The sequence below is a fragment of the Ochotona princeps genome, chromosome 2 (assembly GCF_030435755.1).
Source record: "Ochotona princeps isolate mOchPri1 chromosome 2, mOchPri1.hap1, whole genome shotgun sequence".
In the NCBI taxonomy this organism is placed as follows: Eukaryota; Metazoa; Chordata; class Mammalia; order Lagomorpha; family Ochotonidae; genus Ochotona; species Ochotona princeps.
Genome location: NC_080833.1, coordinates 78,170,226 through 78,314,404, shown reverse-complemented (window position 1 = coordinate 78,314,404; position 144,179 = coordinate 78,170,226). Strand labels below are relative to the sequence as shown.

The window sequence follows — 144,179 nt, the reverse complement described above, 5'->3', positions numbered from 1 at the left end:
TGCAGGATTTTTCTGGAAAAGATAAAAGTGGATTTTTTAATTTTTAAAAACTTAATACTTCATGACTCCCCTTCTTTAGTATTTACTAGCAAATGTTCTTTGAAGAAAAATCTCCAAATGGACTTCTTGTTAGGAAGGTTTCCATCAATAAGCCAGGGAAGAAATATTCCAAAACTCAATCTGAGGCAGGGTATCAGTGTGAAAGGTCGAGTGAAAACATACATACGGGAGAATTGTTGGCTTCTAGGGGAGGAGAAAAGTTTCAGACCGTAAATTATCACCAAATAATTTTTCATGTAAAAACCTTATTTGAAAAAGATCTCGAAGTATAAAATAGCCAAATCATGCATTAATGAGCATGGTGCCCTGAGTACATTTTTGTTTTAGTCAGTACTTTGCTTTGATGGTTATTCACATAACAGCTAGATCTAGAAATAAATGTATTAGTGAACTCTGTCTTGAAAAACGAAGGACCAGGTTTCATTCTTGTTTCTCTCACTGTTAATGCTGTTTTTGTAAAAGTATCCAATCAATAAATGTTAAACCAATTAATTTCTCATCAATTCTGAACAGACTGGAGTATGGACTGAACTTGGAAAAATTGAGAATAATTTCTTAAAACCACTGCACATGGGACTTAACATGTCAAAAGCACATTATGAAGCAGAAATTAAAAACAGTCAAGAAAACAGCCAAGGTTGGTAATGTGCAATTTTCAGTGAGATCTGAAAATTACTTAAATTTTGGAAATCGCATTATCAAAATTAAGAATGTGTCTTATGTTGTATTTGTTAATTTTATACTAAACAAGGGACCAACAGCTTAGTCAATTTTTCTTTATTTGTAGATCTTATAACACTAACGCTGAGGTAGGGTTACTGAAGATTTAAGCCAAATTGAGGACTATTCCATTTGTAAGGTCTTAGGTATAATTAAGAATCTGCTCTTGTTTCAGGAATTTTAGTATGGGTACCATTGTACTTCCTTTGGCATTGCTGGATCACCCTAGCTTAGCCCTAAAAAAATATGTACAAATTACAAAAAAGACTCTTGTTTTTAAGTTAGTGACTGTAATAATAGGATTTCTCCCCTACTTATATAGTGTTTTTTTAATAGGCAGTACAGGTGGAATATCCTTTACCCAAAATGCTTGCAGAAATGTCTTAGATTTTAGAACGTTTTTATCAGTACTGTTATTATTTTTGATATATTTGCATAGGCTTACCAGTTAAATTCCCCTAATCTCAAAAAATTTCCAAAATCCAAAAATGCTGCAGGATCTGAAATCGTTTGCTTGTCAGTGTAACTCAGAAACACTCATTTCAGATTTCAGGTAGGGATGTTCAATCCGTATTATACATCTTGTCTTTTTTTAGTGTGCCTGCTTTTTGTTTGATTATATACTGGTGGAGAAAAGTTGTATGGTCTTAAGCATGCTAAAATAATGCTGTTTATATGAAGTATTCATTTACATGTGATGTAATTTTAGTATTATCCTATGGTTTGATTTAAATATGCCCTGGATTGTTGAATAGTAAGACTCAAAAGTTTGCAGAACCAGCACAAGTGATGATGTTCCTGGGGATTAGACAGCTCCCATTCCCTGCTTCACTACACAGAGGCCTCAGCAGTAGGGGCCGGGCTGGGATCAGAATTGGACACCCAATCCAGGTGTCCTACCTGAATGGCAGGGACCCAGTTACGTGAGCTGTCTGTCTCCTGGTGTCTCTCAGAGTCACAGACTCAGGCACTCTGATGTGGCATCCTGCTGTCTTGTCTGGTGTCTTATTCACTAGGCTAACTGCCTAGGCAAACTCAATTGGAGGTCAGTGAATGGTGAAAGTAGTTTACAAATGTGTTGTTGAAATCTGAGGATTTTAGTGGCTAACTGTGCCATGTTGTGTTTTTCTTTTGTTGTAGAGAGACAGAAGTCCAAGGAGCTCTGCTCTCTCACTGTCGGTGGAGAAGAGATGCCAAACATGCCCCCTGAAATGCAGCAGCAGGTGACGCGACGTCTTCCCCAGCTGCCTCCGGCTGAGGCTTTCCTCTCAGCTGCTTGGCCTTGTTTTAAAGACAAAGTCAGTAACACTAATTTTTCTTGGCATTCCAGGTCCTACATTCAGCCCTTTTCACGTTTGATTTGATTGAAAGTGTTCTGGCTCGAGTAGAAGAACTAATTGAAATAAAAACAAAGTCTACCTCTGAAGAAAACACTGGGATAAAGTAAAAGTTCCACTTCATAAATAAAAACTAAGAAAATACTATATTCTCCATTATTATTTATTTAATACCTTTGTAAAAAATGTTTGTAAAAGTTACTGCTAGGAAGATAAATGTAGTTTCTCTCATTTATCAATTTCTATAGTGACACACTGTGGATAGGTAGTTTTGTTTTTAGAAAGTTAACTACATGGTAAACAATGCCCATTATGTGTATTTTAAACACTAATTTTGAAAACCCAATACAAGCTCACAATTTTGTATTAAACCTCAATTAATGTTGAAATGTCTTCATTAATTGTAGTGAGTTTATGGAAATGACTAATAAACGTTTTGCTCTAGTTAGATGTTGGTAACATGTTGGCACTGCTGGTATCAGGATGGATTTCACAGGCACTGTTAAGAATGCAGCTAGCTGGGAGTTCAGGCTAGCTGATCACCTCTCTCAGCCACTCTGATTCCCTGCCTTAACAGAAACCTTAGCAAAATCCCCTTCACCGCCTCACCAGCAGAAGTTAGAGTGGAGCATCTGCAAAGATTAATCAAAAAAAAAAAAAACAAAACAAAAACTGGCTGCTCTGTGGAATACCTCTCTCTCTCTTTCTCTCTCTCTCTCTCTATATAGAGAGAACTATATATGGTAAATTATATATTTAATACCTAACTGTGTGTATGTGTGTAGTGTTTCCTTTAAGGAGCTATTTAGAAAGTACTGTGTTTTTATTTCCTACTAAATATTTGTCCATGTAATTTGTATCTTTAAGAAACTACATCTGGGTTTTACATGTATGCACTGTCTACATATTTTTGAAAGAACCATCCATGGGCTTTGGTGCGGTGGTGTAGCAGTGCAGTGAAAGATTAGTGTAGCACACTAATCTTCCATCTGCAAATGCTGATATCCTATATAGCACCAGTTAGAGTTTAGCTGCTCCACTTTAGATCCAACCCTCTGCTTATGGTCTGCAAAAGCAGTGAAGGGTGGCCCAAATCCTTGGGACCCTGCACCCACCCATATGGGAGACCCAGAAGAAGCTCCCGGCTCCCAGGTTGGGAACAGCCCAGCTGTGGACATTGTGGCCATTTGGAGAGTGAACCAGAAGATCTCTCTGTGTCTCTCCCTCTGTAACTCTTGACTTTCAAGTAAAATAAGTAAGTCTTTAAAAAAAAAAAATCACCCAGATTGCTAAAATGAAATAATTTTTAATTGTATACTTGTTTTTAAGTTAAGTAAAATAAATATGTATTTGACACTTTACTTCAGCAGATCTGATTATTTCTAAAGAACATTTATAATTGACACTTAATTTGGGTGAATTGGATCCCCATTCAGTTTTATCTTCTGAAGGGTTTTCCAAACAGGACTTTGTTCGATAATGTAAGCTTTAGTTGTGGCCATTCTGCAGCAGATGTTATTGATGCATGGCTTGGAGGCCGTCTGGAAGAAGATACAGATGTACAGCATTATTTACAGAAGGCACATTTACAGGATATATCAAAGAAAAAATCCTTTCATTTTTTCAACAGATTTTTTTATTTTATTTTTGATGATGTTTACACAGTTGATTGGGATGGGAACGGTCTAGGACTAGGGGAAAGTAGGTAGACCGCTATTTCCACACCTTCCTTTTCTTCCTATATCTGGGGCAAGGGGGGTGACAAGGGGAGAAGCCACACCCAGCCTCCCAACCACCTCAGTACCCAAGGATGGGGAACTGCCACCCCCATCGTCCCATGCTCCCTGATGTGGAGCATGCTCTGAGAGTTCTGTTCAAGTGGTTTCAATAGTTCTGACATGCTGTTGGTCTCACGGATCCAAGGATGAGAAAATCCTTCCAAGGTCCACCTTAGACTCTCCATTCACCTCAACACATCTCTCTTGATTAACTGTGTGCTGAGTACACCAGAATACTTGGAAAAAGTTCATGGAAAATGTATGAGAAAACAATGCAAAGAGTTCAAAATTTTATTGCACCAAAATAAACACCTTTTAAAAAATGTATTTATTTGAAAAGCAGTTACACACACACAATGGAGAGACGGCTTCTCTGCTGGTTCACCCCCCAGATGGCCACAACAGCTGGGGCATAGCAGAGCGAAGCCAGGAGTTTCATTTAGGTCTCCACATGGGCTCCAGGGGCCCAACAGTCAGCTCCAACTCCACTGCTTCCCACGTGCATTAGGAGGGAGCGGAACTGGAAGCGTTCAGCTGGCTCCCATATGAGGTGCTGGCATTGCAGGTAGGCACAGTGCCAGCCCCCCAAATAAATACCTTTTAACTTAATTTTTCCATGAACTTTTTGAAATATTTTCATAGTATAATAGGAAAATATCTGAACCCTGTGTTTAAGGGCTCACAAACATGCAAGCTAAGAAATTGAATAGCATAATGTATGATGGAGAGAAAAAATGTATAATGGTGTATATTTCAAGTATAAAGACAAGAAAAACCTAACTGGTGAGATGATGCTGTCTGGGCAGTACTTCCCAGGGGAGGACAAGCATTAAAAAAAAGTTAAACATTCTATAAATACTATCTGCCCCCAACAGTTTGTGACTACAAGCTGACCACTATTAATACTTCTGGCTATGAGGAAGGTAACCAATGTTGTCAGCACAATGTAAATATGATCAAGTGTTCTTTTGGCCCAAAATGACTAAAAAGCACATAATGGTATAAGAAATAAAACTGAGGTGTGAGAAGTAACTTCTCTGAAGGGAAAAGCAGCAAGGTATTTTTTAGTCACACTCAGGAGAATATGTAATTGGAGATTTAAAAAACTGTAAATACATGTGTGTGTGAATGTACCATTTTGTCCAAGTGACTCACCTTAGCTATGGTGCTCATAAGAGTAACTGCATTTCCTGTATTGTGTACTGGAAGTATTCGTAAATTACTACCCATGAATCTGAAAAGTAATCCATAAGTTATATATACCATGTCATTTACTGGCTTCTGTTCTCTTAAATAAGTACAAAGGAGAGCAAAACTGGTGTTTATTACCTGATTATTTATTTGTGTTTTGTTGTATTCCACAGAGGGTTTTAGGTGGCTTTAAAGCAGGAACTTATTAGAGTTCCCTTCGAGTTTGGTATTGTAGGAGAACCCATAGATCTTTATGAACTCTGAAAACTTGTCACCTTGGTTTACAGAATAGCTATTTGTCTATGTTTCATTAAATATGACACATGAATGTTTAAAGTTCCCTTCTAGCAACCCACAAGCACTTTCTTAAAAGAATTAATAAGCAAAGCAAATTACAGTTTGAAAAATTCAGCCTGTGGTGCCCTTCTTCCATACCTCTGCTGAATCCTGAACATCAGTTTCCATTCTTCAGGCCCATGGAGGGCTGCAGACAGAACCAAAAAACTATTTTGGTGAATGTTAATAAACTTCTCAATTTTGGCTAGATACATTTCTTCAGTTGACATAATGCATTCTTTAGCATCCATCAATAAAAATGCAACTCCTGTGAAAGGCGAACGTAATATAAAATTGTCACTTTGTCTTATAGATCAAATTTTGTGAAAAACCCCACAAAATCCACACAGATACTAATGAGATACCTCTAGATCCTAAGCACATGAGAAGCAAAACCAGCTATAACGATTCTTACACAACAGGATGACTTAGGTAATTATTTAACTAATTTTTATTTCACACCAAAGCACTGCCCACATAGAGGTAATATATGATTTTAGTTAAAAGATGTATGTTTTCAAAGCTAAATTTTCATGCTGTTAACACTCACTGGTCTATTAATAAAGGACAGAAACAGGCAGAGGGGAGAGGTCCAGGGCTCCAATGCCCCCTGCCTCACCCTCCAGGCACCTCCACGTGTTCAGCAACCAGAAGCTCCCACATGATTTTTAAAAGCTGGGAATCAACTAAACAAAGGTAATCTTAACTCTTCAATTACTCCTTGCTGGAGAACCCTTTTTACCAGAACATAAAGAATTATGTAAATTATTACAGTCAGCAGATAGCTACCACTTCTGGTCAGGCCCATAAGAATGAAAGAAAACTTGATTTAGTAACAGCTTTTCAAAAGATACAGGAAACAGTCTAAGGAATGTGACTGCATAACTGTAGGATAATTAAATGATCTTAAGCAACGTGTTTCCTCTTCTATAACAGGGAAATAATTCTGTTAAGTTTGTCAGGATTTAATAAGATAATGTCTGTCAAGTGGCCAAAGCACAAAATAAATATTAAAAAATATTTTTCTTCTCCCTGGAGTACAGTCTTGAGCAGGAATAATGAGTTTGAGGCTAATCCATATTCAGCCTGAAGGTCTCTGTAAGCTTTTGGAAATCTCATTTAAGTATGGATTTTGAGCATGGCTGTACAATTGGCCTCAGCAATAGTTTACTAGTTATTAGGGAAGTGACTATACTTTCATCTTAGTTACAAAAGTGGTTTTTCCCACTCTCTACTAGACTGCCAGCTCAGTTTTAATAAGTGTAACCTAAAAAAGACATTTTGTAATTCACTATATGATCATCTCTTACAGGAACAAAATTTTGCAGGCTTATCACTCCCAAAACAACCTCTTGCGCTATCATACAGTGACTTAACTATAAAAATTATTAGAATTTATGTTCATATTCTTGTGAAAAGTTAAGACACTTAGCAAATGTACTGTACCTGAAAGGGAAAATATAATTGATCCATTTCCCACTGAATCTGAATACCGAACCTTGTGGCTCCGACTTTCTAGAGCAGTTGCAATTTCATGGCTCTTTTTAAAAGAAAAGTTCAGAAACACAAACTTCAAACATGTTTATAAACATATTTCTAAGCCAATTAAAAAATATCAAAGGTTTGATCATTAAAGGACAGTCTGCTTTCCACAGAGAGGAAAAAAAAACCTGCCAAAGTAAAAGCATAACATTTACTGAAACACTAAGTGTGGAAAAGAATCATATAGTATGGTTATTTGGGGACAGAATTTAAAGGCAGAATTAAAGAAGCCATAAGAATCACAGCAATGGCAAACTTACTTTAGAAAAACAATGTGGAAATTGAGTGTGACATTCGTTAGTGTGATTGTGGAAGTGGTGTGGTGTTTCTTAGGTAGCTGACAACCATGAAGTGCTAGACACAGACTGCCACCACACAAGAGAAAACTAGTTCTGCAAGTCATCTATTTACATTACAGTTATTTTACTAGGCTTAAGTGAATCAGAAAACATATCAAGACAGCAATAGGACTTGTGGCTTAAATAGTATTTAAAAATTCACCTCATTTCCAACTCCAATGAAGCAACTAGATTATTCTTACCCAGGATACTAGAATCTTAGAGGTTGGCAATGTTTCTAGATTAGTTAAAATTCAAGCTTGTAAAGCGCTGCTTCCAAAACTGGAGTACCTCTTTGAGACCTTAGGCTGCCGGGTTCCAACTTCCTGCCATGCACACTGAGAAGCAGCTGGTGCTAGCTCAAGTAGTGGGTCCCTGCCACCCAGCTGGAAGACCTGGACTGAGTTCCTGGCTCCTGGCTCCCAGCTTTGGCTTGGCCGGGCCCCATTCCAGAATTGGGAGCAGGATGAAAGTTCACTCTTCTTGCCTCTCAAATATATATTTTAAATCCCTGACATAGACTTTTTATATTTTGCTTCAGAGCATGTGTTTTTCTAAGCACTTTGGCTGATATCTGTATTAAAATATATGCTGCTTTTTCCTCCTAAAAAGAGTATTTTGTGCTACTTAAATCTTGATTGAGGGTTCAACTCTGGTTCTTCTGCCGTTTTAAAATTATACAGTGCTTCTTTCAGCAACAGCAGATTAAATAATTTAGGTCAGCCCTCCTGCTGAGAGCAACTAGAAAAACTGGACTAGGAAAAATTTTTTTTTCAAACCTACTTGAATGCATCAGAGAGCTGGCAGGAATAGGGAGAAAATGTATAAAGCCAAGATCTATACTGAAATTCAAAAGTATGAGCCCACCATTTAGGCCATTTCTTCCCTGAGGGCATCTGTCAATTCAGGAAGAGGCGGAAGTGACTGATCAGAGCTTTTGACAAAAGTAGAACAGCTCTCTCAGGGACTGAAGCTCAAGCTTCAAATCATCTGAATCCCTGTCATTGTATAAAAGTGACATACTGAACTGCTAGTGCCACCAGCACCCTGCAGAACCACTCCTTAAAAAAAACCCTTCCAGCTCTTTTTGAAGATTTATATTATTTTGCAAGACAGAATGACAGAGACAGAGAAATCTTCTAGCCACTGGTTCATTGCTCAAAAACAGCCAGAGCTGGACCAGGCTGAAGCCAGGAACCTGGAACTTCATCCTGGTCTTCTACATAAATAAAGAGGCCTAAACATATGGTCATCATCTACTGCCTTCCCAGGCACATTAGCAGAAAGCAGGATGAGAACTGTAGCAGCTGGGTGGGGTCCAAACTGGCATTCATAAGCTACAGCTTATTTCATTCCCCTATTTTTATTTGAAAAGCAGGCTTTACAGACAAAGCAGAGAGACGGAGATCTTCCATCCACTGGTTCACTCCCCAAATGGCCACAATGGCCAGAACTGAACTGATCTGAAGCCAGGAGCTTCTTCCAGGTCTGTCAGGCGGGTGCAGGGACCCAAGGATTTGTTTCATCCTCTGCAGCTTTCCCAGGCCACAAGCAGGGAGCTGGATGGGCAGTGGAGCAGCCAGACAAGAACCGGTGTCCATATGGGATCCTGGGTGCCACAGGCAAAGGATTAACCTGGTAAGCCACTAAACTAGCCCCAAGCTACAGCTTATAAGCCCATTGTGCCACAATGAGTATACTTTAATGTAATCTTTCCTGATATAAAAATAAAATCAGAGGTGGGGGTGATGACTTAGTATGTTAACCTACAGCCTGCAGTGCTGGCATCCCATAGGAGCACCAGTTCCAGGTTTCACAGCTTCCAATCTAGTTCCCTATTAATGCACTTGGGAAAGCAGCAGAGGTCAGCCCAAGTGCTTGGGTCCCTGCCCCCGACATGGGAGATGTGGAAGAAGCTCCTTGCTCCTGGCTTTCACATGGCCCAGCCCCAGCCACTGCAGAAAGACTCCCCTGTACCCCCACCCCAACACTTTCAAATAAATGAAACAACTCTGAAGAAAAAAAAATTGAAGTCTCCTCATTTCAGTTACAAAATAAATAAAATTATATGAGTGACTATTTTCTTAATTCTCCCAAAATTGTGCCATTCTGAGTGCATGGATGGTTAAGATTCATTATATCTACACCTGAGGGTGTGGGGTGCCAGATTTAGCAAATATAAAACCCCTTGTTAAATTCAAATTATAGATTAGCAACACAAAGTTTGGCATGTGTATTCCATGCAATACTTGAGGCCTCCTAACACTAAATTCATTGCTTTTATCTGAGATTCAAATGTATGCTATCTGCTAGAACATTAGTGGCTTATCCATCTCGTAGAATCCAGACTTCTTTCAAAGAAAATAATACTAACCCATGCCTCAAATTATTTCTGAAATTCTCAAATAAAAAAGTTAACAAAATCAGACACAAAAAGCAAGAAATCACAGAGCAGAACTAGAAGAAGAGACAATGGTAAGAAACTCACAGGGGATCTGTGCAGTGAAGCTATCAGATATGTATCCTAAAATAGTTCCAACTCCAGTGTTTAAGTGGGTGAAAGATAAGACTGAGAATTCTGGCAAGGAAGCAGACTGTATAAAAGGACGTGAGGAAGTGAATCAGGAAAGCTGCCTAAAATTTTACTTAAAACTTAAAAGTGGAAAGAAGATAAAGGTAAGAAGAGAATGGATATAAGGAATAACATAGAAAGGCATTCACACCTGAAAATATTATTCTTGTATGATGAATTTGGAATGTGTACATACATGCTTAATGAATTTCAGTCATATCCTATCAGGGAACTAACCAAAAGAGTGATAGTAAAAGCAATAGCAGAAAATAATAATAAAGACAGGATTACAAAGTACTAAATTGAAAAAAAAAGTGTAATTGTTAATAGGGGGCTAGGATTGAGCATGGCCAGTTAAGCTGCTACCTGGGACACTAGCAGCCTATTTAGGAGATGGTTCATGTCCTGGCTTTTCCATTCCTGAGCCAGCTCCCTACCAATGTGCATGGGAGAGCAGCAGAAAATGGCCCAAGTGCTTGGGCCCCTGCAGTCCACCCAGGAAGCCAGAATGAAGCCCCCAGCACCAGCCACTGTCAAGATTTGTAGAGTGAACCAGCAGATGAACGGTCTACCCATTCTGACACTCCGTAACTCTGCCTTTAAAACTAAATAAATCTTTTGAACTACATGAAATATTTTGAACTATCTGAAAATAAAAGCAAACTTACCAAAATGTGTGGGATGCAGTGAAAGTAGTTATAGAAAAATGTACATTGAATGTACATTCAGAAAAGAAAAAGACCTAAAAAGCAAACACCATTGCTGGAGGCAATGTCGAGGTCATGGGTTAAGCTAATGTTTATGATACCACCACTACTACTGTTACTGCACGTGGGAAGGTGGCCGATGACTACTTGGCCCCCTGCCATCCACGTGGACTACAAGGACTGAGTTCTAAGCTCCTGCCTTTGACTTGGACAGCCGCAGCTGCTGAGAGCATCTGAAGAAGGAGGGGAGGATGAACCTCTACCATTCCCTGTCTCTCTGTTACTCTTTTTTCAAATAAAACTACAAAATTTAAATTTCTACTTCATAATATTATAAAAAGAAGAGCAGATTTAACCCAAATTAAGCAGAAAAAACAACTACATAAAATATACATTAGGTGAATTTGAAAGAAATCAACAGAGAAAAGCAATGTAACTAAAAGCTGGTTCTTTGAAAGGATAAATAAAATCAGTAAGTTTTTATCCAAGAAAAAAGAACACATATATTATTAATCAGAAATGAAGAGGGACATCACTACTCATCATGGACATTAAAAATAATAAAAAGAATGTAATGAATACTTCTGTGCCTACAGCTTTAACAACAAAGATGAAATGGATTAATTCCTAGAAAGATCAATGTGCCAAAACTTACATAAGAAGAAAGATACAACAATCAACAATAATCTTCCACACCTGAAAGCAGATGGATTTGTGGTAAATGCTATCATACATTTAAGAAGATGTCGCTTTCTCTGTACTCTTTTAGCAGAAGCAGTATATTGGATTCATACTATGAAGCTAGCATTACCTTAATACCAACCAGATTAAGATGTTTGGGAGCCTCAGGCATTTGGTGCAGTGGTTAAGAAAGTTTTTGGATTCCCATATCCCAAACCAGAGTACCTGGTTCCAGTCCTGGCTTTGTTTCCAATCCAATTTCCTGATAATGCACACCCTGATAATGCATAATGTGACAGTTCAAGTACTTAGGTCCCCATAGGACAGAGACCTGTGCTGGGAGACCTGGACCGAGTTCTGTGCTTCTGGTTTCAGCCTGTTCAGCCCTGTTTGTTGTTGATATTTCAAATAATACTTTATGGCAAAGAAAACCATAGACCAGTATCTCTCATGAAGATGGATGTGAAAGTCCTCAACAAAACATGAGCAAAACTGAATCCAGCAATATATAAAAATAATATACATGACCAAATGGGAACTATCCCAGGTGTGCTGACATCACATATGGGTTCCGGTTACTCCACTTCCAATCCAGCCCCCTGTTAACGTACCTGGGAAAGCAGTGGAGGATGGCCCAAGTGCCTGGGCCTCTACCCATGTGGGAAACCCGGCTTCAGCCTGGTCCAACCCCAGCTGTTGTGGCTGTGTAGGGGAGTGAACCAGCAGATGAAGATTGAATTATTTCTACCTCCCCCTCCTTCTCTGTGTAAATCTATCTTTCATATAAATAAGCCTTTTAAAAAAAAATAAAATCCATTAGTGTAATCCAACGTTAGAAACAGATTGAAAAAGAGAAATCATATGATCATATCATGACGAAAAAGCATGTGACAAAATCCAACACCCATGTATGAGGAAGAAAAATCTCAGGAAAACAGAATGGACTTTCCCCAACTTGGTAAGGAATATATCACAACCTATAGCTAACACTGTACTTAATGAGAAGCCTGAAGCTTTCCCACTAAGATCAGGAACACAGCAAGGATGCTCAATCTTACTACTCTTTTTTCATCATCACACTAGAAATTCCAGCTAATGAAATAAGGAAATAAGTATGCAAATTGAGAAGGAAGAAATAAAATATTTTGTTTACAGATGGCACGATCATATATTTAGAAAAAGCATAACAGTCAAAACAATCAGCCAAAACACTTCTACGGGAAACATATCAAGGCTGTAGGCTACTTGGTCAAATGCAAAATTCTATCACTTTCCTACACAGCAGCAATTTAAAAAAAGTGGAATTTTGAATTAAAAACACAGTTCCAGGAATGAGTATTTGGCCTAGCAGTTAAGGCACTGGTTAGGAGGACAATGCCCCACCGTTGAGTGCCTGAGTCAAGTATCTGCTCCAGCTCCTGACTCCAGCTCCTGCTCATGCAGACACGGTGAGATAGCTTCAGGCAGTTTGGTTCCTGCCTCCCAGGTACCAATTTTGTTGAGCAGGTTAGTAACAGAGAAGGCTTTGTGTTTGTAGGAGGGGGGTTTATGATGATAGAGTAGCCAACAGAAAATAGAGTAAGCATAGGCAATTATTGAAGAAATTAAAAAGTTCATGGAAAAAAAAGTAAAAATTTTTATTTTGGTGCAAAAATGTTGAAACAATTTTTTTCATACAGTTACCATTAGAAAGGATAACTGGTAAACTATTACACACTAGGGCAATTGTAGTTAATAATATGTACTATATAATTCAAAACAGACTTATTTTATTTTTACTTCGAAGGCAGAGTTACACGGAGGAGAGACAGAGGGAGAAAGAGATCTTCCATCCATTGGCTCATTCCCCAAATGGTTGCAATTGCCACAGCTGAGCTGATCCAAAGCCAGGAGCTTCTTCCAGGTCTCCCGCCATCTACTACTGCTTTCCCAGGGCATAAGCATGGAGCTGGACCAGAAGTGGAACAGCCAGGACACAGACCAGCATCCATATTGGATGCTGCAGGCAGAGTCTTAGCCTAGTACACCATGATACCAGCTCCTAAACTATTTTTCAAGATAAGAGGAAAACAAAACATTTTGATACTGAGAGATTTTATCTCTAGAAGCTACTCACTGAGGTTAATTACAAAGTATATTTTTCAGTTAAAAACAAAGTGACCCAAAATTGAAGGCTAGAGCTATATGAAAGAAAACACAGGTAAGAAAGATGAAAACATACGTAAAAAGAATTGAAAAGTGGAAAACAAATGAGTAAATCTAAACAAATGCTACCTTTAAAAAATAATGTTTTAGGCCTGGTGCAGTAGCCTAGTGGCTGAAGTCCTTGCCTTGCGTGCACCAGGATCCCATGTGGGCACCAGTTCTAATCCCGGCAGGCCTCGCTTCCCATCCAGCTCCCTGCTTGTGGCCTGGGAAAGCAGTTGAGGACAGCCCAAAGCCTTGGGACCCTACACCTACGTGGGAGATCCAAAAGAGGCTCTGGGGCTCCTGGCTTTGGATTGGCTCAGTTCTGGCCATTGCGGCTGCTTGGAGAGTGAACCATTGGATGGAAGATCTTCCTCTCTCTCTCTCCTTCTCTGTTTATCTGACTTTCCAATAAAAATTAAATAAATCTTTAAAAAAATAGAATGTTTTGTGTAGTTAAAAAACAATGAAAATACATGATAATAAAATATAACATGGAGGCTGACGCTGAGATGTTGCAGGTTAAGCTGTTGCCTACACTGTAAGTATTCCACATGGGCACTGATTTGAGTCCCAGCTGCTCCATTTCTGATCCAGCTCCCTGCCAATGGTCTGAGAAAGCAGAAAAATGTTTGGGTGCCTGTATTCATATGGAAGACACAGAGGAAGTTCCTGACACCTGGCTTTGGCCTGGCCTATTCATGGTCATATGTGACCATTTGGGGAGTGAACAAGAGGATGCCTTTCACATAAATAATAATAATAATCATCATCATCATCTTTTTTGAAATATATAATTGTAATAAAAATGTTCTAGGACTTTTTTGTTGTTGAAGAGGCTAAAAGTATTCTCTGGATTTTCTGGAGCTAAGTATATGTTAAAATTTCTGGGAGAACTATTAAAAGAAGAAATAGGGAATGTAACAGCAAAAATTAGTAAAGAAAGAGAAGACAATGAGAACAAAATAAGCAATCAATACAAAAATACGAAAGGAGAGAAAATGAAACAAAAGGTAGGACTAAATGCAAAAAGCAATATGGCTAAATAATAAGTATACCATAAATAACTACTTTTGGCAAATTACCATGAATTTATGGCTCCCTCTTTCATATATCAATCTGGAAAAGCTATAGCAACAAGAGAGAAAATGGATTCCAGAAAGCTATCAATAAGGGCATGAAAAATTTGTGTGACTTAAGATGTATTAAACTGTTAATGTGATTTGCAGCTGCGTAGCTGAAATCAACAGGGCAAAGTACTATTTGAGGCAGCAATAAGAAATAGGATAGATAAAAGCAATCTTACTGAGATCTGTGTACAAGTTGGATTGTTATCTGCAGTGCCAGCAGCTACACTTCAAGCCAGTACCCTGCTAAGTGCTCAAGCCACCGCTACCTACGTGGGAGACTGGGATGAAACTCCTTGCTGTGGCCTGGCCCAATCCCTGCTGTTGCAGCCATTCGGATGGTGAACCAGTGCATGTATGACCTCTCTGCCTCTCCTTTCTTTCTTTAACTTTGCCTTCCAAATAAATAAATACATCTTTAAAAAACCTCATTTTAAGTTCTTTTTTCTCCCTTCCTTACTGCAGTCTTGCCCCTTCATGTTAACCATCAGCCATCTATAGATAACTAACAGGGCGATGGGGAAGGTGCAGGATGAGAAGCTGTGCTGCTTCAACAGTGTGGACCACTCAGCTGCCCTCAGCAGCCCCTTCCCACTCTCCTCCTGCTCGGCACTGCAGGGACAGTCCCATTCCAGTCCTGTTGGGGCAGGGGGATCAGCCTCTGGTGTCTTATCTCAGAAACCTTTACGTAATAAAGGTTTGTGCTTTACTGTTTCTGGAATCTCTTAACATCTCTACTAGAACAGGCTTAGAGACCGAGAAAAGGAAACTTTCCAATCCTCAAAGCCTTAGGAAGCAGGATGTTGAAAACAGATATAGGCAGTGTATAACTTATCTCAAAAATACATATAATTTATGTGCTTCTTGTGTCTCCAAGTTAAGGATGGGTAACCAGGCTAAAGAAAATTTTAAAATGTTGTTCTAGATGACAATTGTGCTTTCAATTTTTTGAAGATTTAGCAGCCCAAACACCTCATTTACCTTAAGAGATGAGCTAATAATAATGGTGGTTGTCCATTTTATCTTTTCCTTTTCACCACTTTCAGCCATCTGTGTCTTTAGATCAACTCAGCTTCTAAAGGTGCCACAGTCTAAGAAAAATAAGAGCAAAAAGAAGGCATATAAATGTTTGGTTAACAGTAAAGACAGAACAGAGTATGGTCTACACATCTACTATGGCTTTTGCACCTAACCATGTTCGTAGGGAATCTTTGTATTCTGTGTGCAGCAGTATTTGGTTTGCATTTAAAATGAAAATAATGGCTGTTATTTTTCTGGCATTACTAAGATAAACCGAAAAATAATAAAGAGAAATGCCTTATGTAGCCCAAAAAATTATATATAAAAAAAAAAAAAAAAAAAAAAACCAGTAAAGACAGGGCCCGGTGCAATCGCCTAGCAGCTAAAGTCCTCTTCTTGGACACCCTGGGATCCCATATGGGTGCTGGTTCTAATTCCAGCAGACCCCGTTGCCCATACAGCTCCCTGCTTGTGGCTTTGGAAAGCAGTAGAGGATGGCCCAAGGCTTTGGGATCATGTGCTCATGTGGGAGACCCCGAGGGGGCTCATGACTCCTGGCTTGGGATCGGCAAAGCTCTGACCATTGCGACCGCTTGGGGAGTGAATCATCGGATGGAAGATCTTCCTCTCTGTCTCTCCTCCTCTCTGTATATCTGCCTTTCCAATAAAAAAAAAAATATTTAAAAAAATAGTAAAGACAGAAATAAAACTAGGGTAATAAAGACATATTAAATAATATTTGAATGCCAAAATTTGACTATGCCTTGAAGATTAAATTTATTTAATTCAATACTATGCTTCTTATTAATAATCATGAAAAACAATAGTTTACATTTTAGAATACTAACTTTAGGAAAAAGGACAATGTCAAGACTTTTTTAAAGTCAGGTTTCATCCTTTTTGGAAGCTAAAAAGTTCACCAGAAAGCTTCACACATACAGACAAAAGGCGCAAGCTTCAGAGACAAAAGACATGTTACACACGCACAGCCACAGTGTCATCCTACACCAGTTCCCAAGCCAACTGCCACAGGGCGATAGGACAAAGGCCAGGTTATATCTGCACACATAGGAGATGGTTACAGGAAAAGAACCCACAGTAGGAAATTCTAATTTTTTTTTTTTAGGATTTATTTATTTTTATTACAAAGTCAGATATACAGAGAGGAGGAGAGACAGAGAGGAAGATCTTCCATCCAATGATTCACTCCCCAAGTGGCCACAACGGCTGGAGCTGAGCCAATCCGAAGCCAGGAGCCAGGAGCTCTCCCAGGTCTCCCACGTGGGTGTTGGGTCCCCAGGCTTTGGGCTGTCCTCAACTGCTTTCCCAGGCCACAAGCAGGGAGCTGGACGGGAAGCAGGGCTTCCAGGATTAGAACCAGTGACCATATGGGATCCCGGCATGTTCAAGGCAAGGACTTTAACCACTACGCTATAGCGCCGGGCCTAGGAAACTCCAATCTTTTGCTAGCAAACTTGTCTCCTGTACTGGGAGGAAATACTGTATTTTTACAAAACTATTTGTTATACAAACATCCCTTAAAAGATAGTCCAAGGATGGGGTCAGAGCTTTTTTCATTTTTAAAAAATATTTATTTAGGGAATCCAGTGCAGTAACCTAGTGAACAAAGTCCTCGCCTTGAACATGCTGGAATCCCAAATAGACAAGAAAGTCCTGGCTGCTCCATCTCTCTTCCAGTTTGTGGCCTGGCAAAGCAGTTGAGGCCAGCCCAAAGCCTTGGGACCCTGTACCCACGTGGGAGACCTGGGAGTGGCTCCTGGCTTTGGATCGGCTCAGCTATGGCTGTTGGAGCCACTTGGGAAATGAACCAACAGACAGAAGATCTTTCTCTATCTCCCTCTCTCTGTAAATCTGCCTTTCCAATAACAGTAAGATAAGGCCGTGGTGCTCACTTGGGGAGTGAATCATCATCGGTTGGAAGATCTTCCTCTCTGTCTCTCCTCCTGTCTGTATATCTGACTTTGTAATAGCAGGGGCCCAAACACTGGGACCATTTTCTGCTGTCCAAGGCACATTGCAGGCAGCTGGATTGGAAGTAGAGTAGCCTAGACAAGCCTGTACTTATGTGAGATACTCAGCTTAACTTGTGTATTTGAAAGAGAGACAGAAAAAGTCCTATCTGCTAAAAATAAGGTTTAAAAAAAGTCCCATATGCTGGTTCACTCCCCAAATGCCTGCAGTGGCTGAGGCTTGAGAGAGGCCTAAGCCATGGACAGTGATGCAATCCAAGCCTTTGCCGTCTATGTGGGTGGCAGGAAATCACCCATTTGAGCCACCAACTGCTGCCTCCAAGGGTATGTGTTCGCAGGAAGCTGGGTCAGGAGCTCGAGGTGGGTGTCTGAACTGCTCAGCTAAATGCTGGCACTCTCCATCTGCAATTTGCTAAGGAATCTGAAGTGCATATCCAATTTCATTTTTTTTTAATATGGCTACTTAGTTGTCACACAGTTTATTCAGTAATCTCTCTTCCCCCGATCATTTAGACAGACATGAATTGGTCTGTTTGTAGGTTCTCTATATCATTGCTCAGTTGGATTACTTCTGAGCCAATGTCCCAGCATTTTTAGTTTTATAAAAACTTTTTACAGCTACATGAGAATTCCTTCTTCTTTTCACTAGTACTGCAGCCATTTGGGGTCTTTTTTGTTTTACAGCAATTTTAGAATCATGTTAGTTGCAAAGAAAAAGTAATTGGAAGGTTTCTTATAAGATTTACAATTTACTGGGAGAGGCCCGTGTTACCAGAAAAGCTTGGTGGGTTCTTTCCTCAGCTTAGTATAAACATAAAGGCTGGGAACCAGTTACAGACAGACAAGTTTTATTTCTGAGGGACCAGGTAAGCGGGGAAAGGAGGGAAGCAGAAGGCAACTAGAGGCCAGGAGGCGGGATGCCTCTTGGAAGGAGAGACGGAGCAACACCAAGGGTTTGAGGAACGCTCTTAGGCTTTTAAGCCTTCCCTGACCCCTCCATGTTAGGCGGGATCCTGCAGGTAAAAGGTTCCCCACTGGTGGTCTCTTAACCAGTCAGGAAATGGGTGGGTAATGCTTGTGCCAACCACTTGAAGCTGTGGCCAAGATTTCAGCAGGTTTGGATTTTTGGTTTTTTTTTTTTTTTATGTTTCAATTCTTTTATTATACATCATGGTTGCACAATTTGAGGTTGGATAAATACAATTGGTTGTCAAAATTTCTTTGAACATTTTCTAGATTACTACATGCAAATGACCATGAAAATATTTGGCATTTTTAAAGTCTGAAACTCTGAACAGGCACTTACAGGAAGGAAACCATTACCATCCACGATGCCACATGTAGAGTAGACACCCCAGCATGTGGCACCTGGAGCCTGTGCCAGGAGAGACATTGGTTACTCACCAATTTATCAAAGTGCCATAGTAGTTAAACAGGTTTAAGGATTGTAATTTGGGTTACTTATCTTACTCATAAAGTAAGGTTAACTGACAACTTGCACTGAAGTGTATTAAAAAATATTGGTACAAAAACCAAGAAGTCATAAGTGAAAGCAGCTTCCCCAGAGAAGGCTGCAGTGTGGTTCCTACAGTTAGTGTACTTGAGACCAGACCCAGGCATGTGGACCGCTGGCTGCAACCTCCTTTGTGTAAAGACACTAAACTAATGACTTGAACTTAGTGTTAGAAACTAAGACCGTGGGAAGTTGAGTCTGAACTACCAGAGTTGCAGTTTAATAAAGTTGTCAAGATCTGAGTAACTAGGTTTTACAGGTCCTCCTGAGTCCTCCATCCCAAACTTTTCCCCCTGAAAACTGAAAACAAGAAATCTGTGAAGTCAGAAAAAAAAAGTATCTGCATATGTGTGGCAAAGATTCATTTACAGTAAGGAGCTGGATGGGAATGGAGCCGCTGGGACATGAGCCGCCATACACATGGGATCCTGGTGCTTGAAGGGGGGTATTAACCAACTGAGCCATTGTGCCAGGCCCAAAATAAGTAAATCTTTAAAAATTTATTTTTTTAAAAAAAGATTTACTTATTTTTATTGGAAAGATTTACAGAGATGAGAGACAGAGAGGAAGATCTTTCATCCACTGGTTCACTCCCCAAGTGGCCACAATGGTTGAAGCTGAGCCAATCTGAAGCCAGGAGTTCCTTCCAGGTCTCCCAAGTAGGTGCAGGGTCAATGTAGGCTTTGGGCCATCCTTAACTGCTTTCCCAGGCCACAAGCAGGGAGCTGAATGGGAAGCAGAGCAGCTGGGATTAAAACTGGTGCTCACATGGGATCCCGATGCATGCAAGGCAAGGACCTTAGCTACTGGTCTACTGTACCAGGCCATACATTTAAAAAAAATTTTACAGGCATAATAATGAGGGAGGGAAAGAGAGATCCTCCATCTACTGGTTCACTTCCCAAACAGTTGAAATAGTCAGGGATGTGCCATGCTGAAACCAGAAGCCAGGAACTACATCGAGGTCTCCCATGTGGGAGGCCGGAGTTCAAATACGTAAGCCATAGAGCAGGGAAATAGGTCAGAAGCAGAGTGGCAGAGTCTGGAACTGATATTCTGACATGGAATTCAGGCATCCAAAGCAGGTTCTTAACCTACTGCACTACAACACCTGACTCTGGAGGACTTCTTAAAATCAGATTGCATTTGATTTATAAAGAAATTTAGTAAAAAACTAAACTGCTTATGCAATTGAATTTTTCAATCTATAAATATGCTATCTATCTATGCATATATTTAGAACTCACACCCTGGTTTTTTCATTTAACATTTTGTCATAAGAATTTTTCCTTACATAATTTTCAAAAGCATGCAAGGGCTGTACAATTCTCTGTTATGTAGATATGCTACATTTTATCTGAATATCATTGTTAATAACTGACACTAGACATCTGACCTAGTCACAAAGTTTTTCCATGATAAATGATTTTAAAATAGCATGGAATTATCCTTTAAAATCATGCATTATGTTCTTCCCAAAAGAAATCATCCAATGATTCACCATGTCCTACAGAACATAATCCAAAATTTCCTTTTCAGCCTAATGTCCTGCCATCCCCACGTATTACATATGCTCTAGCTGCTCTGAAGAACCTATATTCCTCAATCAACCAGATAGAAATAAAAAAAACCATACACAAAATCAATGAATCAAAAAGCTGGTTTTTTCAAAAGATAAACAAAATAGACACCCCGCTGGCCTGACTGACAAAGAAAAAACAAGAGAAAGCAAGAATTAACAGCATCAAAGATGAAAAAGGCAACATAACAACACACATTACAACCATTAAGAACATAATTAGAAATTACTACAAAGCACTATACTCCAACAAATCAGAAGACCACCAAGAAATGGAAAAGTTCTTAGACTCACACCACATGCCAAAACTTAGCCCAGAGGCATCAAATGAACTGAACAAACCCATAACTGAAGCAGAGATTGAATCAGTGATTAAAGATCTCCCAACAAAGAAAAGCCCAGGCCCAGACGACTTCACTACAGAATTCTACAAAACATTCCGAACAGAACTAACCCCAATCCTCTACAAACTCTTCAAAACAATTGAAAAGGAAGCAACCCTTCCAAACTCATTCTATGAAGCCAACATTACCTTAATTCCAAAACCAGACAGAGATCCTACAGAGAAAGAAAACTACAGACCTATCTCTCTGATGAACATTGATGCTAAGATACTCAACAAAATCCTAGCCAATAGAATTCAAAAAATCATCCAACAGATCATTCATCCGGATCAAGTAGGATTCATCCCTGGAATGCAGGGGTGGTTCAACATAAGGAAATCCATAAATGTGATACACCACATCCAAAAACTGAAAAACAAGAATCACATGATAGCATCAATAGATGCAGAAAAAGCTTTCGACAAAATCCAACACCACTTCCTGCTAAAAACCCTAACCAAGGTAGGCATAGATGGAAAAATCCACAACATAATCAAAGCAATATATGAAAAACCCAATGCCAGCATCATACTGAATGGAGAAAAACTGGAACCCTTCCCACTGAGATCTGGAACAAGACAGGGATGTCCACTTTCTCCACTGCTATTCAACATAGTCCTAGAGGTACTTGCTGAGGCCATAAGACAAGAAAAAGAAATCAAAGGAATCCAAATGGGAAATGAAGAAGTCAAGCTTTCGCTATACGCAGACGACATGATTCTTTATATAGAAGAGCCAAGAGGCTCAACACAGAGACTGCTAGAACTTATACGAGAGTTTGGTAGAGTGGCAGGGTACAAAATTAGTGAACAAAAATCAACAGCCATAGTGTATGCAAACAGCCCCAAGTTGGAAAAAGATCTAACCAGCAAAATACCATTCAAAATAACAGAGAAAAGTATCTGGGAATTAACCTAACCAAAAATGTAGGAGACCTATTTGAAGAAAACTACAAACTACTTTAAAAAGAAATTGAACGCAGCCAAAATGCCCATCAATAGAAGACTGGATAAGAAAGCTATGGTTCATCTACTCTATGGAATACTACTCAGCTATTAAAAAAAACGAAATGCAGTTCTTTGTGGACAAATGGGCCCGACTGGAATCCATCATGCTAAGAGAAATGAACCAATCCCAAAAGGTTAAATACCACATGTTCGCCTTAATCTGAGATGAAAAGATGACAACTTGAAAGATAGTACCTGTATATTGTAATATTAGTGCAATCTCTAACAACCTGTATCCAATGCAATAAGATAACGCGATATAATCTATAAACCAACAATTAATGTCAGAATATTTAAGATCTACATCAAAAAACTGTAAAACCTACTATACCCTCAATACGCTATGTTAACCGGTAATGGGGAGGGAGTGCAGGGAAATCTTTCAAGACCATAAAAAGAGTGAGAGAAAAAAAAGAACAATATAGCTTATCAAGGTCAAATCTGGTGATTCATAGACAACAGACTCAAAGTGGCACTAAACAACAATAAAACTACTATACCAATGCATGAGGGGGGAATCGGGTGCGATCCTGACAACCTCTCAACAGGAGGTCATGTGCGTGGAGCAGGGGGGCACTCCAGAGTGGAGCAGGTGGTAAGGAGGAAGCTTGGATCCCAACCACGAAGACACCCAGATCTTCAACACAAACTACTAATACGAGCAACAAGGACTATACCCCAACTGCCAAGGAGGCCACAGGGAATTGGATGCCTTCGGAGGCTGAGTACTCTGAGGTCACCCACCCCCAACCGGAGCTTCCCCAGGGGATGGAAGAAGTTCAAACACTACCGCGCAGAAACCAACCTCATCGGAAAGACAACCAGAAGCCCTGAGCGGTCAGCAGACACAGAAGAACAATTAATGTCCTTCGGGACCAGGGAGGAGAGCTTTCTCTGGTCCGAGCCCTGGCTCCACCTCTGGACCCCCGCCCTCCCTCGCAGTGACCATCGGGATCGCTTCGAAAACCCCTCACAGCAAACAATCATACAAACTAAAAAAAAAAAAAAAAACCCTAAAATAAATAGACAAACAACAGAAAGTAGAGCTTGAAATCTGACAGGAAAGAGTTGGCATGGATTGGCTCATGCCTTGCTGGGTGGGACACAAAGATTAGTCACTCCTCACCATGGTGTTGAGGATTTTCCTGCACACCCCCCCCAAAAAAAAATGTTCTGCACATTAAATGTCGACAAATATCTTGTTAGAGTTACAAGCCAGTCTAGATTATCCCAAAATCTGCCAAGATCAACAAAATTATACTTCAACACAACAAATGGCTAAATACTAAAATGAAATAGACATGAGACAGCTGAATGGTACCCTATAGCCTTTTCAAGGTATATAGCAGCCGGTCCGGTCCTGTATATAAACTAAAATTGAGATGTCAATGAGCTAATCATAGGTTGTGGTTAGGACTTGTTTTTTGTTATTTTGTTCTTTGATTTTTGTTTGTTTGTTTGTTTGTTTGTTTTAACATACTGGTTACTCAAAACCATGTCAATTCCATAATATTGCAAATTGCTGTTGATGTTATATTGGGACTCTTAATTGACTGTGATGATATTATACCAGCTCTGACTTCAGACCAGAAATGGTCTCCCCAAGAAACTGTTCAACCCATCTGGACAATAAGTAGCTGGACTCCATGCTTAATATATGTTTGCAAGGAAAGAATCTTGATTGAATTTGAACTGTAATGCTGCATCAAGGTGGAGGAATCCACCAGGGGGGAGGGGAGGGGGAGGGGGAGGGGGATTCCCAAAGCCTATGAAACTGTCACATAATGCTAAATATTAATTAAAAAAAAAAAAAAGAGAAATTGAACAAGACCTCAAAAGATGGAGTAACATCCCATGCTCCTGGATAGGTAAAATCAATATCATTGAAATGTCTATATTGCCAAAGGCAATATAGACATTCAATGCAATTCCAATCAAATTGCCAAAAACATTCTTCATGGAACTGGAAACAATTATCCAAAGGTTCATCTGGAAACACAAAAAACCACGAATAGCCAGAACCATCCTGAAGAACAGGAAGTTAGCAGGGGGAATCACAGTTCCGGACCTCTGGACATACTATAGGGCAGTGGTTATCAAAACAGCCTGGTACTGGCACAAAGATAGAGAGGAAGATCAATGGAGCAGAACAGAAACACAAGACGGGAACCCACACAGATACAGCCAAATAATCTTTGACAAAAGGACAAACGATAATCCTGGCAAATGGGAAGGTCTGTTCAAAAAATGCTGTTGGGACAACTGGTTGATAGTCTGTAGAAACAAAAAGATAGACCCACATCTCTCACCATACACCAAGATCAAATCTAAATGGATAAAAGATCTAAACCTACATCCAGAAACCTTCAAACTTTTGGAAGAAAATGTTGGAAATACTCTGCAAGATCTCGGGGTAGGTCCCTACTTCCTAAAAAGGACTCCAAAAGCAATAGAAATCAAGACCAGAATAAACAAATGGGGCCTCATCAAACTAAGAAGCTTCTGTACAGCAAAGGAAACAATCAATAAAGTAAAAAAGCAGCCCACAGAATGGGAGAAGATCTTTGCGCACTACGTAGGTAATAGAGGGCTAATCTCCTGAATATACAAAGAACTACAAAACGCCAAAACACCAAAACAAACAAGCCGCTCAAGAAATGGGCATGGGAAATGGGCAGACATTTCACAAAGGAACAATCCCAAATGGCAAACAAACATATGAAAAAATGCTCAAGTTCCCTGGCAATAAGGGAAATCCAAATTAAAACATCAATGAGGTACCACCTAACGCCAGTAAGACTGGCCCACATGAAAAACACCAACAATACTTGTTGGCAAGGTTGTGGGGAAAAGGGAACCCTACTTCACTGCTGGTGGGGCTGCAGGCTGGTACAGCCTCTATGGAAATCAGTATGGAGAATATTCAAATAACTCAAAATCGACATACCGTATGATCCAGCAATAGCACTCCTAGGAATATATCCAGAACACTTGTTTTATGAGAAACCAACATGCACCCCTATGTTCATAGCCGCACAATCAGTAATTGCAAAAACATGGAAACAACCAAAATGCCCATCAACAGAGGATTGGAAAAGAAAGCTATGGTTCATCTACTCCATGGAATACTACCCAGCTATTAAAAAAAACAAAATGCAGTTCTTTGTGGCCAAATGGGCCAAACTGGAAACCATAATGCTAAGGGAAATGAGCCAATCCCAAAGGGTTAGCTACCACATGTTCGCCTTAATTTAAGAAAATATGATGTTATGCATAACATGTTATGTTATGGATGTTATGTCATATGTAGTATATAAACTAAAATGGAAATGTGAATGGGGTGGTCACAGAATGGGGTTAAGAAATCGCATTTATTTTTAACATGTTGGCTGCTCATTACTATGTAAATTAATTCCATAACGATGTTAATTGTTGCTGATAATATGTTAGTGCTTTTATTTGATCGGGATGATACTCTGCTGGCTCTGCCCTCAGACCAGAGAGGGTCTCCCCAATAAGTAGTTGGACTTGACTGGACTATAAGATGCTGGACTCTATGTTTGGCATATGTTTGCTAACAGGGAATCTCAACTGAACTTAAACTATGGTTACGCAACAGGGTGGTGGAACCCACCATGGGGGGAGGGTGTGGGGAAGTGGGGGGAGAATCCCAGTTCCTATGAAATTACAACACAATGTAATTAATGAATAAATCTAATAAAAAAATAAAAAAGAACCTATATTCCTCAAGCAATATCTGTTTTCCCACACCTATTTGCATATTCTGACCAATAAACAGCTTTAGCAATAAACAGTTTATATGAGCGTTCTGCAAAAGCTTGCCCTATTTTCCACACATAATTAAGACTTTACTCTTATGGCCTTATAGTACCACAAACACATCTCTATTATATCACTCATTGATACATAATTTGTTGACATAGATGTATTCCCAATGGAAAGACGCCTCATTGAAAGCTGCTCCGAGTGGGATGTGGGACAGACTGGACTAGTCTGCTACACAGACTGGCAAACCAGGGTAGGGGGCGGGCCTGGTGGGGGTTATTGTGGGTCGCTCCAACTAGGCTGCAGCTCCCACTGGTTTATGTGAGGGCCGAGTATGTGCTGGGCAGAACCAGGCTGGACTGTAACACCCATTGGTTCCGGTGGAAGACAGCGCTGGAAACAGAACCGACCCAGCAATTGCAACCATCAGCTGATCAGGGCAATGGACTGTGCTGGGCCCTGTACTTGCTAGTGCATACAAGAATCTGGTCTGGGAATACCTCAAAGTTTCTGTGGGGATCTCCCCAATTGAACTGCTGGACTCAGAACCCTAGCCAAGAAAAGACAGAAGAAAGAACAAGTCAATCAACCACCTCAGCTATATGCTGGCAGCAAAATACTGGGCAAATGAAGACTCTATGATGGACTATGTCAATCAGTGGATTCTTCAACGACCTCATCGTGCTGGGACTGGCGAAACTGGCAGCGATTCATAACCGGTGAACTATTAAAATCACTTGAGCAAGTATCTCAGAGCATGCCCCACATCCGGGACCTGGGGTGGGAAACTGGGTGGGGCTTCTCCCTCAATATCCCCCTTTACCTCAGATATAAGAAGGAAACAATATGGACATAATAGTCTTACCCACTTCCCTATTGCCCCTGAACCTTTCACAGTAATTAACTATGTAAAGATTATCAAAAATATAAATAAATAAATGTAAAAAAAAAAAAAAGCTGCTCCGAGAAAATTTTGCTAACATCTGTATCCCTGATTCCTGACAATTTTGCCAAACACAAGCCATTAGTCCAAAAGTAAGAAGCAAAATAAAGATCATAGCAAGTTGGGAATAAGAAAATCCAGGTTTAAGGGCCGGTATTGTGACATTATGGCTAAGCTGTTGCCTATGCCTTTATACCATTTGAAACCAGTTCAAGTTCCAGCTGCTCCACTTCTAATTCAGCTCACTGCTAATGTGCCTGGGAAACAACATAAGATGGTCCAAGGCCTTGGACCCACGTACCCACACTGGAGACCCTCCTAGCCCAGCCTTTCGCTGCAGGCAACTGGAAAGTACACCAATGCATGGAAGATTTCTCTCTCAACTCTACCTTTCAAATAAATAAAATAAATCTTATAAGTCTAGTTTGAATATCAAAACACTGCAGGATTTTTACCATCTCCCTCTATTTGTCAGAGATCTGTTCAGCTTAGAAGGATCAAGCTGTCTTAAAAGACACCATTCCTCAATTATATCATGCTTCCAAAAGCAAGGCCATGTTTCCTGAGCTCACCTGGTGAAAGCTTCTGACACATTCCAGGGTATATGTTAGAGGAGATGAAGTCACATGATCTCCTCTGGCTCATACCTATCCACTTACTGTTTCTGACAGAGCTGGCAGAGGGATCAAGAAGAGACCAGCACATCTATAATGTACTCTAGTTTCTACAACAGGTGAAACAAGGGATGAGGGTAAAAGAAATAGGATGTTTTTATAAGCAAATAAATGTGACAGGTATACAGATGGAGCTATTATTTTCAATGTAAGAATGTTGGGCTTTCTACCATTCTCTATACCAATGATACACTTAAATAGCAGAATGATGGACTTCTGACTTGCTGAAGAACTAAATTATTGTTACAGTATAGGAGAAAACATTTGGGGGTGTGGCACGAGGAGATGGGAGAGGATGGAAAGGAAAATCTCTGAGCCTAAGGAACTGTATGAAAAATAAATTTTAATTTTTTTAAAAAGAAGTAAGGAAGCCAAAGCATTCTAGTATATCCTGACAATCCGCTGGGTACTGGGAGGAGCGGTGATAAGCACTTAGGAAGGTATCTGCCATGGAGCAGTGACAATGCTTGTAAAATCTGTGCTCTGCCTCTAGGAGCTGTGCTTGGCATATAAATGTCGACGTGAACTGAGAGGTAGAATCAACCAAGGTAATGTGTCAGTTTAGACAGACGCAACAGAAACTGTCTTTTTGGTGACAGCTTTTCCTAATACCAACATGTTGTGGTGGTAAGAGTTTCTGAGTGTCTGGAATAATCTTATGGAGTCAAGAGTGGGATGTCTTTGTCTTTTCCCTGGGCACACCTGTCAGAGCTCACGAGCACACAACGAGCTGGTAGGCATTCGGCAGAGAGGTAAAGACACACTTGGGATGCTCCCATCACACACCGCAGCACCTGGCTCTGCTTCCACGCCCTGCTCCCTAGTAGCACTCAGCCTGGAAGGCAGCAGGTGGTGCAAGTGCTTGGGCCCAGGCACACACCTGAGGACACAGGCTGAGATCTAGCTCCCGGCTTTGTCCTTGACTAGGCCCAGCTAGTCATTTCTGGAATAATCCAGCAGACAAAAGATGTGTCTGTCTCTCGGCCTTTCAAAAACAAAACAAAACAAAACAAAACACCCCTCATTATCACCACAAAGGTGGAGAGGAAAAGCTGACATTGGAGAAACCTGATAAACACTACCTCAAACTGTGATCAAAGCCTACATCAACAATCTCACACCGTTTGATAGCAAGTATCGGATATGATATGGTCTTCTCAATAACTACCATCCAAATCCTGTCATGAGAAAAAGATCAGATCTCAGTATGAGACCATCCTATAAATGATCTCACCAGCACTTCACAATGCTGGGGTCGGCACCGTGGTGTAGCAGGTTAAGTAGTCACTTGTGATGCTTGTTGGCATCCCATACCAAAGTACTGGCTGCTCAGTTTCTGGAAAATGCTCCAAGTGCTTAGGCCTCAGCCCAGCAAACAGAACAAGCTGGAGCTCCTGGGTCCTGGTGTCTGCCTGACCTCTGAGTGGTGGGGTCGTCTGGGGAATGGAGCAGTGCATGAAGACCCCCTTTCTGTCACTGTGCCTTTTGAATATGCAAGCAGATAAATCTTTTCTTTAAAAAAAAAAAAGCTGTGACACCTACAGAAACATTAAGACTACAAGAATTGTGGTATCCAGGGTGGGAATTTGCAACAGAAAAAAGAACACTAGGCAAAAACTAAGAACATTTGATAAACTATGGATTTCAGTGAACAAAAATGTTCCGGGCCTGGCGCCATGGCCTAGTGGCTAAAGTCCTCACCTTGAACACTCCGGGATCCCATATGGGCGCAGATTCTAATCCCGGCAACCCTACTTCCCACCCAGCTCCCTGCTTGTGGCCTGGGAAAGCAGTCGAGGACAGCCCAAAGCCTTTGGACCCTGCACCCACGTAGGAGACCTGGAGGAAGTTCCTGGCTGCTGGCTTTGGATCAGCTCAGCGCCGGATGCTGCAGTCACTTGGGGAGTGAATCATTGGATGGAAGATATTTCTCTCTGTGTCTCCTCCTCTCTCTATATATCTGACTTTGCAATAAAAATAAATAAATCTTTTTTTAAGAAGTTTCAACACTGGCATAGTAACTGCAAGAAATATACCACACTAAGATATTATTAATAGGGGAAACTGGATGTGTGAGTTTAATACCAGGGGAAATGAGATGTAAAATGTGTGGGAATACATATTATGTTTTCAATATTTCTGTAAAGTTAAAACTGCCCTTAAACATGAAGTCTGTTTTTAAAACCTTACTTCTCCCTCAAAGATCATTAGAAATTTTGTTTCCTTCAAGAAATGACCCCAGATCGCCTCAGCCAAAAATTTCTAATTCAGAATCTATCCTACACACCTTTGAGGAGCATTTCTCACACTCTGCTCAACATAACTACTCACAAGTGCACTTCATTCCCCCCACTAAATCATTCACTTAATGGCAATCAAATTTATATTCTCCAGCTTATTTAACACAAAAGCAGTTCGAAGTAAAATTCAGAAACAAATCCAACTGAAGTCATTTTTAGCAATGGTAAATTATTGGCTCCCAAGGGGGTTTCCGTTTACTTTTGAACAACTCTAATAATTAGAAAGTTCTTCCTGCCGGGTTGAAGCCAGCTGCTCTATAATTTCCTCATTTATTGCATGAATGAATGAACAGCATGGTAACTAGCTCCACGAGGGCAGGGACACCTTCTGTTTTACTTAAGCCAGTACCTGGTACTCAGTAGGCACTGACAAACATTTGTTTCTGATGCCTGAGGAAGGGTTGTAGCTTTTATACCCCTTCTCCACATGATATGCCCATATAACTGCATATATGCAATGGGTATACACTAGTTGCTTTTTTGAGCACTTCCTTGTACGTATGTGTGTTTGTATGTATTTACATATGTATGTACATCCATTACACACAATCTATATATATGTGCATTTACAACTGACAAGCTTTTCTAAACATTTAACAGTAAAAGAAGTTAAAGTAATTCTGTGCCTTAAGAAGTGAGAAAGGAGTTAGCAGAAGCTGGATCCACAAAAGTACACTGTTAATGACTGGAAATGATTCTGTAAATGAGTACTGGACACCCAGGCTTCCCATGTGTTACCCTGGGGACAGGGGGGACTGCTGGACCAACATCAGCCCAGAGCTAAGGGGCTTGGGACAAATTGTTCCACTTCAGCCGGCCTGCTTGCCGATTATCACAAAATATTTTAGCCTGGACCCAGTGGCTTTGCTAGTCCCAAGGCCCAAGTGTTCAGGGTTTGTTGTTGTTTTCCTTAAGCTACAACGTGTTTTCTAACAAGATTAACAACGCACAACAATCCCCCCGTAAATGAAGTTCTCTTCTGCTCTTCCTTCAGTAAGCTCCGACCAATAGCGGCCTTCACGGCCTCACACGGGCTCCGTTTTCTTTAGATAGGAATCAGATAAAGCTGTGAGGCACACGCAGTTTTACAGTCCTGAAGACTTGAGGAAACCCATTTTCCACACTAAACTCTGAGGGGAAGGAAAAAGCTGAAGAGGACCTTTCCTGGCACCGCCAAATCCCCGAGGGAAAGAGATCCTCCTTGCAAAGCTGAGGGGGAAATAAAACATGTCAGGCACAAGAAGGAAGAAACAAAACCATTGGGAGACCGGCCTATGGCGGCCTCATCCCCAACACACCTGTTCCACGGACCCTCAGACCCAGTGTGACAGCTCCCAAGTTTCCAGATTGTTCCACATGAGCAGTCAGCCAGCCACAGCACTGGCCGCAAAGCACCCTGGGCCCGCTGGTCTTCTGCGCAGCCGCAGACTGCACTTCCGGCCTCAAAGAGTTGTGGAAGCCAGTTTTAGAGAGTGTTGAAAGCGAGGTTTTCTTCATGTTGGAATGAAGTCATTTCACCAATCTCTGAAATTCAGGCTAAGTTCTTGTATTATGATTACTGACATCCTGTTTATCCAGCGTGTGAGAAAGACTCACTTGGTTTATGGGTGTCGATGTTTTTTTAATGTCGATTTGGTTTTAGGAGTGCTTTGTTCTTAGACTTTATTGAAATGTGGTGTGTTAATAACCACTGGTACTCCGAAGAGTAAACACTTGTAAAGCAAGAACGCAGAATCGCTAGCCTAGAGCCCAAAGCTTCGGTTACAAAGTTCCTCGTGTTTGGTGATACGTGTGATCCTGGGTGTGGTGGCGGAGGGCAAGGTGCCCAGGAACAGCCCCTGGGAAGCCGCTTGTGCGTTCTTTTCCGAGGGAGCCGTTTGCAACTTTGGGATTTCATGTAAGAGATACTTTTAAAAGCAGGTGCACTCTTTTGGCGCTATTATGGGACAGTTTGTTAGGAAGGGACAGAGCATAGGAGTTAAGACCCTATTCCACGTCCCAGCACGGTGGCTCAGTAAATCCTTGCCATGCACGCGCTTGGATCCCATGTGGGTGCTGGTTCCCGTCCCGGCTGCCCCACTTCCCATCCAGCTCCTTGCTTGTGGCCTGGAAAAGAAGTCGAGGACGGCCCAAGGCCTTGGGATCCTGCATCCGCGTAGGAGACCCAGAAGAGGCTCTGGGCTCCTGGCTTTGGATCAGCTCAGCTCCAGGCACTGTGGCCAGTTGGGGAGTGAACCAGCAAATGGAAAAGCTTTGTCTCTCTCTTCTCTCTGCTAGATCTGGCTTTCCAAATAAATAAATTAATTCATTAATTAAAAAACAAAATCCTGTTCCAGCCATTTCTTCTGGGTTTGAGAGTCAACAGACTCCAGGCTGATGGGGTTGGCGGAGTTCAGGGTTACAGAGAACTGTGTCTGGGAAGGCTCTCACTGTGAGGAACAGGCTGATAGCAGCTGAGCAGGGCAGACACAACAGACAAGGCAGCAGAGGATCCCAACAAGGAGAGTTCCAGATGGGTTCCCTGGTTAACAGAACTGCGGAGACTCTAGTCCTGGGAGTGCAACTGGCAAGTGCAAAGTAGGGTCTGTCTGGGACTACTGACTAGAACGCAGAGGGAGAGAAAAAATAGTTTTACTAAAACTTCAATTTGTGCCAGGCACTATACCAGGTAGTTCACAAGTAAGATACAGATAAATAAGTAGATGAATAGATAGATACCTAGAGGAATATGCTTAATTTGATTTTATTTTTAAAGGTTTATTTTTATTTGAAAGGCATATTTACAGAGAGAAGGAGAGACAAAGAGAAAGGTCTTTCATCCACTGCTTTGTTCCCTAAGTGGCTGCAACTGTAGGAGCTGAGTCGATCCAAAGCCAGGAACCAGGAGCTTCTTGCAGGTCTCCCATGTGGGTACAGGTCCCAAGACTTTGGGCCATGCTATACTGTTTTCGCAGGCCACAAGCAGGGAGCTGGATGGGAAGTGGAGCGGTCACGACATGAACCAGCGCCCATAAGGGATTCTGGTGCTTGAAGGGGGTGGGATTAGCCAATTAAGCCATGGTATAGGGCCCTTCGTTTTATTTTTTTGAATTCTTTAATTTTTGTTTGCTTATTTATTTTAAGATTTATTTATTTTTACGTGAAAGAGTTTTAGAGAGAGGGAGGGAGAGGCAGAGATCTTTAACGCACTGGTCCGTTCTTCAAATGGCTGCAATGGCTGAGCCAAGCCAATCTGAATTCAGGGATCAGGAATCTGCGAAATAGGTACAGCAGCCCAGGGACTTGAGCCATCCTCCTTGTTTTCCCAAGCCTCCAGCAGGGAGCTGGATCAGAACTGGAACAGCCAGGATTTTAACCAGCACCTATGTGGGATGCTGGTGCCAACAGGCCATTATGCTGGGCCCTATATATTTCATTTTAGTAGATGGGGAAATTGAGGCTTAGATAGGCTAAGTTACTTGGTTAGAATAACACGGCCTGTGAGAAATGAACTGAGCTTTAAACCTAAGTTTAGAGGTGAATGTTCGGCCTAGTGGTTAACATGTCATTTAGGATGCAAAGTCCCATTGTTGGGATGGCTGGGTTTCAGCCATCTCTGCTTCTGGTTCCAGCTTCCTTCTAAGTTAAATCCTGGGAGACAGCAGGTAATGATGACCCAGGTAGCTGGGCTCCTGCCACCGGTGTAGGAAACCTAGGTTGGGCTTCTGGCTCCTGGCTTCTGCTGCTGCATCTGGGGAGTGAACCAATGGAGGAAAAATATCTCTCTTGGGCCCAGCGGCGTGGCCTGGCGGCTAAGGTCCTCGCCTTGAACGCCCCGGGATCCCATATGGGCGCCGGTTCTAATCCCAGCAGCTCCACTTCCCATCCAGCTCCCTGCTTGTGGCCTGGGAAAGCAGTCGAAGACGGCCCAAAGCTTTGGGACCCTGCACCCGCGTGGGAGACCCGGAAGAGGTTCCTGGTTCCTGGCTTCGGATTGGCACACACCGGCCCGTTGCGGCTCACTTGGGGAGTGAAACATCGGATGAAGATCTTCCTCTCTGTCTCTCCTCTCTGTATATCCGGCTTTCCAATAATAATAAAATCTTTTAAAAAAAATATCTCTCTTTCTCCCTTTCTTCCTCCCTCTCTCGGTCCCTCCCCCTGCCTTTCAAGCAGAGTGACAATGAAGAAACAAATTAATAATTAAACACAATCTGAACACCCAAGCTAAGTATATGTCTAAGTCACCTCCCTACTTCTATAACTCCTCCTCCACATACAAAGTATTTATTAAGTCAGAAACATGATGTCGTCGTGTATCAAGTTAAACCACTGCCAGCAACATTGGCATCCAATATGTGTGCCAGTTCAGGTACTGGCTACTCTATTTCCAATCCAACTCCCTACTGGTACAGCTGAGAAAGCAGCAGAAGGTGGTCCAAGTGCTTGAGTCCCTGCTACCTATGAATGGGGGAGACCCCAATGGAGTTTCAGGCACCTGGCTTCAGCTGTTTGGGGAGTGAATCAGCAAAGGGAAGATCTCCCTGTTTCTATCTCTTCTGCTCTCTCTGTAACTCTGCCTTTCAAATAAATATTTTAAAAAGATATGTTAGGTCCAAGAGTAACAAACATTACTTTAGAAACCACGAACTATGGAGATAACATTAATTTTGATTGCCTCATTCCTCTAATTTACTCCTCATTCAATCATCCAAAAAAACATTCTTGGGTGACAGAAAAAGCCTTTCTTAGTAGCCCATAAATTTCAATTATTTTTAAATGAGGTGGTTTAAGGTGCTTGGTTGGCCTCTATGAACTAACACAAAATTTCAAATTCCCAATACTTTATTCTCATATTTGGCTAAACTGAAATATTTACTAGTAGCATCTCATAAACAGTAATTTTAATAGTATTTAGGTGTTAAATGCTTACTGCTTAATAAGATGTATGAAAACCTCTGAGACGGACACAGAAGCTCAACAGCACATGCACCTACCTACCATCATTTGTACACAGAGCTACTGCTGCCCCTTCAATTACAGGTGACTGCGCATGATCTGTGTGAGGGCAACCCTACAAGAAGGTCTATTTCTTCTTGCTTAGCGAAAGAAAGTAGCACCACTGAGCCCTCCTATTGCTCTCACGTCATCAGTTGTCTCCTCTCCCTGGGATCACTCAATGTAAAATACACAGGCTACTGTCTGTCCCAACTTAAAATCTATTGATCCACTTTCTGTTCCAGCTGTCTGTTCCATTTCTCTGCTCTCCTTTCCACCAAAACTCAGAAAGATTGTCTATCATTTCTGTTGCTAACGCCCCTTCTCCAGTTCTTTGTTCAGTCTATACCAGTCGAACTTTTGCTGCAGAAATTGCTCTTGCTAAATTTCTAAATCTAACAGACTTTTGTCAATACTAATTTAGTATTGACAAGCAATTTAGACTTAGAAATGGCTAAATCCAGCAGACCGTTGTCAATACTAATTTGACTTGATCAGTCAGCAGCATTTGTTGCAGCTGATAATTTCCTCCTCCTGGGAGTACTTTCTTTCCTGGGCTTCCCCATCGATACTTTCATGGTTTTCCTCCAACTCTCTCATCAGCATCCCTTACTGATTCCTTTTCAGAACCCAATCTGTCAGTCTGAGATTTTCTCAGACTCAGTCTTTGAAACTCTTCTTCTCTGGCTTCATTTACCCCTTTGCTATTCTCATCAATTCATAACTTTAGATAGCATTCATATGCTGACAAGTCCCATGCTTCTATTTCCAGCCCCGGCCTTTACCCTGAACTTCAAATTGGCAGAAACTGCTATCTCTGTAATATTTCCACTAACAGACATCTTAAATATCCCACATCCAAAACTGAACTTCTGATTTTCCCCTCCAAGATCATGATCCACCCATACTGTTCTATTTCTGTTCATGCTAACTCATGTTTTTCCTTTTGTTAGGGCTAAACACTTTGACTCTTACAGATACCTTCTCACCTATCAGGAAACCTTTTGCCTGCACTTCCAAAATATATTCAGAGTCCAACCATCCTCCTAATCTGAACCACCATCAGCTCCCACCTGCATTAGTGCAGGAACCTAACAGGTCTGCTTTTTCTCTAGCATCTTTTCTTTCAACATGGCAACGAGGGTAATCATGAGTTTAATAGTTGAATTATGTCTCTCCTTTACTTAAAACCATATCATGACATTCAACTCTCAGAATTAAAACTGTTCTTATAGTGTACAAATCCACCATGGACCCATTCTATTATTATTTGCCTGGCATTTTTGAATACTATCTTTCCTACTTGTTTCCTCTTCCATCCACACTGGAGCTCTCTGTTTCTTATATCTGCCAGGCATCCTATGGCTTCAGGGCTTTATTTAAACATAGATCTATCTATCTATCGATCTATCTATCTATCTATCTATCTGAAGGGCAGAGAGAGAAAAGAAGAACAAAAAAAGCAAGAAGACAAGAAGAATAGGAAGAAGAGGAAAGGAGAAGAGCAGAGAAAAAGAGGGGAGGACTAGAATGGGTTCTCTGATAGGTGATGTGAGTGTCCCAGCTGGGGCTTAACCTACTGTGCCATGACAGCTACTCCAACCTCAGGGCTGTTGTTCCAGTTTTTCTGTCCAAAGTGTATCTCCCCCCATCCCTTATTGATTTCGTCTTCCTTGAATATATACCAAGTAGTTCAGTTACTGAGTCATATCATCATTATATTCTAATTTGGAAGGAAACTTCATGTTGTTTTAAAAATGGCTGCAATAATGTAACTTCACACTGACAGTGTGCAAGGTTTCCTTTTCTCCAGTGCTTGTCTTTCGATGACAGCCCTTCTAACTGGAGCGAGGTGATTTTCATTATGGTTTTGCTCTGCATTTCCATTAGAGTTCATGAAACTGAACTCTAAAAAAAATCATATATGGGTTGGCCATCACATGTTTTTCTTTGAAAAATGTTTATTAGGATCTATTCCCAGGGGTCTGCATGATGGCATAGCCGCCTGATCGCCTGCCTGCAAGTGCCAGCATCCCATATGGTTCATGTCCATGGCTCTGCTTCCAGTCCAGCCCCTTGCTAATCATCTGGGAAAGAAGTGTAGAATGGCCCAAGTCCTTTGGCCCCAGCATTCATGTGGAGTACCTAGAAGAAGCTCCTGGGTACTGGTTTTGGATTGGCTCAGTGTCAGCTATTTTGGGCATTTGGAGAGTGAACCAGTAGATGGAAGATCTTTCTGTTTCTGCTTCTCTGTGTAAATCTGCCTATCAAAGGAAAAAATATTTTTAAAAATCTGTTTCATACTTTTTAGTTAGATTATTTGCTTTTTTTTGCTATTGATTCTCTGAGTTCATTATGTAGTTTGACTATTGATCCCTTGGTAGATGAATAGTTGTGCAATTATTTTCTCCTGTTCAGCATGTTATTTCTTTACTCTATCGTTTCATTTTCTATGCAGAAGCTTTTTTAAAAAAATTATTTATTTTTGAATTTTTTATTGGAAAGTCAGATATACAGAGAGGAGGAGAGACAGAGAGGAAGCTCTTCTGTCCATTGACTCACTCTCCAAGTGGCTGCAACAGCAGGAGCTGAGCTGATCCAAAGCCTGGAGCCTGGAGCCTCTTCTGAGTCTCCCATGTGGGTGCAGGATCCCAAGGCCTTGGGCCGTCCTGGACTGCTTTCCCAGGCCACAAGCAGGGAGCTGGATGGAAAGGGGACAGCCGGCACTCATATGAGATCCCAGCACATAAAAAGCAAGGACTTTAGCCAGTAGGTTACCACACCAGGCCTGTGCAGAAGCTTTTTATTATTTTATTATTTTATTTGTATTTTATCTGGCGCAGATGCTTTTTAATGTGGTATATGCTCATTTATCTATTTTTGCTTTTATTGCCTATGCCTTTGATGTTTTATTTAAAAAAAAGTCTTGCTCATTTCAATTTCTTAAAGCATTCTTCCATGCTTTTTTCCAATACTGTCATAATTTGGAATCCTACATTTAAGTCTTCAGTTGATTTTTAGTTGATTTTTGGCTATGGTTGAGATAGAAGCCTAGTTTCATTCTTCTGCAAGTGTATATATATTTATTGAAAAGACTGTCTTCTCCCCAATGAACGCATGTTCTTAGCACCTTTGTTGCATATGAATTGGCAATAAACCTGTTGGTTTACTTCTAAACTCTATCTGTTCGCTTTGTCTACTTCTGCTTTTGTCCATGCCACGTCATCTTAACTGTTATGACTTTAGAGTTTATGTTGAAGTCAAGTGGTCTAATGCCTCTATCTCTGTTCCTTTTGTTTAAGAGTGTTTTAGCTATTCAGGGATATTTTGTGATTTGTATCAACTTTACAGTTGTTTTCTAGTTATGTGAGAAACGTCACTGATACTTTGATAACGATTGCATTCAGTCTGTAGATCCATTTTGGGCAGTATAGAAACATTTTTTAAAAGATTAATTCATTTGAAAGGCAGAGTGACAGGGAGGAGATAAAGAGAAAGATCTTCCATCTGCTGGTTCACTGCCCCAAATGGCCACAACAGCTGGGGCCAGGTGATGCAAATGCTAGGAGCCAGCAGCTCTACCTAGGTCTCCTACATGGGCAGCAAGAACTCAAAAATGTCAGCTTTCATACTGCTTCTCAAATACATGATCAGGGAACTGACGCAGAGACAAATTATCTGGGACTTAAATAGGTACTCCAGTTGGGGATTTGGGTGCCCAGACATCAGCCTAAGCTGCTATGCCACCAGCCGTAGTATAGATATTTTTACAGTATTAATTCTTCCACTACGTAAATGCAGGATGCCTTTCCACTTTTGGGTGTGTGTCTGTTCAATTTCTCTCATCAATGTTTTATAGTTTCTGCTGTGAAGATCTTTTATTTCGTCGATTAAATTTATTCCTAGGTATTTTACTTTATGTAGTTATTGGAAATGGGATTGCATTCTTGATTTTTTTGGAATAATTCATTATTGGCATCTAGCAATGATACTGATTTTTATATATCATTTTGTAGCCTGAAGATTTACTGAACATTTTGATAACTTGGAATGGTTTTTGGAAGAACCTTTTTGTTTTTCTGTATATGAGGTCATACCATCTGCAAACAGTAACTGTTTGACTTCCTTCTTTCCAATAAAGGTGTTTTTTATTTCTTTCTCTTAACTAATTCCTCTGCATAAAACTTGTAGGACTGTTCCAGCATGGTAGCCTAGTGGCTAAATCCTCACCTTGCGTGTGCTGAGATCCCATATGCGTGTGCCGAGATCCCATATGGGTGCTGCCTCATGTCCCAGCTGCCTCACTTCCCATCCAGCTCCCTGCTTGTGGCCTGGGAAAGCAGTGGAGGATGGCCCAAAGCCTTGGGACTCTGCACGCACGTGGGAGACCCAGAATAACCTCTTGGCTTCTGGCTTGGGATCAGCTCAGCTCTGGCTGTTGCAGCCACTTGGGTAGTGAACCCGTGGATGACCTTTCTGACTCCTCCTCTCTGTAATCTGCCTTTCCAATAAAAATAAATAAAATTTCAAAAATGTACTATTTATGGATATTATTTTGTCACTAGGATGTAAAATCCACATGAGCAAGCATTTTTGTCTATTTGGTTCACTGATGAATATTGAATAGCAACAATAATGTCTAGTACCTGCTGTGTACTAATAGCCAAATCTTAAAGTACCATTCATCTCTGTGAGTAAAGCCCTTCTGGTTTATGTCTTGGTGAAACCTGTGTCAAACTTGATTCATTCAATGTTAGTATCCCTAAGAGACAGTACAAATAATAACTTCTATTTTATTAAAATTCTTAATCTTATTACTTTTAGGCTTGAATTAATTTATATAAAGCTTTGGGCTATGAGATCCAGGCTAAAATTTTGTCTGAGAGGCATTTACTAGCTAACTCTACCAACAGGTTTTTATTTGAGAGCTTACATAAAGCTGTCATTTTGTTGGTTAGTTGAACAAGCAAGGCTACTGAGTAGTGCTTTTCTGGATGCCTTTGTGATTCAGGGTCAAATATATCAAAATTGGGTTCACAAATAGAGTTGGCAACAATATGATAGCCCACCTGTCTGAATCACTACTCCTTAGAACTGCTAGACGGAAATATGTTAAATTTACTTTCTTTGCTTGGAGTTAGAGCATTCCTAATTCAGCAGCTGTGAAAAAGATATAATGAAAAATTAATTCCATAAATTATTGATTCTTGGATTGAAAATGTATACTTCAACTTGAAAGCATAGAATCAATAAAAACTGCATATTTTATAAAGCTTGCAGTGCCATATTTCCACATTAGTATAGAATGACAAATTGTTAAGAGATTGTGCAAAGTAGGTTACTGTGTGTGTGTGTGTGTGTGTGTGTGTGTGCGCGTGTCCTCTTTTAGAGGATCATTACATTTCTTAACATACTTAAAGACTTGGATACTTTACTATATCTATGGTAAAGGATTGACTCTAATATTTTCTCTTACCAACAGAAACAAGGAGACAATCCCTGAGCAAACACATTTTGTTGTTTAATGGGGTTTCTTTTCTTTGTTGTCTGTTTTGTCCCTGATATTCTTTACCTCAATGTTATGACTTATTGTAACTTATCAAAAGGAAACACACACACACACACACACACACACACAATGGGATTAACAAATCTGATAAAAGAAAAGTGGCTGCTTTCAAATTCAATCGGTCTCCAATTTTCTGGAAAATTGACGTAACGGCTATGTTTACACGCTTTAAAAAATAGTTGGATTTAAGCAACTTACATATATATATATATTTTAAAGACTTATCTATTTTATTACAAAGCCAGATATACAGAGAGGAGGAGAGACAGAGAGCCAGATCTTCCGTCCGATGATTCACTCCCCAAGCTGGTGCGCGCTGATCCGAAGCCGGGAACCAGGAACCTCTTCCAGGTCTCCCACGTGGGTGCAGGGTCCCAAAGCTTTGGGCTGTCCTTGACTGCTTTCCCAGGCCACAAGCAGGGAGCTGGATGGGAAGTGGAGCTGCTGGGATTAGAACCGGCGCCCATATGGGATCCCAGGGCATTCAAGGCGAGGACTTTAGCCGCTAGGCCACGCCGCCGGGCCCAACTTATATATTTTTTGAAAGCAACAAGCGCAGTTTAGTGTGACCACAGTTGGGTTTCAAAACAGCTAATTACTTGACTTTATAGACTTTTCTGGCTTAATGAAAAAGAAATGAATTTTGTTTTCTGCTTATGTCCTTTCCCATCTTACTTTCGGTATTAATCCTCTTCGAGTTAAATATCTCCTGGTTCTTAGCTGAATTTCATTATATTACTGAACATAGCTATAATTCAGTGGTGAATTTCTGCAATTTTTGACATTTTGAAAGATCCTTTTTTTTTTTTGGCAAGGGAAACTACCTTCAGTATGCAGACATACTGTAAAAGTAAGATGAAAACTTAATGTGCCAAGGAACAACTAAATCTAAGAACATAAAAATTCCTAAAATCAAGACATATGAGCCAGATAAAGAAATTGGTGGATAGATTTTTTCTACAAAGCTAATTAATTTTTTTCATATGAAAATGACACTGCCTGAAAAAGATAAAGGTGCAAAATATTTACCTCTTTGATTCCTTATTTAGATCAAGGCTTTGTATTAGCAAGGCATTTTGTGGGTGTCATTTTGGGCATTGCCTTTCACGGCTGCCAGCATTATGTTGAACACCCGTTCCTATCATCTTCCCTCTACATCTGTTATAGCTCCACTTCTATTCTCTATCCATGGAAAGAAGAGTTCTCGGCGGCCTGGAGTAGGGTGAAGACTGCATGCTGAGAAACGTAGAGTCCCAGTGTGCAGACGGCACTGTCGGCGAGGGCAGAGAAAGGATGAACTAGTGGCAGTATAAGCAGAAAAGACTTGCTTTTCATGTACTATAAACTTTCAGAGTAGCAACTGATCAGACAATGTGGTAGGGTTAGCTAACAGAGCAGGAGTGCAGTAGATCCAAGCCAACTGGACATGGAAATTGGGTTGACAACTCCCATGCATACATACAGGCTACAGAACCAAAATAGATATGTATACTTTATCTATTAATAAATACTAAATCTGGGGAATATTACAGAAAGGCAAGTAGAAGAACAAAATCAAAAACTGACATTAACTCTATGAAAAAAAGGGGCACACACACATAAAAAAAATCCCTAAGAATGCAGGAGTCAAATTTCAAGAGCTTTCTGGCAATAAGTCATGCAGGTTCTACAAACATGCATCAGTAACATCTAGAAGGAAGACCAACTACTCAGCAAAGTCAACAGAATGTTTTGAATGAGATAAGCAAGGCTTGCAATACCAAGAGATGCAATCACTGAACTAAAATCCACATTGAAAATAAAGTACTGGCAGTGAGCACTACGATGAGTTACATGAAGATACGAATCTAAACAATCATAAATGCACTCATAAGGCAATAGACAAATGCACTGCGTTCCTTACACACCTCTTCAGATCCTCCGGATCCTTAGCTCCTGGTCGAAGCCCTTGCTGTGCTTCAAGGCAAACATGCAACCCCACCAAAGGCTCATGGCAACCCTGTAGCAGTAAGTCCTACCAGGCTCAACTGCTATATTGTCTTCTGATGCCACCAGCTGGTTCAGTGTTTTCCAAGTTGATTTTGAAGGCTAGCCTTGTCATACACTCTAGCACACATGCTGCAGTAGATGCTGTAAGGGGTCAGGGAGATCAGCAGATGCCAGCAGGGACCTGTATCACAGTCTGGAAGTACAGGAGAGTTCATTCCAGGGAGGGGTGGCAAATGAGAACATGAAGATGAGCATGTGCAGACACATTGTTCATCCTTTCTCCCTTGTACAGAGTTGTCCCAAGTGACTAGACAACAAAGTATCTGTAGCGAAGGTCAGTACCATTCAGTACTTGGTCTCCTTTTGGTCCCCACCTCACTATTGCTCCCCTGATATTGAACTCTCCAAGAAAGCATTGGTTCCCCAAGCTTTGTTTTATGCTCTGTTTTCTAGGAAAGCAGGTTAAGACAAAGATCAAAATTCTTTATAAAGGAAAACATGATTACAAGGAAAAATGCAGATATGATAGGTTAATCCTTACAGGATGCAGGAGAAGCAGTTTTAAGAAGAAAACTGGTAGCAGTAAAAACCTACATAAAGAAAAGAGTACTACTTGCAGAAAGGTAAAATAGTTGACCATTATCTCAGCACACATACATGTTAACTCAAAATAAATTTAAAGCCTAAGTGTAAGACCTCAAACTGAAACTAATGGGAAAAAAACATAGCTCTATTATTTTGGGTTGTACAGATAAGAATATTTTGACAATAAAACAAAAAATTTACAGCACCATGGAGTTGAAAAACACATCACTGACTATTCAACACGTCAGTGAATAAATGAAAAAGAAAACACAAAAGCTTCTTGGGTAAAATGATGCCACTATGTGATCCATAAGCCAGTGAAGAATTCAAGAAGAGAAAAGAAAATATTTGGAAGAAATGAAATTGAAACAAAAATACCAAAACATATGAGATGCAGCAAAAACAGTATGGAAAGGGTTATTGATCGTACAATTTGCATTAAGCCTGACAAATATTAAACATATAATATTTGTCGTTTTGGGATTGACTTATTTCACTGAGCATAATGGTCTCTAGTTGGGACCATCTAGTGGTAAAGGGCAGAATTTCATTCTTTTTAATGGCTAAGTAACGTTGCATGGAGTAGATGTGCCACAGAGTCTTTAACCACTCTTCTTCGGACGGTTATCTGGATTGTTCCCATGTCTTTGCTATTGTAGATTGTGCTGCTGGCTTCTCATTTAAGTGAAAGTATAGCGATGGCGTAATAGAGACTATCATATCCAGATGTGATGATACAATGCAGTATGTGTCCCTATTTCCAAATCAAAGATGGACTCCCAATGAAACTGTTGGACATATCTAGACAATAGGATGCTGGAATTCTGACATTGTGTGTACCAGCAATGTTGGGACACACTTAAATAACAGACTGATGGAATCATGATTCCTTATGAAGGACTATACTATTGTAATAATATGAGGAAAATCAACTTGGAGGTGGGGGGCTCAGAGGGGTGGAAATCCCAGATCCTATGAAATTGTACCATAAAATTCAAAATTAAAACAATGAAAAATATTTTGGATAAGACCTCAAAAATCCAGAGGGGAAAAAAAAGCAAAAATGGGATTACTTCTAACTTAGTAGAAAATTTCCACACAGTAAAGGAAATAATCAACAGAATGATACATCCTACAGAATGGGAGAACATGTTTTCAAATAATCCATAATTCATGCAATAAAGGATTAATAATCCAAATGTATAAAAAATTCAAACAGCACAATGAGAAAAAAAAAAGGTTTGAAACATGAGCAAAAACTCTATTAGACAGAAATGGCCAACTGGTATATGAGCAGGTACTTGAGTCATTTGGCAAATGCAAATCAAAACAACAGTGCAACACTGTTCGCAGCTAGAATGGCCGTTATCAAAAAGACAAAGGGCACAAGTGTCAGTGAGGACACGGAGAATACTCTCGCATCCTGCCAGTGGAGATATAAATTGGTACAGTCATTATGCAGAACTGCATGGGAGTTTCTCAAAAAACTAAAAATAGAACTAACATACGATTCAGCAACCCCACTACTAGCTATATATCCAGAGGAAATGAAATAAACACGTCAAAGATTCATCTGCATTCTCATATGCATTGCAACATTATTCCCAAGAGTCCTGGTTCTCGGTTATGCCAGTGGATGTTATGGGCTGGCCCAGCCTGGCCTGCCCCCTTATCTCAGCTACACGAATGCTAGCAGGTACTGTAACCTGGTCTGCTCTGGGATGCTCCTTGCTTTGGTTCTTGTGCTCACCTGCAGAATTTTACATTTAAAAGATAGTGCGGGCCCTGTGCAGTAGCCTAGCGGCTGAAGTTCTTGCCTTGCACGCACCGGGATCCCACATGCACGCCGATTCTAATCCTGGTGGCCCCACTTTCCATCCAGATCCCTGCTTGTGGCCTGGGAAAGCAGTAGAGGATGGCCCAAAGCCTTGGGCCCCTGCACCTGTGTGGGAGACCTGGAGGAGGATCAGGGCTCCTGGCTTCAGACTGACTCAGCTCCAGCCATTGCGGCTGCTTGGGGAGTGAACCATCAGATGCAAGATCTTCCTCTCTGTCTCTCCTCCTCTCTGTACATTTGCCTTTGCAATAAAAATAAATCTAAAATAAATAAATAAATCAATACATAAATCAATTAATAATCTTTTTAAAAAGTGCACAGTTCCATTAACTTTTTGAAGCACCTCCCCCATAATTAAAAAAGGATGAAATCTTTTGTCATTTAAAACAACATAAATGCATATGGAAGTCATTATGCTGTGTGAAATAAGGCAGGCACAGAAAGAGGAATATTGTATTCCACTCACATGTGGAATCTGAAAAAAGTAGATTTTATAGAAGTACAATGTAGAACAGCTGCTGGTTTGCAGAGGCTGTGGAAGGGAGTGGGAGGGGACGCATACAAAGTTATAGCTAAGAGGAACAAGCCCCGCCGTGCGCTGCGGAACAGAGCACCTGGAGTTACCAATGAAGGGTATACTGTGTACTTCAGCACAGCTAGAAAAGAACTTTGAAAATGGTCTTTCCACAATGAAATGCAACATTTAAGTTGATGCATATAGTAATTTGCCTCATTTGATTGTTGCATATTGTATACATCTGATTCACTCTCAAAATACCTACAAACAGCTGAGACAGGGTCAGGCTACTGGAGCCAGAGGCCAGATATTAATCCAAGTCTCTTCAATACGCGTCATCACTTGCTGACTCAGGCTCTGCCTTAGCCGGAAGCTGGGATTGGTAGGAGGACTGGACCTGCAACACAGGCTTTCCAGTACAGGATGCAGGCACGTCAAAAAGCTCAGCCCATTCCTATCTGCCTTCTAAAGACACAAGGGAGCCCTTCCCCTAGGTTTCAATGAAAATACCTATGATTATGATATAAGCTGTTAGGAAAACTCACCCCCCAGTGTTTCAAATAATTTTTTTTTTTGCTATAAAAACAGTGATTAGCAATATCAAATCCCAAAGCTCAGAGTTGAGCATTTATAGATGAGGGTATTTTGAAATGTTTCCAGTACAATGAAATGAAAGGATAAGCCTTGTTGTAAACTTTGGAATCCATGAATACTTCATCATAGTGACTTTCCATGAGGAGATTGTCTGAGTGCATGCACTTCAACATCTTTGGCACCAGAATACATTTATCTTTTCATTCCATTTCCCATGAGTTCTTCGAAACACACTGTGATTTTTTTTAGAAAGATTAATTTATTATCACTGGAAAGATAGATTTACAAAGATAAGGAGAGACAGAAAAATCTTCCAAATGGCTGCAACAGCTGGGGATAAGCTGATCTGAAGCCAGGAGCCAGGAGCTTCTTCCGAGTCTCCCATGTGGGTACAGGGTCCCAAGGCTTTGGGCCGTCCTCAACTGCTTTCCCAGACCACAGGCAGGGAGCTGGATGGGAAGTGGAGCAGCTTGGACACAAACTGGCATCTGATGGGATACCAGGTGTGCAAGGTGAGGATTTAGCCACTAGGCTACTGCACTGAGCCCAGTTCCTCACTTTTTTGCTTTACATACAGTTGGTCAGTTAGGTTTAGATTTGGCTACTTGTAAGAGAAACTCCAAATCAGCAGTAGTTTAGAAACGCAAAATCTTATTCTCTCACATAATGGCAATCTAGAGAGAGGAAGTCCATGGTGGGTGTACTGGTTTCATGACACATTCAGGGACCCATGAGGGCTGATGGAACTCAGCCCTCACATCTATGCTCCAACTAGTGTAACAGAGCAAAGAAAAAAAGGTCTATGATCTGCCTTCACGGAAACTTTTGGAAGGTGTGACTTAACCCTTTCACTCATATCTCACTGAAGAGAATTCAGTCCTGTGGTTACAAATAGCTGCCAGAGGGATAATGTATCTACATTTTGAGTAGTCAAATGCCCAGCCATAAAAAACAGGCTTCTCCCAAATCCTGCCCTGCAGGATCCAAGGTCATTGGAACAACAACCAGGATCCCTGAGCGGTCCGCAGAAACAGAAGAACAGTAAACTTCCTTCGGGACTAGGGAGAGGAGCTTTCTCTGGTCCTTGTCTGCTTCCAATTTTGGGTCCCCACCCCCTCTCGTAATAACCATCAGGAGCGCTCCAGAAACCCCTCAAAACAAACAAACAAACAAAACTAGAATAGACAGACAGAGAACAACAAGGAAAGCTTAGAAACAGACAGGAAACGGTCAGCAAGGATGCACTTATACTTATACACAAAGATTAGTTGCCATTTTAAGGTGTATAGAACGCGGTTGAATATAAACCAAAATTGAAATGTCTATGAAGAAGTCACAGGTTGTGGTTGAAAACCTGCATTTTCCTATTAACATATTGGTTAATCAATACCATGTCAATTAATGCCACAATGTTGTAAATGGTTGGAAATATTATGTTGGGGCTTTTAATTGATTGGGATGATACTCTGCTGGCTCTACCTTCAGACCAGAGATGGTCTGACCAAGAAACCATTGAACTTACCAGGACAATAAGATGCTGGACTGTATGCTTGGTAAATACCTCCAATGAAAGAATGTCAACTGAATTTGAACTATGGAAATGCAACAAGGTGGAGCAATCCGCCGTGGGGGGGAGGGTGTGGGGAGGGCCGGGGGGAATCCCAGTGCATAAAAAATGTATCACATAATGCAATGTAATTAATTAAAAAAAATGAAATGCAAAAAAAAAAAATCAGGCTTCTGTTGACAAGAAAAAATCGATAGTAGGATAGGATGTTAGCTGTTGGGGTTTGTCAGCTTCTCCAAAGAATCAGAATGAAAAGGAGCTTTCACAATTTCAAAAGTTAGCTACCTTCATTGTGACAGCTGGAAAGCCTGAAGCTTGCAAGGTGGGCGGGCAGGCTGGAGTTTGATATTTCAGGTGGAGTTTGATATTTCAGTCCTGAGGTGGATTTTTTTCTGTCTCTAGAAACATTTTATTTTTAAGGCCTTCAACTGATCAGAGAAAGTTCACCCACGTAATCACAGGTCATCTCTTTCCTGAAAGACAAGTGGTTATGGAGATGAAACACATCTACAAGATACTTCCACACAACACCTGCAGGAGCATTTGATGAAATCACTGGGTGTGATGGCTTAGCCAAGTTGACACATGAAACTAATACCGCAATCTTTATCATGAAAAGATTAAGTTTGTATTACACATAGGCATCAATAGCTAATTTGTCAAAGTTAGGATCAGCTTTCCTCAAAGTATCAAATATTTTATCAAACATATTAATTTACAGCCACTTAATATCTCAACATATCCAACTAAATAGCGTTTAGCCATCTTCATATCTCAGGACATTAAAAATCACATATGTGTGTGTATTTTAACTACTTATGATGAATCATTCAATTTTTCAAAGTGAGATTACCCAATTAATGATTATGACTCTAAAGCTGTTGTTCCTTTTAGCAAAATGCTTTCCAAAAATTTGCATCAATTTACACTTACACTAGCATTATACAAATTTGGCACCAATCTTACTTTATTTCAGCCAACACCAGATTTCATAATTTTATCTTTATCAAAAAGATGAACTTATTCTGTTTTCTACTTCTTTTTACTAGTTAGTGTTTAAATATTGTATCATTCACTATCACTATATATTTTATTAATCATTTTAGCTTCCTCTAGTTAAATTGCTTGTTGCTTTGCCCATATTTTCTGTCGGGCTGTTAGTGTTTTGATGGATATATGAGAAGTCTTCATAGTGTAAGAATATAGGGTTGGTGATGTGGTAGCGTGCACAAAGTTCCTGTCTGCACACTGGCATCCCATATGGGTGCTGGTTCAAGTCCCAGCTGCTCTGTTTCTGAAAAATAGCGGGTGCTTGAACCCCTGCACCCACAACGGGGACCTGGATAAAGTTTGTAGCTCTTGGCAGGCCATTTGGGAAATGAAATAGCAGAGGAAAGATCTTTTTTTCCTCTCCGCTCTCTCACTGTAACTTAGACTTCCAAGTGAATAAAATAAATCTTTAAAAGAATAACTTAAAAAAGCAAATGTTTCTTATATTCCTTGCAAATAATTTTCCTAACTTGCTTTCCTACTTTTCTTATTACATATAATAAGAAATATAATATAATAAGTCATTTGAAGAAGGAAACCACACATACTTCAACATTTCACACAGGGTAATCAGACTAAAGTAATAAATGCATAATTTGATTATTGGTGACTGAAATAGAGACCTAAAACATAAAGATGAGATTCTTTTCAGACAGATGGTGCACTGCTCCCAATAAGGAGTCATATCCTTCCAAAAACAGGAACTGGGAAAGTAAAATACATTTGTTCCTCTAAGAATTCTTACACAGGTAATATTTTCCTTCTTATAGCAGCAATGTTAGCTCTAGCATATGGATTGAATTACCATTTAAAATACGTACCGTCAATATCCTATCTAAATACATTTTAAGATGCCCAGGAAATGTTTTAAGGAAATATTATAGGATCATGAACTAAACAGTGATCTTGTTTTATTATTTCTGCTTCTAATGAAATTTAAAAGCAGCAGATAAAGATGTTACATCTGTGATGGCAGTAAAAACTGCTGGATGTTGACATGACGCAAATAAATCCACCCGGAAGCCACACTGATGCAGGCTTCTGTGCCATATGGGAGAGCCCAGAGTATCTCCATGTCCTCCGCAGCAATTTTTTAATTGTCTTACTTCACTGATTATAAAAAATACATTCACCCTACACACTGTCCTTGGATTGAATGTTAATGTACTGTGCCCCGAATTTTCAACTTGTTTTTGAAAATTAGAATTGGTTCTAAACATGTTTTTGACTTACACAATAATTTAAGCGTGCATAAAATAATACTTAAATTTGGTTTTGCAACTTTATTTCAGCTGCTTAGATGAAATGTGAGTAACACTATCATCAACAAAATGCCCTATTTTTCATTGGCAATTCCAAAGTAATAAAAACAAGCTAGTGAATATTCAATAATTTATCCGCACTTAGACTGTATCGTTGCTAGTTGGCTGTCAGAAAGGTTTTCTTTCGTAGTTCTTTTGGCTTTAGAAAAAATGTGAAGGCTCAACATGCTGGTGCAAAGGGTTAAGTTGTTGTTCTGCAATTCCAGCATCTGCTGAGCCGGATTTGAGTCCCACTTACTCTGCTCTGAGCCAGCTCCCTGCTGATGCGCCCGCAAAGGCAGCTGAGGATGGTACAGGTGCCCCAGGTGCTCGCGCCCCTCCCCCACGGGCGGAGTTCCTGTCTCCTGGCAGATGCAGCCTTCTGGAAAGTGAACCAGTGGATGGAAGATCAGTATTTCCCCAGCTCTCTTTGTAACTCTGGCCTCCACCCCTTGGTTCACTCCCCCTGAGTGAAGCCAGGGTCCAGGCACTCACTCCAAGTCTCCCACACGGGTGGCAGGGATCCAGCTATGTGCGGCATCAACACTGCCTTCCAGGGAGCCAGGAGAGGAGATGGGTGTTAAACCCAGTGCTCTGATAGGAGACACGGTGCCCCACCAGGCGTCGTAGCTTCTAGGCCAAACACCCATGCCTGGTTCTTTGTTTAATAACTTTGGCTATATATGAGTCTGGGTAAACAGCTTTTTATTGTTTACTAGCTACTTGCAATTTTTATTTTTGTTAAAAAGCAAAAGTTTCTCCTCAGTCTCCCTTTCTAAAAGATTTGTTAATTTTTATTGGAAAGGCAGATTGACAGAGCAGAGAGACAAGAAAGATCCTCCATTCACTAGTTCACTCCTCAAGTAGCAAAATGGCCAGAACTGAGCCAACCCAAAGCGAGGAGCCAGTAGCTTCTTCCGGGTCTCCCATGTGGGTGCAGGGTCCCAATGTCTTTGGCTGCCCTCTACTGCTTTCCCAGTCTACAAGCAGGGGACTGGACAGGAGGTGGGGCAGCCAGGACACGAGCTGGCACCTGTATAGGATCCTGGTGGTTGCAAGACAAGGATTTTAGCCCCTAGGCTACTGCACCTGGCTCCTCAGTTTTCCTTTGGTCTTTTCATTGTATTTTTGAAATATTTTGGGCATATCTTCGGTCTAAATTTAAAATGGCAAAAGTATTAATCTTCCATTTTAGCTTCAAAGTTTTGCTGTTTTTCTGGGTTTGTTGTTATAAGATTATATTAAAATATCACTAATGGCCTTTTTTTTTCTTTTGAAGATTTAATTTTTTCTTTGCTTTGGAAGGCATAGTTACAGAGAGAAGATGAGGCAGAAAGATGCTCCATCTGCTCTTTCACTTCCCAAATGGCTGCAATGGCTGGAGCTGAGCTGATCTGAACCCGGGAGCCGGGAGCTGCTTCTGGGTCTCCCATGTGCGTGCAGATTCCCAAGGCATTGAACCATCCTCCACTGCTTTCTCAGGTCGCAAGTAGAAAGCTGGATTGAATATGAAGCAGTCGACCACGAACCAGTGCCCATGTGGGATGTCAGGGCCACAGGCTGAGAGGCTTAGTTTACTCTGCTGTACACTGGTCTCCACTCATATCTTTCTTTAGGCTTATTTATTTATTTATTTGAAAGGCAGAGAGAGAGAGAGAGAGAGAGAGAGAGAGAGAGAGAGAAAGAGAGAGAGAGAGAGAGATGGTTTACTTCCCCTAATGGACATGACTGAGAGGCTGAACCCGGGAGCTTTATCTGGATCTTGCCACATGGACCGTCTTCTGCTTTTTCAGAAGCATTAGCAGAAAGCTGTATCAGGAGTGGAGCAGCTGAGACAAAACTGATGCCTATATGAGATACCAGCATCACGTGGGGCAGCATTACCTGCTCAGCCACTATGCTAGCCACCCCCAACTCAGGTTTTCTTAAACTATTTTTTGATTTTGTTGCTTCAAGTTAAAATTTGGCATATTATACAACATATAATATTATATCACAGTTTTTCCAACATTAAATCACCTATTGTTCTAGTAAGCTGCTGGGTCTTTTCAGAACTGTGTGCTATTGGGTGTTCTTCTACACTTGCCTTTTTTTTTTCCCAATCTGTAGCCAGATTGGAGGGTTTCCATTATGATAGTGTCTTCAATTGGATCTATAGATTCTCATTTCTCTAAACGCTGAGATGACTTTGTGACACAAGTTTGCATTATTTTGAAGAGTAGATTTTGAATACTGAGTTCCTTTCAATGATTAATTCAAGTGGATTTTCTTTCTTTGTTTTTGTTTACAAGGCAGATTTACAGAGACAAGGAGGGACAGAGAGAAAGATCTTCTACCTGCTGACTCACTCCTCAAACAGACACAACACCTGGTGCTGTGCTGATCCACAGTAAGGAGCCAGGTGCCAGGAGCTTCTTTTTCTGAGTTTCCCTGTTTGGTTTAGGGTCCCAAGCCTTTGGGCCATCCTCAACTGCTTTCCCAGGCCACAAGCAGGGAGCTGGATGGGAAGTGGTGCAGCTGGGACATGAATTAGTGCCCACATGGAATGCTGGCACTTTCAGGTTGACCCAGGCCCCCACATAGATTTTCTAAGTCCACGTTGTAATATATATTTTGCTCTGAGCCATTCATTTTGTCTAGATTCTCAACTGCATTTTTGTGTATTTATGCAGAAATGCTACCTTATTATGTTAATTCCTGTTATTTCTTCTCTTGTTTATTCCTGCTCTCTCTCCATCAAGCTTGTGTGTGGATTATTTTGTTTTTAAGGAACAGCTGTTAGTCTTATCAGTTCTACTCTTTTTTTTTTAATTTCTATGTCCCCTGTTGTGTTCATTCCTTTCTTTTCTTTTGATTCAACCTAGACTATTTTCTAAATTCTCAAATATGTGTTGTTCTCCATTAGAGAAATATGTGTTCTCTAAATCAGAAAACCACAAGTTAGGTTACATTCTTGAACTGAACGTGGTCAAAAAACCTTTTGAGGTTTTAAATTTAGCTAGGTTTGAGCGAATTCACGAGTTGCACAGTACTCGGATGCAGAATAGGTTCAGCCAGCTCAGCTCTGCAGTGGTTCTTATTTATAGCCTGAAAAGGGAAACAAAATACGAACTAGCTCAACTGGCTTTAAGAACATGGTCTGATCCTTGGCAGCCTGAGATTGGCTGAGGGATGGATGCCTGTGATTGGCTGAGACTGAGCGGCCGGCTGCACTCCTAAATGAGGCTTTGGGTTTTGTTGCCTACCAGGTTAGGCTGTAGTTTCTTATGTTGGAGCTCAAGATGTCAGAACGACACAGGTCGATGCCTTCTGCTGGCTTAACAAAGTAGATGATATGTATTTTTGAGATTTGATTGCATATACATAAGAGGACATTTTTGTAGGGGTTGTTGATGTCTTCTTTTCCAAGCATATGCTTATTTAAATACTTGGTTCAAGTACAATTTCTAAAAAATTAATCTTTCTTTCCAGGCTCCAGATTTGAGATGACATTGAAGGAGGAACAAAAAGTAAAGCTTAGTATGCCTTCTGTGAAAAACGTTTTAGAGAAAAATGCTGTATCTGTAGACGAAACTACCAGCCTGTAATATATTCCTGATTTGGAAATTTAATGTTTAACTGGTTGGAATAGCATTATAAACACATAGAATCAGGGAGTGGAAATTCTCATTTAGAATTAAAACTCTCATGTTAATATTGCCTAAATTTCTTTCTTTTTTTTTTTTAAGATTTATTTCTTTTTATTACAAAGTCAGATATACACAGAGGAGGAGAGACAGAAAGGAAGATCTTCTGTCTGATGATTCACTCCTCAAGTGAGCCGCAACGGCCGGAGCTGCGCTGATCTGATGCCGGGAACCAGGAACCTCTTCCAGGCCTCCCACGAGGGTGCAGGGTCCCAAAGCTTTGGGCCGTCCTCGACTGCCTTCCCAGGCCACAAGCAGGGAGCTGGATGGGAAGTGCAGCTACCGGGACTAGAACCGGCGCCCATATGGGATCCTGGGGCTTTCAAGGCGAGGACTCTAGCCGCCAGGCCACACCGTCAGGCCCGCCTAAATTTCAAAGTAACTAAGAAATATAAGGTGAGTCATTTTAAAAAATTTATTAATTTATTTAAAAGTCAGTTACAGAGAAACTGAGAGACAGAGACAGAGAGAGATTTTCCATCATTTAGTCCACTCATCAATGGGGATCGGGGCCAGGTCAAACCCAGAAGCCTGGAACTCCTTCTGGCTTCCCCATGTTAGGGTTGGGAAGCAATCCTCCACTTCTCTTCCAGAAACATTAGCAAGGAGCTGGAATGGGAGTGGATCAGCTGGGACTTGAACTGGCACCTATACGGAATGCAGGTGTCAGGTGGCAGCTTAACTTGCAGTGCCACAACACCACCAACCCAAGAGGTGGATCATTGACACTATGTAATAATAACACAATAGAAATATACTTCTTGGGACTGGCGTGGTGGTGTTGTAGGCTAACCCTGTGACTGCTGCACTAGCATCACATATGAGTATCCGTTTGTGTCCTGCTTACTCCACTTACAACCTGGAAAAGCAGTAAAAAATGATTCAAGGCCTTAGGCCCCTGCAACCATGTAGGAAACCCAGGAAAAGCTCCTGTTCTTGCCTTCAGATTAGCTCAACTCAGCCTCAGCCATTGCGGCCATTTGCGGAGTGAAGCAAAGGATGTAAAATCTTTCTGTCTCTTTCTCTGCAACTCTTTCAGGTAAAGTGAATAAATGTAAAAAAGAAAGAAGGGGGGGATATCCTTTTCATAACCAGCTGAGCCAGATCTGAAGTAGTCCTGGTGTCAGAATTTGCAATACAAAAAAAAAAAAAAAAAAAAAAGATAAGAATCAATAGAAGAGAAACATGCAGATCATTCCAGCTGTAAAACAGCTTCTCCAAGAGTTCATTAAACTGAACCAAATATCCATGCAAGTACCCCCTTTTGCTCTTCACACACAAAAAATGTACCTTCATGGTCTTAATGAATGTGACACATCTAAGTTGAAAATTGTCTTTTTTTAGGGGCGCGCCGCGGTTCGGGGCAGGACGGGTTCCGGGGTTCTGAGCTGGGGAGGGGATGGAGGCGACCTTGGAGCAGCACCTGGAGGACACAATGAAGAATCCATCCATTGTCGGAGTCCTGTGCACAGACTCACAAGGACTTAATCTGGGCTGCCGTGGGACGCTGTCAGATGAGCATGCTGGAGTGATATCTGTTCTAGCCCAGCAAGCAGCTAAGCTTACCTCTGACCCCACAGACATTCCTGTGGTGTGTCTAGAATCAGATAACGGGAACATTATGATCCAGAAACATGATGGCATTACAGTGGCAGTGCACAAAATGGCCTCCTGACTCTGCTCGGCTCTCCGCACCTATCACAGGAACCTGGTCCTGGTGTTACAAAAGAGTAAAGTTCCCATAGTTAGATCCTTCACTTGATGTGCACTGCGCACTATCCTATTTATTTCAGTAGTTGATTTTTCACACCGTGTGGACAGATCTATTAAGTTTTATTAAGGATCATGTAGTAAAGCAGATCCGAGTTATTTGTGTTACAATTTTTGTTATGTCGAATAAATCTGTTTGAAGGAAAAAAAAAAAAAAAAGAAAAAAAAAGAAAATTGTCTTTTTTTTCCAACAAGAAACTATTAGTTTCCCACTTAATCAATACTACTTACTTGTATAAAAAAAATCAACCTCACTTTTTTGTACTAGAAAACATGGGAAATATGGGTGAATTAAAAGACAAAAACAATCTATAAAACCCCATTTCATTCTAGGTACCATTTAAAATAGAGCCACACATTCACTACGATCTCAAGCACAATGCCAAGACCACTTTTCTAGAAATGGGGGAAAATTCTGAATTTTGCATGGAACCACACAGACCCCAATAACAAATGTGATATTTAACAAAAATATCAAAGCTGTAGGTTTTACAGTATCTGAGCTCATAGTATACCATGAAGCTACAGTAATAAAAATAATATGGCACTGACCAAAAAAACCCAGATATTAGATCAATGGAATGGAACGGAGAGCCTCGAAACAAACCCATACATGGTCAACTAATCCTTGAAAAAGTGCTGCCAAGAACATGCAGTAGAACTGAGGTAGCTGGATAGCCACATGTAGACAATGCGACCATATGCTTATCTCATATGCAAACATCAACTTGAATGAGATAGACTTAAATGTAAGAGCTGAAATCATAACATTTCTGTGAAAAAAACATAAAGGAAAAGCTTGCTGACGTTGTTTCATGCAGTGGTTATTTTTTGGATGTGATCCCATGAGCACAGGGAACAAATCATAAGCAGGCAAAAAAAAAGCAGGGGTGGGAGAGGTGGGAGGTAATATCAAGCTAAAATGTTCTGCACAGCAAAGAAGCAGCAGATAGTGAAAGACAACCTACAGAATGAGATAATGTACTTGCAAGTAAAATATATGCAAGAGGTTAACAATCGAAACATACAAGAAACTCAAAGAACTCAAAAGAAAATACTCTGCTAAGAAAGTGAGCAATGGACCCAAATAGGCATTTCGCAAAAGAGGACTAACCAATGGCCAACAGTTACATGAAAAGAGCCAATCTAATTAACCATCAGGGATATGCAAAATAAAACCAGTTACTTCTGTTAGGATGACTGTTATCAAAGACAAAATACAAGAAGTGTTGGTGAGGATGTGGGAAAAGGGAGATCTTGTACACTCTTGTGGGAATGTAAAGTGGTATGGTTATTATGAAAAATATTATGGAGCATTCCTCAAAAAGCTAAAAGTAAAACTCACCCATGACCCAACACAGTTGCACATCTGGGTATATATCCAAAAGAACAGATATGAGTTTGCCAGAGATACTTGCTTTCCCACATTTACTCAGACAAAACATTAAATCCTTCAATGAATAAGCAGAGAGAAAACATGGTATGCATACACCAAGGAGTATTCCTCTGCCTAATAAAAGGACGTCTTGTGACTTGTGGCAGCACTGATGGGCCTAGAGAACATTTGGCTAAGTGAAACAAGGCAGGCTCAGGAAAACCAACACTGCACATGCAAAATCCCAACCACAGGGTTGGGGAATATGGGAAGATATTGGTTAAATACTATAACGTTTCATTAATGCTGGAAGTTAATTACAGTATAGTTAATAATACTGTATGGTATACTTGCAAGTTGCTAAGACAGTAGTGGTTAAATATTTCGCCACAGAAAACAAAAACAAAAATGAAGGAGGAGGGGGAAGAAAAGGAGAATTAAACTGGGACACAATTATATTAAACATGTAATTTAGGGTTTTGTTTAACTTCATGAGTATCTTCCCTGGCTATTAAACAGATTTCAGTGAGTTACAGAGATGTGTCATACTTTATTCAGCCTTTCTCCTACTGTTACTGTTGATACTTAGATAGTGTTCATTTTTCACTGATGGGTCTATTTTGCCAATAAATATTACTTATCCAAAGAGGGAAAAGGGTTAGCTTAAGGGAATGAAGCTATGAATATTCTTTATATTGATTGCCTAATTACTGGATAGGTTGTTTAAACTTCCATAAAAATATATGAACATTTTGAACATATTCTAATGCTGCATTTTTATTTTTAAAATTGTTTTGAATGACAGGGAGTAGAGAAGAAGCAGAGGGAGGGAGTGAGGGAAAGAGTGAGAGGAAGAGAGAGAGAGACTAAGAGAGAGAGATTTTCTGTTTGTTCAGCTTGTAAATTCCTTAACAGCCAGAGCTATGTCTGGTCAAAACCGAAGCTAGGGACCAGGGACAATGCCAGGATCTCCCATGTGAGTGGCAGAAATTCAGGTTCCTGAGCCACCACTTACTCCCTCCCAGGATGCATTAGCAGGGAGCTAAACCTTAAGTGGAGTAGCTAGCACTCTGATATGGAACATACGCACCTGCTAACCTCTAGCATTATCAGGGATAGGTGTTTGGCATAGCCACTAAACCACTGGTTAAGATGCCTACATTTCACATTGGAGTACCTTGGCTCAATTCCTGGCTTGAGATCCTAATTCCAATTTCCTGCCAATGCAGATTCTAGGAGTTAGTGGTGAGGATTCAAGTAATTGGATTCCTCCCACCAGATCTGTTTTGAGTTCTTGCTCCTGGTTGACTCCAAAATACTCCTTGTTGCAGGAGCCTCAGGCATGAACCAGCAGATGGGAGCTCTCTGTGTGTCTCTGCCTATTTAAAAACACTAAAAAGCCATTTATAATCCTATATATCCAATAGGCAGGAGTAGAACCTTATAGCTTTGATTTGTCCTCCTCTGATGTGAAGCAAGTTTATTCATTCTCCTTACCTTGGCCTCCCAATTCTCCCACTTCCAAATTCTCCCTATCAGTCTCTCTCCCAGGAATTTCTTTTTCTATAACTTGCTATTGCAATGGCATGTGCAGCTCCCCTGGTGGGAAATAGCTCCTGCTGGAGAACATGTGATTCAGGTCTGGGAGTTCTTCAGGCTTGGCAAGATAACTGCATCTGGCAACAAGTGTGGATTAGTTCTGAGGAGGGTGGACCACGCTGGGGCAAGTCAAACCTTAGCCCATTGGAATGTGCAGGAGACTGGCTGGAGTGCAGGCCATGCCAGGCTCTGCTATCACACCTACCAGACTGCATGAGCCAGGGATTGGAGCAGACTGGGCAGGTCTAGACTGTAGCACCCACCAGCAAGAGTTGGGACTGAGGGCAGGTCAGGCCAGGCCAGACTGCAGAATACAATGGCAAAGGCCAAGAGGGGGACTGGCTATGCTGGTCTGTATCAGCGCAAGATCTGTGGCTGGGAATGTTCCTGGTTGGGGAGCTAAGAGGATACCCTGGCTGGTGAGTGTGAGAGCCAGAATGGGGGTGGTAATCTGGGCTGGACATGGCTACAATGTCCCTTGGTATGAATATGGACTAGGTCTGGAGTGCACCAGACTGGCCTAGACTCCAGCACCCACTGGTGCTCGTGAGAGCCAAGATGGGTGTAGGATGGGCTGAGCTAGGTCTCAGCATCCACTGAACCATGTGAAAGCTGTGTCTGGGAATGGACCAGCTGTGGCTGGGCTGTACCATTCAACAGTGAGAACCAGAATGGGTGTGGCTGGTTGGGCAAGACCCCTGTTCCTGCCAGGACAGGAGGTGGATTCAGTCTGGGCCAAGAACTCACCCATGTGCATGAGATCTGCCACTCGGGAGGAGTCCTGATTGATAGAGGAACTTGGGGAACTCCTCTGTCAGGACATAGTCCCTGCAAGTGAGTGCAAGAGCCAAGGCTGGGAGCAGCCCAGACCAGGCCATGTCATGGTACTCACTGGCATACATGTGGGTCAGGTCTGGGGGCTAGCCAGGCTGGGCCAGTCCATAACACCCACTGGCAGATCTAAGAACCAGGACGAGGAGTAGGACAGGCTGGTTTGGATCACAACACTAGCCAGTTCACATTAGGGCTAGGATTCGGGGCTGGCTGGGCTAGGCTAGGCTAGGCTGAGCTAGGCTGAGCTAGGCTGCAGCACCCAACAACATGAGCTGGAACTGAGGGCAGCCTGAGCTGCGCCAGGCTATAGCACCCGCCAGCAAATGTTAATGTGAGGCAGGCCATGCCAGATGCGGGCACAGCACCGACCAGTACATGTGAGACCCAGGGTAGGGGAAGCCCAGTAGAGGGTTGGGGGGGCCTTCCCTGCTGGGCCACTGCTTCCACAGGTGAGGTGAGAAATGGGACCCAAGGCAGACCAGGTCAGGCAAGGAAACACCTGTTGGCCTGCATGTGAACTGGGTTGCGGGAGAGCCAGGCTGAACTAACTGTATCCACTGGTGATGCACGAGCCAGAGTAAATGTAGGCTGGTTGGGCATTGCTGCAGCATCAGCTGGCAAATGCTGGGACTGGGGACAAGTATTGTCAAGCTAGACTGCAGAACCACCTGGAGAGTGTAAGATCCCAGGGCTGGGAATGGGCCTAGTAGGGAAACTAGGCACTTCTCTGATAGGCTGTAATTCCCATTGGTGAGGATGAGAACCAGGGCTGGGTGTGGGCCTGGATAGACAGGAGGTAGCACCTGCTGGCATGAGTGGGGACTGGATAGTGGGGTTGGTGGGGCTGAGCCAGGCTTTAATGCCCATTGGTGTGTATAAGAGGCAAATTGGACATGGGATGGACTGGACCAGTCTGCTGCACATAGTGGCAGGCACACAACTGGGACTTGGGGAGGGCCTAGAGGATTTTTTTGGGGGGGGGGCAGGTTTATGACTATGTCAACCATTGGACCTTGGAAGGATTTCCTCCTCCTTAGACTGGTGAGATCAACAGCATTTCAGAACTATCAAAACCACTTAAACAGAACCCTTGGAGCAGGCTCCACATTGGGAACCCTGGAATGACATTGGGTGGTAGTTCTCAATCTCTGGGTACTGATTTTGTTGGATGATTGGGTGTGGTTTCTCCTCTTCTCCCCCCACTTCCCCCAGATACAAGAAGAAGAAAAAGCAGTAGTCTCAACTACTTTCCCCTAATCCTCAACCCTTCCCATTCTAATCAATTCTGTAAACATCATCAAAAATAAAAATTTAAAAATTGCCTTCCAGTGCTACCTCCTGATCATTCACTAAATTATGTAATTTCAATCTATTTAATATCCCTACTACCAAATTCTTTTCCACTCCCCATTTCTAAGGTTGACCGAACAATTCGTTACATCCTCACAGGTTTGGGTGGGTTGTTTTCTCCAAGTCAGGCCATCATCATTACCGCTGACAGTTATCTTCCAAAGCACCTGGCTATTTTTCTAAAGCACTTAAACAAAGACATCGACAATTGTTCATTGTGACTTAAGAGTGACTGTTTCTCTTTTAAAGGTTCATTAACTTATTTGAAAGAGAAAGTTAGTGGGAGAAAAAGAGTGCTATCTTCCATCACTGGTTCACTCCTCAGTGCAATGATCTGAGTTGAGCCAGGCTGAAGCCAGGAGCCAAGCATCATCCAGGTCTCCCAGGTGGGTGGCAGGGAGAAAAAATGGCTTTTCTAATGCTTTTCTCAGGCCATTAGCAGGGAGCTGGATCAGAAGTGGAGCACTTGGGACACAAACCCATGCTTGTATGGCAGGCTGGTTTCGTAGGCAATGTCTGTAACATCTATGCCACAATGTTGACTTCTGTAGGTGGTTATTTCTTTTTTTTTTTTTTTTAAGATTTATTTTATTTTCATTACAAAGTCAGATACACTGAGAGGAGGAGAGACAGAGAGGAAGTGGAGCTGCCGGGATTAGAACCAGCGGCCATATGGGATCAAGGCGAGGACCTTAGCCACTAGGCCACGCTGCCGAGCCCAGGTGGTTATTTCTTAAGAACCTGGAAGTTGACTGTCCACCAAGAGCTAAAACTAAGTAAATGAATGCATAATGGAAGCAGACATTCATATTTATAAAATCCAAGGCTTAGACTATTGAAACACTTTCAAAGACAGTATCTGGTTGCCTTTCAGAATCCAGCTCCAGCTCTTCAATTCCACTTCCTCATCTTTAATACCCTTCCAAGTAAACATCCCTTAACGCACATGTAATCACCAGTCAAGTTTGTACCCATCCAAGGCTTTGTGCCAACCTCCACTGCTTCCCCGGGCCACAGGCAGGGAACTGGATGGGAAGTGGAGCAGCCAGGGCGTGATCAGGTGCCCACATGGGATCCTGGCACGTGCAAGGTGAAGATTTACCACTGAGCCACAGTGCTGGGCCCATCAATTGCTTTTCAATACATGTTTATTGAATTAAGATGCACTAAGTACAGAGTCACCCAGCAAACAGACTAGGAGATAGAGGGTTTACAAAGTAGCACACAATGAGAACACATATATCCAGAAATTGTCCAGGTGGTCACTACATAAGCAAAATATCTTCCTATTTTAATGCTTATTAGTTTAAGAAAGCTTCTAAGACTTAAGTTGAGAAAGAAATGAAGTTTAATGATCAAATTGTAAGCTTTTGTGGAAGTTTATTGAAAATAACAAAACAATTTCACATTTGGAGATATTGAACATTCAGTCTTTGACTCTATTATACACTTCTTTATACTATGAACTATTTGTAAATATGTCTTTTTAAGGTTTTGGGAGACAAGTGTGCTGCTTAATACAATTTAATACCAAACTGGAATTAAGAAAATATTGGATTCAAGTTCACAAATTAGCTGTAGGATCTTAGACAACAGCTGTGAAATTTCAGACAATCCTTAATTCCTTCAGGTTCCAGAGCATATGGATAAAACTAAATATTCCCGAAATTCCCATCCAGCTCTAAACTCTAAGTTTCTGCGGCCAGTGCTGTGGTGCTGGGTTGAACTGTCACCTGTGATGCTGGCACCATGATGCTGGTTCCAGTCTGAGTGGATCCCAGCCCCATACAGCTCCCTGCTAAAGGGATGTGGGAAAGCAGCAGCACATGCCAAGTGCCTGGATCCCTGCTACACACGTAGAACTAGATAAAGTTCCCAGTTCATGGGTTTGGCCTGGTCTGGCCCAGGCCTAGCCATTGTACCCTTCAAGAGAGTGCACAGTGGATGGATAATCTCTGTCTCTCCCCATCTCTGCCTTTCAAACAAATCAGTACTAGAACACAAAGATTTAATTATAAGTAATCTAAATTTTTTCTTACATGGTTTGTCCTCCTTGCTAAAAATTGGACTCTCTTTTTTTTCAATTTCAAAAGCAGAGAGAAAGACAGAGATGGACACAGAGAGATGGACACAGAGATATGTATCTCTTGTCTGATGGTTCAACTTCCCAATCTTGCAATGGCCGTGCCTGGGCCTAGCTGAAGCCAAGATCCTAGAACTCAATCCTGGTCTCCTAGGGACCCAACTAAGACAGTCAGCCACTTGCTCCCTCTGAGGGTGTACAACAGCAGGAAGCTGAAATCACAAGCGGAGCTGGAACCCAAACTGATGCACTCCCACCCGGAATGCAGATGTGCCAAGCAGCAGCACGACCATTGTGCCAAACGTCCACCCCTGAACCCTTTTATGAGGACAAGAATCAAATCTTGCTTATTTTTCACATACCAGTGTCTACATTCGATGCTTCTGTATTGACTTCGGATGAATGAATGCATAACTTTCTCGAATGAGTATCTCTTGCATAGGGTTTGTAGTTAAAAAAATAACAAATTTGTGGTATAATATACAACTAAAGCTATATTATTACATCAGAACAATTGCACATTCATCTGTTGATATCTCAATATGGTCACAGATTTTCTCCATTGATCATTTCATGAAAAACTTAACTAATTTATAAAAAGGATTTTTAATTATAATGGTTTTAAAATTTCTGATCTACAGATATTTTAGGACAATTAGCTTAAAGCATTCAGAAACCAACCTTTGAAATCCCATTATCCTAACATCTATCAATATCAAAGCTTCAAGTACTCACTCCCCAGCAGCACTTTGTAGAAATGTTTTCATCTTTGCCTTTCTACCAAAATTAGAGTGAAAGACAATCCTATAAAGAATATAAGGGACCAACAGTTTAGAGACAACAAAAAAAGGCAACACACACAATTTAAATTCAATTCCTTGAGTACCTCAGATACCCATGTTCAAGTTAACATTCAGTGCCAACTTAGTGCAGGTGCGGTTCCAAAGTATTGCTCCCACGGAATGGAAAACACCGGAGAGTAATGAACTGTGAAATGAGTTCCTATTGATAAGGCAGGCAGACACTTTCTCCACTGCTTTAAAACGTGGGCAGATGCCTCTTTTTGGACATGTCTCAAAAAGGGAGAAACAGGATTCTTCCTGCTTCACTGATGGTGTGGATGACACTTGAGAGAACTTTCCTCACAATTTCCTGCACCTGAATTTCCGGGAAAGCTATCTTTTTCCCCCACATTCAGTCATCGGCCTGAACCATTCCCACCTGAGTCTGAGTGTCATTCACAGAATGATTTGATATACACTGACACAAACACAGTGAGAGTTTTTATTGTTCAATTACTATGTCACTATATGCCAAGCAGAAAGGAAAGGGGCTGATGTACCATGCGTTCACGTTTGAAATAACGGAATAGGAAGCAAGTGATCAAAGGCTCAGTTAGGAAAGGAAAACCGAACTGAGGGTTTCCTTGCAGATCTTCTAATTTCTCTAATAATTATACAAAACATGCTGGAAATGGTTAGAAAAACAACTTTTTCTACATATGGTCTCATTTGAATAAGTAAACTCTGTTACCGCAATAATTTGGAAAGACTTCCATAGTATTAAGAGTAGTCTTTATCTGGCTAACGGCGATTATCATTTAGACAGAATCTAGGCATCAAAAAAAATAAAGGGGTGCCATAGTTGAAATTTTTCTAAAATGTTAACACTCTTAATGCTGAGTTTCCAGTTCCAAAATTGTCCATTCCCCTTGAGGTGAACAATCTTCAGAGGAAAAACTGGCCATGCTGATACTTGCTGAGGAATTATCAAGTGGAGAAGTGAGTTCACTCCATCTGTTCAAAGTGCCAACATGTGCTGTACCCTGAGGTTTTGAGCTGTCTCGTGCTAAAAGTAGGGTCTGATTGATAAGATACTGTGCTAAATTTAAGTCTTCTGGAACAGAATCTGTAATATTTAAGTTTGAAACCTGTTCAGAGAGCAGCTGCTTTAGCAGTGTCCAATCTTGTTTTGCAAAGTGTTGATCGTCTTCAGAAGCGGGATCTGTAACGTGTGTTTCTGATTCCATTTTCTGCTCAAAAGCTTCTACTACATCCATCTCATATATTGGAGACAGGGTTTTTGAAGGCCGATGGTCATACATGCAGGTTTGTGCCAGTGTGTCACAATCATCTATGTCTCCTGAAATAATTCATAATACTACACAATGTAAAAATTGCACATGTTGGTACTCCTCAGAGCTTTGTAGAACAATATTAACATAACAGAACAGTGATAGTCCGGGAAACACAAAATGGGAAAAATAACACTTAAATAAATTGACATTTTAGAGGCGTTTCTTTTTCTATGGGAAAAAATTCTAATGCATTGTTCAGCAGCAAACTCAACACAGGCAACTAACATTAACTGTCCATACTGTAGCAATACAGAAAACAACATAAATTACTGAAACAGAAACAGAATGTGCACATATACCTAATTCACTACAACAGAAACTTAAAGAGAAAAAACTGACATTGCTATTTGATGACTTGTAAGGTAAGTCAATTCCAAAAGAGAGAATAAGTTCATTTTCTCTAAAGGCTTGTTTGTATATTGCACATGCAAAGGAGGATGCAAGCAGGGACAAACAAACATAAAAGTACAACTTGGAAAAATCTCCCTATTCTTATAATTCTGCTGAATAGGGATTGTTCGTCAGTATTTTTCTTAGTTATCACACACAATAGCTGCTCAGTCAGCTACTATTGCATATTTCCAATTTGGGTCATTAATATAAATTACTTGTAAGGAACACAAAATGCAAAATAAAAAAAATTAGAAAGGAAATAATCTAAGTATATGAAAGAAGTCCAGGATTCTTTCATATACTATAAATATCCTTAAATATAATCTCTTTTAGGAAATTCATCACATCACTTAAAAATTTTAGAATAGAATTATGGTGATCTTGAAAGTCTTAATCTCTGTAAAATGTATATAAATTGTAATAATCTAGTTGTCAAAATAGTTCAGTGTTTTTAGTTACATATTATAGTTATTGCACAGCCCTCTTAGATATACACTAGCAAGTTCATAAATCATATGTGATGTATAATAAAATTTCTTAGTCAGGAATTCTTAAATTATATATAAATAACTATAAATAATAGCAAACTAAGTTTTTTTCTTCATTCCTTCATGTAAAATCTCTTTGCAGGCTAGCACTAATTAATAACCCAAGTTTTTACTAGGTATCAATTCTCAGGATTTCTAAGTGAGCAATACAAATGATTAACTAGCTAACTTTTCTTCATTGAGATATTTAACTTTTCATTCAAATCCGAATCTGTTGCTTAATCATTCCATCTCACTGAAAGATAGCACTCAGGGCTATATACAACTTTAACATTCTACAATTTCATTTTACGCAGTTAGCATTTCTATTTCTGTACATTACCTGCAGATAAAGCAACATTAGCTCTTACGGCAGCTGCAGAATGGCTCTCTTTGATTTGACCTTCCTGAGGCAGAACTTGACTCCAGAAGGAGTCGAGAGATTTTGCAGAGCTGTTCTTTGGTATGTCAGAACTGGGTTCCCTCTGCTGGAGCGCCAAGTGGCATGGTCTTTCTTGACACTTCATTTCACTCTCTAAGAGTCTGCTGCGCTGTTGAAAGTCAAGAGCCACATGTCTTCCACTGTTCCCTTTTTTACATTCTGGGGGAGGGTGTCTGTCTCCTTTGGGCAGGCCATCTCTTGCCATTTTCTGGTTTATGGCTGAAATATTTTGTGGATCTCCTCTTGAAGAATCAGTGCTACTAAGACATAGGAGAGAGTTTGCATTGTGATGTACAGCAGTGTGTTGACCTTGCTGTTTATATTCTAAAATACTGTCTTCTTTTCCTTGATTTGAGAATCTGGAATAGTAGGCCCTCCCGTGATGCTCATGAGAAATGCCATCAAAAACGTCCGAAGGTGAGGGAGCGCCCAGGGACGGCTGCGAGGGAGTATGCACCTCCCCTTCATCAGATGCCAGCTCCTCACACTCATCCACTGAAAGCAGAACTGACCTTTTAAATCTGCTGGTTGTAGGAAATGCACAACTTTGATTTTCAGCTGCATCTTCAAAGGCTAGATTAATTATTCCCTGGAACTGCTGAGGCGCTGTGTGGCAGACAGTGAGATTTTCAACAACATTCTCAGCTTCAGACCGTTCATCCTCTGTTTCATCCGCTGAAGAGGAAACTTGATCTATTTCCTGAGAGAAATGTACACTGCCTCGTGGGATACTTTCTTTCTCCCTTGTGTGGGTTATTGTAGATCGTGGCCAGACTTCTGGCCTTTTCCTAGGGAGCTCCTCATCGCTTGTGGAGTTAACCTGGAAAGGATCACTACTGCTTTGCTTTTTCATTTTCATTTCAATTCTTAAATTACTATCATACATCTTTAATTCCTCAGGAGTGCTGGTATCGCTGCTACTTCTCCCGAGAAAATCGTGGCACAGCACGGTGCCACACTTGGAGATACCTCTGTCGTTGAAGCCATCATCATCCTGAGAGCCTCCAGCATCGTAGTCCTCAGATCTGGGTTTTATGTCGTCAGAGGATGTGGTGGCACTGGCAGTGTCAGACTCGGGGCTCTCTCGCTGTGGCAGGACACTGGTACTCACATTCCAGTGACCCACGAATGAACCTTCAGGCATTTCGTGGCCCTCTGGAGTTTCTGACGTCTCCATATTTTTAGGAGAAATTTTTCCTGAGAGTCTTCCTGAAAAACTTTGGGAAGAAATATTTGAGTCTGTTGTTGCATGTTGGTCTTCATTTATGGCACAGTCATCAGACAACTGACTAGGAATCCTTGGTTCTCCTACACAACCTTTTGATTCTCCGTTACCTGGAACAGAATTTAGGGTACTGTTTGTCTCGTCAGGAACACAAGATAAAGCATCTTTCACACATGTGATGCTTGACTTGTTATCTGTACTGTTTCTACCGACTTGGTTGTCCTTGTCTGATACTGAGTGAATTTGCTGTGTATTTGGTGAGTTGTCTATATCACAATCAGGGTTAGAGTTCATGGAGTTCTCGTTTGGACTTGAAGTCAGGGATGTTTGGGCAGTGGTACTAACAGATTTTGCATGTCCATTGTCATTTCCAGCAAAGTGAGGGACTTTAGCTATGCTGTAGCGATCTTTGGGCATGGAAAATCTTGTTTCACTTTCATTTGAACAAACCCATTTTGCTTCCAGCTCATGATGTATTGATTTCTCCAGCTTGGAGATGTTTTGGTATTCTAACATCAACTTCTCTTTCTCTTGACTGCTGGCTGGTTTCTGCGGGTCACGTGGCGACTGGGCAGAGGCAGGATAACTGACAGGTCTGTGAGACTTCTGTTCACAACTGCTGTCCTTGTCATTCTTTTCATGCACATCAGAAAGCATGCTTTTTTGGACAACTGATGTTTCGTTTTTTGATGGTCTTTGAGAAGAAGACTGTGTCTTCAATGCAACTTGTGTAGGAAGTTTTGCATTTTTATTATTTGATGTTTCACCTTTCTTTGGCTGACTGGGGTCTTTTGGCATTGCTACCGTTTTTGCACTAGCCTTCATTACAATGGTCTGTGATGGCTTTTCAGTTTTTCTCTTGGATGTTTGTTTATCTGTAGTTGTGTTGTGCTCCAACTTGGTCGCTTTTTCACCAGATTGCTTTGAAGAGACTGAAGATTTTACTGAATTTGATGATTCTCCTTGGGGTCCTAAGAAGAGTTCAGAAATATAATATAATTTCCATTTTTTTCAGTGAAGTTCAGTATTTGTTTATCAATTGCTTGAAAAGAAATAAAGTCAACAAAATGGTAGAAAGATAGCACATCTGTAATTAGGTGAACAGGATCTAGTCACAGGATAAAATTGATTTTTTTAAAAATTAAAAGTATAGGACTACTGCAAATCTTAGTTAAAAACAATAAAAACATTATCTGTCTTCTTCAAAAGCCTTAATCCTTATGTCAAAGTTGAATTTGTACAAATATCCAGCAGAAAAAAAATTTGATTTTCTCATGTTCAAGAAGCAAGAAAGGTCTTCCCTTTGAAGTTTTTTGGAAAAAAATAGACTATGCTTTATAAAACTGGAAAGTGAATTAACTAAACACAAAATAGAATTATTGGAGCTGCTGCTGCAGTATTCTTCTCTCAAACATAAATTAATCCCATCCACTTCTCATAACTGGGTAATTATTATTGCTGTTCACTAGGTTTAACAATTTAGATTAGCAGTGGAAATGAAAACTGATGGTTGGAAAGAAAGCGGGGTTAATTTGAAGAATCCATTGGCTTTTTAAAATTCATTTGTTTATGCTGGTTTAAGTATTATATATAATTTCTTAAGCATTCAAATGTAACAACTGTCAAACATTTGAACTAATTTTTAACTATTACTAGAACATGAATAATTATTTAATGCCCTACTTTATTGATTTTTTAGTATTAACTTGGATAAAATCATATTTAAAATTTTACAAACTGCCCTCATACAGGTAAATGCTTCATGGATAAAGCTGTTTTTAAATCAATGACCATATCAGCAGGTTACATAATCCTGTCCGTGCTTTTCTGAGAACACCGAGACGCAATGGGGCGACCTGGGGGGAGCAGCACGGCTATCTTCTTAGCATTGTATCTGTGAAGTACACACATGAAATGTGTTCTTTTTTATTTAATTTTTTTCTTTATATATGCATACATATCATAACTGTTTAGATAATTATTTTTCAAAGAACTCTATAGATGGTTTTACAGATGGAATCCTATAGTTATCAATGAAATTTTCAAGGAATAAGAGAATATATGCACGTAAGAGGACCAGGAAAAACACAAATAAATTAGTAACTCTTTTAATTATTCTTCATGAAAGATAATAAAAACCAAATCCACACCACAAACACTTGCCTGAAAAGTAAAAGTATAAAGTTTTCTATTCTCTATAATGTGAAGCAAATTGTAAAATGAGTGAAACTTGTTATAGAATGATTTTGATTATTTGCTCTGGGAGTTCCAAATCGGGCTCCTGGTTTTCCAGCTTTTATAAAAATAATCCTAACGGTATCCAGGACTCGCTCAGCTGTACCTTGAGCTCTGGCAGGATGACACGGGGCACTCCTGGTTCTCTGCTGGGCTGCAGCCCATCCACTGCCGTTCCCTCTTCTCTTCAAAACGGCTTGTGGCAATGCATCGCCTTTGCCGCCGACCTTCTTCACTATGCTAAGAAAAACGGTTTCCATTCAGTAATTCACTGAGATTCTAAAACACGAGATTTTAAAAGATTCATACATGACATATAGTTTCTCAAGAAATAAGATCTATTTCTTCTGAAAAACAGAAAAATAATTTGTAAGTCTAGTTTATACAACTGTAGCTGAAGTATGATAACGTAATACAATATAATCATGCATCACAAATGGGAAAGTATTCTAAGTTTTTCAATCATTTTGCATATACTTAGTAAGAAAACAGTTTTAAAACATCACTGTATAAAAACTTAATTTTTTGACAAAGAAAATGTGTTTTAAAGATAGTCAACTAGACATTAGTAGACAGGTAATTTCCAGAGAAAGCTAAGGTACATGTAGTATACGAGATGGAGACGTACCTATTATTTATATTGTTGTCTGGTTCGTGAATGCTCTTTTTATTAGCAAAAGTTCCATTGGTTACTCCAGAAACAGGTCGACATTTTACTGCTATAAATTAAAAACAAGTGAGTCATGTGATGGGATATATTTAATATGTAACAGTTGCATGTAAATTTACGGGTCAGACACTATAAATAAAATGAAATGTCAAAGTAGGAAAGACTGTTTTCTCTCAGTTTGCATGAAGACAACAGATACATACTTTTTGGCATGTGAAATTAAATAAAAGCCCTAACAGAATCACATTTTCTTCTAGAAGCTTAAACTGTCAGAGTGTTGTAGGGGCACAGCTTGTGATGTCAAAAGACTACATGAGAGCACGGGTTCGAGTCCCAGCTGCTCCTCCTCTGACCTAGCTCCCAGCTAATGTGCCTGGGAAGGAAATGGAGGATGGCCCAAAGGCTCGGGTCCCTGAAGCTGATGAGAGAGACCTGGATGCAATCCTGGGTTCCTTGCTTTGCTTTTACCCAGCCCAGGGCCACTGCAGGCACGTGGAAGGTGAGCCAGCAGATGGAAGGTCTCGCCCGATCACTTCGCTTTTCAAACAAACAAACAAATCTTTACAACATTAGATTGCTAAAACCTACCCATAGTGGAGGTTTTGACACCGCCTACACAATTCTTTACCGTCTGTCCTCGAGAATCACAAAGGGATGGCTTATGACCAGAAGACTTCTCTTCACTTACTGATCCATTTTCCTCATTGAGACTTTCAGTGGAAATTAGGTATTCCATACTTGAATTTGTAGATCTGCTGGAATGCCCTGCAATGCTGGGGCATGGAGAATTTTTTCCAGTCATTTTCTTTAAAGGCTTTGCTCTGGCTTGCATGCTTGAGTTTCCAGTAAGTGTCTTGGGTCTGGCCCCTGTCATCTGCCCTTGGTGATCTCTCACTTCTTTGCCACTGATGGAGTTGTTTGGGGCAGTGGCTGCCGGGGCTGGCCTTTCCACTGTTTGTACAGATGCCGCCGTGTCCAACTTGGCATTGACACTGCTTTCTGTTCTTGCCTTTATTACACTTTTAGGCTTGCCAGAAGCATTTTTTTCCCCAGTTTTTAATTCTTTCGTAATCTTTGATGCTACTTTCGTGCCATTCTTTTCCTTGAAGCCATCCTGCTTCCCAGTGCTGTTTGTACTGTTTCTGTGAGCGCCTACTGAACGTCCTGAGGCTCCTAATCCATCCGATTTCATCTTCTGATTAGCAGAGACAGAACTCCCACAGTCTTTCTTGGGATTTCCCCTCCAAAGTTTTTTGTTTATAACACCTGGGTCAGAAACTTGTCTCCTTGGCTACAAAGAAGAAAAAAATACTTAGTAGTCTGACTGAAATCTTTGGCACTTGATACTATTTCAGCACTACTTTTAACAGAGAAAACAAAAGCAACATTCTTTTTATGGTTCAGGGTCCAGTCAAAACTTGAACTGTGGTTTTACGATTTTCATCAAAACTGTTTGTCTCTGGCTCTATTAACTTAATTATATCCTGAAATACAGTATAAAATCGTTATTTAAAAGGCATGCTATTTTAATTTGTGAAGTAGAGATGAATACCTAAAGTTCCTGGATGTCTTCAGTGCTCACAAACCTCGGTCAATACCTCAGCTCATTTAATCCTCGCAATAATCCTACAAACTAGCTCCTATAAACTAATCCTATAAACTAGTCAGTTTATAATCCTATAAACTAATCCTATAAACTAGCTCCTGTCGCTATTTCCATCCCTCAGACAAGAACTTGGGGATGAAAGCAAGTATGTGACTTATCTGAGGTCACATTTGGTAAGAGATGCAGACACAGCTCGAGCTTATGATCAGCTGCCTCAACATTACACAGATATCACCAACAATTATGTCCTCTGTCCTAAGGCAAATATCAGAAACTTCACCATTAAAAAGTTAATCCTCTGTGCTAAGAATAATTTATTTCTTGGAGTTTGTAAAATAACAATTACTTTTCTCTCAAAGCTCCTTGACAACACACCTCAAAAGCTTGGTTTTTCAAAGGACACAGTTGTTCAGTTGGAGGAAGTGAAAAAAGGAGAGGTCCTAAAAATAGCTGAAATAGGTAAAAAGTAGAAAATATAAGGCCATTGAAGACAAATGCATCTACTTCATCATTTTGCTTAGAACCAACTGTTTATTACATGGAAGGGAATGACGAATCTTAAAAGTTGGGGGCCAATGCTGTGCTCAACAGCCTAATCCTCTATCTGCAAATGTTAGCAACCCATATGGGTGCTGATTCCTAGCTGCTCCACTTCCCATCGAGCTCCCGGCCTGGGAGGGCAGCTGAGGATAACCCAAGACCTTGGGACCATGCACTGGTGTGGGACATCTAGAAGAGACTCCTGGCTCCTGACTTTGGATTGGCTCAGCTCCAGGCGTTGCAGGCACGCAGGGAGTAAATCAGCATATGGAAGGCCTTTCCGTCTTTGTCTTTCTCTCTATAAATCTGTTTTTAAATAAATCTTTATTTTTAAAGTTGGTGGGAATTTTAGACTAAAATTTTAAGATTATATTGTCATTTTTCATACAAATATACAAATACTTGTTTTCTTCCCTCTTTGGAAAACTGTATGAGATTGTTAATATAATGAGGCACAGTCTATGCTGTCTTCATCTTTTGTATCTAAAACCACTGGCACCTTGCTCATCCCACACTGGGTATGCCAAAATGTTGAAAATTGTTGTGAAAACTGAGCATCTATTGAGGTATAGTTTAAGGACTAATTGTTTCTAATTTCGAAAAGCTGCTAATTACCTTAATTGTGTAACAAAATAATGTGCTCAATATGCACATACATGTATATCATAACACCTAGGAGGAGTTACATACATATACATGTATATGTATGTGCATACACACACAAAAATATATAAATATACATATATACTCATACATATACATATTGTGAAGCAAATAAATACATAAATAACCTGGCTGAATCCATGAAAAAGTCAAGCTATGGTGATGAAGGAATCCCTATACCCTTGTCCTGGAGGTACTGCAGGAGGGCTGCTCCCACATTTGGGCACACAGCCTCATGGCCACAGCGTGGAGACTTGTTCCAGGCATAGGAACAGCCTAAGATTTTGTTCAATACTTCTAAACCGCACAGAGTTTGGTTCTCATTAAAAAAAAATTTTTTTATCAAATCTTAGCTAAGAATAGAATCAAACCCTTTCCCCAAATTCACATTTCTCTTGTTTTTAATACTTAAGACCAGGCCAACCTCTTTTTAGACGTTTTTTCTCACCTTAAAACTCTTTCTACTTAATTTACACTATCCTTGAATCTGTACATTGGGAAGTATTATGATGTGATATACAGGAGAACAACGCTCCCAGGAAACGTCCTATCAGTGTGGTACAGTATGCTGAGGACTCAGCATGCAGTCTCTGACTCACATCTGCAAAGCACACATTCACTGTACAATGGTCAGCTGTAGAGGTCACCACACGCTACCTACAAAAATGCAGAGAAGTGGGCAACCCTGTAAAACAGTGGTAGACAAACTTTAAAAAAAAAATCAAGGGCCATTCAGATATTTGTAACATCATTCATGGGCCATATGAAATTATCAACTGCTTAGCTGGACCAGACCCAATCAGCTTGCAGGATTTACAGCCTAGGAGTCAGCTCCTGACCCTTGTTCTAAAGCATTCGTCCTGATAGCTTTTGCTGTTCTACTACTATTTCCTCTTCCCATCTTTTGGTTAAATTTTTATCATAGACACATTTAAATATAATCAGAAACCAACAGGACAGTATTATGAATGTCTATGTAACTAACACTCCGCTTTAACAATGATCAATTCATGGACAACTCATAAATACCTACTCCCATTTTATTTGGAAGCAAATCCCAGATATTATATATTTTGTCCATAAGTGTTTCACATTTGCTATCGTCCTAACATTTTTTAGGTTAACCTGATCTGATTAACAGTTTTTCCTACCTCCTAAAGGTTTGCTCTCACTTTGGAAAGCCCCATTTATTCATCCCACATTTATTGGGCACTAAGTACACATCAAATAATTGCTTTACCTAATTCTCAAAATAACCATGCTAGGTGTCATTATTCCATTTCACAGATAAGCAAAAGACAGATATCACAGGTAGTAAATACAAAGCCAAGTTTTGAACTCTCAAACAGTTTTATATCCAGCACCCATTTTAGTATAAAACTAATTCTGGAGGGAGATTTACTGCTCTATTTCTTTCTTGCCATTGTTAACAGAAAAACCTCTTAGATACCCCTGAAGTCAGGAAAATAAGAAAGAACAATGAGACTCTGTTCTATTTTGTTGCAAGGCAAGGGAGGAGGAAAGGCCTAGTTGACAATCGGGGAAAGAAAACTCAATTGGCTACTTCACAGGAGCAATAAAAACAAATATCAAAGGAATAACTGGGGACCTGTGCCTAGAGAACAATGTCCTGATATGACTTTTCTAGCATAACAGATACCTTCTGTGGAACTATATGATATACTGAAAAGGGGCTGAAGGAAAGCTTGTGATGTACCATCTGATTGGGGCAAATTCCTGGCAAAATGGAATTCAAAATGTTCTTAACTATAGTATTTCTCAGCACTGTCTTTAAAAAAAGAAACAAAACAATTATTTATTTGAAAGGTAAAACATCAGCTGGGGCTGCGGTCAAGGGGACAGAGAGAAAAAAAGAGACAGAGAGAGAGATTTTTCATCTGCTGGTTCATCTTCCAAACAGCCACAACATGCAAGGCAGGAACAGGCCAAAAGCCAGGCACAGTGACTCCATCTGGGTCTCCCTTGCGGGTGGCGGGGACTCAAGCAGTTTGGCCACAGTGTGCTGCTTTTCCAGTTGTATCAGCAGGGAGTTGGATTGAAAGCAGAGTAGTCTGGACTGGGACCAGCAACAGGACATGGGATGCTGGTGTTGCAAGTGTTAATGTACAATGTGAAGGTGTGACATGCACCATCACTCAAGAGACAGGCCCCTCACACCAGAGTGCTGCGTGTAGTTCCAGGCTCCTGATGCCAGCTTCCTGCTGATATAGACCTAGGCAGGCAGAAGAAACGGCTCAAGTGGATGGGTTCCTACCTGTCATGTGGGAAATCTGGAAAGTGTACCTGTCTCCTGGCTTTGGGTCCAACAAACGCTGGCATTTGGGGAGGAACTTGCCAGGCAGAGGGAGGGAGGAGGGTATGTGGGTGGTGGAGGAGCTCCTTCTGTATGTTTTTCTTTCTGCTTCTCAAATGAAAAAAGTTTCAAAGAGGAGTTGCGAGGTGCAGCAACTCTCCAACTTGGCGCTGAAGGTTCTTAGGTAGGGCCGGAAGTGCAGGTATCTGGCGACTGCTCCCCTTTTTGTCTCCTCCGCCCAGTGCCTGGCAGCCACCATTCTAAGAGCTGACTACTCATAGAAGCACAGAACGTAAAACAATTGTATCCTTGCTCCTAATTACTTTTTTCACTCTGAAAATATGTTATGTGAATTCAAAGCTTAGTATAGAGAAAATTGGGACAAATTCTTTTGTAAGAAGTAGGTTAATTAGAAACGTGGATACTGATTTAGGTCTAAAATCCTAATTTTGACTGTCCTGGAATAGCTCTAATGTATTAGTTGCCAAAAAGGTTTTCAAGGAAATGAAAAAGAGACCCACTTCCTCTGCCAGCTAGGTATCAAAAATTCACATCATTTGAAAATCAGTTCACTGGATTTTTAAAAAGGCTCAAAATTGCTTCCATTGACGAACCAATGGATTAAAAAAAATTCCCAAATATAACAACATAAAATTCAAGTTATTTGGTAGTTTTCTATATGACCAACAGAATTCAGAAGATTTACCTGAGAGCTACTGAATACAGGCTTTTTGCCAAGTCTTCGATCATCACCTTTGTCAAACGCAGCTGTAAAAAGAAAGAGCAACTTGTTTTTATAGGAAGCATTATCATCACCAGAGAAGTAGAAGGCAACAGTATACTAGCAGCAACAGCTTATATTTTGGTGGAAATTTTTAAAAGTAAAACCAATGCAGTGCACAAAAATATTTAAAATTTTTATTTTATATGTTTTTAAAAAAGAATCTAATTTCCAATCTTACCCTCTGCTCCCTGTGGTTTTTGTTGCTTAAATTAATAAACAGGAAAATGCACAATCTCACAGAGAAGACTCCTGCACTTACCAAAAAGCATCATTCTCTCAAGCTGTGAAATTCAGTTTGAATTCTGTGAAAACTTGGTTTAAGTTTTCCAATTTTCAAGAAAAAATGATGGATTGTGACCAATGCTAGTATTTTATAAGCTAACATATGTGAGAAAATATTTATCCTATAGTATAAAGGTATACAGTTGATATTAAACATTTTTGGGGTGTTTGAAGTTTATCAGTAGGGAAGATTAAAAAAAAGGTTCTGTTGAAAATAAAGAGAAACCTCAAACTCATTATTCTTTTTAGAATTAAATGAAAATTCACTTTGTAAGTTAGGTTAATATGGGAATGGCTGGGAGATCACATTAGCGGTTTTAAAATAAGAATCAGAATGACGTCAGGAAAGAGTATAAGGAGTGTAAGTATAGCTTACTGCATTCCTTTCCTTTGAAGGTTATAGGGTTTTAAGATTATTTTGAAGAAACACACAGGAACTACAAAAATTATCTAATTTTTATGAAGTCAGCTGGTAGGAAATAGATTACATTATCTATAACCTTTTCATGCATTTATCACTGTCTCTTTTTTATTAGGTATGTGCTATAGGACAATACAGGACCCTGGCAATGGCATTACAAGCAAATGACTCTGCACAATACCACACAGGAAGAAATAATAAAAGGTTTCCTCCAAAAGGTCAGTAAATCAAACAGAACGTAAGAAATATTGTAACAAGACAATGCAGATCCATTCTTTTATTTGATATAACAAATGCAGTAATTATAGGAATCAAAATTCTATATGTGCAAGATTTCTACAAACTATTATCACACGGATGCAATGTAACAGAATAAAAAGATATTTAATAATTGCCTTATTGGTAACACTTTATTTACATATGCACACATGTATGTTATATGTCTATTTGAATTAGCACTTTGAATAATTAAAGAAGATTGTTTGAAAAGCTCAACTTCACTATGAGATCCTTTAAAACAGAGGAATCCAAAGTTCGCTACCACAGAAGGGAGTTGAAGGACATTTGCTTAAGGAATGCTGATGCTGTTTCTTCACATTTCTATAGATTTTGTAGCAACAACAGCCTACCCATCTAAGAATCAGCATAGAAACAGTCACAGTGTAAAAGACTTGTATTTCTAAACACCTTCTTTTCAGGAATTTTCTGGTTTATAAAGTGGAATTTCTTTGAAAAGTGCTCCTCACATCACATCTTGTTGCACTATCATCTTCTGCTTAAAATGCGAGACAGAGCAGATCACACAGTGTATTACTGAAGAATTTATGCATTATCTTATCTATGCATTATCAAGAATATACTTTATCATGTTTGGCTCCCACATTTTATAGTACAAAAATGTTTGCTTCAGGAAATATAATCTGTCTACTTAAGATATTTTTAAAAGTATAGTTGCTGAATATGCCAGTATATTTTCTAAGTACCTGCTTTAACGCTGAAATAATCACAAAGCCATTTTTAATTCTACACCCTCAGGTTTTTATTTCAGCATCTTTTAAACAAATGGGCATTCTGGGCAATGTGCATCTTTTGTTTAACGCTAATGTTGCAAGTGGTACCTATTAAATGTCAGAGACCACTCTGCGGCTCCTGAGGGACTCTCCGCAATAGCACACACTGATCAATTGTAAAAGAAACCCTTCTAATCGAGACAAAACCACAAGAAAGCATGGCTTATGAAAAAGACAGAAAAGCTTTATGACAAAATATATTATAAGGGGGAAGAGAAAGTGTGTTTGGTAATTTGTACAATGTGGATTACATTTTCAAATACTTCTAATTTCTTCAAAGGAATGCTTTAAAGCACATTTGTCTGGCATGCTGTTGCTAATATATGCAGTAGGATTAAAAATTAGCATATATAAAGGAAATGAGTTTCATTTTCTACGAACAGAAAAAAAAGAAAGTGTGATTTTCAGCCTGCTTAAACATCCTACCAGTTTCAGTGAGCATCCTATTACTGCACTGAAGCATACAAATGTTAATCTGACCACTTAGCAGAAATGTCCTCAAAACATCTGCTGTCACAGAAATCACAGGAATAACAAGGAATTCCAAGATTAACATACCTGCTTGGATTTTCTGTTGATCATCCGTGCTCATCAGCGTCCAGCCTTCTGTGTGACGAACAGCGTAGAAAGACTGAACCAGGAAGACCCACAGCTTATCACGCACAGCCTGGATCTTGCACGTAAAACCCTGTGTTCAAGCAACAAATCAGCAGCTGGTAAGAGCCACATTGTCATAGCAACCAGTCATTATTCCCTCCCGAATCTACTTACTCCTAAGCTAAATCAATGATGTCATCACCCAGATTTTTAAGATCGCTGGTACATGTAATTTACAGAGGTTCACTCAGTAAAAACAGAATTTCATAGTGAACCTGAAGCCAAATTTTACCCTTGCAAATAAGCATTATTTTAAAACATCAACAGACTTTACATGGACACCTTCCACAGTGTTTTCAAATCAATCATGACATTACAAGGTCAACTACTCCAAGATCCAGTAATAAACATGAAAAATGTCATCATTGTTGTTGAAAACAAATGATAATTTATGATTAATTTACTAATTATCACTGATTAATTACACTTAAAAGAATCATAGTTCAATTCTTATTTCTTTCCAGTATCATTCTAAATATGATTTTATAAAAATGAAGACTAAATTATGAGATAAAATAAATTGATAATTAAAAATTATAAAACATGTATTTTATCTTTAGAAAATTTAAGGTGGTCACAAGAAAGAAATATTATGAGTTATGTTGTGCCAAATAGTATTATTATTATCACACTGTGTTTAAAATTAGTCAGCCAAACTGCCAAATTCAAAACTTTTTATAACAAATTCAACTGGAGGTAAATGGAATTTAAAAAATCTTATATTGCAAATCTTCCAAACATACATCAGTGAAATCAAGTTCTGGATTAACAGATGCAGATATTTTAAAATGCTAAGATATTGTATTACTTTAATGAATGGTAATACATTCAGTACCATTTCCTTTGTACTGTCAGAACTTAGTAATGAGTCCAGAGCCATGAGGAGAGGGCAGCTATTTTCAGTAGTAAGGTTTTCTTCAATGGCTTTTAAAATTTTGTCCAACAGATCAGCTGTGCTGCTCATTGCTTGTGACTATAAAACACAGAAACTGGTGTTTAGTAGGAAAACATGTGCAAGAAATATGAAACTGTTATGACAGTAGAATAACCCGTATGAAGTCAACTGGAAATTATATTCACTCTCTCCTTTTCCTTTGTTTTAAAAAATCTGTACATATACACACATGAGGGAACGTCAGAAATTCATGGAAAATGGAAATAAAAGTTTATTTTGGTGTAAAAAAATTAAAACCTATGTATATATTTTCACAATATGCACTCTCCTTGAACTTTATGAAGATTCCACCTTTACATGTATTCATACACATTAAGAGCAACACAATCCTAATAACAACAACCTAAAAATGAGCATCGCAAGTTTCATTTTCAATGATTACTTTTAGAGGAAGCAGCTATCCAATAAAACAAGAAATGTACCACGAGCCATAACTGTATTGCCAACCAAAACAACAGCTTTATGACTTTGCTTTCTAAAATGTAACTATGCTGACTGAGGGCCAGAGTTGGCCATAGTGACACTGTGCCTTGCCAGTACACTCAAACCTGTCTCTCCTTGCCTGCTTTATCTTGTGAGCCAAATATCCTGTCCGTTCGTGCTCCTAGTCCTATGCAAACATGCCATCTGCTATGGAATTTACTTAAGGCACACTAATTGAATCAAAGGCAGGCTGCATTTTAAGATCCTTATGCAATTAAAATCAGAGCACAAAGATGGGGTTATATACAGAACAAGATTTGAAACATGGTACCTGTAAAAGAAGAGCAAAATTTTCGCTTTGGATAATCTTGGAGAAGTTGTTTACAATAAATGCAATACATTCCTCCTGGAGCTGAGATGCCATCGTCAGTGCTGCCTCTGTCCACTTCACCCTGGGCAAGCTGCTGATGAGCCTGTCACTTTCCATCAGAAGAAAAGCAGCATTCTTATCATTCTTAAAATATGAAGAATATTGGAAAAAAGTTAGATGGTACTATTCCTCATCAAATAACTTCTTAATCATACATGCTTCTCTTGTTATATTCCCTGCAAAAATCAATATAGTATGTAGTTAATATCTTTATCATTAGGCTTATTTATCTTTTTAAACATTGCTTTATTTTTTATTAGAAAGGCAGATTTACAGAGGGAGAGACAGAGACAAAGATCTTCCATCTGCTGGTTTATTCTAACATGGCCACAATGCCTGGAGCTGAGCCAATCTGAAGTCAAGGGTCAGGAGCTTCCTTCTGGTCTCCTATGTGCGTAGGGGGTCCCAAAGCTTTGGACAATCTTCCACTGTTTTCCCAGGCAACAAGCAGAGAGCTGGATGGGAAGTTGAGGAGCCAGAATACGAACCAGCATCCTTACTGGAAGCTGGTGCTTGAAGGTGGAGGATTAGTCTTTCGAGCCATAGTGCTGTCCTACTCAATAAGTTTTTTTTTAAACAAATAAATAAATATTCTTGTTTGCAAATTTAGAAAGGGTAAAAATTACTTGCAATCCCCAGCGATTTTTGTCCCCTTTTCTAACTAGGTAAGACTGACTTCTATGAGTATTTGATCAGGGGATTGGCATGATGGTTCAACAAGCTAATCCTCAACCTTTAAGTCAGTTTACGTTCAGCTGCTCCACTTCTTATCCAGTTCCCTGCTTGTGCCTGGGGAAGCAGTCAAGGACAGCCCAAAGCCTTGGACCCTGCACCCCCATGAGAAACCTGGAGGAAGTTTCTGGTTCCTGGCTTCGGATCGGCACAGCTCTGATCACTGTGGCCACCTGGGGAGTGAATCATGGATGGGATGTCTTCCTCTCTGTCTCCCCTTCTCTCTGTAAATCTGCCTTTCCAATAAAAAAAAATCTTTTTTTGAAAAAATAGTATTTAATCAAATCGATGATTTGCTTTTATACCACAGGAAAAAAATGTTCACAAAAATTGATCTCTATGGCAAATGAAATGCTAATTCACAAATATTCTGTGCTCCAAGGAAAAGGAAAAATCATCAACTTGTACATTACTTCATTTTATTCATATCTTATTTCTAGCTATTAATAACAGTACTTAGTAGGTAACTGATTACTGATTAATGAATTACCCAGCAGGCTGTAGACTGAAAAGCATGGCCACCAAGTTCTACAGCCTCATCTATAGAGAGGTAGAATCTACCTCCCCATGCCTGGAGGCTGGACTGGCTTTTTCACTTGCTTTAACCAACCTACCAATGGTGGTGGGATGCAAAATCTGGAGCCTACCTCAAGAGGCCCTGTAGCTTCTGCCTTTCCCCTCCTGAAATCCTCTGGGCACACAGAAGCCTGGTAAGGCCACGTGGAACAGGAGGTCCCGCCTTGAGCTTAGCTATTGGGTGAATACAATCATGGGAGTGGGGTCAGGCACAAATATCACACAGTCAATCCAGAGAATGGTGACAACTAATATCGCTTTAAGTCACTTAGTTTTGGGGGCATCTGCAATACTAAATGTGAAGAGTGCTGTGTGGACTTACCGTGTCATTCAGCTCTTCATGAAAGCACCACATTTTTCCTGATCCCCACACCTACATTAGAATTCATTTACACATGCTCTCAGGAAACACATCCATCTTCTTTAAAGCATTTAATTCTCTTGTAATTTTGTGAACAAGACCATCATTATTTACTAATGCTTGTTTCCCTCACAAGGTTATATCTTCCCTAAGTATGGAACCATGTCCCGGCCTGCTCAAACACAACTGTATCCCCAATGCCTGACAAAACTGAGTCACAGTAGACACTCAAATATTTGTTGATCTAATTCTGATCAAATGTTGAGAGTTTATTAGCATACTTCAAAAAGTTCATGGAAAATGAAATTAAGAGCTAAATTCATTTTGGCGCAAAAATTTTTAAATACATGAATAATTTATAACACATATTTTTCCATGAGCTTTTTGAAGACATCTTGTACATGTAAATTAGTAAAAATAAGCTTAATCCTCAAACATCAAAACTTTAAAATTTCTATATGTTTAGCAATATTTTAAAATGTATTATATATTCCATGGCTTTGGGAAAAAAATTCTAATTTTTCCAGAATTCAAATCATTTTTTCTTTTAGTATAATTATCATTTCCTCCTTTGGAGAATTTCTGAGCAACTGTGCAATTACTAAGAGTTTTAGGCAATAATCCCAATTTACTATAAGCACTGCTTTGGGTAATACAGCCAAATATAAAGTATTCAAATAAATTTGGCAAGTATCTGCAAAGTGTTTAATATATATATAAATGTATATATGTATATATATACATGCTAACTGCTTTGATAATAATTTAAAAACTACAGATAAAGAATATAGTAGTTATAATTTAGCTTGAAATCTATTAAAATATGGACATGGGTAAGTGATAACACTGATGATACATCTTACTCCATGCTGACATGACTATATGACAGTCATTAAATGCTAGAGCATTCTGAAGTTCAAAGAAAAAAATATAATAGCCCCATACTACATACATTTAAATTTAGTAGTTAATGACATGATTCGAAGTTCAAAAATGCATAAAGGACATGACTAGAAAAAGTTTTTCTCTTTTCATCCCTGTCCTACCCATTTTATAATTTTATAATGCTGTCTTCTTCCTGTCTTTCCCAAGTTACTTTCTGCCATACAAACACAGTATGACAGTCATATGCTCCATGATGGTGCTCCACAGGGCACTGCATTCAACAGTGGCTCCATATATCGGAAGGAGACTGGGACAGGAAAGCAAAGGTACAGAAGAGACAAAAGAAAAGGAGACTGCAGGAAGCAGCAGAGAAGAACCTCCAAGAAAATTCAAAGAAGGCTCAACTACAAGCCTTTGTAATTTCCTTTAAGTCTGAAATTGGGGTCCGGCGGCATGGCTTGGTGGCTGGAGTCCTCACCTTGGGCGCGCCCCGGGATCCCATATGGGCACCGGTTCTGGTCCTGGCAGCTCCACTTCCCATCCAGCTCCCTGCTTGTGGCCTGGGAAAGCAGTGGAGGACGGCCCAAAGATTTGGGACTCTGTGCCCGCGTGGGAGACCTGGAGGAGGTTCCTGGTTCCCGGCATCGGATCAGCGCAGCACCGGCCATTGTGACTCACTTAGGGAGTGAATTGTCGGATAGAGGATCTTCCTCTCTGTCTCTCCTCTCTGTATATCTGACTTTGTAATAAAAATAAATAAATCTTAAAAAAAAGTCTGAATATGAACTCCAGAAAGTTTTTATTAGTAAAGAGCAAGGTCCGGGCCCAGTATGGTAGCATAGTGGCTGAAGTCCTTGCCTTGCACTCACTGGGATCCCACATGGGCACTGGTTCGTGTCCTGGGGGGGGGGCATGCTTCCCATCCAACTCCCTGCTTGTGGCCTGTGAAAGCAGTGGAGAATGGCCTTGGGACCCTGAACTCATATGGGAGACCTGGAGGAGGCTTCTGGCTCCTGGCTTCAGATTGCAGCCACTTGGGGAGTGAATCACTGGACAGAGGATCTTCCTCTCTGTCTCTCCTCCTCTCTGTGTATCTGACTTTCCTATGAAAATAAATAAATCTAAAAAAAAAAAAAAAGGTCCATGAGGACCTAAAATTAAGTCCCAGCTCTCAAACCTAGGCATTTCAATACAGATAATGGGCATCTTAACCACTAGCAAACACCCACATTCGAAAACATTTCTGTAAACTATATGATGTATTTGTGTTTTGAGTGTTGTTATAAACAGTCAAAAAATTATCAGGTAACAACATGACATTAAAATAAGGTTAATTTATTCTTGAAGAAAGAAAAATAATGAAAAGTATTTTTAAAACAAATATAGTTTAAAATAACTTTAGTGTAGTCAAAAGTTCAGTGTTTATGAAGACTACAGAAGTGTAATGTCCTAGACCTTCAAGTTCACCCAGTACTCACTCACTGACGCCCACAGCAACTTTCATCCCTGCATGTTATTCATATGAAAAACAGCCTTCACAGGTGTACCCTGTTTAGCTTATTATTCTGTGTTTTACTGTTTTGTGAGTATGCTTAAATATACATACACCATTTTGTTACAACTGACTACAATCTTCAGTACAGTAACCTGCTGAAAAGGTGCATGGTGTAGGAGCAGCGACTGCACAGCAGAGTCTATATGTGCAGCAGGCTAAGCCATGTAGGTTTGCATAAGTACACTGTGTTGTTTGCACAACAAAATCTTCAGAATCTATTCCTATTGTTAAGTAATGCTTCACTATGCATGTAATTTTTCTCATATTTTACTCAAATGGGACATTAATATGCATAGTTCTTTGTACCCTGAGCTTTATACTTAATTTATATCTTGAATATTTTTAAGTGTGTAAAGTGTACATTTTCTTTAAATAGCTATGTTATAGCCCTTCATATAGTAGTAATTTAATCAGGCCTATATAGATATTTTCATTGTTTCCCATATTCTGTTTTTATAGTGTTTTAATATTTACCATGCATGTAAAATTATTTGATACTATGTGAATACAGCTCCAGGATACATTCCTAGAAGTGGAACTGGTGGGTCAATGTTATGTGAATTCTGCATCAAAACTGAGCTGGAGGCGCAGGCCAGACACAGATGTTTTATTTTGGGAAGTGGCCCCAACAGACTCCAATGCCCTAGGAGAGTCAAACAAGAAATGAATGAAAATCAACCTAACAGTGTTTTTTTCCCTTTTTTTGTAAACACTTGTTCATTTATTATTGCAAAGTCAGATATACAGAGAGGAGAGACAGAGAGGAAGATCTTCCATCCACTGATTCACTTCCCAAGTGGCCACAATGGCTGCAGCTGAGCCGATCTAAAGCCAGGAGCATCCTCTGAGTCTCCCAAGTGGGTGCAGAGTCCCAAGGCTTTGGGCCATCCTCCACTGCTTTCCGAGGCCACAAGCAGGGAGCTGGATGGGAAGCAGGGACACCAGGATTAGAACTCACACACATATGAGATCCCAGCGTATTCAAGGCAAGGACTTCAGCTGCTAGGCGACCAAGTGGGCCCAACAGTATGTTTTCTAACTCATTGCAACTCAAAATGGCATGGGTATCAGCTAGAGTTCCTCTGTTGATTTCCCAAGTTAGAACCTACAGTTACACAAGATCCCTAAATGTTTCCTATTTACACAAATGTTGGAAAAGCACTGATCACACACTATCACAGGCAACTGGGGCTCAATACTTTGGGTGGCTTGCTAAGGAGCCATGAAACACGCACTGGGACAAAACTTGGAAAGAGTTTCAACACTGGTTCCCATCTCCTATCCATCAAGGCTGACTACCTGTGGGGTTAACTCCCTTCATGAGTTGTGGGCATCCCTTGCAGAGCAGCAGGGAAGGTTTGAAGATGGTGATGAGAGATGTGTGATGTGGCTGAGACAAAATGCTGTCCGAAAACACCCAGGTACAGCCAGGTGCTGCAGAAATGGTTGCAGTATATACACCAGGGGCTTCCAGAACACTGCCAACACACATCTGATGGAGCACTGTGATTCTCAAATATTAAGATACCTCCTTGCAGCCTGGAGCCACGTACTTAAATGGCTCACAATCTGCACTAGAAAAACAATGAAAAAGTGGGGGTGGGGCAGCACTGGAAACTGAAGAACAAAGAGGGAATGAGTGAAAGAAACAGAAAATACCAGGACATCACAGGTTCTTTTGTGAATGTGGTGTTTCAGCTCTGTATGTTTTAGTGTGCATGGCCATCGTGGGTATTTGGGGAGTGAAGCAGTGGATGACAGCTTTTTGTCTCATTGCTCTTAAAATAAAATAAATAAATGAAACTATCAGAAAGAGACAGGAATACTAAAAAAAAAAAAAAAAAAAAAAGACTGCTTGAGGAACGATGACACCACCAGGATGCCAGGATATGAAGTCCTAAACCCTTCTTCCCCATGAGCACATCAATTAAATAACAACTGATGGGCAAATTCTCCCAATTCTCTTGATAAGAATTCTAGAAACTACTTGAGGCTCATGGGCCTGGGCGAATGCAAAATTAGACATTTGAAACTGGCAGGGAAACTGGAGACACTTCCTCCCCAGAATCCTTACCTGTAGCAAAGAGCCATGCAGCTCTCAGCTTCTCTCTGAGAAGGGAAAGAGACGGATCAAGCATAAATCTGTAGCATTTTTAAAGTCCCTGTCTTGCATGTGCCAGGATCCCATATGGACGCTGATTCTAATCCCGGTAGCCGTACTTCCCATGCTTCTCCCTGCTTGTGGCCTAGGAAAGCAATCGAGGATGGCTCAAAGCTCCTGGGGACCCTGCACCTATGTGGGAGAGCCGGAGGAGGCTCTGGGCTTCTCGCTTCGGATAGGTACATCTCGGACTGTTGGGGCTCCTTGGGGAGTGAATCAACAGAAGATTTCCTCTCTGTCTCTCCTCCTCTCTGAATAACGGATTTTCAAATAAAAAGAAACAAATCTTTAGAAAAAAAACCTGAGGCAATTTATACAAGACTGAACTTTTTTCTAAAGATTTACTCATGGGTCCAGTGCAGTAGCCTAATAGCTAAAGTCCTCACCCTGCAATTGCTGGGATTCCATATGGGCACCGGTTTGTATCCTGGTTGCTCCATTTCCCATCCAGCTCCCTGCTTGTGGCCTGGTAAATCAGTCAAGGACAGCTGAAGGTCTTTGGACCCTAAACTCACATGGTAGACCCAGAAGAAGGTCCTGGCTCCTGGCTCCTGGCTTCAGATCAGCTCAGCTCTGGCTATTGCAGTCACTTGGGGAGTCAACCAGCACATGGAAGATCTCTGCCTTTGTCTCCTTCTCTTTGTAAAATCTGCCTTTCCAATAAAAATATGTAAATCTTAAAAAAAGAAAGAAAAAAAAAAACCTCCTAGCAGCTCATTTTAAAATGAGCTAAAGAATTGAATATACATTTCTTCAAAAAAGACACAAATGGGAAATAGGTACTCAACACCACTAATCACCAGAGAATGTAAATTAAAATCATAAATGGAAGATCCAAAATGACTGAAGAGTCAGAAGTTGCACTGACTTCAGCTTTGGAAGGATAAGGGAAAAACAAAAGAAGGGCCAGGTTTCCAGGGGGCTGACTGACGGAAATGACAGACACACCTCTGCATCTAGCCAGGCAGCACAGACAACTTCCGGCGCAGACTGTCACCTTCCCAAGACAGGCCAAGAATAAGGAACCTTGTGCCCTACTGCAGGCAGCTCTAGCTAAGGGAGACTTCCACAGGCCTCCATTGATTTTAAGTCCAGCCTGGGAAGCCAACCAGAGTTTGAGTGACTGCTTGACCCCCAGCAGGGAAGCAGACCATCTCTTCAGAACTATGTATTATGCTGTGTCAAGTCGCACAGCAGGTCTCTGATGCACTGCTACCGGAAGCAACCATAGCCAGAGTCAGGGTGGTCTGCGGGACACAGAGTAGACCCCAGCAGCCTGCAACTATGGGAATGTGGGGCTTAATCTTGGAACTGTGTTCTCTCACTCTCTATAATGTTTTTTTTTAAAGTCCATATTGCTGAGCCAACGCATAAACTCCATCTCTGGCATGATGTCCCCCCCCCCTTTTTTTTTTTAAAGATTTATTCATTTTATTACAGCCAGATATACACAGAGGAGGAGAGACAGAGAGGAAGATCTTCCATCCGATGAGTCACTCCCCAAGTGAGCCGCAACGGGGCGGTGCGCGCCAATCCGATGCTGGGAACCTGGAACCTCTTCCGGGTCTCCCACGCGGGTGCAGGGTCCCGATGCATTGGGCCGTCCTCAACTGCTTTCCCAGGCCACAAGCAGGGAGCTGGATGGGAAGTGGAGCTGCCGGGATTAGAACCGGTGCCCATATGGGATCCCGGGGCGTTCAAGGTGAGGACTTTAGCTGCTAGGCCATGCCGCCGGGCCCAGATGTCCCATTTTTCAATGAACCAGTAAACGGCCCCAATGGTTCTGCTTGCTCGATTTCATCTTGGCTCACTGATGAACTGGAACAGAATCTTAAGTCTTGGTTTTCTGGATTCCTCCTGTATTATCTATAATGGATTCCCTTACCTTGCTTTTATAATATTGCACATTTACATACAAATCTTTGAAAGTATTATATACACATTTTTTTGTAAAATTTTAACGCATACACAAACAAGGGTACTCACTAAAGACTCAATCAACATATTAAGGCAACTTCTCTGAATCTCAGAAGGTACATTTGCAAAGCTTCTCTCAGACCAAAACCTTGCAAAATGCTTCACGATACACCTGTCAAAAATTAAAGAATCCCAGGTTAGAGAAATGAAAATATTTTTCTTTAGAACAGTCAATAATGCTTTTGACTTTTAATTATAAAAATTACATACACATGCTTTGATTAACCTTTACTACTAATTTTTTGAGCTCAAACATGAACATAAACATGCTACCTTTGCAGTAGACCCATATTTTTGAACAAAGTTTGGGTTATATGCACAGATTTTAATATCATCAAACCATGGTTTGGTTAAAATAAAATTGATTTCAAGTATCAGAATAATGTCCGAATCAATACTTCTATTCAATTGATGCAATTAGTTAAGCCACTTACAATGTACCCAACAATATGAGCTAAATCTATTTGTATGCAAAATTAGGACAATATCCCTAAATTAATAAATCAGCACTATTTAACTATTTAAGATAACTTACTTCATGCAGTCTGCAAAAAGAGATTCCACTCCAACTGAATGAGCGATAATAAGGCATTCTAGTATAGATGCCAACGTTCTGGGGACAGGCTAAAATTGATAGAAAATACCATATTTAATCTTTTTCAATTAACTGAGGCTAAAAAGATTTGGTTCACAAAGATAATCTGATTTGTACACCTAAACTTTCATGCACAAGCATGTAATTCAGTGGCAGGCATTCAGCCTGATGATAGAGGTGCTGCTGTATGAGATGCCAGCTCAGACACTCAGATGCCACACTGAAGTGCCTGAGTTTAGCTTCTGGCTCCAGCTCCTGAATCCAGATTCCTGCTAATGCACACCCTGGCAGTGACTGGTGATGGCTCATGTAAATGGCCTGCACCTCCTCTGTGGAAGAGCTGAGTTTAGCTGCTGCCTCTGACCTGGCTTGGCCCAGCCCACCGAATGCCAGCATTTGAGGACTGCATTAATGCATGGGAGAGCTCTTTGTCTCCTTCACTCTGCCTTTCATGTAAATAAATGAACAGTTTAAAAAAAAGTGAAAATAGGGCCCGGCGGCGTGGCCTAGCGGCTAAAGTCCTCGCCTTGAACACACCCCGGGATCCCATATGGGCGCTGGTTCTAGTCCCGGCAGCTCCACTTCCCATCCAGCTCCCTGCTTGTGGCCTGGGAAAGCAGTTGAGGATGGCCCAATGCATCGGGACCCTGCACCCGCGTGGGAGACCCGGAAGAGGTTCCAGGTTCCCGGCATCGGATTGGCGCGTACCGGCCCGTTGCGGCTCACTTGGGGAGTGACTCAACGGATGGAAGATCTTCCTCTCTGTCTCTCCTCCTCTGTGTATATCTGGCTGTAATAAAATGAATAAATCTTTAAAAAAAAAAAGTGAAAATGGACTCCAGCAAAATATCATATTCATAATTAAAAAGAAACTTGATTTCCTGTTTTCCTGTTGATTTAATAAATAGGCCTTTGTTGTTGCTAAAATTAAGTGGATTATTCAAAGCAAATATAAAAATCTGCATATAACCCCTATATCCTCAAAAGCATAATAAGGACTGGAAGTAATGGGTCAAAGACTATTTATCAAAGAAAACTATTTTTATGTTAGTCAAATGTAATCAGTTTACTGAGAAAGCCTAAAGGAAAATACTAAGTTTGGGTTTTTTTTGCCAATGCTTCTAATCATGCTATGTTAAATCCTCCATTTTTCAATCCCTTAATGATAATATAGGCAGTTTCCATGGCTTTCTGGTTATTTTGTAATTGAAATTCAGTGGAGCAGGATGATAACATGCGTCTTAGAAAATTTCTGAGTTGCACTCTCACCATCACCGACCAGGTTTATGGTAGGAGGGCTGTGGAATACAAAGGGCAGCAAGGTCCATTTTCCTATTCCTCCAATTCCTGGGTCCAGGCCACATGGAAGAGGGCTGTGGAGGGTTATGGTCACTTTACGTAATTATGCGGAGACCAGAATAGCAAGAAGCTGTCCTTGACCTTGCTATAATCCAGGTGCTGTTAGCCTTTGTTGCTGCAGTAACTATTTCAGGCTTTCTTCTGGCCTCTCAGTGGTTCATGAGGAATAAGGCCTCCCAAGGTGGGCCATCGTGTCAGTCTCCTTTGGCTCTCGTTGGACCAATCAGGCCCTCCTCCTTCTCAGTGGTTCAGGGATAAATGCAAGGCAGACCCTCCATATATACATTTTTTCTCTACATGCCAGTAACCAGGCTGGTCCTACCCTCTGCAGCAAGTCTCTTCCCATCAGAAATTGGCACACTGCAGTATATTCTCAGTGGCTTTTCAGGCATATTCCAAGCACTGCCAGGAAATCTCATCAGTTTCTTTTCTTCCTTGTTGGAAGCTCCAGGGTGGAAATGTCCATCTGGGAGATGAGGAAACATCATTTCCCTGCTGGAGACAGTTCCTATCTTTAACCTTTGTGACACATTTGAATCTCTCTCCTTACTTTGACTAGGAAGATGGAGGAGGTATATGAAGGCAAAGGAAATCTATCAAGCTGAGGACACCAGAGCTGCTCTCCTAATTCCTGCAGAGGCTGGAGTGTGTGGTTAGTGAAAGGTGACTGAGGGTCAAAGCATCTTTCTCAGTAAACCTGGCAGGGTAGTAGTGGTGGTAGCATTGGCCATAGATGTTAAGGCTCTTTTTAAAAATGTGGACTGGTTCCTTAGCTCTTACTTTTATGAAGGTAAGAAAAGTCGCACCCAAAATGAAAATCTAAATTCACACATTACTAAAATGACTTAGAGATTTATACAACCTATATTATTGCCTTCAGTACCCAATAACAGGGAAATATAATAGAAACAAGTCATTTGAAATTTATTTTTGATGATTGTAAAACATGCTCATTGTAGCAAATGTTATAAAAGCATAAATAAGAAAGTGAAGATACCCTACAGTCAGAGTACTTTAAAATAATGAAGAATTTAAGGAATGATATACAGAAGGGTTTTGAAATATGAAGTGAGGGAGCTCTCTTAGATGGAAAATTTGCCTTTGTATAAACTACAATTAAAAACAGCTAATATTCACATTGTATCTGGGAAGACAGAGAAGAACTCCATCCCATCCAAGTATCAGCAAGAAGGGTATATACTTTCAGATAAAAGAACCAATGAAGTATTGTGTAGCTCTGTGATAAATGATCAAGAGTGGCAAGGACCCAAGCATTTGGGCCATCTTCTATTGCTTTTCTCAGGTAATTAGCAAAAAGCTGGATCAGAACTGGGACAGCCGGGTCACAGCCCCAGATCTATATGAAATTCTAGTGTTGCAGGTAGTGGCTATATCTGTAACACCACAATGCTAGTCCCTGACTTAATATTTTTAATATTGAAATAACTATTATTATAGTAGTGAAAAATACAGGAGGTAATAATGAACAACTTAAAGCACTAAGGTAATATTTTTGAGACTTAATCATTACCTTCTGAAAGAAATTACAGTAATCTCTTCTTAAAATATAGATGGCTACTTCTTTCAATCCTTCTAGTCCATACATATCAGCCATATTGAGTACCTGACTAAAATAAAATAGATATACAGTTAATTCTCAAATATAAAAATCAAGGCACAATATATAGTAATTTCTTAGTAACATATTCCATTTGGAAAAAAAGAGTAATCTAAATTATATAAATTCAAATTTTTGCCTTAGATAATAATATTCTTTATGAATCAAAAATTGGAAAAAAAGAGCAAATGTTGAAATCACTGAAATATGATTTAATTAGTGGGAAATAACAAGCAGTATATTTGGAACTGTTTCAAATTCCCCAAATATATTCAATAACATCATGATACTTCAAAAAGTTGATAGAAAACAGAACTAAAAGACAAGATGTTGAGATTCATGCATAACAAGTCTTTAAAAAGTTCATAAAAATGTGTATTATGAAAAAAGTATGCCTGTATTTTAAAAGTTCTTTGCAGCAAAATAAACTTATCTGTTAATTCTATTTTTCCATGAGCTTTCTGAAGTACTGTTGTATAGAGCAAGATTCACGAAAATGTTTTGAAGCCTGACAAAGAAAATGATTTGTAATAAATCTGTACCATAAAGGTTGGCCAGAAGTGGGGAAATGTACTGATACCTAACATACTAACAAACTTACAAGCCTCTCTGATTGGAGACAGTATCCAAAGACCTGATACACCTGCGTGTGTGTTCTGTGGCTGTATCTCTGCTCACTGACATACACTCTGGGTACCTGGGAAACCTACAAGCCTTGGGGCAATGTCATGAAGGCTGCCAGGGAGATAAAACTTTACTGCTCAACTCCTGTGACTCACTAAAACGTTTCCCTCAAAACATATTTCTTTAATTTGAAGTTAAAGAAACACTAATGAATTTTTAAAGTTAAAGGAGCAGATATTACCTGCAAGAAAAGGGGAAGGCATCTGGGAATTAGAATAACAAGGTAGACTTTCACCTGGGAAATTGGAATAACAAGGTAGACTTTCACTCCTGGATAAGACTTCAGACGCTCAAAGGGCATTTCCCCACAAAGAACCAAGAATCACAGAATTGCTGTCCTTTGAGGTGTCTCCTATTATGTTTTAAAGATTTTCTTCCTCTTTTTTTCTTATGTTGTTTAAAAAAGTCATGAAATGGAAAACACACTGCAGGAAATATAACTTATGTGATCAGTTCTTTTTTCTAAAAACCTCTCATTTGTTTTCCAAACAGAAATAAAGTTCTTCCAACATAATTTTAAATCTAAGAAAGATTTTATTAGTCTTTTTACCCTGAATTGCTAAATTAACTCTCCTAATTGAGTTAACTTGCTTGTTTTTAGATATTTTTAAAACATGATTTAGCGAAAAAATAATAAAAATACAGCTTCTACTTATTAACACTTTGTAATGCAAATGTAATGCTATGCAAAGCATAGCCTGCAAAATTTTAATATTCTTGAGTTTGAAACTATTGAAAAAGTAACACTTACCCAACATTAGATTTGTCTGGGATATCCAAAGTTCCTCCATATATAAAATGCATCATAATATTCATTTCTATGTAGTTTATACTGAAAAATGAAAGAGAACACAAATCCAGAAATACCTTTCAACTGATATCAACAATATATTCTACTTTCTTATAATTTACTGTCAAGTTAGAATTCTAATTTCATTTTTATCTGAAGAATATACTCTTTACATGACATTCATGTAGGTATACCATTGATTTAAAATGCACTACAACTAGAGATTACTATATCTGCAGTAAAACATTATTAATATACATTATCAAGTCACTGGTTATTTATTGAGAATCATCTACCACAGACTTTTAGAATTAGAAGTGATTCTATTTTTCAAATGTGTATTTATTTTAATTTTATTTGAAAGGCAGAGCAACAGAAGGAGAGAGAAAAACAGACTGCCGTCCAGAGCTACAGCCTGGCCAGCCCAAGCACAGGGGACCGAGAACTCCATCCAGGTTTTCCTTGTGAGGGGCAGGAACACAAGTACTTACGGCAATCATATGTTGCCTTCCAGGATACACATTAGCATGAAGATGGATCAGAAGCAGAGGCTGAACATGAACCTAAACACTATGATATGGGATGTGGGCATCCCAAACAGAGACGTAATCCGCTCCACCACAATGTCTGCCTCTATAAGGTTCTTTACTGATCACTACCTGACCTCAGGACTGTTAACAAATCCTCTAACAAGCACCTCTGATAAATGTTGTTGCTTAAAGCTTCAGATGGACAGTTCCATGCACTACAAAGTTTTCTTTTATGCTTATAGATTCCTTAATTGTTTTCTTTTTTAAGAAAAGATTTATTTATTTTTGGGCCCAGCACAATGGCCTAGTGGCTGAAGTCCTCACCTTGAACGTGCCGGGACCCCATATGGGCACCGGTTCTAATCCTGGCAGCTCCACTTTCCATCCAGCTCCCTACCTGTGGCCTGGGAAAGCAGTTGAGCCCCTGCACCCACATGGGAGACCTGGAGGAAGTCCTGGCTCCTGGTTTTAGATCAGCGCAGCATCAGCCATTACGGTGATTTGGGGAGTGAATCATTTATTTTTGAATAAAAAAAAATTTAAAAGAAGATTTATTTATTTTTATTTGAAAGGCAGATATGCAGAGAAGACAAAAGACAGACAGGAAGATCTTCCATCTGAGGTTCACTCCCCAAGTGGCCACAACAACTGGAGCTGAGCTGATCTGAAGCCAGGAGCCAGTATCTTATGCTGGGACTCCCAAGTGGGTATAGGGTCCAAAGGCCTTGGGCTGTCCTTGACTGCTTTCCCAGGACACAAGCAGGGAGCTGGATGGGAATCAGAGCCACCAGGATTAGAACTGGTGCCCATATGGGATCCGCCGTGTACAAGGCGAGGACTTTTGCCACTATGTTACTGCACCAGATTCCTTAATTTTTAATGCTATCAGTGACTCTAGCTTGGTTAACAACCCATGTGGCTAATAGAACATACAGTAACTAAAATGCAAATCTGATAGCTTCCCACTTTCAAAACTTTTTCACTTTTCTAAGAAGCCTGTAGAAACAGAGTCCAAACTCCTTATCTTGTGGTATGAAGTCCTTCATTACCTGACTTCTGGGTATTCTCCAGCAGCTGCTCCAAGATAGAAAATGAATTTACTCATCATCCATACCACAACTACATAATCCATGCATCTACACATACTGTTCACTGTGCTTAAATTACTTTTCTCCTTTACTTACGTAACCTTGTAGACACAAGACATGTGGTTCTTGTTCATCCATTCCTTGACACTCTCAAGGAAGGAAAACAAATCCCTGAATGCTAAAAACAGTAACTGAGCACTTACCATGAGCCAGTCTCAGAGCTTAAAGCATTCTGCGCGCCTCTGGTTCATTCCATCACCATAACAACTCAATAACAGATACTATGCTTGGTCTCATTTAATAGACGGAAAGAAGAAAAGTAAACTTGTCTAAGGTCAAATGGCTAATGATGCCCTGAAATTTAAATTCAGGCAGAATCATTCCAAAGCCTGGCTCTTACATGTCCACTATCCCACTGACATGGCCTCTGGTCACATATTTGTCTTCTGGACTATGTTCCATAAGGGCAGTGTTGTATCTTCATCTATCTTTGTATCTATCTCAAGTACCAGCAGAATGTCAGCATTGACTCAATAACCCTAGCGTCACCATTTTATTCTCCCAAATAATATGGGATCTCTGCAATAGAAGGATGATGGCAAGAGTACCGGTAAGCTCTTCAGAGACCACGGAGTACAGCAACTCTAACATCTACTAACAGGACAACATGAGGACGTTGAGAAGAAATGGCGTCCCAGAAAGAAGGACTGTGAAAGGTATCTGCTTTGATTCTATGTCCTTAAATAATATGCATTCAATACATTGCTGATGATGCTGAATAAATGGCTTAGTGGTACACCAAGAGAGGAGCCTAAATCTTTACAGAAATGCTGAATTGAAAATGTGGTGTTTTTTTTTACAAGGAATTTAGCAAACTTTCCCTATCCCCACTAGGTTAAGTACTAGTTTCTATAGATTCAAAATTCTGCATCTTTAATACTAATTAGAAAGTCAAATACTTAATACTCTCATTTATGTACTATGGTTATTATAAGAGTTATTAATCTTAGAATAATTAAACCATAATATCTGTATTTGTTAATCTAAAACACTAGCATAGTTACTCAAATGTTCATACACCTTTCCTTAGATTCATCAAGGGTCATTCTTGGCAACATTAATGAGAATTGGCTGTTTATGTTGAAAGAATAGTTGCCTCCAAGACTTGACATATTTAAGAAAAAGATAATGACTAGATAAAAACAAAAGTCCTGTATTAAAATAAACAGCAAAATCTAGATAGCTAAGCCTATATATTAATATATGTGATAGCTACAAATACAGCAAGACTATGTTTTCTGGCTGTCTTGACAGATGTTTTACTAAGCTACATTCTCATTATTATATTCTAAGTCATTTTATTTTTGCCGGAAGTGTTTATAGACATAATTAACTGACCTAGTAAGAAAACTAATTACTCCAATAGCCTATAGTTCATTTGGAATGATTTAAAGTACTATTCCAAATAAAATATCATCAGAATAAAAGCTTATTGGAAATAAAAATATTAAATACACTCGGAAAAAAGGAAAAACCAAGTAGGACAAAGCTCTAAGATGAGATTAAACAAGTACCTCATCTATTAAAGTCTCTGACTTTTCACATGTTTCAGGCTCCCCTGCTTATGAGATAACAGAGGGGCTCTATTTATGTATGTATGTATTTGTTCATTTATTCCAACTCAGCATTACTGATCATAGCTTCTATCCCAGACCCTGAAAATACGAGAAGCTTATATTCCAAGGGAGGAGATGGACAACTATGCAAATAAACATGTAAAGAAGATAGTTTTTATGGTGGAAAGTGCCATGAAGACAACACAACAGAGAAATGTAGGAAGCAGCAACTGAGGACAGAGTGCCTTAGTGTAGTAGTCTGGGAATGTGGCACTTCACCTGAAATTGCAATCTTGAGAAACCAGCTACTCTAAGTGAAAAACTAAACTCTCTGAGGCAAGAATGAGCTTACTGGAGGAAAGAACAACAAACAGGAGCAAGAAAGGCACAAAATGAGAGAGAAGACAGTCCTTCATATCTAAAGAACTTCGGTTTAGTTCTAATATTCCTCAATTCTGAAATTTTGGTTAGAAGAAAAATATGATCTATGCTCCAAAAGATCTCGGTAAAGGTGCAAAGCAATCCCAAGAATCTCCTAAGACAGATTAGAAAATTCAAATTTATATTTCATTGTGCAAGCGATTACTCAAAGACTTCTGTTTATATAAGACGGAAGTACATATAGTTCCTTTACGTAAGTATTGCCTGTAGTTCATCTTCCAATAGAGGATGTGGAAAATTCTTCCCCTTTTCTCACTAAAACAGAAAAATTTCCTTCCAGTTATATCCTTCCAGCCTTCCAACTCTAGAGCATGAATCAAGCTAGGATTACAAGACTGTACTGCCTTCCTCTCAAACTACTGAAGGCTGTCCCTCTTGAAACATATCATGCACATTATCTCTCTGAGTTACCAACTCATTAAAAACACAGTGGTTATTTCTGGAATGATAGGCAGCAATTCGTTCTAATCTATTTGTAGAAAACATCTTGCTGATATGTAACAGCTGCACAATTCCAAAAGAAGCTGCTGATCATGCAAAACAGGGCATGCTGGCCTAGTATTGGCAACGGCCCTCACTTTGTCCCTAGAAAATGACAACAATCAAATGCAGAGGAAGAAGGAAAGGACAAACAACAATGTGCACCCATGTTAGGTACCACAGTGTGCCATATTCTTCTCTTATGTGTGTCTCTCATCAAATCCTCTCAAGAACCTCAGGCTTCTGGGAGCATTCTGGGAGTTCGGGAGTGAATCAGGACAGGAGCGAATTGCTATCTCTCTGATTCTCAAATAAAAGTTTAAAAAGCAGTACAATCAATCAAACCTTTTTTTTTAGAAAAGTGCTATCTGAAAGATATAAAATATAACCAGTGAGCAAGCTTCCAAAACGACCTGAAAATGGTTATATCTTTGAGTGGCATACTGCTAGCACTGCCTTTCCTGCACTTTAATCACCATAAAGGAAGAGATCTCATCAGTAAGAGACACACATGTCAATTACGTTGTTTTTCAATGGTGAGGATAACAATTCAACAATAGATTCATTTATACATTCCTTCTATTGACAAGATATACAATCTTCAGCCTGGTGGTTACAAATCCTCCATGATTATAACCTACCTATCATAGACCCATTGCTTGTGCTCCCTCCCCCTAATTCACATGGCAAGGCCATAAGCCTCAGTGTGGCCATATTTGCTCAGCATGGTGCCTTCAAAAGAAGTAACAGGTTAAATGAGGTCGTAAGAGTGGACCTTGATCTCCTGAGTATTCTCATCAGATGAGACACCCCAGGGCTCTCCAAATGTACACACCAAGGAAGGAACAGGTGGGCACATAACAAGAAGGGAGTGCTCTCACCAGACACCAACCTCACCAAAATCCTGACCTTGAGACCCTGCAATGGCTGAGAAAATACATTTCTGCTATTTAGGCCACCCAGTTTTGGTATTTTGTTAAGCAAGACTGAGTAACCTGATACAGAACCTCTATTCCTGAATGTTCCTTATTTCCTCTCACTCCAGAAAGTGTATACTGGTGAATTCTGTTTTAAGAGAAGTAGCTAATTGAGCATACAGGGAAATCAGATTCCTAAAAAGCACTCTGCATGGAGTATTATTGCAATCATTTTCAGTTAAGCGTCCTGGGGAAAAAAATCATGCTTACCCTTGAAGAGTAATGTAGTCCTGGGTGCTTTCAGCCCAACAGCCACGCAGCATTGCAGCAAAATAACTAGATCTGGCACTTAAAATGGCCCTATGGGGAAGGAGGAGGAAACACAGGCAAACATTTATGTACTACAAAAAATGTACTTTTTAAAATAAAACTTTCCATTTTTATTTCTTAAAATATAACAATTTGTCTTGCACATTCACTAATAGAAGTTATTATAATAATAAGAATTATAAAAATATGTTTATTCCTAGGTAATTTAATTGCTTATTTAAAACATTAATTGCAAAATCCATTGCTATCTTCAAATTTTTCTTCATAAAGGATCTTTAATAACAATTAAAATTATTCCCATAATTAATAATAAAAAATCCTTTGCAACCAGGGAGATCAAGAATAAAATGATACTTAATATCCTGAGAAAATGTCAGTAAGGAAGTCTATAATTACTCTTTCATCAGCTAAATTTTTAATTATGAAAAAAAGAAAGACTACATCTCTAAAACACCGGAATTCTAGTTCAGAATTCACTCCATATATGCTGAAAAAGCTGGATTACATATGAGGATTAAGACAATGGCAAAAAAAAATTTTCTTCCTCTTCAACTGCCATCCTGTCTTCTCAAATAAAAGGTTAGTTCTTTCATCCTATAATCCAACAAATATCCTTTGACTTCTGCCCCGTTCCAGGGACTATTCTCGGTGCTATAAATACAGTGGGAAATCAGCTGCACAGGACGATGCTGTCTTCCAGTGAGGGGTGGGACAGAAGAGTAGTGGAGGAAAGGAAAAGGCAAATATTTGTGCAACAGCCTAGTAAGTTGTCTCACACCAACCCGCCTATGAAAATAATGGAATATATATGCATATATATATATTCACTAAAGGAAAATATAGAATACAGAACACACACATACATATTCACTAAAGGAAAATATAGAATAATTTGAAGTTCTATGAAAATCTGACACAAGATGGCAAAGTTACAACCAAGCACAATGGCTCAAAAATGGCTAATCCTGCCTCCAGCAAGTGCCAGGATCCCATATAGGCACCAGTTCATGTCCTGGTTGATCCATTTCCCATCCAGCTCCTTGCTTGTGGCTTGGGAAAGCAGCATAAGATGGCCCAAACCCTTGGGACCTGCACCTGCATGGGACATCTGGAAGAAGTTCCTGGCTTCTGGCTTCAAATTGGCTCAGCACTGGCCATTGTGGATATTTGGGAAGTGAACCAGCAGATGGAAGATTTTTTTTTTCTCTTAGTCTCACCTTCCTCTGCAAATCTGCCTTTCCAGTAAATATAAAGAAATCTGTCACTCTACCTTTCAAATAAATATTAACTTTGTCTGAGATGTTCCCAGACCAGATTCTTGTATGTACTGGCAAGAACCGGGCCCTGCACAGTCCATCGCCCTGATCAGCTGGTGGTTGCAGTTGCTAGGCTGGTTCTGTTTTCAGCCCTGTCTTCCACTGGAACCAATGGGTGTTTGCAGTCCAGCCTGGTTCTACCCAGCACATACTCGGCCCTCACATCAACCAGTGGGGGCTGCAGCCCAGCCGGAGTGACCCACAACAACTCCATCAGGTCCGCTCCCTCCCCTGGTTTGCCAGTATGTATGGCAGACTAGTCCAGTCTGTCCCACATCCCCTTCTGCTCTCATACATGTCAATGGGTATGAGAACCATGTCCCATCTAACCAGCTCAACTATCCAACCTTCATGGATGTTGTTGGGGTGTCTCTCTGTCTAGCCACCCCAGCCCCTGCCCTAGTTTTCGTGCCCTCCCATGGTGGTGGTAACCTAAGAGAGGGGGATCCCCCCAATCGAGCTTTTGGACTCAGAACACTAACCATCAAATGACAGAGGACAGAACAAGTCAATCAACCACCTCAGCTATATGTTGGCAATGAAAATGCTGGGCAAACGGAGACTCTATGATGGACTGTGTCAATCAGTGGACTCTCCAACGACCGCATTGTGCTTGGAGTGGTGAGAATGGCAGCAATTCAGATCTGTTGAAATACCAAAACTACTCTACCAGCTCTACCTTCAGACCAGAGATGGTCTCCCCAAGAAACTGATGAACTTATCTGGACAATAAGATGCTGGACTTTATGCCTGGTAGATGCTTGCAATGAAAGAATCTCAACTGAATTTGAACTGTGGTAATGCAACAGGGTGAAGGAATCCACCATGGGGGGAGAGGGGGGTTTGGGGAGGGGTGGGGAGAATCCCAGTGCCTATAAAACTGTCACATATTGCAATGTAATCCAATAAAAAATATATATATATATTAAAAAAAGAAATATTAAAAAAAAGAAAAGACACAGAAGACAAAAGAGGTGTTTCGGATATTTGAAGTAACTTTCCCACTGTGACAAAAGCAGGTACTTAGAGACTGAGACTACAGGACAATTTCTTCAGAGTCATCTTCAGAGGCTTGGAGAACACAAATTACAACTTGGGCCTTGACAGACAGCCCAACGTTAGGTGGGTCCTGAAAGGCTACGGGAAAGAATGAAGAGTGAACAGGGACCAGCCCAGCCCTTATCAGAGCAGCTCAGTCTCGATCTAGGATAAAGTGAGCAGCATTTCGTCCAACCGTCAGCCATGGTAAAAGAAAGCTGTTATCTTCATTAAAATAACACCACCCATAGTGTGAAATCACTTTGGATTTTAAATAAAACATCCAGCAATCATCCAAAAGTAATCTGTTAATATAAGAAAAAAATGGAAAATGAAGGGGAAAAAGATCTATTTATACCAGTATCACAAAAAGATGCATATATATATATATATATGATTTTTATATAAATAAAAATACAAATCTTAAAAAAAACCCTTGATGTTTATCGCATCCAAATACAAAAATAGCTTTAAAATTGATCAAAATCTTACTAAGAGAGTTAACATTGTAAGACTTCTAGTGGGCCTGGCGGCGTGGCCTAGTGGCTGAGGTCCTCGCCTTGAATGCACTGGGATCCCATATGGTCGTCGGTTCTAATCCTGGCAGCTCCACTTCCTCTCTGTATATCTAACTTTGTAATAAAAATTAAATAAATCTTTAAAAAAAAAGACTTCTAGAAAAATACTGATGAGAATCTTTGCCAACTTTGGAGTATAAAAGGTTTCTGAGAACACAAAAACTATGAGTTACTTTTTAAAGACTTATTATTTTTTAATTGGAAAGTCAGATATACAGAGAAGAGAGAAAGAGAGGAAGATGTTCCATCTGTTGATTCACTTCCCAAGTGGCTGCAATGGCCAGAGCTGGGCCAATGTGAAGCCAGGAGCCTGAAGATTCTTCCAGGTCTCCCAAGCAGGTGCAGGATCCCAAGGTTTTAAGAGTTGTCCTTGACTGCTTCCCAAACTACAGGCAGGGAGCTGGATGGGAAGTGGGGCCATTGGGACACGAACTGGCCCCCATATGGGATCCCAGCATGCAAGGTGAGGTCTGAATATATTAATCAAAATTCTAGAGCTATTAAAAAAACAAAACAAAAACCTTCGCAGGTGAATGTACACAACAAGAAGAAACTAATTTTAAAATGACCTAAAGATTGCAACAGAAAACTCATCAAAAAATACATACGTATCGCAAACAAGCATATACAACTCAGTTGATGCTTGGGGTTAGGAAGAGTAGAGGGACCAATGGGCACTGATTAAAACTCTCTATAACTTTTTAAAAGTTGTACTTACTTATTCGAAAGACAAATAGAAAGATGGCAGGGTGAGGATGGGGGAGATAAGAGAACATCTTCCAGTAGTTCTCTCCCCAACTACTATAGCCTGATCTGAGTGAGTACAAATCCAGGGGCCAGGAACTCCAGTCTGGTCTCTCATAAGGAGGCCAGTGGTCTAAGCACGTAGGCCATCAATTGCCATCTTCCCAGGACACCAGTAGGTAGCTGGATTAGAAGTGCAACAGTCAAGACTCAAACTGCCATTTAGTTACAGAATAGTGTTGCAAATAGTGGCATAACCTACTGTGCTAAAACACTGGCCCTACTGAATCTTAATTGTTAGGAGTTACATAAGTTCACTTATTAGACAAAACTCATCAAACTGAACTTTTTATTATGCCATTTGATTGTCTACGGATTCCAACTCGATCAATTCAACTGTGAAAGATGATGAAAATAAAATATATTTAATAAAAAATAGATAAAAAATCAAATGAACATTTGAGGGTGATGTAAAACAATATTCTTCAAACTAAACAAGAAAAAAGAGGAAATAGTTCCCAACTAATTTTATGAATTCAACATAACCTTGAGACTTAAGCAGCTAAGGGCATATTTAAAAAGGAAAATCATAGATCAGTGCCTCTCATTAATAAAGATGCATAATCCAGGGGCCCAGGGTGGTAGCCTACTGGCTAAAGACCTCACCCTGCACACGCCGCGATCCCATATGAGCACCGATTCTAATCCTGGCTGTCATGCTTCCCATCCAGCTCCCTGCTTGTGGCCTGGGAAAGCAGTTGAGGACAGCCCAAAAAACCTTGGGACCCTGCACCTGCCTCTGGGAAGAGGCTCAGGGCTCCAGGCTTTGGGTTGGCTCAGCTCCAGCCACTGCAGCCACTTGGGGAGTGAATCAACAGACAGAAGATCTTCTCTGTCTCTCTTCCTCTCTGTGTATATCTGAGTTTCTAATAAAAATAAAATAAATCCGTTTTTAAAAAGATGAAAAAATCCTGAACAAAATATTATCACTCTGCACCCAGCAAATACAATGAATAAAACTTCAAAACCGAGATGAAATTGTCCTATGAACACAAAACTGCTTTTTCAATCCTAAATCAAGTGATGGAATTTAGCATACTCAAGACAGAAAAAAAGGAGAAAAGGAGTTAGAGTTGTGATGCCAGCATCTCATTATCAGAGCATCAATTAAAATATTTGCTTTTCTGCTATTTTTCCCAAAGATTTATTTATTTTTATTGGAAAGGCAGATTTACAAATACAAAGAAGGACAGATAGACTCAACAGCCAGAGCTGAGCTTAGCCGATCTGATAACAGGAGCCAAGAACTTCTTCCAAAGGTCATACCCGGATTCAGGGTCCCAAGAAATTGGGCCAGCCCTGCTGCTTTCCCAGGCCACAAGCATGGAACTGCACGGGAAGTGAAGCGGCTGCCACACAAACCAACATCCATATGGAATGCTAGCACTTGAAGGCGCAGGATTAGTCAGATGAACCAATGCAGTTTCCTGCAAATGTACCTAGGAACACAGCAGAATATGGCCTAAGAACTTAGACCCCTGCTACCCATGCAGGAGACTGGAATTGAGTTCCTGGCCCCTGGCTTTAGGCTGGCCTAGACCTGGCCATTAAAAGCTGGGGAATGAACCAGCAGATGGATAATTCTCTCTTTCTCTCTCTCTCAACATCTTTCTGCTTCTGTTGTTGCTGCTCTTCCTTTGAAACAAATAAATACTTTTTTTAAAACAGGAGAAAATTCATGATCATCACAATAGATGCAAGAAAAGCCTTTGGTAATGATTTTAAGAAATTTAGGCAATTTCAATCAATATCCCAGAAACCTACTTGCTAAATACTGACAAGGTGATTTTAAAATTTATATGGAGAAACAAACAAACAAGAAAAACTAAAATGGTAAACATGATACTTAGTAAAAAATAACAAGAGTAGGAGTATTCACACATCTGATCTCATGATTCACTATGAAGTTACAGTAATTAAAACAACATGGTATTTATGAACAAAGAAAAAAGAGATCAACAAACAGAATAAAGAATCCAAAAATACACCCACATAAATACTGCCAACTGATCTTTGATAAAAACACAAAGTCAATACAGTGAAGAAAAGGCAATCTTCATGACATTTCATACTGGAACAACTGGACATTCACATGCAAAGATGATGGCCGATACGGAACCGGCCTTCACACAAAAAAGCCTTCAGATCATAAATTTAAGTGTAAAATATGAAATCATGAAAATTCTGAGAAGGCATAGGAAAATTTGTGTGGCTTTGGGTGGGAACGAATTTTAGATGCAAAACCAAAAGTACAATCCATGAAAAAAATTCATGTTTGACTTATAATTTAAAACTGAGAATGACAAACGTAAGTCACCAGATAGGAGAAAATATTTGTAAATAATATATAGAATAAAGGACTACTATATAAAACATATAAAATCATATATAACTTTTACAGCTCAGTAAGAACAGTACAGTTTCAAAATGGAGAGAAACTATGAACAAGAGTTTAAACAAGTATTATATTCAGGTTTGCAAAAACACATATGAAAAGATTCACAGCATGATTCTGTCCTTCAGGAATGCAAAGCTAACAAGCCGTGAGAATCAGCACATGTCTATTAGCATAACTTAAATTCAGTGAACAATGTCAATGGCTGTGGAGGTGTACAGTACCTGCGTAATGGAGATATATCCAGATGTGAGGATACAATGCAGTATGCATCTCTACTTCCAAAGATGGACTCTCAATGAAACTGTTTACCATATCTTAACAAGAGGATGCTGGACTCTCTGCCATTGTTGATACCCGCAATGATGGACATATGACTGTGAAGAATTATATTATATGGGCCCGGCGGCATGGCCTAGTGGCTAAAGTCCTCACCTTGAAAGCCCTAGGATCCCATATGGGCACCGGTTCTAATCCCGGCAGCTCCACTTCCCATCCAGCTCCCTGCTTTTGGCTTGGGAAAGCAGTGGAGGACGGCCCAAAGCCTTGGGGCCCTGCACCCGCATGGGAGACCCGGAAGAGGTTCCAGGTTCCCAGCATCGGATTGGCGCGCACCGCCCGTTGCGGCTCACTTGGGGAGTAAAACTTCGGATGGAAGATCTTCCTCTCTGTCTCTCCTTTTCTCTGTATATCCGGCTTTCCAATAACAATAAATCTTAAAAAAAAAAAAAGAATTATACTATAGTAACGATATAAGGGAAATCAGTGATGTGGAAGGCAACTGGGGATGGGATAAGGGAAATCCCAGGGCCTATGGAACTGTATCATAAAATGATAATAATAAAAAAAGTTTTTTTAAAAAAAGGAACTCTCAGTGCTAGTTGCATTTGTGTGCTTTTTGTTACTACAGCAAAATACCCAAGAGACAATAGTTATGAAGGAAGGTGTTTATTTCGGCTCAGAGTTTTGGAAGTGCATATTCTGAGATGTGCGGTACCCTGTTTGGATATTTGCCTGCTGAGGTCAGATGACCAACAGAGGAGCGCATCAGGAGGAGGAACCACATGGCAAAGCCAGGAAGCCGAGAGAATGGCTGTTCCCAACTCTTGGGCTTTTATAACCAACCCTCTCTTGAAAACCACCTTTCAAAGTCATACTCCCCATGACAGAAGGGACTTTGTATTAGGCCTGCCTCCTAAACATCATAATTGGACAAGTTCACACCCTCTTAGTACAATGAATTTGCAGCTTTGGGTACTAAACATCTGCATGAATTCAGGAGCCATAGCTGCACCATCACATTGAAATTCAATGCATTTGTAAAATGGTACAGAGACTGAAAGACACTTGGGCAGCTTCTTGCAAAGTTAAACATAGCCACACCATATGCAGTCCAACGTATTTATCCAAGTAATCTGAAAATTCATTCTACCCCAAAGCTTGTATATAAATGTTTATGTAACAGCTTTAGTGATCATCAGCAAAACTAGAGGCAACCGTAACGTCCTTCAAATGTGAGTTGATAAACAAACTGGCACATTTATACAACAGAATACTCAGTGATAAAGACAAGATTTTTTTTTAGAAAAAGGAAAAAAAGAGGAATTTGCCCTCAAACCACATAAAACCATGGATGACTCGTAAGGGCAGTGAAAGAATCAGTCTGAATAGGCTATCCTACATGATTACAGTTTATATGACATTTTAGGAAAAGCCTAACTGTGGAGATACTAAAGAGACTGGCAGAACTTGGGGAAGAGAGAATGTTGCACACGTCAAGCATAGAGGAGTTTTAGTTGATATCATCCTTACTGCTACTATAATGGTAGACACAGGACATTTATCAAAAGTCACAGAATTTGAAAGGAAAATTGAATTACAATACAAGCAAATTAAAACAAAAACACTAGAAGGAGGCCAGGGATCACAGGATGGAATTAAGAAAGTACGTGGCAAGACAGAAAACAGACTGTGACAAAAGAACCTGTGTTATAAATGGATGAAACAACCACCAAATGGGGCGGGCGGAGAGAAAAGCTTTGGCCTACATAACTTTGGAAATGAACAGAAACCTAAAGAGAAAAGGTAAAGGAACGGTATTACAACCAGTAGTGTACAATGGTTGGTAAAACTGAGTTCAGCAGGGTGTGCATTAACAATTCAGATGTATAATATTTAGATTATATGGGTAACACTCAGATTACATATATGTGCCTCAGTTCACAATAGGGTTACATTCTCACATATCCACCATAAGTCAAAAACACTGTAAGCCAAAAATGATCTCAATACACCTCCCAGACATTATAGCTTACCATCAAAGTATCACGTGGGTGTGATCCACGGAGCTGTAACTTGTTCTGCTGCCCAGCATCCCAACAAAATACAGTACCATGTTTTTAAGAAGTACAATGCATTTTATTTTGTTATGATAATATTTCTTTTCTATTATAGTAATAAATGAGTTTTTATGTTCTTAAATAAAAACTTCTCAAGGAAGGCCTATTGATCTTCTTGGGTCTTACTCCCTTAGACTCCCATCCTACAAAGCCCTGGGTACAGAATTAACTGGCTGCTTCCAGACTGTCTCGTCATCTGCCCTTTAGAAAAGCAAGGTCTAATAGCTCAGGTTGAATGTGCAGCTGGGAACCAACTCCAGCCTCTGAGAATCCATACCTGACCTTGAGTTCCTCTAATTTGTCAACACAGGCATTCATACTGCTCTCCTTGGAAGTCCCTTTTGGCTCATTCCGGGCAGCCCATTTGCCCTTCCTTTGAGGTCCAACATTCCCAGCCATTCTGGGTTTATGCTGCCCACTGTCATCTGCTTCAGTGGCTGCAGATGGGCATCTTGTTGTCAGTTGACTTGGTCTTGAGGTTCTTTTTCCATAGCTTTCTTCAACTCAGACTGAGACAGGCTGGCTGCATTGCAAGGATCCCCAGAGGCAGGGAACAGGAAGCAACAGTGTAGGAACCGACTCCAGTGCAACATTTCAAGACTTGTGTACAATTTTTAAAGTAATTAAAAACAAGGGAAAACTTTCATTTTTGCTCATTTACCACTTTTCAGACACTTTTCAATTTTTGTATTGTACATGTCCAGGCTGCGTGTTATAATTTTCAGTTGGCTGAAGAACTCGCTTTGAAATACAGTAACTTTTCTCAGCTTTTATTTACAATTTTAAAAGTTTCATTTATCCTGTATTTTTCCATATATTTCATTGTGTATAGAATCCTATATTGGTAATTTTAAAATTTATTTCAGTACTTCATTGGGATTTTATGTTTTTCTGGCTTAACTGTCTCTAGTTTTGTTAATCAGTGATATTTTCCCCCATGGCTGCTTTAAATTTTTCTCTTTATAATCAATTTTTAATAATTTGATTGTCATGTACCTTGTGTTTTCCTTTTTAAAATTTTCGTTTCTTTGAAAAATGGAAGGACAGACAGATATCTCCTATCAGCTGGTCAACTCCCTCAATGCCCTAGTTAAGGGTGGGCTAGGCTGAGCCAGGAACTTGGAATTCAATCCAGTCACTCGTGTGGGTGGTTGGGAACCCAAGTACTGCAGCTCTCACCACTGTCTTCTAATGCTCAAGAGCAGGCAGCCGGAATGAGGAGCAGAGCTGAAGCTTGATCCAGGCACGCTAACGTAGGATGTGGGCATTCCAAATGGCTTTCAACTGCCATACCATACATCTACCCTACTCGAAAGTAAGTTTTAAAACTTTCTATTTCTTGTGTTTTTCAATGTTTATTTTGCTTAGAGTTTCTTGATCTTCCTGAATTCACAAATTTATGGTTTTCATGAAGTTAAAATAATGTATCACTTTTTTTTAAAGTTTATATTTGTACTTGAAAGTTCTAGAGAGAAAGAAAGAAAGAGAAAGACATTCCATACACTGGCTCACTCCCCAAATGGCTGCAACAGCCACAGAAGAGCAAGTCTAAAGACGGGAGTCAGGAGCTTCCTCTAGGTTTCCTATGTAGGGGCAGAGGACCAAGGCCTCAGACCATCCTCCACTGCCTTCCCAGGCCATCAGCAGGGAGCAGAATATGAAATGGAGCAGCTGGGATTCAAACCATTGCCCCTACAGGATGCCAGTGCCCCATTTTCCCAATTCCTCACTGATCTTTCCTTCTCATATTCACTAACACAGACTGTTTTAGATCATCAAGCAAGTCGCAAGAATCTTAAGTAAACTAGTGGGGCTGGCACAGTGATGTAGTAGACTTATCTCCAAGCACCAGCATCCCATATGGCGGCCAGTTTGTGTACCAGCTGCTGCACTGTTAATCCAGCTCCCTGTTAATGTTCCTGAGAAAGCAAGAGAGGATCACTCAAGTCCTCAGAAGCCTGCACCCATGAAGGATACTCAGAAGAAACTCCTGGATCCTGGCTTTGGACCAGCCCAGATGGAGTTCCTGGCTCCCAACTTCAGTCTAGCTGTTCTGAGAATTGAAGGCATCAACCAATGTATGAAAGATTTCTGCATGTGCGTGTGTCTGTGTGTGTCTTCCTTACTCTCTCACTCCTTCAGATAGATTAAATAAATAATTTAAAAAATTACCTTAACCTTAAAACAGAAACTTCATTAGGCTTCATGGCTCTGGTAATATTAATATTAATATTTATACTGTAAATGAGACTATGTTTGAAAATATGTGCCATAATTTTATTTTTCAACATGCCAAACACTACATCTTCCTTTTGATTAACGTTAATTTAAACTGACACTGGTGCTTCTGGCTCTCCAGATGTCCTGATTTTGCCAGTGCTGTTGCTTCAGTGCACAGTTATTCAGCACTCCCTAATGTTAGCTGAGCTACCTTCATTACTCCAGGCACAATAATGGCCTAGATTACTAAGAGAAGAGAAGCTCAGGAAAAGAAATTCGTTTAGTTCTTTAGCAAGAACTAAGAAAAAACTTAAAATGTATTTATTCAAGATGTAGAAAAGGAGGAAGAATTCTCCCATCCAATGATTCACTCCTTCATTGCCTATAATGGCAAGGGAGCTAAAGCTAGGAGCTGGGAACTCAATTCAGGTCTTCCATGTGAGTGGTTGGGACCCAGCTTATTTTTTTTTTTTTAAAGATTTTTATTGTTATTGGAAAGCCGGATATACAGAGAAAAGGAGAGACAGAGAGGAAGATCTTCCATCCGATGTTTCACTCCCCAAGTGAGCCGCAACAGGCCGGTGCGCGCCAATCCGATGCCGGGACCAGGAACCTCTTCCGGGTCTCCCACACGGGTGCAGGGTCCCAATGCATTGGGCCGTCCTCGACTGCTTTCCCAGGCCACAAGCAGGGAGCTGGATGAGAAGTGGAGCTGCCGGGATTAGAACCGGCACCCATATGGGATCCCGGGGCTTTCAAGGCGAGGACTTTAGCCACTAGGCCACGGCACTGGGCCCTATTTTTTTTTTTTTAAAGATTTATTTACTTTTATTTAAAAAACAGATTTACAGAGAGAAGAAGAGATAGAGGGAAGGTCTTCCAAGTAGAACAGGCAACACTGTTGTCTCTCTCACTGGTTACTAATTCATTACTTACAGCAATTAACATTTATTTTTAAAAGTTTAAAATGTGGCAGATACTATGCTAAGTGTTTATGTGCGTTATCTGGTTCAATCCTCTTGACAAGCTTACATTATAATTACTGTTATTACTCCTTTTACAAATAAGGAAATTGAGACTTGTACAGATAAAGTAATTTTGCAACAATTAGTAAACAGTAGAATCAGAATCTAAACTTAAGAAACTAACTTTGTGATTACGATAGTATGCTAATGCTTTTAGTTAAATGTTCCCAAGCACATATAATTACTGGTATGATCTATTCTAGAACGTTGACTTTCTAAGTTAGTGCCAATTTATAAAATCCTCAGAGACATATGCATCTTAAAGGAGTATCTGATAATATCTTAGTCCAATGAATGAAATTCTAAGAATATAATATTCGGCACTGATATCAAAGGTATTTTGGAAGGGATACCAGATCTTAAGCACTGCAAGTATAAAATTAGAAATCACTATTATACTCTTCCAGTAAGGAAGGTAACCAGTGGATGGGAGCGCTTGCTCCATCTGCCTCTGTCTCACTGTCTCTCAGATAAACTTAAAAAAAAGAAAAGATATTCTTAATTTTAAAAAGCCTATCATCTGGGTGATGAAGAAGGACACAGATAATGCCTGCTATGAAGTAGGTACTATTTAAAGTGCTTTAAATATAGCAAGCAAGTACTCACACTCACCCTATGTGATTGGGGATTTTTATAATCACCACCTGTGAAGTGAATGCTGCAGCACAAAATAAATGGTAAAATGGTCAAATTCACATAGCTAATGGTGGTGCAGCTGGAGTGAAACCCAAGGTAAAATAGCTCCATGATGTACACTTTCTTAACTACTCAGTTTTAAGTGATTTCTTTGGCTTAGCTGTACTATGACAAGCAAGTAACTGGCAGTAGCCTCAATTTCCAGGCCAGGCTGAGAGGTCAAAGAATGGATACAACAGCCAGAGAAGCCTTGGACGAACTGGATTATCAGCAATGCTTGTGAGGCAGGAACTTGAGCATGAAAAATCAACTGAGTAGAAGTGGCAATAACTTTCTTACTATATTAATTTAAACATTTTAAACTAGTAAATTAAGCTGTTTCAATCATTGGGACCTGGGCTGCATGTAATTCATGTAATTCTGATCATAAATCCTGCTCATCCACAGGGACTTTCACTCATTTTTGAACAAAAAGTAAAATAATGAAAATTAAGGCTGCACCACTAGAAGGCAGGCTGAGAGGATGCATGTGGTGCAGCAGTTAGGATGCTGCTTGCGATGCTGCAGCCCTTCTCAGAGCCCCCGGGTGTGAGGCCCAGTGCCACTGCGGATTCAGCTTCCTGCTAAAACACACGGGAGATCAGCAAGCAGTCCCTGTCACTCATCTGGGAGACTTAAAATGTTTCATTTTCTCTCTCTCTCTTTGCATTGTAATAAACAAATAAATTTTTAAGTGCTTATGAGACTTATCTAGAAAAAAGTAATTTAGACAATTTTGGTATTAGGCTTTAGACAAAAATGTACAATTTACATGAATGTAAGTTTCTCAATTATTACCATAATCACCTTTGAAACAATATAACAAAATTCATATGTACTAAACACAGAGATTCTCAAGCATGGACTAGCAAAGTAACTTGTGATTTGTAATATGCTATTCTAACTCATACAAGAACAATAAAGTAGGTAAACTCCAGTAAGATCTTGAAACACACTCTCAGGAAATTGCCTTACCAGTTTTTTTTTTTTATTAAACCAGTTATTTTTTTATCGTTGAGTAAAGAAAATAAGGCACACCTATGCCCATAAAATGTCCTAGGATATAAGCCTAATATTCTAAATCCAGCTTATAAAGCATAGGCCTGTTAGTCTACTTGGGTGGCACACAGGAAAGGGAAAATTACATATACTGTTTGTGGACAAACTGCAAATGGTACTGCCTTCCTATATGGCAGCAATAGCTTTAGGGCTCTGTAAGCAGAACTTTGCTGGGGTGCCCATGTGGTCTCAAGAAAAACACGGACACATACACACACACACACAAAAGAAAAACACGGACACAAAATTAAATTAATTTTAAAATAAAACTGTTGGTGAAAAGAAAAGAGGAAAGGGAAGGAGAGTAGAGGGGGGAGTGGAGGAGAAAGGAAGGGAGAGGAAAGGAAAGGAGGAGGGGAGGGGAGGGGAGAGGAGAAGGCAGGGAAAGGGAGAAGGGAAGGGAGGGAACAAGGGAGGGGAGGGGAGAGGAAAAAGCATGCAAGCAAGGAAGACCAAAAGAGAGGGAGGGAGAGAAGAGAGAGGGAAAGAGGCAGGCAGGTAAACACCACACTTCAGGAAACAGCTACCATAGAACAGATAAATCAACTTGTTTTAAATTCTGTTAAAATATCTAATACAGATGTCATATGGAAAATGTGTGTGTATACAAATTTAAAAAGAGTATTTCCCAGAGAGAAAAGTTCAAATTTAAAACAGTAAGTACTCTGATGCAAACTGGCAATCCCAGAATGTGACAATGTATTGCTGTCAATTAACTGCCTAGAATCAAGAATGATCTTTCAGTGCACAATATCACCACTGGTATGACATGTCACTACAAATCCACTGCTCACTTCATCAAGGACGGCGACCCTTGCGTAGGCCTAGAAAACCACCTCCTGCTCCACTGTTAGTCTGCTTCTACGCACAGGACTAACTTCTTCACAATGTTTTACCTGATACGGGGGGGTGGGGGGAAGAATTATCTGTGTCCCTCAATTTTCTCCTTCTGACTATGGTCCATAAGAGCCCCAGCTACAGTTCTTTTCCTTGAATTCCAACAAATAATCTGTATTCCTTATTAAAACTGTTCTTCTTTTAAGCAGATTTTAGCTACCTGCAATCAAAAGAGCCTAAAGAAAGCAGGCTTTAATTTGAAATTTAAGAGCCTGGGATGTCTAAGCAAACCAATTCTAAAGCATAACAATGGTTCTTAAAAAGTACATTGAAACATTCAACCTCCTAATCAATGCTATTCATGAGTATCGTCTATTTTGAATCACAGAATACCAGCCAAAATGCAGTCAGAGAAAATACATTCCATTTATGTAGAAAGCGTCATTCTCAACACTATAATGCCCGTAAAATTACAAAACTACATTTAACTACATTTTCTGTGACGGCGGCTTTCAAGCCTATTTTAGGAGACAGAACATTCTCCTAACAAAACCCCAGGTTCACGGCCAAGGGATAGCTGAAAAGGAGAGCTGCTCTATCTGAAGCCTGTGCACAGGAATGGCCACGTGAGCCCACATCCTGCTGGAGAGCTACTCTCCTCTCCTGACCGAGAAGCCTTGAGCAATCTCCACAGAGCACTTGTGGCCCATGTGACTTAGAGCCTGAAAACCGTTGTCAGGAAAAGTAGGCCACCTCCCATGTTGGCACATCCAAGGCCCCGTGTCGATCACCTGTGTACCTACTTACTTACCTATGAGCTTTGAATTTTTTTCCATCAATATAAATATCAATATCTGGACAACAATGCTTCAGATAAAGCTTCAACAAGTCTTCTCCTAAATCAGATGCCGGTTCGAAGTCATAATTATCTTTAAAAGAGAAAAATACATTAAAAAAGTTTCTCTACTTTTACATGCAAAAAAAAATTTCTTATATCAGTAAAGGGGCTTCCTATATAATTATTTCAATTAGCTGGAATGTTTAAGCAGCAAATCTAAAACAATATAAAAAAATTATAAATCATTTATACTTGTTTCTACTTTGAAATATGTACGTCTACTTATACTTAAATACAGATATGCCTTTAAACATATTATCACAAAATTATACATCAAAAATGAATTTACTTCAGTAATATGTAAATTAGAAACATTCCCAATTTTTATATGCTTTCTTATCAATTCAGTCCTTCCTGTCCTCTTAATGACTATATGGCTAGAATACTATGTGGACTGATAGAAATTCAACTGAAATAGTAACAGTTCTTACTGTAAGTACTTCACACAGTATGAAGCAGTACATAAAATATGCATTTTTTTGTTTGTCTTTTATATTTTCTTCTTTTACATCACAATTCTTTTAGTTCAAAATCAGAGAACACATTATCACAGAAAACTAGTGGAAAATTAAAAAGCCCTCTAGGCTAACACAATTCCTTAGGGCTTCCTGACAAAATGAGACAGAAGGATGGAAACTGCTCCTGTACATGTGCTTCTGCTGTTTCGTGTAATAATTAGAAAGTGTCAAGGGAAAACACTTAAATATCTTGAAACAAAAACAATCAGAGTCCTTTTTTATGGTGTATATTACATACTTTTTTTTCAAATTTCGTTTTATGACAGTTTCATAGGCTCTGGGATTCCCCCAACCCCTCAAAAAACCCTCCCCCCATACTGGATTCCTCCATATTGTTACAGTAGTACAGCTCATATCCAGTCATGATTCCTTCATTGCAGGCATGGACCATGCAGAGTCCAGCAACTTGTTGTCCAGATAAATTCAACAGTTTCATTGGAAGACCATTCCTGGTCTGAAAGTAGAGCTGGCAGAATATCATCCCCTCCAATGAAAAGCCACAGCACAACTTCAACAACAATTTACAACATCATGAAGTTAAAGTCCTCGCCTTGAACACACCCCGGGATCCCATATGGGCGCCAGTTCTAATCCCGGCAGCTCCACTTCCCATCCTGCTCCCTGCTTGTGGCCTGGGAAAGCAGTCGAGGATGGCCCAATGCATTGGGACACTGCACCCGTGTGGGAGACCCGGAAGAGGTTCCTGGTTCCCGGCTTTGGATTGACGCAGCACCGGCCATAGCGCTCACTTGGGGAGTGAACCATCGGATGGAAGATCTTCCTCTCTGTCTCTCCTCCTCTCTGTATATCTGACTTTGTAATAAAAATAAATAAATCTTTAAAAAAAATTGTAATGTTTACTTGAAATGCAGAGTTCCTTTACTTGAAATGCACAGTATTCCTTCAGCCAGTACCTCTGACGAAGATCAGTTGCTGGTGACAGATTCCTACTAATCAAATTAAAAATCTCAAATGTAAACTGCAATGCCAACACCGGGTCTACCACCAAACGAGATCCCGTCTCTACACACTAGTCAATACATCCACTTCTACCTCCTCGTCCAGGCTACTAACATCCCTCAGCTGCATTTCTGCACTAACCTTGGAACAGCCCTCCCTCTTTTGATACACACAATCTGATTTCAACAAAGCACCCAGGGCAATTTTTAAAATGCAATATTCAGAAGATGACCCACCTTACTCCATGCCTTCCTAAGGGTCTATTTCATTTAAAGTTGGCTGGGCAAAGTATGCATGGCCTGGGCATCCCATTTGTCAATGGCGTCTGGAACAGGGACAGTCTTACAGGAATAAGCCTTTAACTCTTAATTGCATCAGAATTAAACTACCAGACACCAGCTGGTATCACAGAATTGGTTGGCATGGGAAAACATTTCACACATTTGAAGTCAAAAGTGGCATGAAGAAAATAAGCAACACAATCACAAAAACCCAAAACTCAATGTGTTCCAACCGGAAGTCACCATTCCATTCAACCCTAAATTTGCCCTCCTTGTATTCTTTTTTTTTTATTTTATTTTATTACAGCCAGATATACACAGAGGAGCCTCCTTGTATTCTTGAAGCCTGTAAAACAATGCAATGCAAACTCCTTAACATGGTGTAAGAGTAAGGTCACTACATATTTTGGTTTACCTTGGATAGTCCTGCTGCCACAGGATAATCATCAAATGGCAACCTTTTCACTCTAAAGGTACTCCTGCAGGGGCAAGATGGCTCTTCATGACCTGGCTCCCACTCACCTCTGCAGGCTCTTCTCTTCCCTGACTGTGATAATTTCTGTTCCTTTTCCCCTGCTCCAACATGCTCTCAAATATTTCTGGTTTTCCAAATAGGCCACATGCCTGGCTTCTCTCTCTGCTCTCAAGAGTAAAGCTGACTAAAGAGAAATTTTGAGATGTTCTAAAACTACAAGAAATTGGGTAGGAGGTAGAGGAAGTTAATCAGTTAAGAGCTGCCCCTGGGCCCAGCACCATGGCCTAACGGCTTAAGTCCTCGCCTTGAATGCACCAGGATCTCATAATGGGCACTGGTTCTGATCCCAGCAGCCCCACTTCCCATCCAGCTCCCTACCTGTGGCCTGGGAAAGCAGTCGAGGACAGCCCAAAGCCTTGGGACCCTGAACCTGCGTGGGAGACCTGGAAGAGGTTCGGGGCTCCTGACTTCAGATTGGCTCAGCTCCAGCCGTTGCAGCCGTTTGGGGACTGAATCATTGGACGGAAGATCTTCATCTCTGTCTCTCCTCCTCTCTATATATCTGACTTTGCAATAAAAAAATAAATAAATCTTTTTATAAAAAAAGAGCTGCCTCTGAAATCAACATAAAGACTCTACATTAAAACGTTGACCTAATCCCATCACAATTTATGTGTAAACTCTCTGAACTGTTAACCACAACCAAACCAGAAGCAAAAATACTTTTCCTTATAGACTGCTCTCTTATCCCAAAGCTTTCCCCCATTTCCTGGTAAACTGCTCTTCTTGACTATTATCGATATAGGTTCAATGTAACATTCTTTCTTTCCCCACAGCTTGTAACAATATTTTTAGCTGTAGGTCCAGCAGAAATTTTCCAGTTGTTACTTAGTTTTTTCTTTTTTTTTTTTTTGCTGGAAGTTGCAGGAATTTGTCCTAGGTCCTGGCCCTTTGCTTTTCTGGCTAGCATTTGTGAGGACTCTGTAAGCCCCCTTCTCCAAGGAACCATTAAGTTTCAGGAGTTTCGGTTCAAGGTAGTCATGCTGTTTCATTTGCTCAGAATACCTCTTGCTTAAAATGTTTTTGCCTACTTTGTTCGGGGTAAAGGGCAGATGGGATTTAATTCAGAAATCATTCTTTCCATGTAAGTTTTCTTTGGCAGCTAAGTTCAGGTTATATGTGCCCTTCATAACATCTTGTACATAACTTACCTGACTATACCTCCCTTTAAACTGAAAGACAGAATATTGTTCACTCTTATATCTTTAAAAACCTAGCACAAAGTAGATACCAAAATTAAAAATGTGATGAATGATTTGGATAGCATTCTAGAAACAAGTAGCAAGTGTAAAGGCACAGAGATGCCAAAACACAGTTCTACGGGGAATCATCAGGTAATTCCATAAAACAATAGCTTAAGCAGTATGTGGAGGTTCTGAAAAGAGAAGGTAGCAGAGTTCTATCCAAGCTCCAATTTACAAAGTTCCCTGATAATATAAGAAAAAATCTGAAGTTTTAGTTGGGGCTGTGGGAAAGAACTCAACAATTTTTTTTAAAGATTGGTTTTATTCTTTTGACAGAGAGGAGAGATAGAGATCTTCCATACACTTGTTCACTCCCCAGATGGCCACAATGGCCAGGGCTGGTCCAGGCTGAAGTCAGGAGCCAAGAACTCCATCCTGATCTCCCATGTGAGGGGCCATGTTATTTGGGTCATCTTCTGCTGCATACCCTGTGCATTAGAAGGGAACTGCACTGGATACAGAGTGGCCAGGATTCAACCGGCACTCTAACATGTGATGCTGGTTTGACAAGTGATGGCTTAACCTGCAGAGCCATAATGCCAGTCCTCCACTCTCACCTTTTAGGATACCAAAATGATCCACAGTCAGACTTGTAATAAACTAACATTGTTTTAAACAACACAGAGGAGAGCATAAGACCTGCAGACATGGGTTGCAAATTCTTTTTTTTTAAAAAATGTTAATTTCTTTGGAAAGACAGAAAAAGAGAGAGAGGACTTCATATGCTGGTTCAAATGTCTACAACACCCAGGGATGTGCCAGGCTGAAACCAGGAGCCTGGAGCTCCATCCAGGCCTGCCACATGAGTGCCAGAGACCCAAGTACTTAAGCCATCATGTGCTATATCCATTAGCAGGCAGCTAGATAGGAAGAGGTGAGATTCAATCCCAGGTACTCTGCTATGGGACAAGGGTGTCTCAAGTGGTGGCTTAATCAGCTGTACCATGACACCTACAACTTAGGTTGCAAATTCTCAAAGAAAAAGGAAAGAAATGGCAGAAAGAGAAGAGATTTAGGGGTATTTAGGAGGGAAATCAAAGATGGTCATGAACTGAATGAGAGGGAGGAGGGCATCTGAGCAGGAAGACAGTGACATTCACATGCTTGGAGCTTTCAGGGGAAAGCTAGTTAGGAGGCGGGCATTTGATGGAACAGCCAAGCTACTGCTTGAGATGTCCATATCCCGTATTAAAATGCCAGATTCAAGTCCCAGCTCTTCCACTTCGGATCCTATTTCCTTCTAAGGTATATACTGGAAGGAAGTGGGTGATGGCTCAAGTACTTGGATCCCTATCATTTATGTGGGAGATCTGGCTGGAGTCAAGGCTCCTAGCATTCACCTGGCCCAGCCCCTAACTGTTGCAGACATTTGAAGAGTGAACTTGCAAATGGGAAACCTCAATCCAGCTTTCCAAAACAAAAACAAAGCAAAACAAAACAAAAAACCACTAAACTAATTTAAAAAGAAAAAAAAAGAGCAGATATGGAGAAGCAAATGGTTAGGGTTCTTGGAGACAGACAGCTTGAATCTGACATAAAAATCCATCTAGCCAGGGTTTGGATGCAATATACAGGAAAACAAGAATTGCATTTCTTTAAGAAAGGGCAGAAGATACATCAGTGAAGAAGACAGGAGAAGGCTCATCAGGAGAGCATGGTCTCTCTGAAGACAGGAGGGTTACCAGGAGGACACCAGTGAGAGGAACGTCCGCCAAGAGGTCATACGATGGGAACAAGTGTGTGAAACCAGCATCTGAGAGGTCACTGGGGACCACAGGGACTTTCTATGCAGTGACAGAGAAAGTCATCAGAGAACAAGGGGCTAAGGAGCTCTTTCCACTAAGAGTCACAACTTCTTAGGCCATGTGAAGAGGCTGTTGTGGGGTTAGGGGAGAGCTCTAATCTACAGGCAGGAGAGCAAACACAAGCTCTGACAATCGCTCTGCGTGGCCTCGGGAAACTTTCTATGCTCCCTAAGTCTTGGGGTCCTTAGCTCTAGAATCAGTGTACCCACTTACTTCTTAGGGTTATAGGAGACTAAATGAGGTAAGTGTATCACTGGGTCTACCCTGAAACCTACATTATTTATTCATTCATTCAGAATTACACATGGTGAACATGAGACTAAATCTAATCAAGCTTAAACAGGTTGTTATTCTTTTTGCATTAACCATCAGAGACCCTTCAGTTAGATATTTTCATGCACTTCTACAGTCAATTCCAATGTAACACTTGTTTTGAAGACATGAGTTTGATCTGAAGACAACTAACATGTTAGGGCACAATTTTTGAAAAAAACATGAATTTGGAGTTTGCTCAGTACAATTTTATACACAAGAAACACTAGAACAATGATTAAAAAAAAAACTGCATCCAACTGAACTAAGCATGTAATACACACCACACACACACACACACACTCTGACCAGATACTTCCGTTTACTGTGTAGTTATGAGCCACATACAATCTTACGTTATAGATTATAATTATAAATCTGTAACAATCACTGTTATAGATTTCCACCTGATTTCAGATAACTACTGTTAGCAGATAACTTGCTGTGACTATTCTTTGTTTCTGCCTGGCCTAGCCTTTCTGAGGAAAGCACTAGTAAACTTGGCCAAATGATGACTTGAAGGATCAAGAAGATACAGTGCATCAGAAAGATGGAAGCTTACCTCCTCTGACATCCATGTCCTTTCAACACTGAGTCATCAAACTATCTTCCATTCCTTTCCTCTCCCCAGAGAAGATTTAACTTCCAAAATAAAGAGCTCTCTCTCTCTCTCTCTCTGAAGACAGGCACATCATCAGCAGTACATAAAAGCTTCGCTCCCTACTTGTGTTGTTCCTCTCCAGTATAGCTTCCCACTCCTTGGGCAGTATACATCAGGCCCTTACTGCCTCTAAGGGCTCAGGGTCTAACAATTGGCCCTAAGATGCTCTATGAGTAATAAAGGATCTATCCCGTGATCCAGAGACTACAAGTTTTCTGTCAAAATGTAAATCACTCTATACATCTTCTATCTATCTACTTAGCACCTTCTTTACATCAAGTCCCAATGATGTACAAGCTACAATCCTTCTGACACCCACTTCCACAAGCAAACTAATTCAAGTCGTTTTCAAAGTAAAATGTCGTATGTTTTGTAGGCATTTTTAATTTTTCTTAATTTTGTATGTTTATTTATTTGAAAGGCAGAGTTACATAAAGACAATGAAAAAGAGAAAGAGATCTTTTTGTTTTAAAAAGATTTATTTATTTTTATTACAAAGTCAGATACACAGAGAGAAGGAGAGACAGAGAGGAAGATCTTTCGTCCGATGATTCACTTCCCAAGTGAGCGCAACGGCCGGTGCTGCGCCGATCCGAAGCTGGGAACCTCTTCCGGGTCTCCCACGCGGGTGCAGGGTCCCAAGGCTTTGGGCTATCCTCCTCTGCTTTTCCAATCACAAGCAGGGAGCTGGATGGGAAGCAGGGCCGCCAGGATTAGAACCGGCGCCCATATGGGATACCAGCACGTTCAAGGTGAGGACTTTAGCCGCTAGGCCATGGTGCTGGGCCTGAAAAACAGATCTTCTATCTGCTGTTTCATTTCCGAGATGGCAACAGCTAGGGTTGGACCAAGCCAAAACCAGGAGCCTGGTCTCCCACATGGGTGCAGGGGCCCAAGATCCTGGACCATTTTTCACTGCACTTCCAGGCACATTAACAAGAAGTTGGATGGAAAGTGGAGCAACCTGGACTCAAATCGGTGTCCCTATCGGATGCCAATGTTGTTGGCGGAAGCATAACCTGTTATCCTACAGGGCTAACCACCACCACACTTTTCTTTTTAACAAAAAGATACATTTATTTATTTTCAAGCCAGAGTTAAAGAGAAAAAGGAAGAGACAGAGAGATATCTCCCATTCACTAGTTCACCCTCTAGGTGGCCATCATGACTAGGGCAGAGCCAGGCCAAAGTCAAGAGTCAGCAACTTCACCCAGGTCTCCCAAGTGGCTCCCAGGGGCCCAAACATTTGTGCCATATTTTGTTGTTTTTAATCAACCCATTAGCAGACAGCTGGATCGGAAGTACAGCCATAGTGCACAAAAAATATTGGACGCTGATTGTGCAGGCAGTAGTTTTTCCCACTATATTACTACAGCAGACTCTACAGGCATTTTCTTAACCATTTAACATAGTAAAATTAGTTTATCACTTTTATTGGGTCCCTGACTTTTTATAATACGACACAAAAAACCTTCTGTGTAACTGCAAAATTTTTTGTTGTTGTTGCTTAGGGTTAAGAAATGCATATATTGGGGCCCAGCACGATAACATAGTGGTTAAAGTCCTCGCCTTGAATGTGCCCAGGATCCCATATGGGTGCCAGCTCTAACCCCGACGGCCCTGCTTCCCATCCAGTTCCCTGCTTGTGGCCTGGGAAAGCAGTTGAGGACGGCTTTTTTCAGTTGGGACCCTGCACCTACGTGGGAGACCTGGAAGCGCTCCTGACTCCTGTCTTCGAATTGTCTCAGCTCTGGCTGTTGCGGCCGCTTGGGGAGTTAACCTTTGGACGGAAGATCTTCCTCTGTGTTTCTCCTCCTCTCTGTATATCCACCTTTCCAATAAAAATAAATAAATCTTAAAATAAAAAAGAAATGCATATATTATATTACAACAGAACTGATGATACTTCTCTAAAGCTTCCTCATTGGTATAGATTGGAATAATGACAACGAGATATTAACACTTAAATGGTCAAAGAAGAATTGAGGATTATTTATAGATACTTTCATAACGACCTCATTTCAAATAACTTGGAAAAACCGGGCATTATTGACATTAAAATTTTCGTTTCCCCATGTTTATTTTTATAAAAAGACAAGTAAGTACACTAGGTTTTTGAAATATGCATTTCTCCAACTACATCGGAATATTATTTCATGGCTCCAACATTTTATAAATATCCAGAAAAAAATACCTCACCATTGGAAATTAAGTTGTCATCTTTATCTTTGATAGCCTCTGGAAGTTCAGGTTGTTGAAGAGAATGGTCAGATGATTCTTTAGAATTTTGAAAATTAAAGTCCAGTTCATTTTGTGATAGGCTACTCTGCACTATCTTTTTTCTAATATTTTGCTCTTCATAGTTTGCTATGTTTCTGTTTGATGAATACACAATCCTGAAATGCAAAATATAAAATACTAATTAACATCAGTGACACTTAAAAAATGAAAGCTACTTCCCAATGTATATTGACGTTATCTGTCTAAATATTCATATAATTTAAAAATATATAATTATATGTGATAAACAGATTATTTACATATGTCTACATATTTTATGTAAATCTACATGCCACATAAATAGGACTTCATGTAAAACGATCAATCTAAAACAGCAGAAAATTTGAAAAGTAGTCTATAACATTCTTCAACATTAAAAAGCAATACCTAAAGCCGAAAAATCAGACCATCTAAAAGAAATGGCAAGTCCTAGAAAGACATGGATTATCAAACCCAACTCAGAGCACTATCAAGAAAATTGATAATTCACACAATATGAGAAAATTTCTGTATATTATGTCTGCTAGTAGTCAAATACTACAGAATACATAAAAACTCTGGTAAATCAATACTATAAAGTAAACTCAATTAAAAATATGAATAGATAGTTCCACAAAGAAGATAAAGATACAGCTAGTAAGTACATGAAAATATGCTCAACATCATCAGCTATCAGGGAAATACAAATTACCCACAATGAGATACTAGTTACATTCACTAGGATGATTACATTAAGGAAGCCTGAAAATAACAAGTACTGTCAAGCACACAAAGAAACTACAAGTCCCTTCTATTGCTAGTACGAATATAAAATGGTAAAATGGTACTATTCCATTGCAAAGTCTAGTGGTTCCTCCTAAGATCACAGAGTTGCCAGCCCCAGCAATCGCCCTCTTAGATGTACACCCAAGAAATATTCAAACATAAGAACAAAAACTTGGGCCCGGTGTGGTGGCCTAGTGACTAAAGTCCTCTCCTTGCACGCCAGGATCCCCTATGGGCACTGGTTCTAATCCTAGCAGCCTTGCTTCTCATCTAGCTCCCTGTTTGTGGCCTGGGAAAGCAGTGGAGGATGACCAAAAGCCTTGAAACCCTGCACCCAAGCAGGATACCCGGAAGAGGCTCCTGACTCCTGGCTTCGGATCAGCTCAGCTCCAAACACTTGGGGAGTGAACCAGCAGACAGATCTTTCTGTCTCTCCTCCTCTTCGTGTATCTGACTTTCCAATAAAAATAAATAAATCTTTAAAGAACGAAAACTTACATATGAATGCTCCTAGCAGCATTAGTCATCATAACCAAAACATGGAAACATCAATGAATAGATAAACCAATTGTGGCATGATCATTCAATGGAGTAACATTTGAGAATAAAAAGCGAAGTGCATTAAATTAGCTTCTTCCACTATTTAGTTAATAATAAATCTGAGTTAAGTAAACATTTGAGTTTCCCAAATCACTAAAAAGTTCAACCAGAGACCAGGGTTGTGGCATAGCTAGTAAATCTGCCACATGTGATGCCAGTATGACACATGAGTAGTAGTGCACATCCTGGCTGCCCTACTTGCAATCCAGCTCCCTGCTAATGTGCCTGGGAAAGCAACAGAACATCGCCACAGTGTTTCAGTTACTGTCATCCACTTGGAAGACTAGGAAGAAGCTCCTGGATCCTGAGTTTGGCCTGGCATCTCCCCATCTGGGGAGGGAACCAGCAAATCAAGATCTCTCCATACTTTTCTCTCCATAACTCTGATTTTCAAATAAATTGTCTTTTTAAATAGAAGTTTAACTGATACTCTATTTTCAAAAATGTTCACGGAACCCTGGCTAGGGTTCTCTGAATGTTCATATGGTTAAAATTTGTACATTGAAAGTTGAATCTTGGGCCAGGCACAATGCCCCAATGGCTACATCCTTGCCTTGCACGTGCCAGGATCCCATATGGGCACCAGTTCGTGTTCTGGCTGCTCCACTTTCCAGCCAACTCCCTGCTTACTGCCTGGGAAAGCAGTCAAGGATGGGCCAAACCTGTGTGACCCTGCACCTGCATGGGAGACCTGGAAGAAGTTCCTGGCTCCTGGTTTTGGTTTGGCTTAGATTCGGCCATTGAGGAATGAGCCAGCAGATGGGAGATCTTTCTGTCTCTCCTTCTCTCTGTAAATCTGACTTTCAATAATAATAAATAAATCTTAAAAAAAAAGTTAAACCTCAATGTGGTAATATAACAGACAAGGCATTTTGCATTTGGTAGGCCCTAATCTCAGAAATGGGATTAGTGCCCTTATACGAGAGAAACAAAGGAGTTTGCTTATCCCTTCTACCACATAAAGAGACAGAAGGTACTATTCATGGGCAACTACCTCACAGCAGATACCCAACTTGGGGATGCCTTGATCTGGGACAGCCCCCCACCGCCCCAGTCTTTGGAACTGCAAGCAGTAAATTTCTGTTGTTTATTAGTATCTCAGCCTAAGGTACTTTACTATAGTAGCCTAGACAAAGAAACTAAGAAGTTTCGACAATGAAGTATGTGATCTTACATTTTTTAGAAACATAGTTTATTGAAAGCGTCACATGCTAATCACACAGAAGTCAATTTGGGGACAAACTGTAGCCCAGAGTACATCTGGCAATGTCTAGAAACATTCTGGTCATTATAACTAACTGTCCCGACAACACAGTATCCCTGCCATTCCTGCCATTCCTCCCCCCCAGAATGAGTCTTCATCAGCTCAGCCTTCTCTGATACTATCCCTCTAACCGTAACTCTCAGCCTCCACTAAGACAAGTTAGAAAGATGACTTGGAACTTCAATGAGTGACTTTGCCTCAGGTTTAAAAATACATATTAAAACACAGGATGCTTAAAAACCAAACACTGTCCAGTCTGTGTTCACTTAGACTTAAAACCAAGGGAAAAGATTTTACTTACTGTAAAAATGCTCTAAATTCTGAAGCTTCAACATTCTCCAGAGCAACAGACTTCTGATCTGTTGAATGACTTGATAGCTGTCCAATAGTGTAAAAGTAGAAGTCAGGCACCCTTGCTAAAAGGACTGCTTTGTGTGCTTTGAAGAAAGTGCCATCTACAGAGAAAGTAACGTCAGCATGGATTTCTTCCCTTAGAAGCCTGTACAGAGTAGAAAGAAATCACAGTTAATTTGGTGGTGTCAAGAAAGATACAATATATTTTGGATTAAATTTCAAATAACAGATAAGCTAAAATAGGCAAAGGTAATATAAAATGAAAATACTAGCATAAAAGTATTAGCATAAAAGTGAATTTATTCTCAGTTCCTTTCCTAAGAACATGGTTTACTCTGTATCTTAGAATCTTAATTTTCTAAAGTGAAATCTAAGTGATTTAAATAAATCAGTACAATCACTTCTGCAAAAATCTTATGCATTTCTTCTGATAACAAAATTTGTTTTCTGCTACTTCTGTTGATCTGTCCTTTAAAATGTATCCTCTTTAGATCTATTTTGAAACATGAAACCCAAAGTTAACACAGTTATACTAATAACTACAAAAGCTCTTTTTTGGAAATCTTATCAAAATTGAAGCAAACATGAATAGTCAATAACACAGCATAACAATACGGACACAACAATAGAAAATTCAGATTAGAAACGGGTACGCTTTGTTCTAACATTAATGACAGAGTCTGCGGTGCACCCTTGACTGTGTAGAATGTGACATCTAGCCCTCTTCCACCATTCTCCCCCTGTCAACAGAATTCATCATGCTCTAATCTATTATTAAAATGACGGTCTCTGGGGTAAAACTATCCAAACCTTTACTAATGTATAGGCATAGTTCAGGAAAGCCCACTGACTTCATGCTTGTCAAGTGCGGGAGAACAGTATCATTATACAAACTGTCATCATCTTTTGTCCCTTTGCAGTAACTACATACTTTCACTGTCTAAATATTAAATCATATTTCATATCACCATAACAATATCAGCAGCAAGGGCTGTATTCTCAGAGGCCTCTTGTATTGCAGGACATAATTGGTAATCATACCAGGAGACTAGAGCAGATACACATCATGGATAAAGATACCCATTACAGTGAAAGCTTGGAAAGCTGCCAATGATTCTCACACTCCCACAAGAGCAGGTTAATGGCACCTTCCAGTAATCCCATCACACTTGGTACATTCCTCCATTACAGCACCTGACATTGCATCATTATTATTTTTATGTGTCTTTCTCCCTAAAGGACAATGAATTCCCCATGAGCAAAAACTGTATCCTCAGTATATAGCCAAGGGTCCTAGCTGCTTGTTAATGACCCTACTTTACTTTCAATAGAGCAAATGCTTCTGCGCATAAAGCCTTCTAGAATCTTGAAAACAAAGAACAGTTATATCCTGATTTGGCCAATATTCTCATCAATAAATTATTGTCACACATAATATTTAAAAGTAAAATTTATCTGCAAGAATTACACTTACACTTACACACACACACACACACACCCTTCCATCTGCTGGTTCACTCCCCAGATGGTCATAATGGATGAGGCTGGGTCAGATTAAGGTCAGGAGCTTCTTCCAGGTCCACCTGTATAGGTACAAGGGTCCAAATACTTGGGTCATCCTCCACTGATTTTCCAAGGTAAAACAGCAACTGGCTGCATGGGAAGCCTGAACACCACCAGCACCAATATGGGATGCTGACTCACCAGGTGGTGGCACTACACACTATGCCCCAGCAACAGCCCCAAGAGGTGGACTCATAAGAGGTGACTGGGGTGTGGGAGCCTCACCCTGATGTGTAGCATTGGTACCATTACAGGAGGGCAGGTCCAGCTCAAGTTCCAACTGTTCCACTTCCTATCCAGCTGCCTGCTAATACAGAGGAGAATGGCCTTAAGTGCTTGAGCCCCTGCACCCACATGGGAGGTCCAGAAGTTTTTCACTCCTGGCTCTGGACCAACACAACTTTGGTTTCTCCCTCTCCTTCTCTGTAACTATCTCTCAAAAAATAAAACTAAAACTAAAAATAAAAATAGTATACACCTTAAAAAAAAGGAATTAAATTTCAACTTGAGTTTTGGAGGGGACAGTTAAACCATAGTATTTAAATCAAACCTATTTAAATCATTTTAGACTGCTAATAAAACCCAGTTTTCACTAATATTAAATACATACTATGCAATATGTACTTGGTACATAAAGATGACTAATGTAGTAGGGAAAACAAGCCTGAAAATTAAAGATTATAAATATATTATACTATTATAAAGATATATTCAATGAACAAGTAAATTTTTTTTCAGCCCAGACATAAGCAAAGATCTCATACAGGATATGAAAATCGATGGGACACTGAAGACTGAGGAACAGTTGGTTAGGGCAGGAAGAGGCTACCAGCTCCAAATTCCTTATCAAGGTGTATGTGGGTCCTGAACAGACATTGGTCAGCAGAAGTGACAGATGAAGATGCAGGGATAAATGAATGGAGGTTGATGAAGTGTTACCAAGTAGTTTGAAACTAGATAGGCTTATTTTTCAAGGGATAAGCTATCATTAGGGAAGGAATTGGAGAAAATGGGAATGAAGATGAGAAAACTATTGTACAGCACAAGTGAATGAGGTAAGTGACTTGAGTTAGGACAGGATCACAAGGATCAACGGTGACCGGATAGAATGAATATATTGTAGTGCAGCAATTAAGCCACCACTTGTCACACAGGCCATAACAGAGCATTGATTTGAGCCCTAAACATTCATCTTGTGATCAGCTTCCAAACTAATGCAGCTAGCAAGGCACCAGAGGCTAGCCCAAGGATTTCAGTCCCTGTCACCCAGGAGGGAACCAAGAATGGAGGTCCTGGCTTCTTGCTTAAATCTGGTCCAAATCTTGCTGTTACAGCTATTTCAGGAATAAACCTGCAGATGGAGGACATCACTCTCTCTCGCTCTGTCTCTCCCTCTCAGACTTCTAACTTTTAAATACATACTTTTAAAAATAATAAAATATAAAATAAATTTAGGTAGTTAAAACTGACAGGAGTTAAAGCCAGGCTTGTGGCAGATCAGGTTAAGCTACTGTCTGCAATGCTGACATCCCATATAGGTGCTGGGTCAAGGCCTGGCTGCCCCACTTGATCCAGATCCCTGGTGATACACCTGGGAGAGCAGTGGATGACAGCCCAGTGCTTGGGTCCCCGTCACCAAGTCAAATACCTTGGAGTTCCTAGCTCCCAGCCCAGTCCTGACTGTTGCAAGAATTTAGGTAGTGAACTAGAGGAGAGATCACTTTTTCTCTTCTCTCTCTCTCCCTCTCTCTATCTTTCCTGCCTTCTCCCCTCTTTTCCTCCCCAGTTCTACTATTCAAATAAATAAAATAAATCTGAAAAAGAAAACTGGCAGGAGAAGGTAAAAGGAAAGAAATAACCGAGGCTGCCTCTCAAGTCTGGCTTGAATAACTGGACTCTGGCAATCCCACTGTTTAATTTTTATCTGCTAGTCCAGTTTCCCTGCCCAACTCCAGACACATTTCCAAAGGTCACCTGCACAGTCTTTCTGAAGTCATTATAACTCTCCCTTGGGCAATCTTCCTCTCCTCCCCTCCCCGCTTCCCTCTTCTTTCTTTTCCTGTTCCTTTACAAGTAGTCAGCTACCAAGACCATCAATTGTTTCATTTCCAGTGTCTGTCACATATAAAATCTCCTGGCTGATCTCTATTTCCAATTTCTCCTTCCCTTAAGCTCAGAATATAAACTTGTTGCTCTCCTATTTTAAAGACACCAATATTTATCCAAAGTCCCCAGAACACATTCCCAACACCTCTCTGGAAAAAAGCCTCTGTGGTCTGACCTGAGTCTAGCCAGTGTTCCTTATGGCAACACTCTGAGTACATGCCACACTGATCATCTTCTTCCAAGAGGAGTTACTAAATACATCTTTTTTTGGTATACTGCTGCCCATTTATACAAGTGCTCCTATACTTAAACATGAATGATGGACTGGACCAAGGTAAGCTACTGGCCAATGTAGCTATTTAGGCAAAAGAACATAAGAAGAGATGTTGCCAACTGATGGTACTCTAAGGGCATGCCAAAAGCAAGCCCACAGTTAAAAAAAAAAGTATACAGAAGCCTAAGGAGAGAAGCAGAGATAAAGGTACAAATAGATGATATATTTGCACAGTTGTTACAGAGAAGGCCAAGTGCTTGGGTTCATAGTCTGGTTTATGTTCTAGTCATGAGACCTTGGCCAGGTCACTTTAATGTCTCTGGAACAAGATCACTATGACTCTTACTCTAACTTCCTTACTCCATCTCTAAATGCTTCTGTATTCTCAACTGCTAAGTGGGTATGATGGATATGTATGTGTGTGCATATACACACACACACACACACACACACACACACATATATATACACATACATACACACACACACGTGTTCACCTAGTAAGATTCATGAGAGATGTAAATAAAACATTACAGGCAGCCCAGCACTGAGCCAACAGGATGGCAACATTACTATTTGTTTTTAACAATTACCCTGAATAATGGTACAACTCTCAATTCCCAATGAGATGTTAATGCATAGTTGTCATATTCTAGGCTTCTTTCCACTTTTACATTAGATCTGGAAAAGTTTCCTGTTTTTCCTCACTTTGCCACATCCATCATCACCTCAGGTAACCTGCAAGTGTCTCTAGCCCTTGTTCTTTGGAAGAATCTAATTCAACCCGCATTCCCCAAATAAACAAGTCTCCTGGAAATCTTGGCATGCTTTCACCTTGCTTGGGTATCTCCTAATTCTCCCTTCTCAATCAACCCTTACTCAATCCTCAAGTTATTCAACCGTCCCTACAGAAAGATTGTCCCTGGGCCCGGCAGCGTGGCCTAGCAGCTAAAGTCCTCGCCCTGAATGCACCAGGATCCCATATGGACGCCGGTTCCAATCCCGGCAGCTCCACTTCCCATCCAGCTCCCTGCTTGTGGCCTGGGAAAGCAGTTGAGGATGGCCCAAAAAGCCTTGGGTTCCTGCACCCGTGTGGGAGACCTGGAGGAGGTTCCAGGTTCCTGGCTCCGGATCGGCGCAGCACCGGCCCGTTGCGGCTCACTTGGGGAGTGAAGCATCGGATGGAAGATCTTCCTCTCTGTCTCTCCTCCTCTCTGTATATCTGCCTTTCCAATAAAAATAAATAAATCTTAAAAAAAAAAAAAAAGAAAGATTGTCCCCAAGTCACCCACCATCACTCTCACTTTAGTTTGGCCATTATCTTCCTTGCTAGAGTTTAAGCAGAAAGATCAAAGTACCATTTTCCTAACGCTTAATTCTTCAAGAGCTAACACAGGGCAACGTACATAATTAGAGTCAGATATTTCAATAACATTTGTAGAATAAATCATTGATATTGCTGTGCCTGGAGGTTAAAATAACATAGCATTTAAGATGGCTGGGGAAACACATGAGGAGTTTTGGCTGTCAAAACAGAAAACCTGCTGTATCTATTTTTCTTCGTTTATAACAGGAACTTGAGGGTTCAGGATCCTATTCTCAGTAGCTACTAAGAAGAGGAAAATTTTTCCATCTTCACTGCTGTGTCAAACACCCTTAACTTAGCAACACTTGAAGGCTCACAGAACAGAATAAATGCACTTAAAAGAGATTCATCCTAAAAACAGAACAACTACAGGGTTATTTTTTCCCCATCATTTTATAGCAGTTCCCCAGTGGAGAAAAAGCAACATTCTGAGTAGATGGACTCCACAAGAAATCCTATTACTTAAAATTTGGTTTACAGCTCCAGGATCTTTAAATGTGGGTGATTCTGACAGAAAGCTCTTCTAGATGACAGAATGCTGCACACATGGTTATTCTTAGTAATTAGGTTTACTCCAGTGTGTTCTCCAAGTGTGACTCTAGGTAACAATATGCAGCATCCTCTGAGACATTGTTACAAGCCCAGAATCTGGGACTGGCACACAGTATAGTGGGTTAAGCTGCTTTAGGGCCACCATCCCACATGGGTGTCTGTTCCAGTCCTTACTGTTCCACTTCCTATCCAGATGGTCCAAGTGCCTGGGCCCCTGCGTAAGATCCAGCTCCTGGTTTTGGGCAGGGGCTTGAAAGATGCACCCATTTGGGTAGTAACCAGCAAATGGAAGAAGCAAGACTCTCTCCTCTCTTTCTTTAGTTCAGCTTTTCAAATGCAACCTGTCTCTTAACAAGCTTCTTGCTCAGGATGACCTAAACCATTGTTAAGGACCAATGTTTTGCTGGAAATGAAAATCAGCTAGTAACAGGTAGTATCTCTAGGCGTTATTTTCTTTGTAAACTAAAACGACCTGCCATTCTGAACAGCCGGCCACTTATATCCGTGGGGTGTACAACAGTAAGGCAGACTTCCGTTTGCCTGGCTGTTCTGGAAGCTGCGGTTGCTGGGAGCTACAGAGTATCCAGGGTGAAAGGCGAAGGTGTGCAATAAGGAAGCATTCCATATAAACATTTCTGCAAATTATCTAAAGAAGAGTGCACAGGAGAAAGTTCCTTGGGGCTTCCATAACTTGTTGCACACTTCCTCGATCCAAATAAATACTGATTTCTTTTTTTTTTCTTTTTAAATGAAGAAGCTGATTAAAAAAAGAAAGTGTAAATTTCAGGGTATAGGTCAACCCTGACCTTTGCCATTTGTCATTCAAACACCCAGTGTGATCCCATCACTGCCCATAACTAGGATATTATTTCTGGTTTTCCTTTTGAATTCGGCACGCGGTGTCTGAGTGACTTGGGATTGGTTATTGGGGTGGGCGAGCGAAATGAGCGGGAAGCCTGACAGAACTTGCTCTGAAGTCAAGAGGACCAGGTGGACGGGGATGGGGCGCGGGGACGCTGCAGTAGTCCGAGGTCGCGCCGCCTCCTACCTGAGCAGGTCTTGGCTGAGCTGCTCCGCCACCTTCGCCTTCAGCCGGCGCCTCTCACTGGGGCCCTTCCTTTGCAGCCCCTTTCCACAAAGCCCAGGGGAGCCCAGAGGCGCCGCGGGGGCCGCGCCGCCGTCCGCACAGCCGGCCATGCCCCCCCAGGCGCCCGGCCAGCCGCGCACTCCACCGCCCTCGTCCCGCCCGGGAGCGAGAAAGGGGCGTTTCCGACCCAACGCTCCACTCCTACCCGAATCCGCCCCCTAAGGGAAAAGGTGGACGCCGTAGAGCCTCCGGACCGCCCTGCGCGGGAACCTGGGCGGGACGCAGGCGCCGTCACGTGACCGGAAAGATGTGCGCAGGCGCACTGGCTCTGTTTTTTAACCTCCGCCCGGGCGCCCCGCCCCCTCGCGGGGAGCCCACGGTTCCGCTGGGCATACCTTTCCGCTGGCCCCTTATTGCTGCGGGTCTTTGCCTTTCAGTGGGTGTTCACCAATCGTTTCAATAAAGGTTTTACTGATTCCCAAGTTCAAATCAAAATGGGCAACCTTAACTTTGGCTTTCTGGGCATAGGTGAACTACAGAGAGAAAACAGATTTTTGGGCAGCCAGCTGCACTTTCTCAGTAGCTACTTAGTGCTTTAGGCAAGAAACCTTGATGAGGCAGGGGTGCATGGGATTCATTTCTTAAACTGTCAGAATCAGAACAATCCTGAGGGATTTTTACCGAAGGGATGTTTAGATCGTCTCTAAGATTCCTGTCCTCTCCAAGGAATGGTTCCTTTGGCTGCTCCTGGGTCTGAGAAAGTCAGATTACAGAGCTTTGCATAGTAAAGCCCCAAAATTGACGACCAGGGAGGGAGAACGACAACTGAGTACTTCTTTGTTACTTCCAATTCTGTAGAGTCTGGGTTCCCCCCCAAATTCCCACCTCCCCTCCGACTGATTTTCCCCACGTTGTTACAATAGTATAGTCCTTTCATAAGACTTCATGGTTCCATCAGTCTTATTTAGGCTGCCCCGACATTGCTGGTACAGTGTCAGACAGTCCAGCATCACATTGTCTAGATATGTCCAACAGTTTCATTGGGAGTCCATCTCCGATTTGGAAGCATTATATCCCCACATCTGGATATGGAAGTCTCTATTACTCCATCACTATACATTCCCTTAAATGAGAAGCCACGAAGTAAGGTCAACCAGTACGAATTAGAACAACAACAACATTGTGGAATGAAGGATGCTATTGCAGTTGTATTTCCTTCACAAGCCCTGCACAGGGAAAGAATGCCCACTGCTTGGTTGTGTAAGAGCCCCTAAGAGGCCACTATTTCTCCAAAGAGTGTCCTCTCTCAAATTCAGAAATCTAAACTCTGAAAAACTCAATGGGATCATTTTAATTATTCCTGTAGAAAAGAGGAGCATCATGGGTATTATAATAGTAGGGAGTACAGAGTGATCCTAAAACAGCTCCTGGCAGAGAGGTCAGCAGAAACATGTTGACCTTTCTGATGAGTGTCATGTACAGAGCTATTTAGCCAGGTTGATTTGACTTTGATAATGTTCATTATAGGGTCTGTTTCGGTTGTATCCATCAGGAATAATACTGCACGACTCCTTTTTTAACTATTCCTGGAGACCTCCTTCTTAACTCAAGCAGTGGCATTCTTAGCATATTGTCTGAAAGCTCTTACTACCAATGCAAATCTAAAATTAGTAATCTCCAATCTGCAAGAAACTCATCTTCCCCTGTTGCTTAAACTCACCATTGTAGGCCAAACCAATGTATGTTCACTGTGTAATGGTTTTTAAAATTACTTGCATAGAAAACTTAAATTGTGGCTAAAACCTGACTGCTTTGGAACGCTTTCCTAACTGCTTGAGTCATGTGTCTCAGGGACTTGGGTCACTCATATTCTGCCCTAATAAATCTTACATTAATCTTATTTTAAAGTTTATTTACTCTTAGTTATCAGAGAGGCAAAGTGCTGAGGAGAGAGATTGGGAGAGAAGGATGGCTGTTCTCCCTGCTGGGTCATTCCCCAAATGCTCACAATGGTCAGACTTGGGCCAGGCCAAAGTCAGAAGCAAGCTCCATTAGGTTGGCAATGTAGGCTTAATCTGTTGTGCCACAATGTTGGTCTTGTTTGTTCCACTTTGGACCAACATCTGCTGCCTCCCAGGGTGCACATTAGCTGGCAGCTACATTGGAAACAGAGCCAGAACCTGAACCCAGGCACCCTGATATTGCATCAGATGTTCCAAGCTGTGTGTTGAAAAGAAAAACAAAAAAACAAAAAAACAAAAAAACAAAAAACCCTCTGTCACAATACACATCCCACAGTAACTTTTTATATAGCCTGATTATTTTTGCCAGTGGTAGGTGACATTTGAAAGTTCTCTTATGTGATAGCCACTGCTCTACTTGCTTTGTATATATTAACCCAATCCTTAGAATAACCAGTTAAGCAGGTACTGGCTTGAGCCAATTGATAGATGAGGAAATTAAGGCATCCAGAGGATAAGTAACTTGGACAATATCTCACAGCTACTGATTAGTCATATAGTATTATGTTATTAATTTGTTTATTTATTTATTTTGAGGGTCAGAGTTACAGCGAGAGAATCATGCATCTCCTGGTTGATTTTTTTCCCCAGTCATTATGGAAAATAGTATGAATATTACTCAAAAAAAGTAAAACTGGTATATATCTGTATCTATATCTATCTATCTGTCTATCTATCTATCTTCCCTCTTCTGAGTATATACTCACATGGGATATGAAAGCAGCACCTTACAGAAATAGCTACCTCATACTTCATTACTGTATTACCCATAATAGCCAATATTTGAAAACAGCTTAGGTGTCTCTGGGTAGACCAATGGATATTATCCAAATATCTAAAAAAAAAAAAAAAAAAGAAAAAAGAAAAAACAAAGGAGATCCTGCCATCGAAACAACATGGATGAACCTAGAAGACATTGTGTCAATGAGAGGGGGCCCTGAGACCCAACAGATAAAAGACCAAGTGAACTCCATTTTGAAACTTAACTTTACTCCTGATCAAACTTCTTTATTTCAATCTCTTGCCTGCATATTCAGACTGTTGAAATAAGATATAGTACACACCGCTGAGGGCCCAGATGTGTCTCAGTTTCAACTGGCCTAATCACACAAAAAAAATTCTAAAAAAAAAAATTTTTCAAAAAAATCCTTTTTTGGTCCTTGCCCAGCAACAATGGCACAACAACGAAACACAGCCAGTTTCAACCCTGCCCACTTTGGGAAAACAATCCCAGGAAGCATCATAAGCATCCTTGGACTGTGAACCTCCACAGCTTGGTCCTTTTGCCACTAGCCCCTCCTGCTGCTCTTCCCTACTGTTTACCTAATAATGCTTTGTTCCACTTTTCCCCACTGGTGAGAAGGCCACAGTAAGCCTATGAGGCCAGCACCAGCCCCAAGGATATTTGTTGTTGTTTTAATCTAGAAACTAGATCAAAGTCAGAAGGAGCCAAATCAGGCCTGTAGGAGCTGGATGCGTAATGATTTCTCATGGAAACATTTGCAAAATTGCCTTTGTTTTAGCAGACTTACGAGCAATAAGCAGGAGTGTTGTCTTAGTAGAAGCGCTCTCTGGGGACAATTTCCTGGACATTTTTCTACTAACACTTAGGCTAACATTTTCAAAACAATTTCACAGCAAATATATGTTATCATCCTTTGGCCATCCAGGAATTCGTTAAGCAAAGTGCTTTGAGCATCCCGCCACCTGTTGCCATGGTCTTTGCTTTTTTTGCTTTGACTAGATCAGTCCCATCTCTAGGTAGCCACCGCTTTGACTGTGCTCTGTCTTCAGGATCATGTGGGCAAAGCAATACAAACTCCTGTGATAATTCTTTGAGTAAAATGCTTTAGAATCTTAATCTTGTTTCAAATTTCCATCTTTGAAAGTTCTGCTCTGTGCATGCAGTAGATTTGGGGCACAACAGTTTTGGTACCCATTCAGCAGAACAGAAAGGAGCAGCGGGCAGGGGCGGGGGGTGAAGGGGGTGGAGAGGAAGAGAAAGGGATACACTTCCCATTTACTAGTTCACTTCTCGAATGGCTACAGTGGCTAGATTGGGCCAGACTGGGGCCTGTAGCCAGGAACTCCATCGTGGTCTACAATGTTAGTAACAAGAACTCAAGTGCTTAAGCCATCACCAGTAGTTTACCATGTATGTTTAGCAATTGGAAGCAGAGTAGTTGAGACTCAAGCTGGCAGTCTGGTGTGGGATACTTGCAACACCAATGTAAGCTTAATGTGCTATGCCACAATGCTGGTCTTATTTGTTCCACTTTTAAGCTTGTAGTTGGAATTGTGTTAGTTGAGCCAACTGAGATGTCTATGGTATTGTCTGTTGTTCTTGCTGTTACTCTGTGACTTTCTTCAATGAGGATACAAGTAAGATTTTTTTTCTTGTTAATTGATGTAGATTGTTATTCTGGGATTCAATTTCAACATTGTCTTCTTTGGTTTACAATGAGTTATCCATTTTTAAAATGCTAATTTAGGAGATGGTACTGTCTCCATGAACTTTTGTAAAGCATTTGTGGTTTCACCGTTCTACTCAAGTTTCACCATGAATTTGACACTTAGTGTCTCAAACTAGATCCTGTCCAGATACATCACAAGTTACTTTGGGACAGAATTTTTTAAAGACATATTTATTTTTATTGGAAAGGCATATTTACAAAGAGAAGGAGAGACAGAAAGATTTTCTACCTGCTGGTTCACTCATCAAATGGCCTCAAAGGCCAGAGCTGAGCTGACCCAAAGGCAGAGGCTAGGAGCCAGGAGCTTCTTCCGGGTCTCTCACACAGGTACAGGTCCTAAGGCTTTGGGCCATCCTCTACTGCTTTCCCAGGCCACAAGCAGGAAGCTGGATGGGAAGTGAAGCAGCCGGGATACAAACCAGTGCCTGTATGGGTTACTGGCACATGCAAGGTAAGGCCTTTAGCCCCTGGCTACTATACAAGGCCCAACAGATTTTTTTTAACTCATGCATAAATTCCTTCATAGAACGTGCTTTCCATGACCATCTTGAAGACTCCTTGTACACACACAAATATTATAATATAGGTATTATATATATTATATACTTATACATATGTATATCTCATGTATGCATGTCTCTCTTCTTAAACATAAGATAGCATGCATATCATTTGTACTATTTGCAGCCTACTTAAGTCATGTAACAGTATATCCTAGTGGTACTTCACACCAATGTAAAAATCATGTCATTTACTTTAATGATTATAATTCGACTTCATTTCTTTGAACTGACTTTAATTTCTTCCGTGAACTATCTGTTCATGCCTTCGGTTTATTTTAGTTTTGATTTTGTCCCCAGTATTTTTAGATGTCAGAGATATCAGCACTTTGTGAAAATGCCTTTTTCCAGCTATCGTTTGTCATCTGACTTGCCTTTTGTAGGTCTTTTTTTGGTGGTGGTGGTGATTGAGGAGGGCAGGGGGTGCCAGAGCAAGTGAAGCTTAACTTTGTTTTGTTACAATATACTGAAACTTATTCATTCTTTCTCTTCATCATTTCTAGACTTTGAGTGATTATTAGGAAACGTTTTTTTAAAATATTATTTTTATTGGAAGGGCATATTTACAAAGAGAAGAAGAGACAGAGAGAAAATTCTTCCATCTGCTGGTTCACTCCCCAAGTAGCCACAATGGTCAGAGCTAAGCTGATCCAAAGCCAGAAGCCAGGACCGCTATAGGTCTCCCATGTGGGTGCAGGGTCGCAAGGCTTTCTCCTCTGTTGCTTTCTCAGGCCACAAGCAGAGAACTGGAAGGGAAGTGGAGCAGCCAGGACATGAACCAGTGCCCATATGGGATTCTGGCACGTGCAAGGTGAAGATTTAGTTACTGAACCATTCCACTGGGTCCAGGAAAGATTTTTTTTTTCCTTCTCTCCCAAAGGGCAAAAAACTAAGGAGGTTTAAGCTTTATGGCCTCACTCTGATAAGTCTCTTTGAAGGCTCTAGGCTCTAGTAAAGTCACTAGAAATTTATTTTCCTGGGTGCTTTTGTGATTTGCAGAAGTGAGATTGGTCAAACACAGCCCACTGTTTGGTCATTTCATATCATTATGCTGATGCAACCATAGTGATGCTAGGTTGAGTGGAACCAGCAGGTGAGATAGCTCTCTCTCTCTCTGTGACTTAATCTTTCAAATAAACTGATTAATTTCTTAAAAGATTTATCTATTTTTTTTATTGGAAAGTCAGATTTACAGAGAGGAGAGACACAGAGAAAGATCTTCCATCTGCTGGTTAACTCCCCAAATAGCTGCAATGGCTGGAATTGAACTGATCTGAAGCCAGGAGCCTCTTTCAGGTCTCCCACACAGGGAAGGATCCCAAGAGAAGTAGAGCAGCCGGGACGCAAACTGGTACCCATATGGGATCCAGGCGCATGCAAAGCGAGGATTTAGCTACTAGGCTACTGCACCGGGTTCTGAATTCCATTTTAAAAAAATGTATCAGTTTTGGGCCCCAGATCGCAAAACGGCACCGGATCATGTCCTGGCTTTTCTCCTTCTTTCTCTCTGCCTTTCCAAAATAAATAATTATATTTTAAGAAATAGAACTCAAAGACTATATCCTGGCCCCACATGTGTCCATCATCTGACCTATGTATTCATTTCCAGCTCCAAACATCAGCAGCAAGGGACTGCTCAACCCTACTTGCTCCTATGCCTGGAATGACTCAAGATGATCTATGTATAACCTTGCTGCTTTGTGGATAGTGAGCATGCTGCCATTTTGAATTTGTTGTGTGCCAAACATCAAGCCAGCAGGTGCAAGTTCAAGTGCTGTATGTATTAGGGAATGAGCCAGCTGAATGCAGCTCAAAGGACCAACTATGGTGGTGAACTGCCCCTTCCCACCAGATGAAGCCCCTGCTCAGCCCCCCTTTTTGAGTCAGCTGGTAAGACCTGTTCCCACCATACTCTCTCCCTCATGCTCAAGCAGAGGCCTCTTAAAATCTTGACTGACTTGTATAATAGCCTCTTATTTATATTTGTAAGTGAGCCAAAGAACTGGAGTCAGTAACAATACAAAAGGGTAGAGCCCAAGGTAATATCAGTATGTGACATAATTTATAACTGCTGTTGTTAGACTATGAGTCAGTAGGGCCCGGTGTGGTAGCCTAGTGGCTAAAGTTCTCACCTTGCACACCCTGGGATCCCATATGGGGGCCAGTTCGTGTCCCAGTGACCCCATTTCTCATGCAACTCCCTGCTTGTGACCTGGGAAAGCAGTCGAGAACAGTCCAAAGTCTTGGGACCCTGCACCCACATGGGAGACCTGGAAGAGACTCTGGGATCCTGGTTTTGGATCGGCGCAGCTCTGCCCACTGCGGTCACTTGGGAAGTGAATCAACAGATGGACTCTCTCTTCCTCTCTGTATATCTGCCTTTCCAATAAAAATAAATAAATCTTTAAAAAAAATAAAAGAATATGAATCAGTAGAGATTGGTTCTTATTAGTACCTAGTAAAAATGAAAGGATTGTTCTTAGCAATGAAGACCATAAATACCTATTTTTGTGTTTGGATGAAAATTATACAAAATATAGTTTCTCAGTCTATGATTATAGCTTGTATGTAATAGTAGCCAACATCCCAGAAATTGTAACAATATTCTATTATCTCATTCTAAGTAACTACTTTCAATCCTACATATATAACTGCCCCATTGTGTTCTGATACAATATTTTACTAAGACATTTTTATTCTGTCTTATAAAATGAGAAAATTCAGGCTAGTTGGTGAAGGGGCAAAGAGATATTTATCTTTAAGATCATATTTCTCAAATACTAATTTAATGATATTTTTATATCAAAGGAGCTCTTGATGAGATATTTCTTGTGGGAAAGTGAGGGGAAAGTAATGGACTATAATGTTTTTCTGGTCTTATCTTAGCCCCCCAAAAATGAAGACTTTGTCTTGAATGAACAAGATTTATGACTAGATCATTTATTCTTCCACATTTAGGTCACAGTAAAACATTGAAAAAACAGGCATATAAAATCCATTTGATATGTTCTTCCAGCACATTTAAAATCTAATTAAGTGCTGATACCACTGATAGTAAAAGCTATTTTTCCCTCAAAGGATAATTTTTATTGCAACCACAGTTTCTCACTAGAAGATTCTTCAGGCCTACTTGAGCATTTGACTACAGTGGTAAAACTGTGCTTGTTGTAATGGATCTATGTAGGGTGGTTGGAGGTGTAGGCAAGAATGAAACAACATAGCATATGATACATGCTGCAGAGCAAATTCCCTAAACCTCTTGAATGGAATGTGTTCACTAGTTTCCTGAGTCTGGAAACATCATGATCCGGCACTCCCAAAGCTGCCCGAGGTAAAGTGCTGAATTTCTGTTCTGTTATGAAACTGTCTTCATCAAGATCAAAAAGCTTAAATGACATTCCAGGATTTTTGCAGTGTTGGCAGGATTGCATCGGACAGTCAGCTTAATTATATATTCTCGGAAGTCTATGCAGTCATCATTATTCCAGTCAAAGAGGATAAAAATATGATCAGGTTTGAAACAGAGAGTTAATATTATTTAAACAGGGAATTTAAATCATTTTCAAATTCTCCAATTCCTATCTTCCCTCCTTTTGAGGCAACTGCAATTGTGGAATACTATTTTTTTATTTTTTATTTATTTATTTTTAATAATCTTACTTAGTTGATTAGGGTACAAAGGGTCAAGGGCTACAGGAAAGTGGGTAATGCCATTATTTCCACACTAATATCATCATTTTTCCCCCTGCATCTGGAGTCAGGGGAGAAACAAAGGGAAAAGTCCCACTCAGCCTCCCACCCATCCCAGGTCCCCCATGTGAGGCACGCTCTGAGGGTCCTGCTCAAGCACTTTTGATAGTTCAACAGGTCTGAATTGCTGCCAATCTCACTGTTCCAGTCGAGATAAAACCTATTCAGAATCCACTGGCTGACAGTCTCTTCATGGTTGGGGTTCTGAATGCCACTGGAGTATCAGTCACAGCAACACCACACCATTGTGTTCGCTGCTTTCCCTGTCTGTCAGTCTCCAGGTGCCCTTCTGCTGTTGTTCTGTCCTATTCTATTTCCTGGAATATGTCCTCTCTGCTTCATCCTGATTAAATGTTTTTCTGTCTGTTTAAACGTGTCCTTACCCTATTCCGCCATCTTGATTCTCCTGGATGTATTACTTTTAAAATCAGAAAAATCACTGGTGTTAAATGATTTAACAGGAGAGTTAGAAGCCTATTTAACAGAACAACTTTTTTCATTTTATGCAAATACCTTGCTTTTAACATAAATGTTTGAGAAAGTATTATCCCATAATTTCTAATAGTCATGTCATTCATCTATTACATACCTACTAAAAATATATTAATTTGGATAGATGACTGCTAATTACAACTTAATTTAAATGCCATTATCAGAGAGGTTTACTTATTGGGAACTGCTTTCACAACTGGTAAGTCAAATTCCTTTACTTTCCCAGCAAATGGATTTCCACAGACATAGTAATAATATCTTCTTTTTCTGAGGGATTTAATTGATGGCACCCTTGAGCCTTCATATCTGTTTCAGCATTTTCCCACATCCACTGAAAATTAGAGTACAATATCTTAGGCCACAGAAGGCCACAGCACATTGAATTCAGGTTGCTGATATTAGTGCACAAGAGCCAGCCAGCATCCCAAATTCACAAAAGTAACAACAAGTTTTTCTTTTTGTAAGGATTTATTTATTTTTGTCTGAAAGGCAAATGAGATTTAAGGAGAGAAGGAGAAACAGAGAGACAGATATCTTCCAACCACTGGTTCACTCCTCAAGTGGCCACAACAGCCACAGCTAAGCTCATCTGAAGCCAGGAGCTTCTTCCAGGTCTCCCTCGCAGGTGCAGAGTCCCAAGGACTTGGGTCATCCTTTACTGCTTTCCCAGGCCACAAGCAGGGAGCTAGTTGGGAAGCAGAGCAGTAGGACATGAACTGATACCCCTATAGGATGGCAGCGCATGCAAGGCGAGGATTTAGCCAACTAGGCCATTGTGGTTTTCATGTAAACCAGTATATGGGATAGCCTAGCCCAACATGACCTGTACTTCATCCTGGCTCCTGCACTTGTCAGTGAGCTACAGTTTGGCTCAGCCCTACCTGATCTGGCACCTCAGAGTCAACCCATACCCTTGCCAACACATGGAGCTCCTTGTCCAGCGTGACCAACACCCAGCCCTGACTCATGTGCAGGAGCTACAACCCACCAGGGGAGTTCCCCAATCAGGCCCACTCCCAAGATTTCATGAATGCCACCAGGTGCTAGTTCTTTACCTGCCATAGATTTTTGTGTATGCTGATGGATGTTGCAGCCCAGCCTGCTCCAAATACATTTCTTGGGTATACCTACGGGTGCTGCATCTTGGACCAGCTTGGCCTGTTCCCAACCCCAAATCCCATGAGTGCTGGTGAGTTCTATGGTCATACCCAGTTTGGCCTATCACCACCACCAGCTGTTGAGCAAATCAGCAGACATTGCAGTCCCCCAGGGTTGAGCCCACACATCTCCCACAGAATTAATTCCCAGACCTGGTTCTCTTATGTGCTGGTCAGTGTCATGGCCTAGCCTAACAAGATTTATCCTCTGTACTGACACTCGTTGGCTGGTACTGTGGTCTAGTCCTGCTGAGTAGGCCCACCACCCCAGCCATAGCTTTTGTGTACGCTGATGGGCAGTGGGTGGCAGTGGTTGTTGCTAACTAGCCCAATTTGATCTGACCCAGAAAGGTCCTCCAGCTTCCCTCCTTGAAACTGTCTTGGTCTCAGCCCCCTGCCTGTTCACTTGGGACCCAACTGGACCTCAGATCCAGTCCTCCAGCAGGAGTTCTGGCTTGGGACTATACCCCTCTGCCCACCCAGGACTCAAGCATGTTAATGAGTCCTTGTGCCTGGTCTACCAGCACACCATGCCAACATGCCAACCTGAGGCCTTACTACCCCTCTGTTTCTCCCCTACATCTACCTGGGACCCAAGCGCATGCACAGATTCACAAATTCCCAGGCCTGCTCTACTCCACTAGCCCCCAGCATGAATCCCCAGGCCCCCAAGGCCACCATTGAAGGAAGGCACCTAGGCATTGTGCCCAACCTTACAATATTGTTATGAGGCTCAGTATAATATGTCTGGACAATCAGGCTTTTATTGTAAATATAATTTGCTATGATACAATTATGAAAATTTATAGGGACAATCCACTTTATTTTGGCACTGTCAGAACTATGTTTAATGCAATACTGTGCATCTCTAAGGTGCCGGGACTTGGCAATGTTACTAGTTGTCTGCATCTCAAAGTAAACCAACTAAGAGAATCAGTGGTTCTCCCTTACGCTAGTATTACATTCAATGAACTCTTCCCCTAATATTGTTGTGTTCATTTTTTCACTCTAAAACCCTTACGTGGGCCTG

At 40.4% G+C, this 144,179-nt stretch overlaps 4 protein-coding genes across 4 annotated transcripts in view; 2 read left to right on the top strand and 2 right to left on the bottom strand.

Annotated features, from left to right (window-relative positions):
- The window catches only part of GLMN (glomulin, FKBP associated protein), a 44,730-nt gene extending 42,033 nt beyond the window's left edge, over window positions 1-2,697 (top strand). Inside the window, exons 16-18 of the mRNA XM_058659156.1 lie at window positions 574-697; window positions 1,921-2,003; window positions 2,111-2,697. Of these exons, the coding sequence (XP_058515139.1) occupies window positions 574-697; window positions 1,921-2,003; window positions 2,111-2,227 (324 nt within the window). The 3' untranslated portion in view covers window positions 2,228-2,697. The remainder of the gene's footprint in view (window positions 1-573; window positions 698-1,920; window positions 2,004-2,110) is intronic.
- A 710-nt stretch (window positions 2,698-3,407) lies between these two features.
- C2H1orf146 (chromosome 2 C1orf146 homolog) lies at window positions 3,408-31,175 on the bottom strand. The gene is made up of 6 exons (XM_012926028.2): window positions 31,071-31,175; window positions 15,558-15,667; window positions 6,869-6,962; window positions 5,522-5,690; window positions 5,051-5,129; window positions 3,408-3,658 (listed from the first exon to the last, which is right to left on the bottom strand). Exons 2-6 carry the CDS (start codon window positions 15,624-15,626, stop codon window positions 3,524-3,526), a joined length of 546 nt encoding a protein of 181 aa, XP_012781482.2. The 5' UTR covers window positions 15,627-15,667; window positions 31,071-31,175; the 3' UTR covers window positions 3,408-3,523.
- A 23,618-nt stretch (window positions 31,176-54,793) lies between these two features.
- On the top strand, window positions 54,794-55,139 carry LOC131479586 (ragulator complex protein LAMTOR5). Its single transcript, XM_058660896.1, has one exon. The coding sequence runs from the start codon at window positions 54,844-54,846 to the stop codon at window positions 55,117-55,119; it is 276 nt and encodes a 91-aa protein (XP_058516879.1). The 5' UTR covers window positions 54,794-54,843; the 3' UTR covers window positions 55,120-55,139.
- An 8,496-nt stretch (window positions 55,140-63,635) lies between these two features.
- Window positions 63,636-132,908, bottom strand: BTBD8 (BTB domain containing 8). Its single transcript, XM_058659141.1, has 18 exons — window positions 132,657-132,908; window positions 125,695-125,892; window positions 122,684-122,880; window positions 114,082-114,199; window positions 98,865-98,954; window positions 93,484-93,564; window positions 91,962-92,058; window positions 89,012-89,100; window positions 88,486-88,588; window positions 80,131-80,313; window positions 79,257-79,394; window positions 78,323-78,452; window positions 75,914-75,975; window positions 70,673-71,375; window positions 70,043-70,133; window positions 69,521-69,654; window positions 65,856-68,150; window positions 63,636-64,597 (listed from the first exon to the last, which is right to left on the bottom strand). Exons 1-18 carry the CDS (start codon window positions 132,803-132,805, stop codon window positions 64,128-64,130), a joined length of 5,328 nt encoding a protein of 1,775 aa, XP_058515124.1. The 5' UTR covers window positions 132,806-132,908; the 3' UTR covers window positions 63,636-64,127.
- Window positions 132,909-144,179: the final 11,271 nt, after the last annotated feature.

Bases quoted from the DNA above. Each gene is read 5' to 3' on its own strand.
- C2H1orf146 (XM_012926028.2), bottom strand. From the start codon at position 15,626: ATGGCTGAAAGTGGTGAAAAGGAAAAGATAAAATGGACAACCACCATT. The intron at 6,963-15,557 runs GTAAATGAGGTG...TCTTTTAAAAAG, and splicing joins TTATTAGCTCATCTCTTAAG to AGCCATGAAATTGCAACTGC. The intron at 5,130-5,521 runs GTATGGAAGAAG...ATTACTTTTCAG, and splicing joins ATGTTCAGGATTCAGCAGAG to ATTCATGGGTAGTAATTTAC.
- LOC131479586 (XM_058660896.1), top strand. From the start codon at position 54,844: ATGGAGGCGACCTTGGAGCAGCACCTGGAGGACACAATGAAGAATCCA.
- BTBD8 (XM_058659141.1), bottom strand. From the start codon at position 132,805: ATGGCCGGCTGTGCGGACGGCGGCGCGGCCCCCGCGGCGCCTCTGGGC. The intron at 93,565-98,864 runs GTAAGCATGATT...TTCATTTTTCAG, and splicing joins GACTACATTACTCTTCAAGG to TATAAACTACATAGAAATGA. The intron at 69,655-70,042 runs GTACGTCTCCAT...CGTTTTTCTTAG, and splicing joins GACAACAATATAAATAATAG to CATAGTGAAGAAGGTCGGCG.